Source organism: Rhipicephalus microplus, chromosome 2 (genome assembly GCF_043290135.1).
Source record: "Rhipicephalus microplus isolate Deutch F79 chromosome 2, USDA_Rmic, whole genome shotgun sequence".
NCBI lineage: Eukaryota > Metazoa > Arthropoda > Arachnida > Ixodida > Ixodidae > Rhipicephalus > Rhipicephalus microplus.
This window is the reverse complement of record NC_134701.1, coordinates 211,820,383-211,941,770: the sequence shown is the minus strand read 5'-3', so window position 1 is coordinate 211,941,770 and position 121,388 is coordinate 211,820,383. Positions and strand designations below refer to the sequence as shown.

Below are 121,388 nucleotides of genomic sequence, written 5' to 3'. Positions count from 1 at the left end.
AGCGTCACATATACCATATCTGAGATTACGGTACGTGAATGGATGACGAACGTATGTGACTGGTGCAAACATGATAATCATGAGATGTGTGTCATGTGACAAAATGGCTACATGCCACCCTAATGATGCGCTGGCGGCCGTTTCGCTAGCTTTACTTATACCAAATTTGGTACTGCGAGAGGTGAATGGAGGATGAAGGTATGATACTGGTGCAAACATGATAAACATTAGATGCGTGTCATGTAACAACATGACTACATGCTACGCTCATGATGCGCTCGCGGCCTTTTCGCTAGCTTCACATGTACCAAACTCTGGACGACATAGGTAAATGACGACATAGGTAAATGACACATACAAACATGATAATCACGGCATGCGTGTCATGTGACAACATGACTACATGCCACACTCATGATGTGCTTGCGGCCATCTCGCTAGCTTCAAACCTGCCAAATTTTGTATTACGTGACGTCAATGGATGACAAAGGTACGTGACTGCTGCAAACATGATACTCATCAGATGTGTGTCATGTGAGAACATGACTGCATGCCACAGTAAAGGCGCCAATACATTTCGACGTGACGCGGTTTCTTTCAACGCGTCACGCTGGCGTTGCGACGCCAGGCGCCGGTCCTGCCATAAATGCTCGCAGGTGCGCGCCGCGCTGCGTTACTTTGACAGATGCGCGTTTCAGCGCGTCCGGCGTCCCTCCATTATGAAAAGAGGGAGACGCAGTGTTTTCTGGGTAACGCATCGACGCGAAACGCAGCATATCGTATTTCGCACCAGTTGCCGTCAGGCCGTGCCGACGGACGCTGGTCGCACAGGTCGCGCCTGTAGTGCGCACGTTTTGCTAACGTAGCGTCGCTGTGCCCAGCGTGCGCGCGCGTCTAAATACATTGGACAATAATGGGCCCTTCATAATTCGCTCGCGGCCATTTTGCTAGCTCGGCATGTACCGAATTTGGTGTTAAGTGCCATCAATGGATGACGAAAGTGTGTGACTGGTGCAAACATGATAATCCTAACACGCGTGTCATGTAAGAACACAACGTACCACACTCATGGAGTGCTCGTGGTCGTTTCGCTAGCTCCACATATACTAAATTTGGTATCACGTGACGTGAATAGAATACCTAAGTAAACAACAGATCCAAACATGATAATCATCACACGGAAGTCATGTACGGCATCATTTACCTCCACATCGTATCGTTGTGCTGATTTTAAAATGACATGTCAACCTTTCTCATTCGTGCTTCGCATATCATCGATTTTCACTGTACGTGAGATCTGCCAATTTTAGGGGCGAAGCTCCTTAAGGCGATTCCCGTTCGTCCCTTGTAGTCGTAGTCGTAGTGTGTAACAAGTGTTACATTTTGACCTGCAAGGTGGTGCCGGTGGGAGATTTCTCCTGTGCTTTGTTGAACAATAAAAAGTTCATGGCGTGCGCGTTAACTAAAAGCCGAATGCTCCTGTCTCTCATTCCCTATTAGCAGCCATTGGCATGTTCCAGTAGGAAACGTTAGTAGAAGTAGAAGTGTTAAAAGCCGACTTCTGTGTCTCTCATTCCCAGTAGCAGCCATTGTTTACCTCCAAGGTAGTGCCTGGTAAGATTTCTCCTGTGCGTGATTAAACAATAAAAAATTTTGTTCAAAACGCCGTTGATTGATGAAATAAACCAACGAAAGACGCCAGATGTTTTCTAAAAGCAAAACGAAAAGACACCAGATGTTTCTAAAGCAATGGTTTTATAATCAAAACCATATCGATACAGGTTTGTAGTGGCCGATGCTCATTGCCATCGGTATGTGCTCGTATGGTACATTGAGCACTATCTGACAGGAAAAGGTTACTACGTTATACCCGCTGGGCGTAACCTCCTTGATTTTAGAAAGGTTTAGCGAGCGTTGGGCCACAGTGCCATGAATACAGTGAACTAGTATATACCATGAACTCGAGGTGGTTAAAGGTGGGAAGTAGACCCGAAGCGAAAGCCGTAAGAAAGTGTGCGTGTGCCACCTCTCGTTTAGTCCTTGGAATGTCCGCTGAATGGCGGTGCTTCTATATGGGGAATATATGATGAAAAGATGCGAGATGGTGGTACTTGGAGTGTTGAATAGATGGACGAACGGACACACAGACAGTTGCATGGATGGACCCATGAACGGACGCAGGGGTAGTTGCATGGACGAACGTAGGGACGGACGCATGAACAGACGCACGCACGGACAGGCGGATGGACGCATGGACGGTCACACAGACGGACGCATGGACGGACGGAAGCAAGAACGAATGGACGGACGAATGCTTCACCCCACTCTCCATCATTCCCTCCGTGGATATGCTGCCATTTTTTTTTACAACGTGAAGTGTAAATGTTCCTCCTTTATATTCTACGTGGAGCTATTTGAGACAGAACGCAGCTCACACCTGTAATATATTCGTATTTTTTAATTTATCTGTTGTGACTGCGTTTCGGAACGCGTGAAAATGCCCCGCCTTTTTACGTGCACCTCAAACGCTAAGCGGTGTCTGCGTCTACATGAAACGTTGATGTATACGCCCCCGTCACTTCCCACAGTGTTACGAGACGCGCAGCAAAACGGACTACTTCACGTAAAGTGTTACATGTGCGGAAGCTCCGCCTCCGTAGCTTTCCCTTCAGTGCCAAGAAAAGTGGTCGGCAACTGCAGTAATAGGTTGTTAGATTCTCGTAATAATGACCTCTAAGAGTCGTTCGACAAGTTTGATTGGTTGATTGATATGTGAGGTTTAACTCCCCAAAGCCACCATATGATTATGAGAGACGCCGTAGTGGAGGGCTCCGGAAATTTTGACTACCTGGGGTTCTTTAACGTGCACCCAAATCTGAGCACACGGGCCTACAACATTTCCGCCTCCATCGGAAATGCAGCCTCCGCGGCCGGGATTCGATCCCGCGACCTGCGGGTGAGCAGCCGAGTACCTTAGCCACTAGACCACCGCGGCGGGGCCGTTCGACAAGTTCGTTAAACAGGTGCATGGCAAAAGTTCGTAGCAGTGCGCAAAATAACCATTGCAGCCTTAAAGCCACAAACATGCGTAGTAACAATATCACAAAAGTTGGTAAGTGCCCAAGAAAGTTAACAACAGCTCCAATTACTCCTTGTGTGTGGTTACAAGCTTTTTACTAATTTTTGTTAGAGTGCACAGTTGAAGATTGAGTGATCGGGCCATGAATAGACATAGCTTTGTTCGAACCAGGGTGTAAGAATAATTTATTCTTACACCGTGGTTCGAACCCAGTTCAAGTTTAACGAACGGCTCGAAATGCCAGGGTGTGGGCCGCGTCAGTCAACCTACGTTACGGGTCATTTAAACCGTCGGTTCGAATTGGACGCAATGGGCTGCATGAACACCTAGGCGTAAATGCAAGCTTTGCGAGCCTTATACATAGGACGAAGCAACAGTGATGTTCCGTACTACGCCGAAGATTTACCCTTCAGAGACATGAAAACTCTCTATTTCAGGGATTTTCCCCTGCAAAGAAACGTTGACGAAATTCCCAGCATATTTCTCTGCACAACAGTACGCCCCCCTCTACGCACACACATACTATATTTACACGTGTGTGACGCACTGGTGACTTTTGAAATCATGAATAGCCCCTCCACTGCTGCACAACAAAAGCATGTCTTCATTATTTCATATACTGCTAGTACACTGGACATTGTAGGCTTCAGGTCTATAACGCCAATAGTGAACTAGAAGTTGCTCCCCGTAAATATCAGAAACAAATCTGAATGGCTGTGCTTGCGTGGTGCATGTGCTAGAACCGATTACAGCAGATAAAGGCGCACTGTGACTGCTAATTATGAGTCGTTATAGGAGAACTTGACCATTCCTCGAATTTCCTGCAATATCACGATGATTCCCTTTTTCCTTTTGGCTCATAATGACAGGCGAAAATTCCTCGAAAACGGAAAAATTATCGGCACGGAACATCACTGCGAAGCAACATGCTGCTACACGCGACAAGTCGGGTATCACGGTAGTTTAAAGATGACGGTGCCGGCGCGGATGCATACACCGGCATATAATAATATGAACTTCCGCAGCCCTCCACTACCGCATCCGTCATAAGAATGTTGTGGTTTTGGGCCGTAAAACTCTAACAGCTGTCATTATCGAAGAATGCTTGTCACAGTGTAAAAATACTGGCTGGATTGACAACACGTCCAGTGCGTTCACTTTGCTAGAAAAAAACCACTAATCAAACTTTGATTGACTCAACAGCCTTCAAGTTTTCGAGCAACATCTTTAATAATGGAGATATTGTTATGTTTTGTTCTTCTTCTTTCGGTGGTCAAAAATCTGTAAAGAGAAGTTTCAGGTTAGCAACGGCTTCGTTTCTAGCAGCTAGACTAAGATGCCTCAACTATGTAGGTGATGATGGACCTCTCTGACAGAAGGTCCTGGTACTGAGGGACAGTGTCCGTTGCAAAAAAGGCTGACTTACTTCTCGGTGTAACAGATCTGCGCACGACATCAGTTGTCGAATGCGTACGCCATGCGGCGGTGATTGTTCATGAACACCAACATGTAATTCACAATAATGGTTACGGTCATCATCTACGTAATGATCACTCTTAGCTGCTAAGGGGACAGCATTCATACCACGTAAACCAAACTGTATTCTCCTGCTCCTGGGAGTCACATGCTGTATATGATGGACATGGTATACACACGGCCACTCGGTGAAAAAAACACACGTGCTCTTTTTCATCTAGCGGCCGTGGTATACATAAATAACGTTCAGTCATAAGATTTATAACACTGTAAGAAACTTGTCAAAGTGCTTTATTTGTGCAGCGTACAAAAGGTAGTCAGAAAACATGGTTCAGATAAGTGCATGATTACAATGTAATAACATAATTTCTTTTAGTTTCAGAAGCTCTAATTCCGTACAACTGAGATTCATGAAGTGAAAAATAAATATACTCACTCGACATTTGTTGACTGACAAGCGCCAACCTCGTTTAACAGTATTCATGTGGCGATATTCATCGAGCCAGGGTTACAGCATTCTCGGCCCAAGTCTTTCACCACGTACGAGGTTCGAGTATCTCACTGTATGCTGTTATAGTCACACAGTGATGAACTTGCGTTGTCTGTGAAGCTTTGGAAACAACATTAACTATGGAAGACCCAGACAAAATCAGTTCTCTCATTATCTGAATCGAATTCCAAGAGAAACGCTTTTCGTTAACGCATGCCTAACTTGGACGGTAAGACGACGATTATATCGCACGTTCTTGTGGTTATGTATTTTGTTTAAGCAGGACGCGTATATGAGAGAAGGAAATAACGGGTGAGCTGGACTCGCGTTTCAAGTTAGCTATTTATAAATATGTCCATTTTAATATGTTGTTTTACACGCTCTCTGAGGGCACAGATTTGTTCTTGTCTTGAAGCTAAGTTTCCATATAGCTTCATCAAATCCCTTTCACTAAACGATGGGCTATTTACAAACGTATATAAAGGTACAAAAGTGCTACGTAAGACTTCATTACAATTCTTTTAAGGTCAGCAGATAATTATTAGAGCGGACTCCAGGAAATCCTCGTGCTTAAGAGTAATTAAATGCCAATTTACTGGAAAGTCAGTGCGTTGCGCTTTTTCTTCTTTCGCATGCGTGACCTGAAGGAGCGGAATATAGAGAAATGCGGCGAAAGAAAACAACGTACCAGTTTGCCAGCGACGAGCTTCCATCAAATATGGGCAGTGTATAATAATGTTGTTGCACGGAGCTGCAGTGTCCTCGCACGCTGTGCATTGAATTAAAGATTATTCTGATAAGCAGGGGTTTGAGCGCACGCACCAGCCTACAATGTACACGTGCCAGCCCGTTACAGCAGCTCAAGTGCAAAGCAATGAACTTGCACTAGCATGTTTACCTTGAGTGATAGAAACACTGTTTCCATACTCATTTAATGAAACTGTAAAGAGGAATTATGTTCACCTTGAGTTAGGATATAACTTGGTTCATGGCACATCTTCAACTGTAGACTGCTCAACCTTTTTCGGAGGAGAGGCTTTACAGGTTATAAAGGAGGCTATATATCCAAAGCACATGGGGCGATTTACGCCATCTCCGAATTCACTATCGAGTTAACAATGAAATCAGGTATCAGTACATTCGCTTCCTATTTAGTTCAATGTTTCGAGATATTCATAGATCTATATATATATATATATATATATATATATATATATATATCATTGTAAACGATATTCAACGTAAACTAAATATTTCCCCGCTATTTTATGGGCAGCGAAGACGCATGAGCAGTTTCAATGGCATCGTATCAGCGTGGTTTCGGTGGAAGCCATATGCAATGGGGACCTGAACTTTGGAACCCACCCAACATGCTCCCGAATCCCTCTTTTTACCCCTTTCCCTTAAAATGTCTTGTTTTTATCTTTTTCTTCCCCGCTGATACGATGCCAGAATTTTCTTCGTTGTTCGTCGACCATTTTCCAGTTTTTTGCACAGTAACCTACCAGTCTAACTGTTGCACCGTATCTCTTTGGTGTACGTTCGTAGAAACAGAGGGAAAAGCGCGAAGCGCGTTAATGTCCTTTAATGTTTCGCATTCGTGGTCATTACGGTGGGGAAGGGTGGATGAGTATGTTTAAAACGGGCACAGCTTGAGGAGGGCGTCTCCTACCTCCACGGACTCCAAGCCGTGGGTCCGCGCACCGGTGGTGGCGCTGCGGGCACGCTGTAGCCACTGGACTGATGTTGATGATGCGAGTGCTGTGGCCGACCTGCATTCTGTAGCGTCTTCTGAATAATGATGACTGGGATCACAGCTCCCGTTCCTCCATGCCCGTTGCGAGTTGTCGAGTCGTGGTGACCGTTGTCGACTGGGCGTTGCGCCACCTGTTGCTGTTGCTGCTGAGCCACTAGCTGCTGATGCTGCTGCTGGTGATGGCCTTGGTGCTCCTGGCGGTGGTGAGCTTGCTGGCGTTGATGGTGTTCTTGGTGACCTCGCGTCTGAAATTGAGTATCTGTGGGCGCCCTATTGTTAATACCGTAGCCAGGCTTCGAAGAGTCGCCGCTTGACGTCAAGCCGCTGCCCTGCTGGTTCTGTGTCTGTTGCGATGCCTGCGTCGGGAAGGAAACAGGCTGCAAGCTCTTCGCGCTATGGTGGTGCTCCTTCTGAATGATTATTATGGGTATTGTTGCGTGGCCTCCGTTGGTGTGACCGTGGTGCTTGCTCGTTCCCGTAGGTTTAACTCCGTATGACCCGGTGCCGTACGAAGATGGCTTCGTCACTTCTTGCTGCGACAGTCCGGTCTGTGCGCCACTGCCCGTGAAGTAAGAACTGGTGCCGTCCTTCCCTGAAGCATGCTCGCCCGTCAGCTTGCTGAGACTAGAAGCCTTGATACTCGTAGAGACCACAGGCACGTACACAACTTTCACACTGGCCGGCTGTATCGACACGTGCGGCGCCTCTGGAGCGCGCGGAGGTGGAGAAGGTCCGAACTGGTTGCGGATGTTCAAGGGACCACCTGCGCCACCCTGAAAGCCTCGCTGAGTACCACCAATGTTTCCCTGGAGGCCGCCAATCCCCCCTTGGGCTTGGTAGTTGCCTTGTCCCTGGAAGTTAGACTGTCCCTGGTAGTTAGAGTGCCCTTGGAAGTTGGTGGGTCCATTGAAGTTAGAGTGGCCCTGGAATCCGGTTGGCCTTTGGTAGTTTCCGGGACCCTGAATATTTCCTGTGACAGGAAAGTTTCCAGAGCCTTGAAAGTTTCCGGAACCCTGGAAGTTTCCAGGACCCTGGAAGTTTCCGGCACCCTGGAAGTTTCCTGAGCTGTGGAAGCTTCCTAGCCCCTGGAAGCCCCGGGGACCCTGGAAGTTGTCACCATTCCTGGGGAAGTTTCCATTGCCATGAAAACCACCCCCAGAGTCTCCGAACTTTCCGTTGTTTCCTTCTTGGTTCCTGTTTCCTTGAAATCCTCCCTGGCTGCCTTGGAAAGGTGCAGGTCCCGGAAAAGCACCGGAAGTCATTGGGAATGGTGCTGCCGAAACCTGATAAGGACCGGACACCCGGAACCCTCCACTTTCTTGCAGGGCCTCCATCAGACTTTGCGGAGGTGGTCCTTGTCCTCCAATCTGATTGCCGTTGTTGTTGCCTCGGTCGATGCCTCCGCTCAGGAACCCTTGGTGGCTGCTCTGGACCAGGGATCCAAGAAGCACTGCCAGAATCGTCGTTGCGAACTGCATAGGACGAACACAGCCTGCATCAAGCACTTTGTATATTCTCCCAGGATGACTATTTTGTCACAGAAATATTAATTATTCAATTTGCGCGCTTACGTAAAAATAATAAACAATATTTCTAGATAATAGTTTTAAAAATTAGTTTGTTTTAATATTAAACACTATAAGCGCAGTGATTCAATCAAAAGAGCAGCAAAGAAGACGGGCTGCCATTCTTCGTTGTCGTTTGGTAACATGTGTAGCAACATTGTGGCATCAGAATGTAAGAACAGATCAGTATAGAGCTTTTACACATTCTCTTCAGTACTTACGTATGGCACTTTAGCTTCTCACTGATGAAATAGCTAAGCCCTTTACATTGCTTAACAAGGGAAATTCCTATGGCACATGGTTATGGCAATGCTACACCACCACAAAACAGGCTATAGGACACACAGAGTCTTTCACTAACGTACACGCATTGGGAGCATATACAAATCTTCACCCCAGTTATCAACATTGGGCGCTTTCGGCACAGGAGCTGTGTGTTTGGTCATGGCACAGCTGATGACCAGCGAACAAGGCTGCAAGCATGCGGCTAGGACAGGTGCCGCTAACATGGTCGTTCGTTACATAGGACTCGCCATTCAGATCGAAATGTAAATGCCTCCTACAAGCAATCAAAATTCTCGCCCATAGGTAGCGAGGAGAAATGCATTCAGTCGTTTTCCGTGTCGTAGTAGTTGCATCATGGAAGTGTGGTGTTTTGGCATAAGTTAAGCATATCTCACCGTATTGACAAGCGCTGTAAAATAAATGGGTCACGTTTGTAGCGATGGGTTTCGTAAGCAAAGTGTACAGAATCGATTTTTTTGTAGACAAAGCACAGGAAGACATTTGCCGAGCATATTTTAGCCCCAAGCAAGCGATCGCGCTAGTTATGATGCATTGTGTACGAAGAAGTAATCCTAGCAGTGCGGAACACTCATGGCAATTTTTTGGCGCTCGCAATTTTTGGGTGTCTTGGCTGCTCAGATGCATAATTTATAAATTGTTTACGCATGTGGAGACATACCCACATTATGACATCCGACGCTCCTGTGACGATGGTATGTACTCAAACTGTAAGCACCGTACCATTTAGGTGCGGTATACAAGCGCAGAACGGGATCCAACGAACAAGAAACGTCAGGGTAGCTGTATCTAAAATTTCACTGAGTACTCACATCGGTCAAAACTTTTCCGTCAACCTGATTTTGGTAACCATCTAGTTGCAAACTTTTCGGTGACATAGGAGGCGCTTAAAATCACTGGCATTGAGAGCGACGTTGTCACTGTTTTCACAAACAGCAGTTTAGCCTGCTACATCCCGCTAACAAGTCGCAAATTCATAGGAATGGCGTCAAAGGAACTCAAGTGCAAGGTTGAACCTTGTTCTATGTCACTGTGAATGCTGCATGCTTTGGGCGTAACTGCCATGTTTTTTTTTAGTTATCTCATTTTCGTGCAGTTGCAAAATTCTATAGCTTCAAGTGGAGTCCTTGATTCTAAACGTAAACACAGTGTTTAGCTGCAGGAAAGCTTAATACAGAGTGGCATTACGGCGGGAAACGTAGCGACAACCGGCAGTCACAGTGCGAAACGCGGAAGTGTTCTGATTATCGCAACCGATAGTGATATCGGCTTCGATTGTGAACAATTGTACACGGTAATCGAACATGGTGATGTCGAGCCCTAAAACAGAATGATTTAACCACTAAAAGAATGCCCTCTGCGTCGCTCCACTGACTTGGAGGTTATTCAACACACCTGCTTTCACTTCATCGTTTTCCAGAGAATGAGGAAGGACACTAAGCATGTAACGATGACCGCTGTGTTCTCATTATGGACATTGAAGGAATATTCCTGCGGTCGAACTTGCGCGCAGTGACTCGCCCTAAAAGGAAAAGTGTGACCGTGCTCAGTCTTCTAGCCGGATGGTCCTTGAATCGCAAATATCTCGGGTTATTTTCGATCGGAACGCAAGTTTGCTCGCCCGCTATATACCTTCTCTAAAACCGCGTTCCATAGCGGGGACCTCTCAACTGCAATGGGGTCCCGCTCTCCGCACGTATTCTCTCTTCCTAGGCCAGCCGCTCCGGTGACCGGGGGATGCCTTTTCATTCTAAATAAAGACGACGCGCTTCCTACGTCTCTTCCTTCACGCGCGTCTTCGAGCACCTCGTTCCTGCCAAGCGGTGAACGTTCCTTCGCGTACTTCCGTTCTCGCTCACCGTGGACCTGTTTTGTTTTATCAAAGCCGCAGGTACACCGAAGGGGTCGAAAATTGCAAAACGTACGCAGTTATGAAGGTTAAAGTAAATTTTCGACCAACTATATCACAATTTGCGACAATCTGTTGGCGTTACGCAGCATATTATGTTTAGCCCACAGCCCTTCACAATGGCAACTGGCTTCGACGGGCTTTAGAATCACTCATCAATAACCCTTTAAATAATGACGTTATTGGAAAACTTTAATGATGGGCTGCTTTTTAAAGAAAAGCCTAAACTTGCCTGACGTTCGAGTTGTTAATAACTGCGAATTTCAAGTGTGTTTATATTGTTTGTTATTTTTCCGTTAATTCTGGAACATAATAACCTCATTCCCCGCCAATACACGGTACCATGCCAGCGCTTCTGCATGCACCACCAAAATTACATTATTTCACTAGAATGTCCCCTCTCACTCTCTTGCCGTTTTTACAAAATAGAAAAAGCCAAATTAATCGAAAAGTAATTAAGCCACATAAGCAGCAGAGTGATAACATGGTGAGTGTACTGGCGAAGCCTCAGACTGTATAGATCCAGTGCTTCGACACGCAGACTTGTCTTTGCCGGACTTTGAAGAGCAGCTGTACTATTTTAGAGAGTTTGTGTTGAGGACAAGTCCTGTTGTTGAAGCGGTGGTTACATAGCCTGATGTTTACCTTCTTCACTCGCTCATCAATGCACTAGCATGCAGATGCAACACATCAAGCACTCTGACAAAAGCAGTTTGTTGACCTGTATACAAGCATATTTGTAAGCTTAGATTAATGATAGTATTAATAAGAAGCATATGTTAGAGATGGTCAAGCATCTCACATTAAGAATGCTAAAACGCCTCTCTTTCACATTTTTTTAGTAGACACAAGTGTTGAAGATTTGGCGAGTTGGTTCGTCGTGCTTAAGCTGGCATAGCGCATTACAGTAAAGAAGAAATGACTGAGGAGACTGACGCAAGGGGGCAGAGTGCTAACTTTCAACTAAACTTTATTCGCAATTTGCATCAAACATGTACACTTGCGCAGGCATGCACTGAACACCCGAGCCTATGGCCAAGCTTACACACCACTATCGCAACGTCACATACGAAAGATTCATGAAAGTGAAATAAAAACAATCAAGGGACACATCGGAATTCTCTGTCTTGATTGCGGATGTTCCCCTTTTTTTGACCTATGTGAAGGGGTACAAAAAAAAAGCACCTGTCACAGATCACTCGAGAGATAATTGAAGCTCATTGTATAGAAAGATCTGGCATCACATGTATCAGCGCACCTTCATTGGCTTCATCTGAAAACAAAACTTTCTTACTTAATCAGGCAAACCATCCATGAATCTTTCGTATGTGACGTTGTGATAGTGGTGTGTACTCTTGGCAATATGTTTGAGAGCTAATTCTATGCTTGCGCAAGTATACATAATTGATGCGACTTGCGAATAAAGCTTAGTTGGAAGTTAATGCTCTGTATTCTTGTGTCGGTCTTCCTGGTCGTTTCTTCTTTACCGTAATGCGCTTTACCAGTTCAGCTAATCTATCAGACAGCGGAATATCTTCGTTTCACGTTGATAGATAACAATTCTTTATTGATGTTAGCATGCTTTATTGCCAGGATTGCTAATCCACGGGGTGATGATATATATATATATATATATATATATATATATATATATATATATATATATATATATATATATATATATATATATATATATATATATATATATATATATATATATATATATATATATATATATATATATATATATATATATATATATATATATATATAAACGAATAATGCTCACAGTGACAAACACGCAACATACTTTGCGATGCAAGTGTAATGCGACTTTTCAAAATAGTATAAAGAAGGCCACACATGTAGCGGGTTCGCAGACGCCGCGTGCCACTGCTAGCAACGTTGTTCACGGAAGAACACGCTGTGCAATGTCGGCATCACTAAGGAAGCCTTGATGCCCCGGAAATCACTGCAAGCCCCTCACTCCAACGACTAGATTTGGGCAAGAGCACGATCACTGCGATAGGTATATTTGCACGCATGCAGAGCACTGTATGAATGCGTATAATTCGGCTCTACCACGGAGGTAAGGTTTACCTTTCCTAATTTCAATTTTCACCAGCTTGCTCCTTGTTCTCGAGCCTTGTCCAGCCATTCCGCCGTAGCAGCCGCGCTCCCTGTGGTTCACCACCGTGCCGCACAGTGATCAAATGGTGGGTGGACTACCGAAGACTCAGCCAGCACTTCAGCGTAATTTTCTTGCGATGATTATTCATATCAGTATTCCTGGGCTTTCGACATTGAAGAAGGAAGAAATAGTAGAGAAGGAAAGGCTGGGAGGTTAAGCAGCTCAGCACAATGCTAGTTTGCTACCCTGCACATTGTAACGGCATGGTAGAGATATAAACGTGGAGAGAGAAAGATAGCACGTGATACGGCACACAGAGTAAGTCGTATATAGTCCGTCACGTTTGCGTGGTATGCGATATCACTTTTACAGCTACTTGTCCACGTCCGTTAAAAAAAAAACTACTTCGTCACCTTCAGTTGCGATGTCTTCTGTCGAAGACATGCATAAGAAGGGCTTCAACAGACATCGGTCTATGGTCAAGGTGTGCTAGAGCGGAAGGCAGGGACGTGCCTCTAGACATTTTATCCCCGACAGTCGTACAGGATGTGCTGTAGCATTTCCTCGCAGCGGCACGCAGCGCGAAGGGTGGCATATTTGATTCGTACTGGCTGTACAAACCAGAACAATGAATCTGCGTGCAAGCGTGCGGCATATAGTGAACCGCATCTTATGAAGCGCCTTTTCTTGTTATCTCGGTGTATATAGTCTGATAACATCACGCTAAAACGCATTACACTGCAAACTCTTTCTACCAGCTGGAGAAAGCCTTTCCTCCTACCAAAGCGAACCACACTGTTCTCCTTCCTCCTTACGTCCAGTCCGTCTCTCAGCGGACCTCCAAATAGACCGCCAGCTCACCCGAGGAACTTGCTCGCGCATCGCGAGCATCTCTAATAAAGCACGCCGCGGTCACTGGGGCTCCCCCTCGCTGTGAAAGAAGGCGTCCGCTTTCACCGAAAAAAAAAAAAAACAAAAAGAAGCCGTGAAAACGCTGGAGCGACGGGAAGAGCGTCTCCGCAGCGTTTACATATACACGGCGTTACTTCCCCGTCACCGTCGCGAAGGAAGCGGTGAGCAAACTCTTCTTCGTCGTCTTTTCGGCTCCGAGTGAGCAGAGTAGAGAAAAGTAAAAGAGGAAATGATAAAGTGAAGAACGTAGAATGACCTCGCGAAAGCGAGACTGCCGATGGCCGTGCGCGGCACCGTGTACTCTTCTCAGCGACGCCTTTATGCGTCGTCCCCCGCCTTTATACGCACCGACGTGTATACCCCTTCACACATCCGTGCGCACGCACATTCGCCGCATTACACACTGAAGCACGCACAGACCGCTTGTCGAGACGACGACGGGGCGCAAAAGACGTCGCCGCCGCAGACAATGGCTCGGACGGAGTACTCCCTCTCACCCCCCTCCCCCTATACGCCTCGAAATAGCCGTGCCGTTCATACATGCGCGTATGCGCGGGCGCGATTCGCCCTAGTGCGGGCGCCGCGCCGCGCTGGCGACCTTTGCAGGCGACCCTGACTGTAGAGGACCACCGAGAGCTTGTACTCCGGCCAGCGCGCGAAAGAACCATCACCTCGTCGTGTTTCGTCGGCGGCGGCGGCTGCTATGGTTCGTGCTGGCGCAGCGTTACATGGAAGAAAGCGGAGCGGGTTTTTCCTCCTGGCCGGACGGACGGTGCACGCGATTCGCCACTCACTCTCTCGCTTCCGAAACGCCGAGTAGAGCGTGATGCCATCGCCGGTGTGTTCCCACTTTCGTGTTCTCACCTACGCGAAAGGCACGAGAGTGTTTTGTCCTTTATGGTCCTCCTCACTTCACCGCCTCCTCGTTACTTCGTTCGTTGCTCGGCTCTTCGAGATACACTATATGAACGACTCTGTCCTAGCAGCACACATTACTGCCCTGATTTACGCCTCATTTTCTCATTATGTCCTTCGCTTGATTGTTCTAACTGCCGAGATATACCCCAGCACCTTGTGACGCCTCGCGTGCTGTGCTCGTGTTCGCACTATACTTTCGCGATTGCACTCTTACTTCTACATACCGCCCCTTTTTTCTTCCCGACTCGGGCTTTGCAGCTCTCGGCGTTGTGTATCCTCTGGGTTATCACATATTGTTGGCGTTTGCCCGGATGTAGTTTCGTTCTCTGCATCTCAATAGACCGTTGCTCTCTTTTTAACTCCGCTTCTCTTTCAGGTTCGGGTAGTGTACGGCAGATGCTTTCACTCACACACTTGCGTACTTCTTTCGGCACTCACCTTTCCTGCAACGCATTAGTACGCCCACCGCTTTCCCCTGCTTACCAAGCGGGGAGTGGGGGACTGCGACGAAAATGGTTGCGGTGGCACGCAAGTGCACACATTGCCGTCTGCGGCATTCGTGAGAACGCCGACGTCGACAGAGTCCTCGTGAAAAAAAAAATGTATGAGCTACTTATGCATACGAATTGCAGTGGTCCGTGACTTACCACTTACTGTACTCTTACGGTAGATGGTGGCACCATCGTAACATAGGCGAAGGCGGCAGGGCCACTTATCAAGCCATTCAGTGATGACACGCAAATTATGGGGAAACGATTTGGGTGCTGTGGTTTGGGCTTTGCTTCGCAGGAATGCTGCATCGAGGATGCCCACTTAGCGCAGCAGTGTAATCAGGAAAGAACGTATATAGTTATCCCGGCACGTTTACTACATCTGAGCGGGTGATTGATTTGCAGATTACACGCTTCCACAAATGTTTACAGGACCGTTCTGACCGTAAGAAATGCCCGCACGGAGTTGTTCACAAACAGTGATAGGCCCGCAATGTCAAGCCGCGGGCTCTTGGCGACTTACCGTTAACGCACTTATCACTGTAATTCGACACACACGTGGTCAGTACTTGCATAAACGTTGTCGAACATGTCAAGGTGAGCTCCGAGGAGGGAGCTGTTGCAGTTTAAGCTGAGATTGCAGAGCATGTTTTCAGTATGTTCTAATGGCCTGTACAAATAACCTATTGCCGATTTTATGAAGTATTTTTGATGACTGTATAACCGAAAGGAATACTTTACTTACATCGCTTGCTGTGTGCCTTGCAATAGCCTTGATCTTGACGGTGGTATGTGTCATTACCCCTTACCGATACATTTAGGATAGGTCAGTATATAGCCCTTGTCTGTCCATAAATAACCGCATGCATTTAAAATTGAACAGGCAGCTTGTGCAACACTTGAACTGAGGTCGCAATTATCCGCAAGATAATTCAAGAGCAAAAAAAATGATTTTTTAGTACAAATAAAATTGTCATTGCGGTTAACTTCAGCAACACATACTCAAAACTCGGTCACACGAAACCATATTTTAAGGATTTCTTTTTGAACTAAGAGATTTCAGTTTTCCGGAAGATATCCATAAATTTTAAACCCGAGGTAACGAAGCTATCACGATAATAAATCTAATTGAATGACGTTCTTTTTTTAAATAAGTGAGCCGAATTTTGTGATTTCTTTCTAATTTTGACGCAGACGGATTTTTATTTGGGCGAGTGCTGTCACACGCTCGCCACAAACGATGTCACCGCCCTATATAGTGATGACCATGATTTATTTTCGACTGAGCTGCGAGCATCGTTCATGCATGAAACAACTGTCTTAACAGTCGATAACACTTTTACGTACTCAATGACGCGGGGGTGGTTGATGATTTCTTATCCATATATGTGCTCCCCTAATGTCATGATGGTTGCTGTCTTTATTTAATGATTTATCCAACAGATGGCACTTGTTGACTCCTCGCCACTTTCTTTTTTTGCCTGCTCATGTAATCACTGCAATTATTTTCTCTATTTTAGCATACCGACACCTTCCCACAACTTCTCGGATGGCCTTCTACCTCTCCTGTATCACCGTCACAAGGGAGGCTCCATGGTCGGCCTGCCCAAACGCACACACTTGCAGGTCCGGCCTAGGTGCAAGTGAAATGCCGCGGTTGCTTTCGGTTGTCTATAAACTACAGTTTTAGACTCTGGAATGGAATAAAAAAACTTTATTTCAGTCCTACAGGACGTGCTCAGAGCATAGTGGGCATCACCCACAAAGAAACCGACCCCCCCCCCCCCCCCAAGAAAATATTTCTTGATTTTACAAATTTCTCGATATAACGAAATAATTCGAGCAACGCTGTCACTCCGCTAAATCTACTTTTAACTGTATTCTTCAAACTGAAACATTTGTCTTTGTTGAAAGTAAAGAACATGAGCCCTTAGTTTAGAAAACGCGGGGGAGGAATATCGATGAAAATGCCTGGTGCTCGGAATGATTTTGTCGCATGACAGCCTTAGCACTGAGACACATACTTCGAAGCAAAGATAACTTGTGTTCAAACTCTCTAATCGCTGTCCACGTAATGCTGCCTTCGCACACAACCACGCACGTTTTTTGTCACAGCATGCTCTGCAGATAGGAACTCAAGCAGAAATTACTTGGGGGGAGGGGAAAAGTTATTCAATCACTTTATGCTCGTGCTTGTATTTGCATACGCTTGTGTTTATGTATGTACATATGTAAACTTTAGCATTTTAGAAAGGGGAGGGGGTCTCTGTTCAAACCCTTCTAACTTCCCCTGGGCATTGGTTTTTTGGCTGTATAATGGATGGGCCCCTCCGCGGTGGTCTATATAGTGGCTATGGTACTCGGCTGCTGACCCGCAGGTCGCGGGTTTGAATCCCGGCTGCGGTGGCTGCATTTCCGATGGAGGCGGAAGTGTTGTAGGCCCGTGTGCTCAGATTTGGGTGCACGTTAAAGCACCCCAGGTGGTCGAAATTTCCGGAGCCCTCCACTACGGCGTCTCTCATAATCATATGGTGGTTTTGGGACGTTAAACCCCACATATCTATCTATATATAATGGATGGTACGTGTAGAGTTAAAAACGTTTCCGATATTTCTGTCAGTAAATTCTTGGAACGTTTCACTATCTAAAATCAACGTACATCGATTTTAAATGTAAACTACACCTCCAGAAAAAGAGCATATGCATTGGATGTTGCATAGCTATCCTCCTCCTAAGTAAATTGTTTGGGAAGCATCCTCGCCTTATATCAGGCAGGTGCTCTGCTCGCCGCTTTTTGTTGCACCTTGCGTACATTGTTTTTTTTTTTTTTGCTATGTGCGGAAACGGCCTGGTACGCGCTCTATTTATACTTCCGTTCTCTAGCGACCTGTTTGTTCTTTACTTGATATACCAGGTGCTCAAAGTTAAGCTTTATGGTTTTCTTAAAATTTAGCACTGGGAAGAGCATGAAAGCCACCTTTGGAGACAGCTCATGCATCGATAGGGACAAAAAGTGAGACAATAATTCTGGCTGTCAGTGGCTCAATTAATTAAAATTTAATTACTAACTTTTCAGTGACTGCAGCAAGCGCACATATTCGTATTTAAAATTTGAAGGCAGGTGCGCGTGTACATTGCAGTTACACTTGGAAGTATTATACTAGCAGGTCTGTGCTCCGAGAAATCCCGTGGTCAATTTTAATTGTACTTTGCACGTTCACGCATGCAAGACAGTCAGCACTGGCGCAAAGCTCCTCCACGATGGGCCGTGGTAGTTGCGTGCATCCTTTAATCTGGCAACGGGTCGAAGGCATTGGCAAAGAGAGTAACGGTTGCCCTTCTACTACCAGCCGGTGATAGCAAGCTATTACTGTTCGTCACATCGGGGAGAAACATTGTGCCGATCTTCACCGACTTACATGCATAATCACGCAAAGCGCAACTAAACCTTGCCGCTAGATATCTCGGAGCACAGACAATCTAGAATGATTTTTCAAAGTGTAGCTGCAGCAGTGTACATGCGCGCCTGCATTCAACTTTTTAATACAAATATGAGTGCTTGCTGCAGTTTCTGAAAAGATAATTATTAGATCTTAGTTGAGCCACTGACAGCCTTAACTATTGTCTGACTTTGTGTTTCCCAGGGTAGATAAGTTATATATATCTGCAAAGGGGGTTTTGATGTTTTGCTAGTGCTGAATTAACAAAATAATAAATAAGCTTAACTTTGAACACCCGTTTAGTGTTACCGTAATCTACGTGTGCAACCACCTCTATACTGTTATGCTGCCCCCCCCCTCACCCATTTTTTTCGTTCCGTTCCTTCCGTACATGCTCTTTGGTCCATCGTTCCGCTCTGTTGATCCACAGAAAGATCGCCTTGCCGAACACTGACAGGGCGCTTCAATGCCGGTCGAGTAACATATGTCTGCTGTCTTCGCCGGTGTGCTTCTATGTGGAACTTCGTATATCAGATCAAACGAACTGTCTCCCGTGAATCGGACGTTGTGTCAGCGTCTGCCTCCCCCGTCGTTGCTATGAGATTCCGCCGCGGCGCGCGCTTTGTCAGTGCGCCTCGTTAGCTTACGAGACGTCGTCAGCCCCCGCTCTTGTGTCACACCGAGTTCCTTCCTACCGCGTCCATGCTTTTCCTTTCACCGCTCTTTGTCGCACGCTCCACCTCGCTCGTCGTTCGGCCATCCCATCGGTCACCTCCGACATATATGTATACAGGTGAGCGGCGGGCCTCGCAAGTAGCTACCGCGCTCAAAGCTGGTTGCCCGAGGCCGCTATGCAGTGCTGGCTCAAAAAAGGGTGCCCCAAACTTTCGCCACGTTGCAACATACGCTTAACGCACCATCCTCACAATGCTGCAAAGGGTTGAACGAAAGGAGGAGGAGGGTTAGAAGCTACAATTGTTGCGTCGTGTCCATATACCTACGTTCGCATTTCGACATGAAGCAATGACATGCAGCATTTAAGAACAGAAACAAAATTTGCAACAGCTAGGTGATATAAGGTGGAAGAAAAAAACACATGTCCACCGACTGCATGGAAATGTGGAAATCTGAAAATCTATAGACAGCAGTAAGTCGTCTGTTTCATTTTTTAAAAGGAATTGTGCTCTCTTCTTGCGTTCTGCAATAACCGCTACGTTAACATACCGTATTCCTAGACATCATGGAATGTTTTAAACGCGCTCGCAACAAAGTTACGTACGCAAGGGCAGAAGATAAACGCGCTTTGACTGGCAACTCACTTTATAGGTGAAAACGTAGTACGCATATACATTGTTCAATTAGTCTGGGTCAATACAAATGTATCTGTACTTCCGTTTCAACAAAAAAATTAAGTTTTGAATCAGCCCTTGTTTTGTCTTGTTCCCCTGTTGATGGTTTTGCGCACGCCGAAAAATTTCCACAATGAACTCCTTCCAACTCTGACAATTTTCTGTGCTTTCACATTTCCGTTAACCGTAAACGCAACCCAATGTCAGGTTGCCTAAAACGGATCGTTACACGGTCAGCAAAACACTTCTGCACCACCATTTCACATGTTCTTATAAACGCCTGTCGATATATTGGAGCTGAACGTTCTCTCATCTTCTCTACTGCTTCGCTTCCGGCATGCCCCATCGGGAAGTCTACGGCCCGTCCGTATAGAGAACGGCCCCGCTCCAAGATCAGCGAGAATCGACAAATCGAGCAATCGAAATACGCCGGATTATAGCCGAACAGTGCCATCTTCCTTCACGTCACACACTCGAAAAGAAGAAGGTACGGCCCACCGAACACAAGGGCACCTTTCACCGCGCCACTTCTCGGAACGACGAGCCACTCTCTGGCCGTGTTCGCTCCCAAAATAAGCGGGCCAACCTTTGTGTCCGAAAAGGCTGACCACCTCATATCCTCGGCATTTATGGACCTTTCTAAAGCAGATCAAGCGAGCGCCTACTTCTGATGGGTAGCCCCTCAGTTTCCCGGGCCCATCTGCATACGCTCCTTTCTACATAGCGCTGCTTCGTAGTTACCCTTATTGTTTTTCGGGCTGAGACAACCGCCCCATATCCGCGCATCTATATGCAACGCTCTGTCATGCTCGACCCGCGCGTCGTCGAGCCAGCTTGTTCCTTTCGCTGTTATTAACAAGCGGAGTGCGCGGACCCACATTAGTCGGCTGCTCTTCCTGTTTAAGTGGGCGTGCGCCTTGCTGGAAGTAAGGGAGAGAAATCGGCCTGCGATTATGCAGTCCTTAAGTTAGGGTAAGAGATCATGAAACCTGCTTCGTTCCACGTAAGTATAGAGCTGGGCGAGGCTCGTTTATGCTTGGAGACTGGGCGTGATGGAATACATGATGTTAGAAAACTGAAAAACGAAGCAAGAAAAGAAACAAAGAATCGATAAAATCGATGTATATGATAATGAAACCAAACAAAACAAAATACCTAACAGGTTGCAACAGCAGAGAGTAGGAATTAAGTATAGTGGATCAGCATCACTGTGTGATCACTAGTTTTGCCACTGGACTCGAAGGTGAACCACGCTCGTGCCATTGCCTTTTCCGTTCCTCCTCAACCTTCACCTCTGTAATGACGCTAGAGTAATGAAACTTCTTGCCAAAGTGTACTGTTGTGAATAGTCACTCTATTTTCTTCTATTGACAGAAAACAGAAGCTAGTCTGTTGGCAAACACTACAAGGACCCCCTCCGAACTGCGCTACAAGAAAGATGGGGAAACAAGTTGCGTTTTCAGGTATATGTACCCGCCGTTTAACCATCTGCCTACTTAAGAAGGGGTCGTTCTTAGCTGTCGAGCTTGAGAGCCCGAATGACAACATTCAGGAAGACTGCACTAATTACCAATAGGTAATTAGTGCAGTGCTCTTTATTGTATCATAGAGCGAAATGTTGTAGGCCCGTGTACTCAGATTTGGGTGCACGTTAAAGAACACCAGGTGGTCTAAATTTCCGGAGCCCTCCACTACGGCGTCTCTCATAATCATATAGTGGTTTTGGGACGTTAAACCCCACTTATCAATCAATCAATCATAGAGCGCCGCTTTCATGGTAAAAAGCAATGAATAAAAACTCTGGGCGACATCTGTTATTTCTGCACTGTGTACTGCTATGAACACGTGCCGTATCTGGATTTCTTATATGACCTTCTCTTTCTGGCACTTCATGCAGTTGTAAATGCCACGAGTGAGGTATTGTTCAACATGGACAGATAACCTCATCGTGGCGATAGCCACGAAAGCAGATGTGTGCGTTTTTACATAATTCTCATCACGCCTGTTTTGCTTTCTTTCTCAGTCAGCCCTTTGAGTATTTTTCTTGTTATTTGCTGATCTGTTTGTCAACCGTCTTGTTCATATGGGCGCAATAAATTAAACCGATGGTGTTACTTTCTTGCAAATAATTCTTATGGTCACCAAGTGTCAGTGATAACAATCTGCGTATGTAACAGTAATGTTTGCCGATCAAGGTATGAACAGGTTTCATAGATAAGTCCTCAAAACAGCAGTACCTACTACGCGGTCAACGTTCTCAAATGAGGTTGGTTATGTCGAATAAAAAAATAATAAAACTGGCAGCGATCATTACGTTGAACCAACAGAGAGAGGGGGCAAGATAGTGGTCACAGAGCGATAAAGACGGAGGAAAAGGAAAATAGAACGAAGAAAGCTAGTGCGCAGGCGCACATGATAAAGCATGCCACTGATCCGAATACCCTCGCATAAGAAGCGTTCTGACCATAAGGAAATGGAACGCCGTCTTGGTCATCACGTGCATGCAGGCCTAAGAAACTGCGAGGTTGTCTTCCAAGGTCATTGGTAGTTACCGCCAACCACAGCCGTACAAACGATCGGGTGCGATACACGTTGTGTATTTCTGCGTGCACAGCCCGAAGCGGAGCCCTGAATAGTCAGGCAGGACGGCGCTGCAGCGGTAAGAAACTGATTTCCTTATGGGGCCTCACAGTACGCCAGCATTCCTTTTCGTTTCGCATTCTCCGAAGTGCATCCCCGTACTGATCGGTGAGGAGTTGGGCCTACGACTCCGTACGTGGCACATTTTTGTCTTTTCCGCGTGTGTGCGTTCGTCGATCTTATGCCCTTATAGTCAGGCGTACCACACCAAATGGACATTCTTCTGCTGTTTTTGCGGTCGGTCAGAATCAGAGTTGTGCACGGTATTGAAGTAAAACCTATTACGATTACGCATAAATAGTTCAAAAATGCGACTTGTCCAATTTACCAATTACTGCCCCAAGAAGGAAACCTTGGAGTCACCGAAGATCAATTGATTAGGCTATGCACTGTCGTTCCTCCCAGCTTTTGTTTACAGTGTGCGTATAAATCAAATAAGGCCTTCTGATCTGGATATTTCATCGCCTCTTCATCAGCACTTAACACAATTATTTATGTTATGTAACAGATGGTTTTCAGAGTTCTTGACTGTTTAGTTCTCTTGTTCATTCATTTAAAAACATTAGCAGCAAGACCGAAATTTCAGGATGTGTGCGCTATATATGAGCAAGAAGGGTGTCGTAACGTTAACCGCTTTCGCATTGACACCGAAAGAAAAGGGAGAGCATACCCTTGCCCCCCCCCCCCCCCCTCAGCTGCTGAAGTCCGTAGGGTCGCCTGTGGCTAATTAACAACCCACTCAATCTGATCCTAATCAAAATTTTTCGTTTTCGCGCCATGACTTCTTTCCATTCACGTTATCTGATTCTCCTTAGTCCCTTACGGGTGGCGCGGAGCCATAGGTAGCTCTTTATTGGCTGCGAAAAAAGTGCCATTTTTTACATCACTGCCTTTAAACAATGCAGAGATGCCTTCATTAAAAAAAAAATCCATTTGCTCTTTGTCAGTGGTACCGACTTGACATACACCTGACGTTGATGCCAACCTAAAGCCAATAACGTGATCTATATTAAGCCCCGCCTCGAATACAATGGATACTGAATAATTTTTTTTAATCTGAAGGAACGAATCCACTTTCTCTTTTCCACAAAACATTTAATCCAGGCTGCTGGTCGGCTCAAGGCTCACGCATACACGCAGGGCTTAGAATATTCTCCTGTTTAACCCCGGTCTTGCAAATCAGTGACTGCCACAGAAATGAGTTTGTTCTGGATTCGTTCTCCTGACTTTCCATCAACTAAAGAGCTTTCTTGCCGAGAAACCCGAACTATTTTTTCTTGTAGCTAGGTGCTGTAAACTGGTGGCTGTCGAATTCAACTTTCTTGACGACAACCCATGTGTTCCCTTTGGCCTATATACAGCTGTAAAGGCCCCGGTAATAGTTCAATGGTTCGTTCGTCATCAAGGCAACAGCAACCATATTAAGTAGGTTTCACATCTTCGAATACAAGGTTTCGCCGTTCAAGAGAGGCAACCAAGCTTCCCAGCCTTGTTTCTTCCTCTTCGCAAAGAATGCCGCCGTTTTCGCCAGTCGAATACATTGCCCCGCTTTGTGCGTTATCGACATGCTGAACGTATTATATGCAGTACTGTTTCGATGCGGCCCACTGCCTGTGAAATTAGAGAGTTTTAGTACTGCGTACGCTGCGTACGTGGCGGCGTTGCGTACGTAAGGACGCCACGTTCTGCGTAGTGCGCATGCGCAGACCGCAACGCGCACGTATCGCGTTACGTACGCAGTCGCTACGTACGCACGCATGAGATGCGTGCGTGCGTACGTATGAGGTGATCGCGCCGCTCTCGAACAAGTTCGCGAAAGCGCGTGACTTCGTTTTGCAAAATGGCGGCATCGAAGGCAAGCATAGACCGGCTCTGTGGCTTAAAATATGGCCGTAATCTGGCTATAACACTTGGATTGGCTCACATTGGCTGTCAACAACACGTGCTTCTATTTTGATCTACCAGATGGCGCAACACGCTTCACGCTCGTTACGTACGTGGGTACTACGGCGTACTAAAAGCCGATTAGTGGCGAACGACGCCACGTAACGCAAGGCACTTGCGTGATGCGTACGTAGCACCATTCCGCAGTACCAAAACTCTCTATTAAATGTTCGGTCACTTGTCTGGAAACGCTATTTTCGCAATCCGTTCTGCGTGGTTCGCTATGCGGGAGCGTGCAGCATGGTTGCATTTTGTCCCCACTTTTTAGTTCTGAGACTCTGCACCGCCTATTTACTCAGTGTTGATCATTACGAAGGTGGGTTGATTTCAAGATTCTGATCCTTCTGAAACTTGTATACGTTAACGCTGAGTGAGAGGGGTAAAGGAATCAGTATTAATTGACGGGCTTGAACGTCCGAAAACCACGCTATGATTATGAAGGACGCTGTCGTGGAGGGCTCCGGAAATTTTGAACACCTGGTGTTCTTACACGTGCACCTAAATCTAAGTACTCGGGCCACGAGCGTTTTCGTCCCAATCGAAAATGCCGCCGCCGCGTCAGAGACTCGATCCAGTGACCTGGGGACCAGTAATCGAGGCAAATGGTTAAATTAAATAGGGATGTTAACCTGAGAAAACCTCCGTTGCTTAGGAAGGGGAAGTACTTAGGGGGTGAGGAAGACTAAATGAGAAAAAGAGAGTCCGTAACGATATTATGAAACCATCACAATAGCACTGTCCAATAGCAACAAACCAACATAATAATCAACCGTCAGAACGTGTCAATCAGTCTGGTTTCCCTAAGAAACTGCGGCAGCATCCTCGTGGAGGCTCGCGCTGAAGTCCGTTTGTAGTCCGGTGCCTGAGAGTTTCAGAATTCAGCCATGTTCACAAATCCATGCCAGCATAAACTGGACCCTGATATCAAAATAAGTATACCGTCCTACCTATATCACAACTTGACTCTGTCCTGCTGGTCCGCATATATGCCTTGCAGTGGCATTTTCGAAGGCTTATTCATTTACTATAAGAATGGCTGGTAGCCCACTGTTGGAACAATGCGGGTGCAGCGAAACAACCACGCACCTTCCCTGCACGTTTGCACGCTTTTACTCCGAAAGAGCTGCCCTCTCAGCAGCATTATAGGCCGACTGGACAACCGCCTTCTGATGAGAATAGCGCAGACGTTTTTTTTTTTTTTGAATATCTAATCATGTGCAATCGAGTACCTAAAACTGAGTGTTGTAACTGAACGAACGTGTTCGTATCGCTGCATTCCGACCACAGAAAATCGTCGTCGTTCTCGCATACACATAAGACTCGTACAGCTCCCGTCACCGGCTGTAGCTGAAGTTCTTTCACATTCCCATGTGCCCAAACACGTTGCTCATTCCTAGCGATCAAGAATACAGCGGCACGTGTTCACGCCACAGTAACTAGCCCTGCTGACACACCCTGCCAAAGAACTGGACTAAACTTCGACGTGAGTGTCACCGCAGTTTGAGATGCACCTTTCCCTTCGTCGCGTTATCTTTCGCTGTCTCGTCCAATCAGCACACGTCGCAACTCACATCCCTGAAAACTATCAACCAAATGGCAAAGCACGTGCAATACGACGGCGATTTGCAAAGCAAGCAGTTGCGTGGAATACACTTCTATACTGGAGTCGGTGACAAATCAAGCTGTCTCGTTCCAGCAGAAAACGACTTCGAATCTGAGAACTCTGGCGAAGAATTTCGTCTTAAACCAGATTAACAAACAAAACGGCTGTGGAACACGAGAAGTAGTCATGCTCTCTATGCGAGCCTGAAATAAGAGGGTTATCTCGCATGGGTGAAGGAACGAAATTGGAGTGCCTGGAATTCCTCACGGGGCAAAAGGAAGATTCTGAGAGAAATATAGCATGTCGATTTGTCCAGAGGTTCAATTGCGGACAAGAAGTCGCTGAGAGCAAACAGGCAAACGTTTACATCATCAGAGAATGCTTCTTTTGTGTTTCAAATAAAGGAAATAAAGAAAACGAGGAGGTACACATTTTGATGTTTTGCTCACCAAGTAGAAATTGAAACGTCGCGTTAAAGTGCTCTGACATGATTAAAGAGTAAACTTGGAGACAAACAGTCATTGAAGATGTTCGATGTGCATAAACCCTGTATGTCATGCGATAGACACGCTTCATTTGCGTGATTCGCGGCTCACAACATTTCTTGCAAAAGCGAGATATACGGGAGTCGTAAGGCGAGGCTATGTATATTGCGGAATTCAATACGCATGATTAGTCTCCGCTTATGAGTAGCCTTCACGTCTCGTTAGAGTGATGTGATCGTATAAACGTTACTGTAAGGTACTTGAGCTATGGGGCGATAGTCCGTAACGTCCTGGGGTTGGCACATCGTGTCCGTGCTCCCGCCACCCTCGAAATTTTTCCACCTATATATAGGTGGAATATATATATATATATATATATATATATATATATATATATATATATATATATATATATATATATATATATATATATATATATATATATATATATATATATATATATAATGATGTCGTACGTTGTTCGATCACATTGCTTCGTACATTTGCGTCACCAAGACCGAAACCGAAGTAGAAGCCCTATCGCGTCGGGCCGTGCGAACGCCCTGTGAAAGTATAGAAAGTATATACAGAAGGGGGCAGAAGGTCAACTCCAGCCAGCTGTTGGCTGCCAGTGAAATCGCACCCGGTGAACCACGAAGCGGAATGCAGAGGCCATTTATAGCTGAGCTATTTCATTCGGAGCAATCGGTGTGGATGTGTACGGGGCTACCTGCATAGTATATATACACGAACGACTATCGACTTCCTCGTCACGTCAAACGGCGCGAGATAGCCCTCCAGCAGAAGCCTCAGCCACACGCGAGACAAGCAGCTCAACAACTCGTCTGCCCGCCGGCCCCATATGCCAGGAGGGTCGTTACGAGGATATTGTATTGCGTCTTAATTGGATGCTCCTTCGGGCACGCCGGCACGACCGACAAGCTCCCACGAATCACTTGTATCGCTTATCGGAGCCGTGCGATTCCGAACTCCCTGCCAAACAAAGATGCCTTTGCGTCACTTCCTTCCTTAAAACAGCGGAAGGCTGTTTCTCGCTTGTTACACAACAAGTTCGTGTATGCTGAAAAACTAAGCTCTAGTGTGCGCAGTTGAAAGTATTAAGTATCTACTGATCACCAGAGATCAACAGGCTCTGCAATGACCATCACTGATCCGTAGTGATCAACAGATGTATGAAATAGCGCTCTGGCCAAATGCTCGACAAAACGACTTGCCTGCGTCAGGGCTTGGCCAAGACATGTTTCCTTGTCTAAACTTCGACTATAGCATAACACCGTCGTTGACCCCACATCTTAACCATTTCGCAAACTTCGGTATCTTTTAGATTTACTTTAGGAGGTAAGGCGAGACCGACATAAAATGGCTGGCAGAGCTTGCTAAATAAACTTTCTGAATGAAGTCCCAACTAGGATATTCCTGAATAATGGTGATGTTCCATGTCCACAACAATCGGAAATATAGATACTTTTCTAGTAAAACTGATTGAATGTGCACAAAATACCGCCTTAAATGTGAACGCAGCCGGTGCTGTTGTACCGATTGTAATTATCAAAATATTTTGTAAATACAACATCAGGTGGCATTGAGAACTACGAACGTAAAGCTGAAGAAAAGCAGGAAACGATACTTGAACTTGATGTCCATTCTATCGTATTCTCTTAAAAATTTAGTATTCTATCTTTGGGATTTGTCTTGTTTTTCAGAGCCTCAAGCATTGTCTCATATATCATTCCGTCAGGCTGATCGATATATTTAGGAAATTTTGGACATGTGAAAGCTTATTGTAGGAAAGGTGCAACTTTCGTTTCTGGATCTTAATTCGCTAAACAGTCATTCGAGTAGCAGATAACGTGTCATGACCTTATAATACCATGCAATCACTAACGTTACTTTGAATGCAGAAGCTCATTGACGCTTAGCTAGCATTAATTCTCACGTACTTCCTCTGTGACCTTCAACCCTTACAGGAATTCCTACCCATACCAATGAGGAAGTCTGCGGGAGAACTGTTTACTAAACAGTAATATCTGTTTGGTCGGTTGTGGGGAGAAGCGAGGCTGGACCTCTACGGGATCCCAATCATCGGCTCAAATGAGGGACACGTTCGGTAGCCAACTTTCGCTTCGTGGCCAACATCAGCTCCACGGGCAGTGGCGGTCTCCTTGATAAGCCCTGAATTTTCTTCGCGACTTCGGGCACGCATTCTTAATCCATCACGCCTGTCGAAGGGATCGATCGGCTGCCCGAAAGAGTCAGTCAGGAGCGAGCTCTCAGGTTCATTCGCAGCACCGTCGAACCAGTGAAGGTGAGAAGGGTCAAAGGTCAACCCGTACGGTAGCTGCCACTACGTATAGAATCGGGCGCCTTTTCCTCGTCACTCGTCCCCCACCACCGAGAGAAGCACGCATGGCACGCGACACATCTACTGGCAAGCGCAGTCGGCCGCGTGTAATCCTCATGGTACGACGGTCTTCCTTTGGCATTGCGGAGCACCGCTGTCCTCCAGGTCTGACTCACCTGAGCCATGACGGTCCGCAGGAGTGCACGTCTTTGGTGTCCTGTGTACTGGAAGGGGGGAGGTCTTGTGCCGGTGGTCCGCTGTGCGTCCAGCTTCTTATGGTAAGCTGCTCGCTGGAGGCGGAGCCCCCGGCGTCGTTGTCGAACGGACGTCTCACCCCCCTTCTCCGACATCGCCTCCCCCTTCCTCTCACCCCCCCCTTACATGGCAGCGGCCAGGGGTTTGCTCTTGAACCGAAGGGTCGCGCAGAACGATGACCTCCGGCCGCCGGATTGAGGTCGGCCGAGGAGAGAGTGAATGCTCATAGCGCTCCGCGCGCCCGCATAGCGTCGTCGGCGCGTTTGTTCAGCGCCCTCTCTGCATATTCTTCTTCCTCCCGCACCAAAGCAGCCGGTGCTTCTTCGAGAGCACCATCTTCCGCTTCCCGCGGCGTCCGCCAATTATCGCCCGGTCGCTCCGGCCGCGTGCTACCGCTGCCGACGACGACGTTGCCGAAGCTCGTTTATGATGCGTGCTTGAGGAGGAAAGGGGTAACTGGGGCTAGCACCACGCACGACCAGCGCTGGCTCCATTCTCTGCCGTGAATGCAGGCTCACGGGATCTATCGAAAATCGACAGCTTCGGAAGGAAGCGATGCAGACGATGGCGTGTGCACGCCTATACTTGGACGAGCGCTTGCGCGAAAGAATGCGCCCGCTTGACGGGTTTTATTTTTCTTGAAAGCAGAGGTGCAGTGAAAGAGCCGGCTTATGGAGAATATTCTGTTTTTGGGAACTAGGTTTTGTCCTACGCCTTTTATGGCAGGTAATTTTACCGATGAGGTTATTCAAACACGTTCCGAACATGCGGTCCTTTGAAGAGGAATGGCTGTTTTAAAATTAAGAGACAATGGAGCATTCTTCTCAAAGAATGTTTCGTGCCTTTGCTCAAGCACTTTGTTGCGAACTGTGTAATTATGGCAACAAGGACAATATTAAAAGGAACGCGCGATACATCGATCACAGGACGAAAAACAGTTTTTAATCGAGAAAAGGTATGGCGTGAAGTGCTACTGCATCCTGATCGCTGAACCGAGGGTCGGTTGCGTATGGTAAACCAGCAATTATAGGTAACAATAACGATCACATAGACTTAACTGAGTCGTAGGATCACAACGTCGCCTTGCTCAGGATTACCGGGCTCATCCAACGAGATGCAATGAACGAGTGTAGATGATTCAATGGCACAAACAATTGGTATTACTCTCGCGAAGTATCATTTGGTTGCTTAGAAGGTTTTCAGAGTTTGTCTTCACGCGTCAGATTGAATGAAACGTGTTATGTTGACATGAATCACTGCATGTTAAAGATATTTCAAGTCTTTGTCAATCTTCGATCGCCTATATGTATTTCACATAGAGCAATCATGGTTATTGAATAATCGAAGCTAATAAAATCCTTTTGTTTCTATTAATTTTTTCTCCTACATAAATTGTCCCATAGTTTTTGCTGCCTCTCTATTTCAGGGATTCCACAATGCGTGCCTTAAAGGGAGACATCACTCTTTCGAAACGTATGAGGAATCTGCCGGCTAAGTATTGCTTAAGGCTAGCAACTACGTGATTCCTAGATTGCTGTTTTTCTCTCGCATCCACAAACACTCACTGCATCTGGGTCACCTGCTGACGCGTCATCGAGGCGCTGCGTTATAAGTCAGTTCGAGCGCAAATCTCCTCCTTTGCTATCGATCAAGAATAGCGGAAGAAGGATGCCAGCGTACACCACGTCATTTTGGCTCGTATACACGCAAATCCACAAAAAGACATCAACGCGTTTGTTTGTTGCGCAACCCCGATTGCACAAGCAATCACCACCGTACGGGCATGCGATATCTGCCGGCAGAAGCGTGACGGATGGCCGGAGGCGGCTCGCAGGCGGGTACGCTTCTTCTTGCAGGGACATCACTTTCGCGCCGGAAGCAGTCTTGCAGTGTAATGGTGGGTGTGCTGCGGCGGCTTACGCTGAATGAGCCGATGCGTGCGCAATCCTTGTCGTATGGAGGCGCTTTCTTTATCGCCCCGATCCCAAAGATGTGCGAGAGTGTCTTGGGCGCAAGCGTTGAGGCGATGCCCGTCGATCGAAAGCCACCACTCACCGCGACAGCTCGCGAAGGGCAGTGACGATATACAGCGCATATATTCAGCTGACAGGTGCGTGCTCGCGCAAGTGGACTCTGTTGATATCTGGGACGAATGCGCAGCAGCATCGAGGTAGAGTGGCCATTACTTTTCATCCACACTGCCGATCTTGATTTGAATGGTGGCGCGAAGTGCTACGGAGGCGAGTTGCCGTGCCGGTATCTTATGGCACGGTTCGTGGGATTTTGAGTAACTTCACCCGGTAGCCTCGGGGCATATTGTCCGTGAATATGCCTCTGGTGATGGCATGCATGCCAAAATTACGATATTAAGAGGTAGCAGTTAGAGGTGAAACGAGGAAGATAAATAGCTTGCACATGACGTCATGGTCGCTGCTTCATAATAACGTGCTGGCTCACCACCACGAGGGACTTGATGACGTAGAGGCCACACAGTCACATCGCGCTTCAGTTGCTTCAATATACGATAACGATGCGGCCGCAATCATACTGGTCCCAGTGCGTCAATAAAAAAAAATGGCAGGCGGAATAACGATAGCATTAACATGTGGCATAATAAACCTTGCGTGCGCCATGCGGTGCATCAACATAGTGGTTTCAGTGACGTCATAGCAAGCAATCTATTTTTCGAGGAGGAAGGGGCAATTAACTTCAGTGTAATAATTGCTTTGTTGATTGATTGATATGTGGGGTTTAACGTCCTAAAACCACCATATGATTATGAGAGACGCCGTAGTGGAGGGCTCCGGAAATTTCGTCCACCTGGGGTTCCTTAACGTGCGCCCAAATCTGAGCACACGGGCCTACAACATTTCCGCCTCCATCGGAAATGCAGCCGCCGCAGCCGGGATTCGATCCCGCGACCTGCGGGTCAGCAGCCGAGTTAGCCACTATACCACCACTGCGGGGGGGGGGGGGGGCAATAATTGCTTCTGTTTAACGTCCAACAACTACGATATGACAATAATAGGTGCCGTGGTGGCAGGCTCCGCAAATGTAAACCACTTCGGGTCCTCTAACGTTCATATAAAAATAAGTACGCGGGCCTCTGGCATTCCGAGCTTTGGGTCAGCAGTCGAGCACGATAACCACTAGAAAAGGTTGAATATATATATATATATATATATATATATATATATATATATATATATATATATATATATATATATATTTTTCAACCGGCACTGACCAAAAGCACGTTGCTGACCATTGCCTGGAGTTAGTCAGACTATTTTCTTGTGTTCTAAAATATTGTTCAATTAGATCTGTTTAGTTAACTAACTTTTGAAGCAATAAAAATGGATAAAAAGTTTGATGGGAAAATTGTAAATAGCTTTGCAAAACGTCTTATTTGACAGTTTTGTTTCGAACTTTATATCAGTAATTTATTAGTGTTTTTCTGTGAGATAAAAATGCCCGCAAAATACAAAAAAAAAACAAAAACACCACGTGACGATCCCACTTGCGCGCCAGTGCACACGATGATTCTAGTGCTCCCTAACGCTCGGCGTACGAATGACCATAGCATTAACGCGATTGTGCTGTCTCGACACGCGGCAACAATGGTGGTGGCTTTGCGACGAACACGTCTTGCTATCAGCCACAAAAGCGATAACCGCTATGACTGCTTATCGCTGTCATGAACTGGTGCGAGGGATCGTTCGTACGCGGAACGTTAGAGAGCACGAGAATCACGGCGCGCGTAAGCGCGCGAGTTTGTCACGTGGTACTTTTTTGTATTTTGCCTGCATTTGTAGTTAGCAGAAAAGTCCTAATAACTAACAGATATAATGTTCGAAACTGCCCGATTGGACGTTTTCCAAAGTTCACACCCGATCCTGGGCCAGCTGTTATATTCTGTACTTCGTCTTGCTCCACGGTACACACGCCCAAGCTTCGGTGTCGTTCTTCGTCATCACACCTGACTGCGCGCGCGCGGGCTGTCGACAATGCCTCCGGAGGGCGGCACTGTCTGTTCGAGATTGGCCGGACTCAGTCATGGCAAAAACTGAGCTGGAAATTTGTCGAAGTTATTTGTTTCTGGTGGCCGGCACTGGTACCGAAGTCGCTCAGTATGTCGCTGCAGACGCTGAAACTTGGCTAGAACCTTTGCTGATGACGACTTTGGAAGACGACTTTGGAAGAGTTGGGAGTTAGCGCTCGTGTCTTTCGTGTCCTTCTTGTCTTTGTGTCGTCGTTTTGTTCTCGTGCTATAACTATCGCCTGCCTCAAAGCGGGGTTGAGTTTCTGCGTTGACCTGGGACGTGGCTAATGCTGTTGCCACGTTCTCTCTTTGGGGCTCCCTGACGTTTTCAAGCGAGCGATTCTCAAAGCCGCTCTGCGTGCAGGTGGAACATTCCCACCACAAGCCGTCTCAAGATTAGTAGTCTAGTGCTGCACGGGCCTGTAATCGCACGCAAAGAAGCGCCGCTGCGTGTATTTGTATACGCACCGCCAACCGCCTATCCACACTTGCGCGGGGACGGTGCTGCCACTTATAACCCGATCTATAGCCGCAAATAGCGCCGTTGTTTAATCGAACCTCGCGAAAGAAACCTCTGTAGACATGGTTTAAGAGGTCGCAGATACTGGATTCACGATAAATTCGCGAATGCAAAAGCTCTTCCGTGTCGGAACTTCGCCCTTAAAGAGGGTAACGATTTAGAGTACTTCGTACACTACTATGGGAGAGCCTAAAGCCGTCCCGTTGGCCTCAGATGAGGCCCTGTTGACAAAAATTATGGGTATGGGCAAACGCCTGTACCACTGATGGAGCAGTAGTGAGTGGGCAGTGCCATTGACGTAGAACCGACGCGACCGCATGGTGAACGGAGCCATGCAAAGCCCGCTGTGGTACTGTTGAAGAAATAGGGAGTTTAGAGAAGGTGGTTAACGATTTAGAGCACATGGTTCAAGGTTATGTGTGTTTCGAAAAAAATGGTTGACGATTTCGAGTACTTAGTACTCGACTATGGGAGAGCCTTGAGACATAGAGAAATAAAGGTTAAGAGTGGACACTCCCGTAGACCCCAGCGGCCCAATCGACCCTAGCACACCTAGTGGTTGGTGAGAGCAAGTGGCGTGCGCTTCCTGTTTCGGTTTCCCTGGCGCAAATTTTGAATTACTTTGCATAACCGACGTTTGGCTATAACGAAAGTTCATGATTTCAGACCACTATTCATCGTCCAAATGGATATTTTTGTAGGTAGTTTTGATTTAGCGATTCCCTGTTTTGTTTTGTTCAGTGGTTCGTGCGAATCGGTCGTGACGTAATTTTTATTTCGATTACGTTATAATAAAAAGAGATGCAGGTAATGATAATTCACTACGGTTTTATTCATCGCGCTTGTGTTTTTCTTTTGGAACGAGTGATCAATGTATATATCAGTCAAAGAGACAGAGTATCCGTAATGTTTTATTCAAAGGCAAGGTAGAGTCTGAGAATATAAAAAGCACAATATGACAAAGGTAGACAACAAATGCATCTCGCCTTACAAATAAATTGTAACAAATACAGAGAGAACACAGACAACGCACACATCGCTAGAGTTGGCAGAAGCCGAGAAGCTGGTGAAGTATGACACACCGGGCCAGTGGGTAAGTAAGGATCTATGGCAAAAACACAGCGCACAATGCTGATGAAGAAGAAAAAGTGACATATACACAGCAATGAAGTCGCGAATCACGCCTGGGGTTAACCGAAATAATGCATATAAAAAAAGAGCACACAGAAACCACACGACACAATATAGCATAAAAGCAAAGGTGCAGTGTGCTGGCTGTGCTTAAGAACAGCTAGTCCAAAAGGAAAAAAGCAGACTTGATGCCTGCTTGTCCTCAGAAAGGTAGGGCTTTGCAGCTTGCTCACTACGTGAAAGACAAACTTTATGCTACAACACTGGCAGGTTTTGTGGCTTTTGTTATGCGTCGCCTTCATCAAAAACTTAAGATCCCAAGTGATTTGCGTCTGGGTGTTGCTGTGACGCTTGCGAGCTAAAATAGATTGTAGTCATCACTTATCCAGAATTGTTGATTGATTGATATGTGGGGTTTAACGTCCCAAAACCACTATATGATTATGAGAGACGCCGTAGTGGAGGTCTCCGGAAATTTAGACCACCTGGGGTTCTTTAACGTGCACCCAAATATCCAGAATTGTGGACCTTAATTAGTGCTACGAGAGCAGTATTACAGGGCTAATAAATAGCAGAAGGAAACCACTTTGGCTCATTATTTTTCACAAAGGCTCTACATCGTACGTTATCACTCAAAAGCTATATAAAAATAAAATGGCAGCGTCTGCAGCCCCATCAAACGCTACAAGTTTGAGTATTCTTTTGAAAATTTTGATGGGCGAGATGAGGAGGTTGATTAGAAGCTAAAAGACAAAAAGCGTGATAACGTGAACCGTGCCCACTTCATACTGTGTTCCTTACCCGCTCGAAGACATTTCAACAAGCGGTTTTGTTATCGATATATTACTTGAGCTGGAGAGATAAAGCATACACAGTGACCAAGCGAGCCACAGTAAAGTGTACAGTTCGCCCGCATTTGCTACAAAAATACAGACAGGATACCCAACATTCTTTTTAAGGTTATGCAAATCACTTCGAGCGAATACACAGTGTCCCTACTCCTCATAGGGGGTAACCTAAACAATGTATGCAACGAAGGAGTGGCTAGTCCAGTTGAGCTGAATATAAGCACATAGGACCATAATGAAGTCTGCTGTAACGAAGTAATAACATAACAAAGCTATTGCAGGATTCGGCTCAACTCGAATACTTTAGTGTAAATCCGCCGCTAATTGCTAACCTTTGAACTTGTCAAGCTGTATGCCTGAGATTGAAGACTGGAACCTAACCTTATCTAAGTTTCGGTTCACAAAACGCACATGCCAACATAAACGAACCCGGCAAAACATTTTCAGAAACTTCGCGCGAAACCCAGCAGAGCAGAAATGAAAATCGCCAACACTTGACAGATGGTATTACAAAACATCGCACACTTTCAGGTGATGTGCAGTGGCCTCAATTATGGCAAGAAAGTGAGATTCAAGTTGTTGTACGTATGCAAAAACTGCTTCTGATGGCACAGTGAGATTCCCAAAAAGTTTGCTGGGGACGTGGTATGCTTTGAGCATTGTGAAATACTGGTGGGTACTCTTAAGCGTCTCATTGTCGTCTTTCAGTAACTGTGGGCAACTGCAACCGTCACATGCATTCCGAAGGAAGTGTTTGATGAGAAAACCAGCTACATAATATGCAGTGGAGTCATCGATAATATGGGAGTGAACGTTTGTCGCAAGTTCAGAGAGATCGTCTAGAGCGGGAAAGCCGTCAGGCTGTGGCTGTGCACACTCCTCATTATCCACAAGAGACGCACTGGTGAGGGAGAATGGCGAGAGCTGCTCCTGGAAGAGGTCACATTCATCATCCTCGACATTTCCGTATTCTGACAGCTTGAAGAGTTTTCTTACGCAGATGTGCTTCAGGCCACAAAAAAATTGTGCTACATTGGGGTTGGTGTTGCAACCCTGTTTTTGCCTAATGTGGCCAAATATGTTCTCCAGAGGATCCTGCTGAAGCCTGCGTGTTAACAGGTATTCAAAATTGTAATTTTTGGAGAGGTCGTCCCATAGTTGACAAATTGCCTCAATTGTAATTTGCCAACCTACGATGGTTTGTGGTTGACGTCTGCCAACAAACTGCCATGATGCAATCCAGTGAAGCTGGCCTCGGAGGAAGTCAATCAGCTCTGAATCATTTTTTATGATTGCATGCCGCAGCTTTTGCGAAGTTCTTTTTTTACTCCAGCTGTTCAAGGCATCGAAAATCCTGTCCATACGATCACAAAATTGAGCTGTAGTGATGGCCGAGGCAGGCAGCACCTTCGCATACACCAATGCCGTGATAGCAATCGAAACTGATGCACTGAGGACCTGAGTTGCTCTGCTCACCTTCATATTAGAAAAAGGTTTCTGATGAACGTGCCGTTCAGTCAACTTTGGAGCCAATCGCAACCGCAACTCATGTAAGGATTGGTAAAGGGTTACAATGTGCGACCAGTTAATGATGTCATCCCCAATGTATAACTTGTGTGCTTGGACATTATTGTGCGTTGTTTTAATTAAATGCGGAACATCAAAAATGTAATATACCCGCTCACCATTAACTTCAAAAAAGGCTTTGCTACAGTCACTCTTAGTTGGTTAGCGAGACTTACATTTGAACTGCCCTGGTCACAAATGACTGCTTTCACTGCAATATTAATGCTCCTAAGCTCCAAAATGAGTGACACCAGCAAGTTATGCATAACAGATGATGGTGTTGATGTGTGCCCTATAGTAAAAGCAACCGGTTGAACCCACTTTCTCGAAACGCCAACAAGAAGAAAAACCAGTCCTCGATCAGCGATGGTTGAAGTGCGATGAGTGCCATCATCTGTAAAACCCTGGACAACGTCTCTTGCAGCATCATAGTACAAATACTTTTTGAGTGCTATTTCGTCGAAAACTAAAGCGCACACTCGGTCCCGTTCATTCCAAGCTTGAGTATTTGTTGCAATGGAAGAAAGGATTCCTGGAATTATGCCTGGAGTCATCTTTACATTAGCTAGCCACCTCCTTAATGAACGCCGGGAGGGCAAAGAAAAATATGGAGCCAGAAATCGGTATGCTCGCGGACCTCTGAAGTTTAAGTGAAGAGCAAATTTCTTGAACCACACGGGAAACCGCTTGCCCTTGCGTTTGGGCCTCAAGCGAACATGTGCAGAAAGAAGTTTAAAAACCTCCTCGGTGACGTGCGGTCGGATAACTTCAAGGGCCTTTGAAGTCGATGACGGTGCTTGGTGAGGCTGTCTCCGCAGTCTTTTGATAGTTTTCCGCTGTGCTGCTACTTTGGCTTGCAGATGTTTAATGGTTTGCTTGTACTTCATTGATGGAGACATTGTCGCTGGCACACAGGAACGCACTGCAATAAACAAAAAAATGGATGTAAAAGCGAAGAACAACTAATCCCATACGAGCACTTTCCTCGCTCTTTCAGACTCAAGGTGCACAACTTTCTGTGGTGCAAAGTTTTCGATTCCACTACCTAAAAACAAACCATTCACAATGTTGACAATGTACAAAAAAAAATAAAAATCACTGAGAGCCCACCCTTACATTTTGTAAGTGCACACGTAGTGTCCTTTTGAGGATAGTTTCCTCAGAATGTCCTAAACATAAAATAGCACATTAAAAACAGCTGCAATAAAAGCATAGTCACCATTTTCTCTAGGGCACTCAGGCGTGGAGCTGTTGGCGGAGACGTCTTCTGGAGGGTTTTGTGAAGCTTGTTCAGTGCCTCGGACAGTTCTGTCAAAACAATCTTGCGAGCGGCCTGCGGAAGTCTCTATCTCAATCCACTCTAGTGTTGAAGTGAACATACAACTTACCGGTCACACAAGTTCCTTTTGTGACAGCTGAATGACTGGTTAAGGTTTTCTCCGGCAAGAAAAGTCAGCGGAATTTCTTTTACCAGCTACAAGGGAGCTGCCACCTGCAGAGGTTTGGTCAACAGTCAATTTCGGTAAAAAAAAAGAAATCGCGACACTGAACGCACCTCAATGTGTGGGAGCCGCTTTTGGAAGCCCCTACCGCAGGTCCTGAAGAAATGAAATTACGACAATGTATCAGTAAGAGGCTTAAAATAACACAAACTGAAGCTCATCCGCACCTTGCAGTGCAGCTTCTGCAGCCATGTCACAGTCACTACTTGAAGCGACGCTCAGAGTACCTGCATATATGGGCAGTTGGTACAAGTTACAAAGCTTGTAGCATGGGGAAACTTAAACAGCTCTTTCAAACGCATAAATTGGTCGAGCGTGGAAGAAAAGAGAAGGCACCAACTAGGAAACAAGTAATTTGTTATTTTTGGAATTATCAACAGTGGCAGCTTTCACTGATGAAAAGTATACGTACATGTGCACTCAAGCTTGAAGATAACGTGAAACAGCCCTTTAAAGTCTTTTAAAACAAGTTGCGCAGGTCAAGAGCATCAAAAAACGACAGAAATGTAAAGCTGCTGTTAGGAAGGTAATAGCCCACAATTCACAAAATTTAAGACTTTCCAAGTGTTACTTCTATAGTGAGGCTTCTCCATCGGCTACAAAGATCTTCACGGTTAACTGTCGCCACTGATTCAATACAAGTGGCTGCTACTGCACATATTTGAGTTTCAGTCAATCACTTACATGGTGCAGCTGGTTGCACACTGGGAACAGCCATTCTTGTAAGCCTTGTGTGCCCAAGGGTCCATGAAACTTTGAGCAGTAAAATGGTCGCTACAAACCCTGTACGTTGCGTACAATAGGCTGGCCGGCTTACTAAGGAGATCATCGCGTCCAGCATACTGCATCCACGCTTTCATCCTGCATTGGCAATGAACTATCAGCTGAAAGGGGAAGTGCTTGAATAGTGATTTTTTATTGTTACCCTCACTGAGCAAGTACGAACAGTAAGCCTAAAGACATGCAAACCATACAAAAGCTTTAACACACCTGCTGTCCCGTGGTATGCGGAAGAAACTCGTTCCAGGCTTCTTGTGGGTTCTGCCATTGTTGAAGCACCACGATACACAGCAGTAGCTGCCGTAGCTTGGACCGCCGGACGGCATGGCGTCAGCGCGGTCTGAAAATGTTAGTAAGTGGATGCTTCGCTGTCAAATTACGAAAAAGATATGTGCACGTCATAAGTGTACCAACAAACCCCTTTGAATGATTAGCTAATCGATGCACAATACAAAACCAGTGATACATCTCTGACCCATAAAACTCTGACTTGCAAAGATATACGTCAAGACCACGTACAAAGATCTTCAGAAGTTTCCAGGCCGCTATCCCTTGTAATGGTATCGCGGCCTGGGAACTTTAGAACACCTTTGTACGTACGCAGTATCAGCAGTACCTTGGGAAGAAAAATCATAGTTGAAATTTATGCGGTAAAATTATATTGGAAACGTCAAAAAAATTTGTGAGCAGCTTGCACTAGTGGCACAAGGCTAGCAAAAAAACGAAGATGATGGCCACTTGGCTAGTCCAGATTTGCCTCCGGCACACCAAGAATCATTCGTGTTCCGAGCCTTCGGGAAACGCGTCGTGAAGCATGCGAGGCCCAGCGAATGCTTCTCAATATTTTGCACCGAGCCTATGACCTAGCTGCCCAGCTACGCTCAGCGCACAGACGCTCGCGTCCGTGGCAGACGCAGCACGCGTCGCCTCGGCTTGACGCCGTGCCGCCTTTGCTATACTGCATACGTTGCACAATGTTCCCGTCTAGCCGCCGCATAGAGCCACAAACTTTCTTTTTAGCGAACCTCCCAGTCCTCACAAGCTTCAGAAAAAGGTTACAACTGTGTGAATGAGACGCCACGTAAGAAACAAACTCGCACACTCGAAGCGCAACGTGTGTGTGTGCATCTTTCTATGTTTGTTGCATGGTGTCTTATTCGCGCAAGTGTAACCGTTTTCTGAAAAAATGACCCAACAAGACCAACAACATGTCATTCAACAAGCTTCGCTTGAAAACGTGCCTCACCTGTTATCTCACGCACGAAAACGCCGACGCAGCCGACGTTGACGAAAGCGACGAAAGGTTCTCGCTGTCAGTCATGCATGGGCTTGTCGCTGGGTAGATGGTGTTTATGACAGTACGGCTGAAGAAAAATAATCGCTAAGGTGTGTTGAATAAATTGTTTTTATGTATAAAGAACATATCAAATTTGGGCGTATAATTATTATTTTGTAAAAACAATTCTGTTGCATTGATTATAACTGTTTTTTTTTTGCGCTTGCGCCCTCTGACGTTTGGTGAGAGCACTAGTTCGTTACGTAGTCGTGACGCACTTCCTGAGGCCAGGTTTCGCGGAGTGTCCGCTCTTGTCTTCTTCTTTCTCTATGCTTGAGAGCCGTCCCGTGCACAAATAACTGGTACAAGCACACCAGATTAGAACACACCAGATTCAAGAGGCAAAGTGTCACGCCTAGCGCATGTATATATGGCACAAAAAAAGTTCATTCCTTAGCTCCTAACCACAATGCTTCACACAGTTCACGAGTTGTTTTGCAAATGTTCACTTCCTTCAAACGCAAAGTAAGTATTCAGGTGCCCTGCCTAAAACAATGTCACTCTCAAACATAACGAGTCTTCTAGTTTCATAGCAATAAAGAGCGAAAAAAAAATGCCCCCTTCTCCCCAACGCGAATCGCGAGGAAATGCGAATGCATTGCGTAGCGTTCATAACGATGTTTCGCACTTGAGCCCCGCGTTAAAAGAATAATGTTTTTTTTTTTACACCATGTAGGGTCCCTGGATTAAACAAGACCTGAACACCGTGCAGTCAATGGCACCGTTCACTGCACGTGGCGTTTAAGAGCGAAACTCCTCTTAGTCTAACCTTGTCCTGCGTGGGGCGTAGCCGAGAGAATAACCCCCGTATTCAGAAACGCTACTTGACTTGAAAACGCCTTCCAATGCAGCGCGTTTACAATGCGTCTGTACTTTTGTGCTGCCTTGGCACCGCCTAAAGACAGAGCGTTCGAAACACGTTTGTGCTGCGTAGAAGTCGGTGGCAAGTCAAGATTAAGTCAAGCAGCGTTTCTGAATACGGGGGTATGATACGAGAAACACAGAGAAAAAGAGACGAGGAAAAAAAATAGCACATTATCTGCATTTTCAGCTGCATATGTTTTCGAAAGACGATAGTCTCTCGTCTGGAGATAGTTAATAGAACAAAGCATTTACTTGATGTTTTGCGCGAGAAAATCGCTGAATGGGATTCTGGAGGCACTGCGTGAGACATAAGCGTTATCTGTCAGTAATCTCAGAAAACTAAACTCGAAGAAAACTAAACTCGAAGGCCATATTTTGTTGATTTCAAAGTAGGTGGCAGCACTGTATCGTCTTAGCAAAGCTTAGGAAACTCATTTTCCTGCATAGCGTCACATTATCAGCACAGCGTAATAAACGCTACAGTTATTAGCATTACTTATTATGTCTTTTCTAGTATAAACAACCGAATGAAGAATATCGGCATTTTGACATTATTCTTCAGATATGCGCAATATTTGCTGCTTTCAAATCGACAATCACACAGGTTTGAACGCAGAAACCTCAACTATGTTGGTGGGCACTGTGAATGTGGTCGTACTTAAGCCGTTTCGCTTGAAAAACAGACCAACGGATAAACAAACAGACAGACGAAACACTTGCGTCGAAGTATCCCCAAAAAGACTTTAGTCTTTAAAAAGGAAGGCAGTAATTCTTGAACAGTATAATAGATGGCGCAAACTCCAGTTGAGTGAGGATATTTTTGACAGCACTGTACCGCTATTCTCCGATTGGCTGCTGCGCGGGCTGTGCCTGGGAACTCGGAGAACGAGTGCCTCTCAGGTTTCTGGATAGTCGCCGTACGTGGGGGATCGTTGGTAGAGCATGGAAGAAGCAGAGCGGCGGGTGCGTTGAAGACGCTTGCGATCGGCTTCCTTGGCTCGCGTCTTGGCGGTGTTACCCGCGCGTCGTCAGCGTTCTCGAACGTGATCGGACGCATGCATGGACGGATGGACCCATGAACGGACGGACAGACAGAAATATGGACGAATGGACGAACTCGCTGACAGACAGACGGTCAAATGCATGGACGGACGGATGGATGCACGAATGGACGCATGGACCAACACACTGATGGACAGACAGACAGAAGCACGGATGGACGTACGAATGCTTCGCCCCACTCATCATTATTCACTCCATGGATATGCTGTGATTTTTTTTTCTGTCGCGAGAAACACGTTATGCGTTTTCAGTTCTAGTAGCTAGCGTGCATGGTTAGAAAAATACGATGAAATGAACGCAACGAACAGCGTTCTCGGCTTGGTGTTGGCGTTTCCCAGCGGCGTCTCGAGCACACATTTCTGGATGTTCTTGAGAGGCGCCACGCCAGCGAATGGTCGAGAGTGAGGCACGAGCGGACGAGAAAGTGGGCGCAGAGAGGAGAGAAAGTGAACGGTGAGAAAAGGAGCGGCAAAGCACTGCACCTGTCATTGTACCTGACAGTTGTAATATCAGTGTCTTACCAACACAAACGCTTAATCAACGCTGGCCGCACAAGAGCGTTTCAAACGCACTGCATTGAGGCGGTGCCAAGTCACGTTCAAGACAAGGAGGTGGATGCTCCTGTTGCTAGGGGCGAGGATAGGCGCGCGGGCCCGCAGCTGTTGCTGACAGCTGCCGACGCCGAAGCGTGACATGCTGGGGGTTCCGGTTGCTAGGAATGCACGCGCCCACATCTGTTGCTATGGTAGAGGGTGATGGATGGATCCCGATGGACGCCTGACATGGCCCGACTAAGAAATGCATTCGCATATAAAAATCCAGACGAGGCACTTGAAAAGCAATGACAACAAGCGCTGTCTTTCATTGAAGAAAGCCCCGCTGCGGTGGTCTAGTGGCTAAGGTACTCGGCTGCTGACCCGCAGGGCGCGGGTTCGAATCCCGGCTGTGGCGGCTGCATTTCCGATTGAGGCGGAAATGTTGTAGGCTTGTGTGCTCAGATTTGGGTGCACGTTAAGGAATCCCATTCGGTCGAAATTTCTGGAGTCCTCCACTACGGCGTCTCTCATAATCATATGGTGGTTTTGGGACGTTAAACCCCACATACCAATCATTGAAGAAACTTTCTTCCCACTAGGTCTAAAAATACAATAAGGCAATTTAGTACAATGGTGCTTTCCAAGAAACTTCCGGTCACTTCAGATATCACTCTCTGACACCGACGCAGAAACCTTGTTTTAAAACGCACGATGTCGCGCTTCGGCATCGGTGGTGGCACCTTCCGCATCCCTATTACGCATGCTCGCGTCTCGTGCTAGCCCAGGATGACACCCGCAAAATTTTCGCCCCTTCCACCTCTCTCACCTCGCAAGGACGACGCAGGCAGCGTCTGCTAGTAAAAAAAAAATGGCAGCATATCCACGGAGTCAATGATGAATAGTGGGGCGAAGCATTCGTCCGTCCATTCATTCTTGCTTCCGTCTGTCCATGCGTCCGTCTGTGTGACCATCCATGCGACCATCCGCCCGTCTGTGCGTGCGTCTGTTCATGCGTCCGTCCCTGCGTTCGTCCATGCATCCGCCCCTGCGTCCGTTCATGCGTCCATCCATGCATCTGTCTGTGTGTCCGTTCGTCCAGCTATTCAACACTCCAAATATCATAATCTCGCATCTTTTCATCATATATTCCCCATATAGAAGCACCGCCATCCAGCGGACATTCCAAGGACAAAACGAGAGGTGGCACACACACACTTTCTTATGGCTTGCGCTTCGGGTCTACTTCCCATCTTTAACCAGCTCGAGTTCATGGTATATACTAGTTCACTGTATTCATGGCACTGCGGCCCAACGCTCGCTGAACCTTTCTAAAATCAAGGAGGTTGCGCCCAGCGAGTATAACGTAGCAACCCTTTCTTGTCTTCTGTGCGTTGTAGAACAATAAAAAATTCGCAACGTGCGCGTTAACTAAAAGCCGAATTCTCCTGTTTCTCATTCCCCCTTAGTAGCCATTGGCATGTACATTGAGCACTATCTTTTATTTTTCAACAACGCACAGAAGAAATCTCTCACCGGCACCACCTTGGAGGTCAAAATGTTGTAGTAGTTACACTCTACGACGGCTACGAGGGACGAACGGCTGCCGCTATAAGAAGCTTCGCCCCTAAAAAAGCGACTTCTCACGCTTCACAACCTTTCTCTGACGACCTCGTATTGGCCTTGAGGATATACCATGGCGCCACTTACGTAGTGACGTCACTCATAGAGTGCCGGCTTGTGTTGTCTGCTAGAACAGCGCATTTCCTGCGCCTTTGCTCTGAACACCATGCATGATTCCCTTTGTTTTGAAGCTCAGTGCTTAAATAAGTGATAAGACCTGATAATACGGGCAAGCCAACTATGAATCAATAGCCCCGTAGGCAATGTCGTGTCTAATTTGCATCTTAAAATCGCAACTAAGAACCGGTGCAGCCATGGGGGACGATGCGAGCGAGGCAAGCGCACGCATCCTGTCTGTGGCGTCAAAACGATCGCAGCGCTGGCCTCACGAGTGGAGGGAGGCCCTCACTGCAATATCTAGGCACTGGGTTGGACGTTCGGAATTCAGTTAAGGGCGTCGTTACTTGGATTTCGCTTGACGTTGAAGTCAACGTTTCTCCTTCATTCAATAATAAAGAATAATAAAGATGAAATAACAATAAAGCATTTTCAAACTATACCCTATTGTGCAACGTTCACGTGATACTCACACCACTCCACGACGCACTTACTTGAGTTTCCCCTGTGGGAAGATGTGGGTGGCAGTTTTAGGGGCGAAGCTCCTTAAAGCGGCACCCATTCGTCCCTCGTCGTAACATGTCTTATACGCTTTGACCTGCAAGGTGGTGCCGTTGGGAGATTTCTTCTGTGCGTTGTTGAACAATAAAAATTCGCAGCGTGCGCGTTAACTAAAAGCCAAATTCTCCTGTCTCTCATTCCCCATTAGCAGCCATTGACATGTACATTGAGCACTGTCTGACAAGAAAGGGTTGCTACGTTATACTCGCTGGGCGTAACCTCCTTGGTTTTAAAAAGGTTTAGCGAGCGTTGGGCCGCAGTGCCATGAATACAGTGAACTAGTATATACCATGAACTCGAGGTGGTTAAAGGTGGGAAGTAGACACGAAGCGCAAGCCGTAAGAAAGTGTGCGTGTGCCACCTCTCGTTTAGTCCTTGTAATGTCCGCTAGATGGTGGTGCTTCTATATGGGGAATATATGATGAAAAGATGCGAGATGGTGGTATTTGGAGTGTTGAACAGATGGACGAACGGACACACAGACAGATGCATGGATGGACGCATGGATGGCTGCATGGCAGGATGGACGCATGCACGGATGCAGGGGCGGATGCATGAAGGAACGCAGGGACGGACGCACGGATGGACGTGCGGACGCACGAACGAACGGACGCACGCACGGACGGGCGGATGGATGCATGGACGGTCACGCCGAGGGACGCATGGACGGACGGAAGCAAGAACGATCGGACGTACGGATGCCTCACCCCACTCTCCATCATTTACCCCGTGGATATGCTGCCCTTTTTTACGTTGTGTTAGAGCAAGAAAAAACTCTGTTTTGTGTTTTTTGATAAAACAAAGGCGCTTAGAGTGAAGGATTATCTTCTACAATGTTGTATGCAGTATAGAGAAAAATATGTTTGAAATAAATGCCCACTCAAAGGAAGAATTGTGTTGAAAATGAGCGGGCTGATCGCGAAGATATTTGTTTCCCGCCAAGTGTACCAAGATGCGTCAGTTCATAATACGTGACGCCAATGAACGGTGTTTGGCTTCAGTCATCATTCCGATCCAAGGTTTTTAGCCGGACGGTTCAGTGCTCTCCCATAGTTGAGTACGAAGTACTCGAAATCGTTAAACATTTTTCTAAACACAGTAGGAATTGGGTAATGCACTCGATGCAACTTCCGGAGCCATAGTACTCGGTACAGCTTAATGCTTTCCCCTAGTAGAGTACCTAGTACTCTAAATCGTTACCCACGTTTAAAAACACAGTAGAGTATGAAGTGCTCAAAATCATTAAACACTTTTTTAAGCACAGTGATGTGCTACATAGTAGAGTACGGACTCTAAATCAATCACCAGTTTTTTCTAAACACACCCTGTCTATGTTCTCTTGTTTGCACACACCACTGAAGTGATTTTGTTACACCAGACAGTTGTACTCGCCTTAAATGTTGTTACCAGTTTGCAATAAACTTCCCTGCCTTTATAAACCTATAAATATATAGATCTTTACGTTTGATTTGTGTGTTCTTCGTTTACCATGTAATGTACATATGTAAACATATCTTTTTGTAACAATTTTCGGTGAGTCCGTGTATGTTGTGTTCCTTGTACGTATGTACACATATATTTTTGTAACAAGTTTTGGTGTGTCTGTGGATGTTGTGTTACGTCGCGATGTTCTGTTGGATTGTAATTGATGTTCCCTGTTTGTGAAAATAAGTTTCTCTTAACACGACTGGAGTTGGGTAATTTAGGCTCACGGGGCAGCTTTATGCCCTTCCATAGTTGAGTACCCCGTACTCTAAATCATTAACAACCTTTTATAAACACACAGGTGCGGAGGCTCGAGTGCATGAGCGTGTGGGCTGAACGCTGTTGTCCTGGTTGTACTCTTTGCGCACGCCGTAATTCTTGTCAACAGCACCTTGTCAAGTGGGAGGCTCACGGGAAGACCTAATGCTTCCCCACAGTCGAGTACCATCTACTCAAAATCGTTAACCACTTCTTCTAAACACACTATTTAACCATCAGCCTTTCGTCATGTACCTGTTTAGAAAAAGTATTGTCACAAACGTCAATAACATTCAACAGAACATTTTCTTCTTAGACATACAATAACGATATACAATAACGATATACAAAGACATACAATAGTTTAGAAGCCAGCGTTTATTCTTGTCGATCCTTTGTGCGTGCCTCGTCTCGTTTTTCGCACTCTTTATTGCGATGAATTCATAGCAAGTAACATAGCTAATTACATTTCTGAACATAAAAAGATGAAACTGAGCAACAACAAGGCGCAAAAAGAGGTTTTTCCCAGAAAACCATTATGTACTAGCTCGCTCTGCGCCCATTCTACACTTCTGAAGTTTCTACTCCACGAAGTTCGGCGCTCCGCTCCTGTGCGCTATACTGGTTTACGTATCGTGCAGACCAGCGAGTAGTGCTGAGTAAAGCTCGGCTTCTTGTCATGGTTCCTCCTACTTCTCTTGGTCCTTCGTCTCCTCCCAGCGTCCAGCTGAAGACGTGATGTGATGGACGGCAAGACGGACGCTTCTCGGCTCCCACGTCTTCTAATGCGCCGCACATGAAAGAGAATGCCTGCTGACCACACTCGGCGTCTGCTGGGGTCAAGCAGGCGTCCGCAGAACACGCACAAACACTTGCATTTGAATGTGCCACATCGCGATGGCCGCTCCCATACAGTCGGCAACCGCAGCCGAAATAGGAAGTGCTTGGGAGCCGAGAACAACGCTCGAGAATACGTGGACTTGTGACGGCTGCCGTCGGCTGATGGAATGTGTCACTCCTGTTGCGCGGCCACTTCTCTTGCTCTCTGCCTCTTCAAAGCGGGTTGCTGGCAACGAAGCGAAAGTCGAAGGCTTCCCGGCTCCGAGGCGAAGATACCGTCTTGAGCTGTCATTGTGGAAGTGGGCCGCTTAAGGTCATTGTGCGGTACTCTTGAAGAGAGTAGGTCCGCCTATATGTCATAAGCAGACAGCCTTGTTCTTCCATTTAAACGCTGTCGGAATACAAAGAAAAGTAACTTGGTTGGGCGAACAGGACAAGTGAGAGAATAACGGTACAGCCGAGTTGAGATGACGAAAAAAAGAAATCCATTTAAAAAAATGAAAATTTGATACTGACCTTGAAGACAAAAAAAAAACTATCGACTGCAAAACATTCTTTCATATTTAGGGACGAATGAAATAGAGAGGGAAAAAATCTAAACCAGAGTCGCCCATATAGTGGCAGCTTTACTGGCTCTACTAACTACGGAGCACATATTCACCTGTGTTTCACTTGCGTTTATGTTGTTTGTATGTAGGTGCTCTTTTCTATGCTTCTATTTCTTTAGGGGCTCCTCTGTGCTCTTTCCTGTTATTTTTGAGTCATTGCGTCATATCTTCTATTATTTTTCAGCATTATGTTTTGTGATTATGTGTTTGGTTTAGCAATCTCATGTTTTCTGTTCTGCGGAATCCATTTTACATTTTTAACATGGAAATATTTTAGGCCGCGGTACACCAAGACTTCAGTGACGTATTTCCATCGCGGAAATAACTCCGAAAATAGGCACAATAAGAATACAAAGAAAAATGTTCCATTAACGGGAATCGAACCCATGAGCTCTGAAGCCGTGACAACACATGCCGGGCACGCTAACCACTGCACCTCAGTCACATACTTCGATGCGTTACAAAAACGCCTTTTATATCTACCAACGCTCTCTGACAGCGTTCTGGGTAAAGTGCAGTAAAGCATCATGACCATGCCATCTGTGATTAGTTCCTTCAGCGAGTCGTTCCTAAGCGTACATACATACATACATACATACATACATACATACATACATACATACATACATACATACATACATACATACATACATACATACATACATACATACATACATACATACATACATACATACATACATACATACATACATACATACATACATACATACATACATACATGCGTACGTACGTACATACATACGTACATGCGTACGTACGTACGTACATGCGTACGTACGTACATGCGTACGTACGTACGTGCGTACGTACATACATACATACATACATACATACATACATACATACATACATACATACATACATACATACATACATACATACATACATACATACATACATACATACATACAAAACACAGCTATATGCAACCTCTGGAACGCTCCTGTTTCGCCTAGATGTGGCTACGCGTTACCCACTTACGCTCGCCGCTCGAAAAATCACGTCTGGTCAAAGGGAAGACACGACGTGCGATTGCGTTTCTCTGTGACTCGCTACGGTGGTCTAGTGGCCAAGGCACTCGGCTGATGACCCACAGGTTCCGGGATCGAATCCCGGTAGCCTCATTTCCGATGGAAGCGAAAAATGCTTGAGGCCTGTGTGCTTACATTTAAGTGCTCGTTGAAGAACCCCAGGTGGTCAAAAATCATAACCGCCGATCACGCGTTTGTGCGTCAATTCATGACAAGGAAGGAAAATAGCAGGAAAAGAACGGCAGGGAAGTTAACCAGCCGGTTTGCTACCCTGCCCATGGGAGGGGGACGGAGAGATTAAAGGTAGAGGGGAGAGAGGGAAGAGAGATAGACACGGCACATTAGGCAGCCAGCGCGCGCACACTCATAGTCCTGTCTTGTCTTTCTTGGAGTGTGACATTGCTGTTACAGCCGCTTGTTCAAGTCTGTGTAGCGTAGGAATTTCAACAATGCTTTTGTCGCTTTCTGTTGCAATGTCTTCTCTCGGGCACTTGAAAAAATAGTGCCCACAGACGTTTGGCTGTTGTCGGTGCGCGCAAGAACGGGCGCCAGTGACTGTCTCTGGATGTCATACAACGGACAGTCACACAGGATGTGGTGTAGCGTCTCTTCGCAACGACAGACATCGCAGAGAGCGTTGTCGGCCATTCCTATGACAAATGAATAAGATTTTTGTAAATGCCACCCCTAGCCATAAGCGATGAGGAAAGGAGGCTTCTATTCATTCTGTCGATCCCAGTGGGCATGCGGAGAGCCATCAAAGAGCACAGGTGGTGTTGACGATTCGTCTCGTTGCTTGGTGGGCACCATCGTGAAAGCGTGATTTCACGCGCAAGTCCTCGAAGATTACTGGCTGCATTGGTCCACGAAAGTGGTATGGCTTCTTCTCGTGTTCCTTCAAGAGCTACCCGCACGGCAGTATTGGCATGTTCGTTCTTTATGACGCCGCAGTGACTTGGCAGCCACTGAAACGTCACATGATGCCCTTTCTCGTGTGAAGTGTGGAGAAGGCATCGAATGTCGAAAACAAGCTGTTCGTACGGCCCGCGACGCAGTGCTGAGAGCACAGATTGTAGGGCAGTCCTTGAGTCGCTAAAAATCGACCATTGTTGCGGTGGTTCCCGATTGACCACAGAAATTGCAGCGCGCAAAGCAGCTAGTTTCGCTGCTGTAGATGCTGTGGAGTGGTCAGTCCTAAAGCTGATGGTAACACCTCTTGCTGGGACAACTACTGCACCTGTCGAACCCTGGTGGTTCGTGGAGCCATCGGTATATATATATGTACACTGTCCGAGTACTTCTCGTGCTAAAGAAAAAGAGACAGTTGTTTCAGCACGGGCGATGAAAGCTCAGATTTCCTCCGGATTCCTGGCACACTAAGGTGCACTGTGGGTCGAATAAGACACCAAGGGGGAGTCGATGGTTTAGATGCAGGAGTGAAGCCCGAGGGAAATTTCTCGTTGTATTTCACAATCATTTTAGCGAACGATTCTTGGCGCCTCTCTGAAAGAAAGCAATATGAAATATACAGAATGCAGAGGGAGCGATACATGATTTGGCACAATAACAAACCTCTCTGCCGATGTCGTTCGGTGTCGGCTCTGATAAAAGAAATTCCCTTCTTAACGAACTCCGAAGAATAGCGGTCAGTTCCCGAGAGAAACGCAGAGCCCTTTCCTGCACATGTTCCGGGTTAGCTGCAGAAGCACGCACCGGTGTGTATTCGGCAGCCCTCGATCGCCGTAGCAGCCACATGCGCCGGGCACACGAATACAATGTCCACACAGAAGCGTCACAAAAGGGCGCGCGCACAGGCGATAAGCGAACCGTTATGCTCTTTTGCGCACACAGCGCGGCAGTGTTCCTGAATATGTATACCTCCTGCTACTGCAAGCGGGAAACATGCGGCGAGGTGGCGAGGAAGGGTTCGATAGCGATGAGCTGCCGTTCTGCTTCCTACAGCGGGACCACGAGGAACGGCACTATTTTCGGGGCCACCGACTGTGTCTTTCTGTGCGCGTTGTTTCAGTGTCCGGCTGTGTGGCTTGCTCGCGAAGCATGCCGACGGGTATAATGGTCCCTTTCAGTGTCGCGTGCGCAGTGTGTGTTGTATGTCACTGTTGAGCTTACAAGCAGCTCGCATGGGGTCAGCCCCCCTCGGCTAAGACTGTCAGTTTGCCCATCTGCCCATTCGGAGCGATCACCAAAAGTGGACTCAGTCGCCGCTTGCCGAAGACGACAATGTCGTCCCTTTGTCTAACGCCGTCTTTTCGGGGCAAAACTTGCGCTTTCTTTCTTCCTTTCTTTCTTTTTGACACCGCTGTCGTGTTTTCGACACCACTAGAACGTTGAAACAGAAGGAAGGGTGGTGAGGGTTGCTTGTTATTGACGTAAAATACGACGTACGAACGACGACGCACTATCCGTGATCTTGATGTTCTGCTGGTCGGGTCCGGGGAACAACAGCCCACGTCGTCTTGCGAAGAACTCTCGGGCATTGTGCGGTCGCATCTCACCTGTGAAAACGCGTTGCGGGAACCTTGTCGCCCCTTTCTCTGTGCACGCGACGGGCCTGCTTTTGTGATTGGTCGAGAGGTTAAAACACATACAAAGCACCGGTCCTCGCGCTTGCTTCGCGTAGCAATTCCCCCCCCCCCCCCTTTTTTTTTTCTCTGTCTCATCTCGCATAATTTTTTTAGCGGCGCCTTTGTGCGAACCACACCAGAATAGCGTCTTTGAATCTGGGTCAGTCTGTCTAGAATAGCCACCGTGTTTCATTTATTCGCGAACACTGCGATAATCACCCAAGTTAGTTTTCATTACACGAAGTCATCCGATATAGGTCATTCGAGAACTTATTCGTGGTTCCTAACCAGGTGCTTCTGCAGTTCATTCTGCTGCTACTGCAAGCGGTTCAGTCACAGATTCAAATCCCGGTAGAGACCACCTCACATATATAATTACAGCGTGCAGAAATGTCTCTGTAGCTACTAGTCGTGGCACCCGATAAATGGGGGAGGGGGGGTGCATTCATCTATAGCTGACCTAAATATTTCTGCCCTTTTATCGCGTTCTCGAAGTTTTCATTCCTGACATCAAGTAACAGAAATCCCAGCTCTTTATCTCATTTGTGTCCTGCTGATGCGCAGAGCTATAGATGAAGCGTCGCGGATAGTTGCAACTCGTGGGTTATTTAGGCAGTGCTTCTCACTCAATATATTGCATCTGACGTCAGCGATAAAAGGAATCACAACCATCTGCTCTGTTCTGCAAGGCACCCACGCATCGTCCCACTCAAGTACCACGTGAAGTAAGCTCTCGAGACTCTTTTGTCGCGTAACCATGTCGTGGATCTAATGAATGACCTGCCCATGGTTGCTTCTGCAGCAAGTGCTATGACATCAATATTGCCACGTTCCTTTTCTCAAGTTTTGTTATCTCCCCAATACACTACGTAATTCTCTGCGCAAACCACGCCTGTAGTCTTCGAGAAGCTTCAGGACTGTAGTAGATCATTTCGATAAGATCACGCCCACTCCACGAACTACACAGATTATTCTGGAGCCTACGTCATCGCTTGCGATAACACTATAGAACATTTGATGGCAAGCGTATAAATGCCGACGCGCTTCGCCGCTTGTCAGTTGATCGACGGCTGACGATCCGTTCACCGCTATCAGTGCAGGTCTGCTACTGTGATCCAACTTTCCGTTTACCGGGCATAAGTTCGCTCAAATAAACAGTTTAACCTTCATCGTACTGTCTGCATCTTTTTGACGTCATGACCCTGTGACAACATAAAATTGGTAAGAAGGCTCCTGTAGCCTTACAGGGACGGTGAGGGTGAAGTAAAAGCCGCACAGCCTATCGACGACCGTTGTTCGTTCTCACTTGCTGGTGGGTGAGCTTATACAACGACGCAGTGGAAGTATAGATTAGCTCAGCGCGTGCTATCTTCAGAAGGAGCTCTGCTTACTGTCAAGCCTTCCGGGAGACCGAACGTTATGCGTCGTACATCGTCTTCGGCTCTGTATTCACGCGTGCTTGATCTTTCTTTTTTACCTTTTTATTGGTACAATGGCCAACAGACCCCGTCTCTTTTGTGATTCACGAGACAGCGATGAAACCATCTGACATCCCTTTTGTGAATGCCCTCGCTACAATGGCTCGTCTTGCTACGCTAGACAGAGTGGACAACCGCCCCTTGTCAGAGAGAAGTATTCTGGGACACTACTCCGGACCGGCATCAGCTCATCTCCATGGAGACGTAAGTTCGCAGTCGCACGCTTGCGCATGTACATTTTAGCTCTATTATTTCCGCTCTTTTTTTTTTTTGGCCTCTTTTTTTCGTCGCTCCGCCTTCTTTGAAAATCAGTCAAGCGCGCTGAGTTATTTACTATGCTTAATCACATTGTTTTTTGTTTACTATACCCGCTATGTCGTTTACTGAACCAACATATCAGAATACAGGAAACGTGGCTACCACATCTTTCACAGCCACCTGCTCAGTTTGAGGGCGCTAAACTGGATACTTTAAAGATTCCGTTAATATACTCAAAGCATACACTCTTCAGTGGTGGGTCAATGGTTTTATTATAATAAATGGGCAATTCATATACTCCGAGATGACTAGCTCGCAGTATATTAAGTTACCAACATAGAAGTTTTAAAAAAGCGGACATGACACGTCAATAATTATATTGTAACTCTGCTTAAAGTTGAAGCTCGAATTAAACTTTTAGGTCGAACCTCAACCAAGATGTCTTATAGAGCCTTTAAACTGTATACTTAGGGTTAAAAAAAACGAATGAGTGGTTTCTTTCTCCCCTGCACTGTCTATCTATACTGCTCAACACTAATTGCTATCTATCTATCTATACTGCTCAACACTAATTGCTATCTATCTATACTGCTCAACACTAATTATTTCTTAAAAAAACACGTGGACAATATCAGTACAACGACCGAGTCCATCAGGGCTTCGCACTTCTTGGCTACACGCTGTTAACTCCGCTTGCACAGCCGAAAATACACCAAACGAAGTTAACTGAATTGATTGGGTGTGACAGACCCGCGAGATGGGCAAAAGGGGCTGACATTTGCAAAGTGAAAGGGGATAGGAGACAATTCACGACTGATATCCGTCGTACGTGGACCGACCAAGAAATTTTTCCTCATGACGTCACGCGAGCAGACTAATGGCATCACGCATTGTTTTATTTTGAAATACGGGATAGGCTGGAAGGAATATATCATGCTATAGTGTTCTCAAACGCGCACTTAAATATAGGCACGCGAGCCTCCAGCATTTTGCCCTCATCGAAAATATGCCGCCGTGGCTGGGATTCAATCGCGTGACCTTAAGGCTGCAGTCAAGCATCACAGCCTGTTGTTCATTGCATCGCCGGGGCGGGTGGACCGAGAGCAGAGGCAAGCTTGACACACCTTCCACACACGCAACCTCCTCATCACCCCACCCCCAGGAAAAAAGAAATAGAACTGGAGCTTTAAAAATCCAAACTTTGTCATTCATTAGATCGTGGCGACTAAGAACATCATACACACCATACGAATAAGCATAACTAGCTGATAACCGCCGGCACTTTCGTGCAGGTCTACGCAGCGCTGTTACCCTGGGGGAAGCAAGAAGGGGAGGCCGCCGACGCGGTCGGGAACAGCAGCTCGAAACAACTCGTGCAACGGTAGGGAGATCGGCGCACCCGCCCCGAGCGCGTGTTCAGGGGCGGCCCCCGTGTTTCGGCCGGGGCCCGCAGCCCTGGGCCGCGGCGCTGCGGCCTACGTCGTACAAGATCGATCTCCTGCCGCCGTCCGGCAGCCCCTGCGGCCACTCCGGCGAACGAGTGCAGGCCGTCATCACCGTCGCCTCCTCCGACGACGCCTGACCGTCGTCTTCTCAAGCCGTGCATCGCCATGGTGAGATCGCCGTGACCGTCAGCTACTTTGCCGTGTCGCGCCTTTCGTTAATACTCGGCCGCTGTGTGGCGAAAGCCCCTCCTCCGCCGGAGTCTGAGATGTGCTGAAGAGGAGGTTTACGTCCGCGTGTGTGTATGTAGTGCTCTCTCTCGCGCGCGCTGTCGGGAGCCAGCGACCGCGTCGCAGCGAGTTGCTTTGTTTAGCCCCGGTCTTCGCAGCTAGCCAACGATGTGGAGCTCATCTTTATTTTCTTAAGTTTTATTGCCGTGACCCGCTCGCCTCTGCGCCAAATCACGTCCCTTCTGAAGGGCGGGAGTAGCCGAGATATTGTTGAAGGATGCTGTCACAGACGTTGAATGAAATCGATGTACAATTACGATGACGTGCTTACCATTTGGCGTCGTTACGAATATGTAATTCATGCTGGCACAAACATCGACATTTCACTTGGTTGTTAATAGAGATGCTGTAAAACAGTAATTCGCCTGTCTCCCTTTAAAACACTGTGCAGGGAAATATTCTCTGCGTAATTCGTCGCTCCACTTCACATCGATAAGTGGGTGGGTTTCGATAGCAGTGAATTATTTCGTACTGCCCTGTAACATGATCTGTCTGATAAAAGTAATGAGGATGATACCGTTTTCATATTTTGTTTATGCCCACGCTGTTAGAGGTACATCGTTCACGTATCTGTTGACTCGGTGGTTTGTCGCTATATATGTATACAATGAACCTGGCGCTCCGGCGCGCGCACGATTTTCACATCGTCAACGTCTCGATGAAGAATGCGTGATCATAATTTTGGCACATCCTTTGCGCACACCTATGCTCATCTGCATATCTCTATCTAAGCGACCTAAAGATATAAGCAGGAAGTATACAACGCACTAAACTAATAAAGCAAAGTTAATCTTTGTTTTCTTCTTTCTGTATGTCTTAGAGCATCGAGTGTTTCGCTTGCATTTATCATAGCTAAAGGGACTGCACTTATTTCTGTATTACTTTCAAGTGCAACCACTGCTATTTTATTCTTTGCAACGGTTGTCTCATGAGATCGCTTTTTAGTTTTACATGCAAGACGCGTGCAGTGTACGCGGACTCGGATTGTCTACCTCAATGTTCTATCGAAGATCTCGGGTCCTTAATATTGCGAAAGTCGGGCTAGGCTGGGTCTCCACTAAATTGGGGGCCTGGGTTGCCAACTGTAGGGTAATTACCCTACTTGTATATGGTACTTTCGGAATTTTTCAGGTAGCGTGTGGTAGTATAGGTCGGTAATACGCTTTTTTTATCATAAGTAGTTTAATTCCCATTTATCGCTCCTCATCGATCACCGAAAGACACGAACGATTGTCACGACAACCTCGAAGGTGACATTTTTAAATACATTCGAAAACAATCTTTCTTTGAATAAAACTGGAAATGTCACCAGCATAGAGCTGCAGACGCGAAAGATCACACGTTGATTTTTTGAATGGCGGGGCGATCACAACAGTCGACAAAGAAGACAAAAAATTGATTGATGGATATGTGGGGTTTAACGTCCCAAAACCACCGTATGATTATAATAGACACCGTAGTGGAGGGCTCCGGAAATTTCGACCACCTGGGGTTCTTTAACGTGCACCCAAATCTGAGCACACGGGCCTACAACATTTCCGCCTCCATCGGAAACGCAGCCGCCGCAGCCGGGATGCGAAGAAGACAAAAAAGGTAGTTTTCACCTTCCAGTGGTCTTAGCTCCGTGCGCAAGGGACCATGCGTTTATTTTTGTGACGAGTAAGTCACCTGCACTTACCCACGCTCAAGATTTCATTATTGTCGTTTTTGTTATAATAATAATAATAATAATAATAATAATAATAATAATAATAATAATAATAATAATAATAATAATAATAATAATAATAATAATAATAATAATAATAATAATAATAATATTGATGATGATGATGATGATGATGAACGCTATGACATAACTTTAATTGCGACGTAGCGTATTTTCCAAAAACTGGTTGGCAACACTTGTTGGGGTACAAAGCTTAGTTTCGTATTTGCACACTCGCAAAGCTGTGTCTACTCAATAGGATCGATGCACAATATTCGTCACAAGTGGAGTCTGTTCGTGCTGAACCTATACAGAAACTTTCATGATTGACGGTACATGAGCGCGCGTAACCGTTGCGCTTCATTTTTCGTTGGAATAACGAGCGCATACTGAGATTCCGAAGGTCGTGATAACATGTGAAGTCTGTCATCTGCACAACCCACTGATCTTGCCCTTGCACTGACATGACCAAGAGATCTTCATGTTAAAGAAAGGGAAACAATATCAAAAAGAAATGCAGAGAGGCTTATCCATCCAAAACACAACGTACGGTTTTCTACCTTGCGCTGGCACTGGAGAAAGAAAAAAAAGTTGAAGAATGAAGAGAGAGAGAGAGAGAGAGAGAGAGAGAGAGAGAGAGAGAGAGAGAGAGAGAGAGAGAGAGAGAGAGAGAAGGAGAGAGAATACAAAATTTTCACGGAGTCCACAACGCGTGACCGAAATAAAAAAAAACGCCTTGCAGCCATTCACCCGCGCAGTTTTCTGACGTAGGCCCCGCTGTCTATGACAAAGTAAGAAACAAACGTGCTAGGCCCGCAAGGAAGCAATAACACATGTATATGGGGCGTCGTTAACTGTCTCGTGAGATACGTACAGTTTGTTATCTGATACACGAAACCGGTCCAGTGTCGTGTCTGTGTAAAAGAGCTGCACGTGCATATCGCTGCGAGCTCTTTAATACGTCGAGTGCGCTGACCACAGATCGAGAGGCTGGCCACCGCCTTAGGACAGCCGAGTTACATAAATGTCGCGGAGCGCAACTCCCGCGCTTTCTCGTGGCTCGCTCGAGCGAGTCGCATTGGCGGCGGTTTATATTCGAGCGTGCGCATCTCGTTAGCGCAGCGCCAGCAGGTCGTGAGGCGAGCGACGACGGCGCTTTCACGCGCTGACGCCGGGGATAAACATAGGCCGAACAGCGCCGCGGGACTCGCGCCGATCGACCGGGCCCCGCTGGCGAAGCGGGAGGGCCTCCGGAGATGAGGCCGCTTCCCGTTGCATTGTTGTGCGCGTTCGCACGCGATGTATGCGCGCTGAGGTCACCCCCCTAAAGCGCACACACCTTCTCCTACGCAGAAAAGAAGACCATCATTAAGAAAAAGCTTTATAATAAACTCGCCGACCAAGCAGTGGCGTAGTGATGAATAAACTTTATTTTCGTATCCGGCATGCTTGTGGTCCGGGCTAGACCGCACAAGGAGGTACCGGGAGACCTTGTCTCTGTACAGGCTCCCTGGCCTGCTGGATAGCCCATTTTTGGTCTTGAACCTCCGAGCTGAGCAGCACAAGTCGCCACTGCTCCCGGAGGACCTCAGGAGAACTTGTTGATGAGCTGGGGCATTACCATAATGTATGTTTGTAAGACGCCTTTTCTGTTACACATAGCTTACATTTATTGTCCGGGTATAAGTTTGGGTAGGTATGGAGTAGCGAGGATTTTTTTTTTTTTTGGAGGGTATATCATTTTGATTTGAGGGGAGAGGGCACCTTTTTGAAATGGTCCTTTCTCGCTGTGCATGTCATGGCGAAAAAAAAAAAACTGAGGAAGAGGGGCTAAGCCCAGTCTTCTACTTCCTGGCTACGCCGCTGCGCCCAAGTATATGCGCGGGAATGTCTTCTTTTCTTTTTTCTTTTTCGTCTACGCCTTTCAGGTTGTCAATAAATACTCTGTACTACTACCGGTTAATCAGCGAAGCTGGAACGTGCGGCTCTGACGTTTATGACTGGGTCGATCCCGATGGTTCATCATAGTCTTCTCCGATAAAAAGCGTGTGAAAACGGAAAACAAAAGAACACGCAACGACGCGAACGCTATGTGACAATCGACCCTTTGCTAAAACCAGAGCCCACGAAAATAAAACGCTTAGGACATCACGTGGCAAGCTCTTATCACCTTCATGAAGCAATTATTTGAAAGGGCCCCATTGAAAACCTCAGAAAATACAAATAAAGATCAATTTATTATTTCTTGGTACTTTTCATCGTTTAAACACTATTCGTGACTGCTGCAGTCTGTTAACGTGGCATCATGAGAAAATGAGTCCTCAATCAGTACATATGCAAGGGGTATAAACATTGAGTTGTATTCCATGCCTTATTTTTTTCGTTTACTCGCAAGTCCATCAAGCGCGAGCAGTAGTGTGCTCTTTTGGTGACGAGCCGAGATGTTTACGGGACGGCTCTAAGCTCTTCCATAGTATAGTACCTAGTACACTAAATCGTTCACCACTTTTTCTAAACGTAGTTTATGCTCTCCCATAGTAGAGTACCTAGTACTATAAATCGTTGCACACTTTTTCTAAACACACATGGTTATCGAACTCGATCAGCCGATTTCACTTCGTTTTGTGATGGCCATTTCGGCTCACGCAAGAAGCACTCGCTCCCGTCTCTCGTATTTGCGAAATTTTGGGTTCCCAACTATAGCTTCTAGGTTGAAAAACAAAATTAGGATTACTACCTGAAAGTTTCGCCTTTACGGAACCGCTTTTTTAGAACATATTCGCCGTTGAAAGGGGGCAAATGCATTGAAAATATATGGGCGTTCACTGGAGACTCCAGATTGATTTATTGCTGCAACAATTTCGTTCTTGAAGGCTTTTCTTGTTGAGTGGTTCAACTGTATCCCCAATCTTGTTAACAAGTCGAACACGCTCCTTTTGTCAGGAACGCCACTGTGACAGGGACGTAGCCAGGTCAGCACACCAAGCCCGTGCCTTCGCCCCCCCCCCTTCCCCGAAACTTTTTTTCTCGCCCTGGCATCACCCCGCCGCGGTGGTCTAGTGGCTAAGGTACTCGGCTGCTGACCCACATGTCGCGGGTTCAAATCCCGGCTGCGGTGGCTGCATTTCCGATGGAGGCGAAAATGTCGTAGGCCCGTGTGCTCAGATTTGGGTGCACGTTAAAGAACACCAGGTGGTCAAAATTTGCGGAGCCCTCCACTACGGCGTCTCGCATAGTCATATGGTGGTTTTGGGACGTTAAACCCCACAAAGCAATCAATCAATCGCCCTGGCATTGCGATGGAAAATTGACCGTTTCAAAGTGGTGCCCATCCTGAAATCAGAGATGCCCCCCGCCTCCCCTCCCAAAAACATTTCTGGCTACGCACCTGCGCTGTTGTGTCATCGTTTCCGTGTGCTATAATTTTTCATCTTTCGCCAGCCTATACCACTTGTCAACATTTCGCGGATCTTCTTTGAAGAAATTTATTCTAGGCTGTAGGAATCTAGTGATGTAACTGTTCTTTTAAGGCCGCAATCTATAACGCAAAGCAACTTCTTCATAAAGAACAGAACAACACAGACAGAGTGTGTGCATATATATATATATATATATATATATATATATATATATATATATATATATATATATATATATATATATATATATATATATATATATATAGTTGCTCCAAGCAGCAGTTTAGTTTCCGCCGCGTGCCTGCAGAACTACGTAGTCTCCATCTTTGATGGTGCATTGCCATGCCAAGTTTCTTCAGCACTAGATACGATGCCCAACAATTTCGTTTCGACACTGGGCGTATAGGCTGCGCGCGTGCCTTGAGAACTGTGTGGGCGCCTAGGTCGATTCTTTGGCGACCACGTTTCGTCCACAGGGAATGTGGCTCTAAGTAGGTCGGTTTCGACTTGCAGCAATGCACGTGCAATGTTCATTGATATGTGGAGGTTAACGTCCCAAAACCACCATATGATTATGAGAGACGCCGTAGTGCAGGGCTGCGAAAATTTCGAACACCTGGGGTTCTTTAACGTGCGCCCAAATCTCAGCACACGGGCCTACAGCATTTTCGCCTCCATTGAAAATGCAGCCGCCGCAGCCGGGATTCGGTCCCGCGACCTGCGGGTCAGCAGCCGAGTACCTTAGCCACTAGACCACCGCAGCGAGGTTGCACGTGCAATGTAACAAAACTCAAACATGGTGGAGGCTGCTGAACACGAAGAGCTTTAGCCGCTGCCCGCGTGCTGGCATAAAACTTGCTACAATGGGATGCACAAACGATCTCTTGTCCTTCATTATTCCGACGCAAAAAAAAAAAATCGACACATGCATCTGGTGGTGTTGGCGGTGGTGGTACGTAATAATGAATGGTTTCACTCTCATGCATTATAAATACTGTATTTGTGTATTAGTCAAGGAAATGAAAATGCAGTAAAGTAATAGACACTTGTTTATAATTTTTCTTGATACTTTCAATAATTCGGCATTCGGTTATTGCGAACATTTTTCTCTATAGCCTCATAAAATCACAATGAACGAGTTTTCGAGAAGCTGAGGACTGCGATTATGCCTGGGCAAAGGGGAACGCTTCAACCCATAGGCCTGGGCAGGGTTCCTCATCAAAGGGGGTGAAAATTCATCGCAGTGCCTCCTTCCCTATTAAGTCAAAGTATCGGGCAGATTTCGCACCCCCTCCCCTTTTGCGTAATAAGGGAGAAGGGGGGGGGGGCTCTCCCTTGCCCAGGAAGGCCTTGCCTTGGGTACCTTGGGACGTCACTCTCACCCAAGCTTAAAACCCATAAGGTTATCTGAATCAGGCTGGGCGCAGAGCAAGGGCCATGAGAGTGCTGGACTAGGGATCCACCCTTGTAGCTGCCTTATGTATCTCATTTATTGATTAATATTTCTAATCAATCAATCAATAAAAAACGAAAGAGCCAGTAACCATTTCTTTGGCCTCACACTTGATGAGGCCACATCAACAAAAATTACGCTCGGGCCGGGCCCGGGCTGGTGACGGCGACTGCACGTCAGTGGAGATGTCGGTTTACAAAAATGTGGTAACATTTTAGAGTGCGAGGTACTCGACCATGAGAGAGCATAAAGCCATCTCATGAGGCTCACACTTTATGAGGCCGTGGCGACGAAAATTACGCCGTGTATTTATAAAAATGTATTGGTCACAGATATCAATAACATTTCAACACAACATTTTCTTGTTAAACATACATTAAAAGTTATGACAAAAGAGACTTTATTTACATGAACATGGATATGAGACGACGTGTGTTTGTGTGTTTAGAACAAAATGTTTAACAATTTCGAGTACTTCGTACTCAACTATGAGAGAGCACTGAACCGTCCTGCTAAAGCATTGGGCGAAGATCCTTGGAAAGATTTCCGTCAATGGAGTTCTTATACAAAATATCAGTGTACATCAGAAAGCCTTATATACAATCGTGGTGACCTAAAAAAAGGCCCAGGTAACAACGATACTTTCACCTGAGCGCTTTACAACAACTGAAACCAGGTTCTACTATCATGTTCTCTTGATTGCACAGCAACGCGCCGCTCATGGGTCTACTAGTCGCGCAGACCAAATAGGTGACGTGTGCAGTAACCTGGACATTATTTTATGTGCCACTTCATCTACCACTTTCACCTAATTTTGACAAACACTTATGTGGCGAAAGGGGGGGAAAGGTTCAAAAGAGTAAAACGCAGCTTTTCGGACTTATCACTGTAGCTGAACCACATGCAGGTAGCCCCTCCCAAGAAACACTTTAAGTGCAACACACCTTCGCAACAGCGCCCAAGTGCGCAGATCGTTTGACGTTGATTATATAGCCGCAGCGTCGATAGGACACGGGTTGGCACACAATGAGATCCCGAACAAAAACAAGCGATTCAATTGTTTTTGTTCTGTTCTTGTGCGCAGTACGGGTTCGTGAACCACGCCTTGGAGCTGCTGGTCCTGAGAAAGTTTGGCGCCGAAACATGGGAGCAAATAAAGTGAGTACAAGAACAGCCCGGCACTGTATACACGCGAAGGTCCGGTACGGCATCGAACTGCCAGCGTTTCCCGCCCTTGTCTGCGCTGCGTGTACTTCAGCGAGGGCCCGCCCCAGTGACCCCTCCTAACACTCTTTGGAGCAAGGTCGCTAATGGAAGATCCACGTGCATGGCACCGGATCGACCTTGAACTGTTAAATGGAAGTTGGCGGGCACTCTGAGTGAATCTGCTCAGCAAAAAACACACTTGAAAAGATGCCATACCGAGCTCGTCGAAGTGCGCCCGCGGTTGGACGAACAAAGGAGGCGTACTAGAGCGAGCTGGTCCGTCATCCAACTGTTTTAGCCACCGCAGTTCTTTAGGCGAGTGAGAGTAATAAATTTTCTCATCATAGAACGCTACCCGCACTGACCGGTATAGCAGCCACGCGTGTCGATATTGCGCGCGCATAAAAACAAACTGCCGTAAGCCGAACAATAGAAGGGTTTAGACGCGTGATGCAACGGTTTGTGGGGGGGCATTCGCGCCCTTTGTTTGGCGGTTCAAGTTCATGCCCACGTGTTCGACGTCGAATGTTTGTGCTCGTACGGCTTCTGACTCTCGGAGAGGCGTGTGTATCAAAACAAAAACGTGTTCGCATTGCCATACGGCGATGGATAAGAACCCGCTTCGGCCACCATTGTCCACAGCACAATGTCCCACAGGTCAGGGTTGCCTTTGGGAATAGGCGCCAGCACTCAAAGCGAAACTGGTCAAAAATAGCCGTGCCACTTATTTTTTTCTCTAAGTCGGTAAACAAGTGAAACAGAAGCGGTATTATGAAAATGATTTTAATTAAAAAATAATGTTTTCACATTGAATGAGCAAAAACAAAAATAAAACCACAGTTCGCCCCCCCTCCTTCCTTTTGATTATTCTTCAATACAGAAGTAAGTGGTCAATAAACGAATAACTTGGAGCAAATCCAGTGCAGCCCGGCGAGTGGCCAGAAGAGAGAGAGAGAGAATAAAATGAGGGAAAGGCAGGGAGGTTAACCAGAAAATGGAGCATCCGGTTTGCTACCCTGCACTAGGGGAAGGGGGAATGGGGAAGAAAGATTGGAAAGAAAGCGAAGAGGGAAATAGACGCGCGCGAAAAAAAAGGGGGGGGGGAGCTGGGGTGCTACAATCTATACAATAGGCCGCTGCCACGCAAAAAGTTCAGTAGGGCCTTCACTGATTTTCTGTGAGCACACAAATCATGTCGTCTTTCCAGCACTGATTGTTCAGACAAACGTCTGTCGTCAAGGCGAGCTAACGCAGCAGCTAGTTGCCGTCTTTGCACGCTGTAACAAGGGCAGTGACAGAGAACGTGCTCTATAGTTTCATCGCTGCCGCAATGACCGCAAGCAGCACTGTCTTCCATGCCGATTCGGAAGGCGAAAGCTTTGGTGAAGGCGACATCAGGCAATAGTCGGCAAAGCACCGTTGTCTCGAGTCGGGAGAGTCCAGACGGAGGCCGGAGTCGACGAGACGTGTCCAGTCTACGCAGTCGCGTGTGCCGTAAGCACTCGGCGTTCCACAGGGATTTTAATTCTGCATTAGCGATTTTTCGGATGGTCATTGCAGCATCAGTCCTTGAAAATGGTATAGATTTTTCTTCACCATCTTCGTGTGCTGATCGGGCAGCTGCATCGTCATGTTCGTTGCCCAATATGCCGCAGTGACTTGGAATCCACTGAAACGTGATTCTGTGTCCTTCGTCTAAGAGGTGGTGAAGCAGCTCTCTAATTTCCAGCACTAGTGGTTCATGAGGTCCCCTGCGTAAGGCGAATGTCAAACACTGTAGTGCTGCCTTAGAGTCCGTGAACACGCTCCATTTCTTGGCTTCTTGGTGTTTAATGACTTGAATTGCGCTACGTAGAGCAGCAAGTTCCGCAGCTGTCGATGATGTCTGGTGGGATAAAAGAAACTTCACCGTTGTCGCTGTTACAGGAAAGATCACCGACCCTGCAGACCCATCCACTTTAGTTGAAGCGTCAGTATACAGATGAGTATGGTCACTGTATTTCTCATATAACAAGAGAAGAGAAAGCTGCTTTAGCGCTGGAGACGAGAGCCGGGCTTTTGACCCTATGCCTGGAACCGTAAGTTCAACATGTGCATCGGTCATACTCCATGGGGGAGTTTAAATCCTCGATGGAGTTGTATATCCCGTAGGAATGCGTGTGCGATATGACAAGACTGTCTGGCAAAATGAGGCACGAGGTCGGGCTTCTGGCAGTGAAGCTAGATGATGGGCAGGGGCACGAGTAAGATGCCTCACGTGTGCTCTGAGCACCTCCATCATGATATGCGTCTTTAGCGGGTAGTCATTAGCGATCTCAATTGTCTCAGCTGTTGATGAACATCGCGGTAGCCCCAGACAAACTCGCAGAGCCATGGCCTGGATGCTTTCGAGAGTCCGAATGTTGGTTCTACAGGTGTTGGTCAACACAGGCAAACTGTAGCGCAAATAGCCAAGAAAAAGCGTCTTGTACAATTGCATCATTGCATGTACTGAAGTCCCCCAGGTTTTTCCTCCGAGATACTTGAATAAGTTAGCAATTTCTGTCAGCCTCTTCTACAAGTGGGCCACATGTGGGCCCCAGCAGAGGTCTTTATCAATGAATACGCCTAGAAATCTGTGCGTCCTGACATATGGTATGACTTGGCCATCGATTGATATAGCGTATGGTCTCATTGGCTTTCGACTAAAAGCAATCAATGCACATTTCGCTGGCGAGATTTTCAGACCCTGGTCCTTGAGGTACACTGATACCAACGTCACAGCTTTCTGAAGTCTTGCGCGTACCTGAGGCCTTGTCACGCCAGATGTCCAGACGCAGATGTCGTCAGCGTACATGGATAACTTGACCACACTTGGTAATCGTTCTACAAGACCAATGAGAACGAGGTTGAAGAGGGTTGGACTCAAGACGCCACCTTGCGGGACTCCACGATGCGTTGGATGTTGGGAAGTTGGACCATCTGCAATGTTCACAAACAAGGTCCGCCCTTGTAAATAGCTGCGTGTCCAACAATACAGTTGCCCGCCTAGGCCCACTGACTCAATGGCTTCGAGGATGGCGTCATGCAGAACGTTGTCGTATGCTCCTTTTACGTCAAGGAACATGGCTACAGATAGTCGTTTACCTGCCTTTTGTTGCTGGACATATGTGACGAGATCTATAACATTGTCGATCGAACATCGGTGACGGCGAAAACCAGCCATGGCGTTCGGATATATCTCATAGTATTCCAGGTACCATTCAAGCCTGGCCAAGATCATTCTCTCCATTACCTTTCCTACGCAACTTGAGAGTGCGATCGGTCGGTAAGAGGCAATGTCCAGGGGAGATTTGCCAGGCTTAAGGATCGGTACCAAGCAGCTAATCTTCCAATCTTGCGGAACGACGCCAGCTTGCCAGGAATCGTTGAAGATGTTAAGGAGTGCTTCTCGTGCCCGTTTACCAAGGTTGCACAGCATCTTGTATGAGATGTCATCCGGGCCAGTTGACGACGACTTATTAGATAAGACGAGCGCCGCATCGAGCTCCTGTGATGTAAACGGTAGATCCATGCGTGGGTCCCGTGAGTGAGGGATTTGATTCACTGTATGTAGGCTTGTGTACGCTGTCTGGCCCACGGTCATAGCGCAGAAATCTTCTGCTACCTCAATTTCATGCCGGCGATGAAAAAGTGCAAGGGCTTTGAAGGGAAAACGCTGCTCTGGAACAGAACGTAGGCCTCGCACAATTCTCCATATCTGAGACAGTGGTTTATGAGGATCTAGCGACGCACAAAATTTCCTCCATCGTTGGGTGTCTAATTTGTCAAGGCGCCGTTGTATCTTCTTTTGGATGCGCCGGGCTGTCCGTAGATCGTCTGTGGAATTGGTGCGTCGGTATCGTCTTTCGGCACGACGGCGTATCGCACTAAGTCGCTCCAGCTCGAGGTCATATTCAGAGTGCTTCGAAGAGCGTATTATTGTGCGCGTAGTCGCATGTGCAGTTTCCTTAATAGCTTGCTGAAGACCATTGGACAGGCCTTCTTCACAAGCATCCTCAAGTTGAGTCTTGAACACACTCCAATCTATTCTTTGTGTTGTGGTAGAGGAGTACGTGTTCGAAATACCTTTGATCTTCAGGTAAGTGGGGATGTGGTCGCTTCCGTGTGTTTCAATGTCCAAAAACCACTTTACCCGTGTAGCAAATCGGCGTGAAACAAAGGACAAATCAAGGCAGCTGCTATATGTAGTGCCTCGTAAAAACGTAGGACTGGCGTCATTCAGAAGGACGAGACCATGGTTGGAAACCTATGATGCTAGACGTCGTCCCGTTGAATTAAGCCTTGAGCTTCCCCAGATGAGATGATGCGCATTGAAATCCCCGGTGATAACCCACGGACCCGGATGTGCCCTTAATATGCCGTCTAGTTTGTTGGCGTCGAAATGACCTGATGGGGATATATACACGCCTAGAAGTGCGAATATCACTTTTCCTTTTTTAACAGACAAGCACACATACTGATTGCTGTCGTGAGGTTGCACTGGCTGGACGACGTAAGTAAGCTCCAGGCGAATAAATACAGCAACCTTGCTACTTTCGATGTCACTTGAAGAGAAAAATGACTCGTAGCCGGATAATCTGATTGGGTGCGATACTTTCGGTTCACATATAATCATGATGGGAAATCGGTGCAGATGAACAAACCGGCGAAAATCAGATATGCGAGATCTCAGACCTGTTGCGTTCCACTGAAAAATCGACGCTTCTCTGACCTCCTGACGGAACGACTTGTGATTGTCGGCCATGGCTTTACTGGAGGCTTGCAAGGACCGGACTCAACGCGTCCAGCACCTGTAGGCCGCTCCTAGCAGTTGGCGTGTCGATGCTTGTCAGAAGACTTCTGATGACACTCACAATGGATCGCAGCATAGGAATAATTTGACGATCTGCTTTTGGAGCCTCATCATCAGCAGCATTGGCTTTCACTGGGAGCAGAGAGCGGGAAGGCTGCTCGGAAGGCCGTGCGTTCGCAAGCACCGGACAGTCTTCAGGGGAGAGGGGCTTCGCCGGTGGAGGTTTTCTTGTACTCTCTGGCTTTCTACTGGATGTTGATGGTGGTGTAGACCGAAGTGGTGCATGAATATCACCATGACTGGAGCGCTTCCGTCGGTGGCGACGTCGACGCCGGATTTCCTGTGAAGCTTCTCTATGGGTGGAGTTATCCCTGACCATTTCTTTGAGGATACCCATTTCTTTCTTGAGTCTTGGGCATTCCTTAGACGTGGCCTCATGCGTACCTCGACAATTGCCGCACCTATAAGTTGTTGCACAACAGGTGTCTACCGTGTGCGCCTCCGCGCACCGGGGGCATACGGTGGAGTTCGCACAGACGCCCTTGACATGACCGATCTTGAAGCACTTGTGGCACTGAAGCGGCTTTGGGACAAAATGCCGTACCACATGCCGGAAATGTCCTACCTTGACGTGCGTAGGGATTGAGTCGCCCTCAAAGACTATCTTAACGCAGCGGCTGTTCCCGAGGCGGCTTATACGCTTAATGACCACTCCTTTGTACGCTGGTTTTATCAGAATGGGTAGATCCGTGTTTGGGATTGCCAAGTCAATGTCGTAAATGACACCTGCAGTGCAGGTTCCAGTCATCGGTACGACCGCTCGTACTTTGACATCTCCAAACTCTGTCATCATTCGAAGCTTCTCCAGCGTATCTGCATGTGTTGTGTCAACGGCTAAAACGTTCTTACGTGTGTTTAGCCGGACCTCTTTGATTTCATTCTGTGCTATTCCCTCGAGAACATTGGAAATGGCTTGCCTGTTCAATTTTCGAAAGCTGGCGGAAGGATCCACGGGCATGAAGAGAATGGTATGCGGCCAGCGTTCATTCCTTGCCTTTACGGTTGACGTGCTTGCTGGTGATGACGTCTTGATGAGCCTCCTTTTGGCCTTGCGGCTCATCACAGACACGAAGCTGCCATCTGATGAGTCGTCGCCGTCGACTGATTAGATGTCCGTGTCTTCACTGGAGCTGCACCAAGAGCCTCGTTTCCTTGCGGAGCTTACAAATGTGGAGCTGTAGCCAGACGGGCCAGCAGTTCGTTCTTCGTCCATGGGCACGAGAGCAGGAGCATCTCTTGAGCAGTCGCTGGTGATGGACCATGAGCCTTGAGCCACAGAAGAGCTTGAGGGCGCTGACATTTGACCACGTGGGCCTGTAGAAGTCGCCGCTGCCATCGCCACAAGGCGGGACGCAGGGAGCGTCCCAGGAATCGTGGAAAATATAACGAAAAACAGTTAGTAGTGACAGACGCGTTCTATCACTAAGTAACTTCCGAGTGGCCAGAAAGTTCTTTAGGGGCGAAGCTCTTTATAGCAATACCCGTTCGTTCCTCGTAGCCGTTGTAGTGTGTAACAAGTATAACATTTTGACCTCCAAAATGGTGCCGGTGAGAGATTTCTTCTGTGCGTTGTTGAACAATAAAAAATACTGTTCAATGTACATGCCAATGGCTGCTAATGGGGAATGAGAGACAGGAGAATTCGGCTTTTAGTTAACCCGCACGCTGCAATCCCCAATAGAAGCCACTGGCATGTACATTGAGCACTATCTTACAAGAAAGGGTTGCTACGTTATACTCGCTGGGTGTAACTTCCTTAGTTTTAGAAAGGTTTAGCGAGCGTTGAGCCGCAGTGCCATGAATACAATGAAGTAGCAGACGCTAGAAAATGGGTACCTTTCAGTGACTCGCAGGCCACATTAAAATCACTCTCCAGTACAAATAGGACAGTAATAAGTGATAGTATGACATACGAAACGCTGAAGGAGCTCACCAAAGCAAAGAAGGCGCAACATGAGATCAAATTCCAGTGGATACCTGGCCACTGCAACATTCCTGGAAACACAGCTGCCGATGAAGCAGCACGACAAGCACATCGTAAAGACGTTACTGTTTCTTTACCAATTTCGAAAAATGAATTGCGTAGTATTGTAAAGAATACAACTTTCAGAATGAGCAAAACTGCTTGGTTTGACTAAAGTACAAAGAGCTGCGATTTGTATCGCATCGATCCATTTATTGAATTCAAAATTACGCTGGCATTAGATAGAAGGATGGAAACTATAACTCACCGATTGAGGCTAGGCACCGCATACACAAAACATTTTTTGCACAGAATCGGCAGAGCTGAAACTCCCGATTGCGAATGTGGATTTATAGATGAAGACGTCTGTCACCTTCTCATAGACTGTCCACATCATGACACGCCGAGACGCCGTCTTAAGTCCGAACTGTTCGCATTGGACCGCAGACCATTTAGCATGAAAAAACTTCTGGGCCCGTGGCCAACTGGAGTTTTACAGTCCCACGCTTTAAAAGCATTAACACGTTTTTTACATGACAGCGGGATGGCTGACAAGTATTAACAAAGAACAAACTTTCATTTGTAACACGTATACTTATTATGTACATTATCATGTGCCACCCATCACGTGTGTGTTGTGAAATGAATGACGTGTCGACTATTATGTACATACGAGCGAATGCATCCTTATAGGGACCAGACGTGTGCTTTGCTGTTTTGTGCTGGTGGACCGAATATTAACGAGGGACATTTCCAGAGACTTCTTACATTGACTTTCGAACATTTACTTACCATTGTGATATGTGCGTATAAGTGTGTCTTTGCATATCTGTGCCCGAGTTTTCTATTTTCCATGCACTGCTTTGTATGTTTTGCTTCAAGATACGTGTTCAAGTTTCAATCAACGGCTAAGGAGTAGCCGGCGCCATAATGGTGCGCCAGCATCTCCTTATATATCATATCAATAAAAAAATGAACTAGTATATACCATAAACTCGAGGTGGTTAAAGGTGGGAAGTATATACGAAGCACAAGCCGTGAGAAAGTAAAAGCCGAATTCTCCTGTCTCTCATTTCCCATTAGCAGCCATTGGCATGTACATTGAGCACTATCTGACAAGAAAGGGTTGCTACGTTATACTCGCTGGGTGTAACATCCTTAGTTTTAGAAAGGTTTAGCGAGTGTTGAGCCGAAGTGCCATGAATACAATGAACTAGTATATACCATGAACTCGAGGTAGTTAAAGGTGGGAAGTAGATACGAAGCGCAAGCCGTAAGAAAGTGTGCGTGTGCCAACTCTCGTTTATTCCTTGGAATGTCCGCTGGATGGCGGTGCTTCTATATGGGGAATATATGATGAAAATATGCGAGATGGTGGTACTTGGAGTGTTGAATAGATGGACGAACCGACAGACAGACAGATGCATGGATGGACGCATGAACGGATGCAGGGGCGGATGCATGGACGAACGCAGGGACGGACGCACGAACAGACGCACGCACGGACGGGCAGATGGACGCATGGACGGTCTTACAGACGGACGCATGGACGGACAGAAGCAAGAACGAATGGACGGACGAATGCTTCGCCTCACTCTCCATCATTCACTCCGTGGATATGCTGCCATTTTTTTTTTCAAGTTTCCGCATGAACGCGCACTGCGCTTTAGCATTAGAAACTGGCCCTCAGCTTCAGCCATGTGCACGTGGTGGGCCGCGTGAGTAGAGTGCTAGCCCCATGTTCGCCAACATGCCCGCAACTTTCGTCATTTCATCTTTGAAGGCATGCCGCACGTTGCGTTCGGGTACCTCGATGGGCACCAGCATAGCGGGGTGAAGGAATAGGCGCGCATTGAGTGACGTGATAGAAAAGATTGGAAATGATGTATTTTATCAGAATAATCATTGGTAACAGGTAATGGGTATGAGCAATAAGTATCAGCCTAATACTAAGTAAAATAATAAGTAAATCTTGTAAGTGGATACTCTATGCAGCCTTATACGTTTATAACTACTTTTATTTGTTTGATTTTCGTTACCGAGGCACCTCTTTCCGACATAGACTGTCCTGACTGGTTGTTTTGCTCGGTCATAGTTTCTCGAAACCTCTGCGGAAAACATTACATACGAGAAAAACATGGGTACGTGTATGCAGAAATGTTTTTCGGGGGCGATTGATGCTTCATTCATAGCCTTCAATCAGTTGTTAACTTAATTCTACGTATATTTCATACACCTTGAACCGTTCCAGCAAGAACAGAAAAAAAAATCGAGAACAAGAAAGAAAACATTGCGTTGCGTTGAATTTGCAATCTTGGTTCGGACGATCTTGCATCTCAGAATTGCCGAAGAGTTCGAAGGCGTGGGAATTTCTGAAGCTTTGAATATAGCACTGCTACTGTGAAAACGGTACCGTGGAATCGATAATAGATGGGCATGCATATTAGGGGAAAAACATTTGCGTCAAAGAAATGTCAAATATTTTAAAAATTGCTGTTCGTCAGTAAACAAGCGAGCCACGGTTGCCGTTGCGTTTCTTTTTTCTCTTACCACTTCCTTCGGCCCGTCTATTTAAAAGAGCAAAAAGAGATAATCCGTAGGGTGCCACACCGATTAGCAACAAACAGCGCAGTGACTCCCTTTTGCTTGTTCCGGGCTCCGGCAAAATAAAACGAAATAGTAAGCAATCTTCGTCAGGGTGTTCAGAGAGCTCCATTTCTCGCGGTAATGTTGTGTGAAATCTGAAAGCGGCATCAATATGGGTCAGTCTAGCCACTGATTCTGCCCCCACGTGGCAGAGCTTAAACGGGGTATATGTCGGAAGCTCCCCCTCTCCCCTCCACCCTCCTATGTTCACCTAGGTGCTACTCTGGCGTGAGCTACCGTGTTAAAGGTATACCCACTTGTCACTATGGTTCTGTAAAGCGGTAGCTGAATCTTTTTGGTATAGACAGGTATTCTTACATGTTTCTGAGAGTGAGTGGTGTTGTATTGTTTCTTTCTCTTTGCTGCTTTCGATTTCCGAGCGCTATTCCGATCAATTTGTTTCTATCGCACTCTCATCTTGGTGGCAATAAATGATGACGTAATCATCCTGCATGCATTTTTCAGGTGTCTTTTTTATTACAAGCCAGGTTGCAGCCGCTTGAAAAGAAATGCGAGCAGGAAAGCGCGTAGATGCCACACTTTTTTTATTTTCTTTCCATCGGGATTGTATAGTAAGCAGCTCGACCGAATACAGTCACAAATTGCCGATAAATTTATTTTTATCAGACGTAGTGGTCGTTGAACTTTGTTCACTTTGTCTGCACGTAACGACACCGTGGCAAATGTGAATGGTGTATAAGGGCAGCAGAACTCGCGCACTTCTCACGGACCGTTTGGCTCGGAACGACAATATGAACGCGCCCCGCATATACAAACGATGAAAACGAGCTCCCTAACAAAAAGCGAATGGGGGATGGGTATGTTACACTCAGGCCAACGACGCACGGTCTCGTAGGCGGCGTTGCTGTCGCGATTAATGAGTCACGCGCACACGCTCGAACTGGAGCGCGGGCGGCCGATGGCAGCCAAAGCGGAGGCGCTGTAATTACGGAGCGCACCGTCGCTTCTCTTGTGCGCGCGGAGACATTATAGCCCATGGCGGGCACGGTCATCCACGTTCTGTCTGACAGGCATATGTATATACCCTGCATGCGTACCCGTGTTATGTATGTGCGTTTATATAGATATATAGAAGAGGAAAGTATTCGGTTATATCGTCGGGGGAGGTCCTCCGTGGACCGCGAGTCTTTTTCTGCGCGGCACTCACGCGAAGGAAACAAGTGATAAGCGAGAAAGAAAGTGCGTACACAGCGAGCTTCACTGGGGCGCGGTCGTTATGTGACACTTCGCGGAGCGTCCTTGCGCGCCTGCTGGATGAAGTCAATGTGCGAATTATCTAAGAGCACGAGAGCGGCTCTTTCGTGAGGCGCACGGCCTCGAAAACGGCTATCGTTGGTGCGCACTCGTTTTTGTTGACACCCTTTGCGTTTTGTTTCGTACGCGGTATATGTATAGAGGGGAAGGAGAGAGATTGGCCGAACGCTCGGGCACTCTCGTTCGCTCACCGCGGTTAGAGCTTTCCCCGTTGCCGATCACAAGTGAGAGATAAAAAAAGACTCGAAGCGCGCCGTTGCGTGACCGTTTATAAGCGTCGTTAATCGCAACCGTGGCCGAGTGTGCAGTTCGTGCTTCGCTGTTCTTCGGATGTGTATTTTCTTATGCCCCGCTGGAGATGACACGACGCAGAAGAAACGCGCAGTTCTGCTATGAGCGAGTGATAAAGAACAACAGTCGTGTGAGATCGGTAAAGATAAGCCGCGTACATAAGCTTGGGGAAAGCGCCGCTTGTTGATAATGAAAGTTGGAGGTCTCACAGAGCGAGCAATTGCACAGCAGGACCGGTTTAGCGTGGTCGTATATTTATTTTAAAAAACAAAAACAACCCAAGACGTACAGAAACACGCTAGTTAAAGCGTGTGATTGTTGTTGTTGTTGTTGTTGTTGTTGTTGTTGTTGTTGTTGTTGTTGTTGTTGTTGTTGTTGTTGTTCCACATGGCGCTCTGTAAAACGAAAACAATGGTGCATTAGAATAATTTTTGTTATTCTACTGTATACATGACTGCAGCTATAGATAATAACGCGATAGCGTTAAAGAGCTTGTTTGACAGAAATTCCGGCGTCGGCGTCAATAATTATGAGCGAAAAATCATCATCTTACGCCTGAACGCATAATTCAGAACAATTCAAATAAAACAAATAATAAAAGACGTGGCTGATCTCCCTATATGGGAATCGGTATAACACCAAAGTGAAACGCATCTTCACAGAGGAAGTGGAGCGTTTATTTTACACTGTTTCAGCAGCAGCGAAAAATTACAAAGTCAGCAGCTTAGGAACGGCAAGCAGCTCGAAACTTGCAGCACACACCTCAAGCAGAAAGCACGCGCGACATTAACATACACAAGACGAGCATGGACTAACAACTGTCACAGCTCGACACTTAAAGCGCACTGTTCAAACAGAAAGAAAGGCGCAGGAACCTAGCGCACAAGATATACAGAACAAGCGCGAACAACTGTCACAATTCTTCCAGCGTCATGTGTCAGTGGTGCACTCCTTTCGTATACGCGGCCGTGGCAGCGTGCGAAGTGACCTTCGTCTTCTTCCGAATTACGAGTCTGATAAAGGCAGACGCAGGAGAGACCACGCTCCGTATAGAGGCGGCGCTTCGTGGAGACGACGACCTTTAGAGCAGGCCCAACGCACCCAACGCGAGCCAACTGAAGTTTCGAAGCTCTGAGAGCTGCCAAACTGTTTATGGCGTATATAAATGGCGGATCGTTAGCGTATGAGGCAACTTACGCTCTGTTGCATGTCCTAACTGCCGTCTGTGTAATGTGCCGGAAACGACTGAACATTGCTGCAAAGATGGGAATCTGTTTTGAAATGTCCTTCAGCGAGCACTAAAAAAAACGTGTCATTAATTTTCACACCATACGTTATCTTCCACCAGCATCACTTGATGAAGTGTCATATGATATGTTTTTTTTTCTCATGGGTATGCACAGCTTATGGAATACACGTATGCAAGGCCGAAATGCAAGCAGAACCCACCCTTTCTTCAAGCACGCACTTTATTCAAATGGTTATACCCCTCAAATACAATTACAACGACCTAGGCTTTAGACCAGACCGGTACTCGATTTTGGTGAAGTGTTCGGCCTCACCCCTATCTTGTTTGTATAACACGATGTGAAGAACTCACGCTATGTTAGCCATTGAGTGTTTATTCGCAACACTTAAGCACTTATTGTCGCCATGTGATTGTTCTATTGTTTGCTTCATTTTGTCTTTGTTACGCAAATACGTTCTTAAATACTATGTAAAAAATATGCTTTGTGGCGTAGTGGTTAGCGCCGCGCGCTGATAATCGAGAGTCTGCTGGTTCGATTCCGCGCGGCAGATGCTTGCATTGTGGTTTTTTTCCTTGCAGTCTCTCAGTCTATATTTATCAACGTCTCTTCCGCGACAAAAGTACGTCACGGAAGTGACGTTCTTTTGTCATTTCACCTGTTCTGACGTCACGAGACGTCAGAACATGTGAATATCATAATGGCCTCGTAGTTTAAAGCTGGTCACCCACTAGAAGAGGCACACACGCTACTGCGCCTATTCCCTTAAGACCATGTAGTGGGTGCGTAGCAAGTTTGAAAAGGTTTCATGCATTAAGTGTTTGAAGTACGGACTAGGAACAGGATATCGCTATCCCGTTCAGCTCATGAAGGCGAAGCTTTAAGGTCCCCTAATTTTTTTCTGTGGAGACGAGTTTGCGTTTCGCGTTACTAACGACTACTATGAAAGAGTAATCAACACAAATTTTTTACACTGTCAGTACAAGACAAATACAGCTAGGACATTGAGTGGTTGTGTGGATACACTCTACTGGTATATACTTCATCAATGGTTTCTCGATTGGTTTATTTACAGACGGGAAGCCGAGATCGAGATGGAGGGCCAGTTCCTGGTTCGACTGGTGTACGACGACGAGATTACCTACAGCCTCGTACTGGCGGCTGAAAAAGTGCTCGGTCAGTTAAGTGAACTCAACTTCGCGGTACTTCGCTTGAAGAACCATGAACACGCACGCACTTGCACGCACACTTTTCGAGACCCACAGGAATGGTCTTAAATCGTACCGTCTCATTGTTAAAGAAAAAACTTTGATCCTGTATTTTTTCTTCTTTACTACACTATGCAGCTCTCTTATGTAGTTAACGCGGTTGAAGAAAACCACCTTCCTGTCTTATTTTGTTTTTCAGTGTAGAGGGCGCCTGACATTCAGAGAGAAATGTCGTGTTGCACTGGCGTATGCTGTGGGAATGTAGAAAGATGCGACGGTGGTCGGGACCTGCTCCTCCAGGTGCCGGAACAACTCAGCTACTTTCACTTTTTCAATGAGCTGAATAAATTAATTTTTGTTAAATATTAGAAAAATTTGTCCATATCTTGAGTAAACTTGTGTTTTGATATCATACGTATCCGACATAGCTATACTGATTTGAACTAGAACCATCGCTTGATTTCTTTAAGGTCGTTTTTGCGAATATATATACTTGAATGTTGAAGTGTTCAACCGGATATGCTTCTTCGAAAGTTATGAGTGTCACTTAGTTTTCGTGCTACTGAAAAGCTAACTTATCCAAGAAACAATGGTACTGACTTCACACTGCGCACTGCTGATCCTGATTAGGTTGTATGGAAAACTCCACAGTGATTGGCTACCGTCTTCAACTTGCTGAAGAGAGCCAATTACGATTAGGAAATTTCATCCGCATATTTTTTTATCGTTATAGATGTGACCGCGTAACACTGGTATGACTCGGCTAAATCGTGCTGTACGTGCCCCCCAACAGGCATTGCGGCCGACGAGATTCTGGAGATGTTCGGGCGCATGTTCTTCGACTTCTGCCAGGAGTCCGGCTACGACAAGATCCTGCAGGTGCTGGGTGCGACTCCCCGGGACTTCCTGCAGAACCTGGACGCCCTGCACGACCACCTGGCCACCATCTACCCGGGCATGCGCGCACCGTCCTTTCGGTGCACCGAGAGGCCCGGCGACGGGGCGCTGCTGCTGCACTACTACTCCGAGCGGGAGGGACTCGAACCCATCGTCATCGGCATCGTCAAGGTGCGCTAGTCTCTAAAAAACAAAAAATAACAAGAGGAGCATCAGCGCAATATACATTAAAGGGGACAGTGCAAATAAAGTGGTTACGTTTGCTTGTCCGGCTGTACTATATAGGGAGCTTGCATGAACGGCGGTGACGCTATGGACTCTGGGTAGATAGCCATTTTTTTTTTTTTTGTCAGAGGCAGCCGGGGAGAGCAGCAGCGGTGTCGTGTTTGCGAGCGTTGGCGTATCTGCAGGCGTGATCGAGTGTGATCGAGACGCAAATTTAACTCCAAGAAGTTTCGTGCACGAAATCAGCCTCACGGCAAGACCCCACCGCAACGCTGTGCCAGAAAGACGTGGAGCGGTACGAAGAAGAGACGAATTTGCTTCTAGTGATCCATTCACGCTTTGTGCGGGCAACTGTGTAAGCGACGTGCACTTGTGGCGGCGCGTCGACAGCTCCGATATTCATGAATTTTTTTCATTCCGACGACGAGTTTGAAAATCCGGGAGCAGATAAAGCCCAGAAAGGCCCTCAAGGGTCACAAGTCTGTGCAGAGTGGCCGGGTAAGGGAGCCGTGGGTGAAGAAAGTTGCCGCCGACACCGAGGTCGTCGTCAATCAAGTAAGACGTGTTAAATTGAGGAGCGCTCTTCTCGTCGTACTCCACTCTTCGCGTCGTACTCCACGTACAATAACAGCGCAGTGGGATGCGAGCAGGCTTCGCTGTTCCCGGCCACGAATGTGCACTGCGCGGCAAGGAGCTCGCCATCACTCTGGCCCATGAGCAAGACGTCGACCGGGGCTTGTTAACACACTGAAGATTTAACCTGAACAGAAACAAACATTAGCATCTACGGAAAAATCAAGTAATTTAACACACCTTACTTGAGTGACGACGATCACGGTATCGGCGGCGAATTTATTCATTCACGACTCCCACAACCTGCCACTCGTCACAAAGTTGTGGCCCTTGATTGTCTTTCTCGACTTCAACAGCTCTTGGGTAATCAAACTCGTCCTTGGAACGAGAAATTCATGAATATCGGAGCTGTCGACGCGCGGCCACAGGTGCACGTCACTTGCACAGTCGCAAGCACGAAGCGTGAAACCATGGGTTCACTCGGAGCGAATTCTCGTCTCTTCTTCGTACCGCTTGAGGTCTTCCTGGCACAGCGTTGCGGTGTAGTCTTCCGGTTAGGCTGGCATCGTGCACGACTCTTCTAGGAGTTGAATTTGCGTCGCGCTCGCACTCGATCACGCCTGCGAGCTACGCCAACGCTCGCAAACACGCCTGCGCTGCTGCACTTTCCGACCGCCTCTGACCAAAAAAAAAAAAGAAAAATGGCTGCCTACCCAGAGCGCATGGCGTCGCCGCCGTTCATGCAAGCTCCCTATAGTTATTCACAAAGACGCTATGCATTAGATTGTTCGTAAGAGAAAAAATTCAGCTAATCTTGTTGAAGGCTGGCCGTTGCGAAACGAGGAATTAGGTTCACGTGTACCAACAACTAAAAAGGAGATCAGGCTATTATTGTTTGTCAAAACGGGTACCGGTTATTGTGAAATAGGGCTTATTATTGTGAAGGTGGCCGGTCATATGGCATCCGGCCTGCATACAAACGAGCGTCGAGCATATTTTTGAAACCGGTGGCATGTTATGCGCTTGAAGCGTGTACTTTCAGTTCTTTATCACAGTAAAAGGAAAGCTAGAAGTTTCATTTTTATTAGCATATACCTCAAAGGTACGTTTAAAGTAAAGGGGTTATTCTGAATAAATGCATACCACTAATCTACACATCCTTCTCACCCTTAAGGTTTCCTTCGTACCCAGACATCCTATGTTAAGGAAGATGACCAAACCTGTATGGGTCTCTGTTGACTTGGCCTTATTTTGGTAAACATATTCCCATATTAGTGAGACTCGTAAAGGTGAGAGAAAAGTTTGGCCGTCTGAAAAGACCTCCCCAATCCTGACGTTCCTTCGACCACGAGGAACACCATCGTACTTCACTCTATGTGCCAATTGCTCGCGTTACAGTTTGTTCCCGCGCCGCATACGAGCTTGCAAGTCTCCCATGCCTGCCTTTCGGCAACATAGAAATGCAGTCATTCGGTTTCGGCTCTCGTGTTACTCCAGCGAAGGCCCGCGCACGCAGGGGCAGGGCAAGAACCACTCAGGCCCACTTCGTCTTCATTTTTTTCTCTTCTTCCCCGAAGGCCAGAAATGAGACTCGATACTCAGCGCACGCTTTCCTTTCGCGGCCGCTCCGAACGCGAAAGTGGCGCCCGTTTCTATATTCGCGCTTTGCAAACATCATTTCTCTCTGCGGCGGCGACGGCAGCCACCTTTCCAACGGTATACTGGTGTGTACATACACTGAACCGGTTTCTCCCGCTGCGTCCCTTACGAAGGTCCGTGAGTAGAAACGAAAAGTAAGCAATGACCGCGGCTTCCTCTTTCATTACATGGCTGTCGGACGCCTTGAAATACACTGTGGACACAAACACAAACACACGTAAGTGGGCACTCTCACCGCAGAACTCGAAATAAATTGCATCGTCAACTCAATTTTCTTTTGAAGATCACTCGTCAATTGTCCTGCAGCGGTATATAGCTGCGAAACATGCGCTTTGTTCCTCTGGCTTTCCCACCTCTACAGAGAAGGAGAGGTAGAAAGATCGAGGTGTTTGTCCGGCGGCACACCTCGACTTTCATTGCGAGGGCAAATAAAACGATACATACAGGTCATACACCAGACCTAACCCGTACATGCGATTACTACGTGTCGAGACGCGGCCACAGTGACGCGTCGTTATTGCTTCTGTTATAGTTCGCCGAAATGCATGTCAGGCTGCCAAGACTGCCTTGTCTCATCGAACACAGTTTCTTTCCGCAAATTATGCTAAAGAGGAAGAAGTATAGAAAAAAAAACATGCCTCGAATGGAAGATTTCATCTGGTTTGTTAATACGAACTCAACAAGCAAAATACATCTTGTTGTAGGCGTGCATCAGAAAAGCTGTCATTCGATCCCTCTTTATTGATTTAAAAACCAGATCATTACCGTTTCTTTTGCCGCAATATATTCACTGTTTTGCACGATCGTAGCCCGTGCGCCTACGTACCACGGAAGTGTTTACAAACAAGCGAAACCGCATACGTTCAAATTATAGGAAAGCACTCCCCTAATCATTCACCACTTCGACCCTTCACAGAAGTATACATATAAAGAGCAGGCCTATACACCGTAACTATAGTCTCCAGCCGTGTTTTCTCATTCCCATCGTGCTCCTTCTACAGGCTTCGCACGTATGTTCGGAAAATGCGACGACGTGATGGCGGGAGCAACACATATTTAACCTACTGTCACGGCGAAATGATCCTGCCATTGCCACGGTCCCTATTCGAACTCGCCTCCGTGTGTGAGCTCAAACATTTCGCTCAACGGTTCGTCGACCTCTACAGTGCGTGATTCCTGTTGAACGAAGGTGAAAGCAGTTGTGCACACAAATCGAGTACGATGAAAAAAATATAAAAATTTTCCTCGAGGTTACATGGGATGTTTGCGGCCACCGTTCGATTCAGTAAATGATGTACTTCTTTGTAATTATCTCTCTGCCTGGCCGGCTTTTGACCCTGGGGCAGCACGCGCGGAAGGTCAGTCCTCGTGATTACCGCGAAACGCGCCGCTGACAGAAATGACAGGCTCTAAACACTGTGTGGTTGGCCAACAACCTGCTCGTTTTATTCGGGCTCAGGATTCCAACCCTAAAAAGGAACGAAAAATGCTAGATGATGACAGGCGTGAGGCTAAAATGAAAACAGGGTCAAAATCGTATAGCGTCTTCTGATCTTTTTTTTTCTTCCTTGTTTCTTTTTATGACCGGTTTCTTCGCGACTGCACGGTGGTGGCGAAGGGTTGATCTATAGCCGTACGTCAAGCCATGGAAAATTCCGCAGGGGTGAAGCTGTCGTTACAGTGCTCGGCTGTTGACCTGAAGGTCGCGAGTTCGATCCCGGCCGTGGCGGTCGCATTCCAAAGGACATGAGATGCTATAATGGCCCGTGTATTGTGCGTTGCTGCAGTATACACGTTAAAGACCGCCAGATGGCCGAAATTGGCGCAGTCTTCCGCAGCGGCGTATACTTCATGGCGATATCGTGGTTTTCGCACGTATTACAGCGAAAACTGTTATGAGATCACAACAAGGGTCACGTGCACAGTAGTTGCCGCCGCCGCCGGTGTCCGTAACCACTATCGCCCAAAATGAGAAAAAAACTAAGCAAATAAAAAAGCACCAAGGGCACAACAAAATTAGCACCTGGGCACCTGCGTGTTAGCCCAGTGTTCTACCACTGAGCTACGCCGGTGCTTGGGACTCCTTTGCAAACTGACCAAAAAAAAAAAAGAATCTCCTTTGAAACTGATACGCAGACTTCATGTCGGGAAAGGAACCACATTGATGTATGTGTACGTAATAGAGCGCTTTGGAACAGCAAAGGCACATTCAGGTGACACACAATGCGAATTGCGTAACGAGTGGCCCGTCGAATGGGAGAAACCCATTCATAGTCATCAGCCGCTGTATATATATAAAAGATTGCACAAAATTTCTTGCAAGTGTGTAGTGGGTACCACGCTTCTGCGATTATTGATGAAGGATGGCATAGTGCATCCTTACTACAAAAAAAATTACGATGAGTTATGGCGTAGTGGGTACCATGCAAGTGTGTTGTAGCAGTTACCCAAAGAGTTTTTAAAAAAGGCTCTGTAAGGCCGTGTGACTGTGGTGCTCGTTTCGCGCAGGCCTGGGGATTTTCTCAGATAAGGTTATTAAATAATTGTTCTGCGTGCTGGGAGCGTGGGAGGAACCATTCTGTTAAATGATTTTTAGGAATTAACGTCCCAAAACCACGTCCCGAAACGCTTCAGTACGGCGTCTTTCATATGAATATGAGATACGCTGCAGTGAAGGGCTAAAACATAGAAACAAGCGCTTTCACAATTCCAGCCGATCCGACGTGCTGAGTGTCAATCTGTTTTTCAAATCAAAATGAAGGGCTATCAAGAAAACGTGGCAGTACAGTCATCAGTTTCTATCCAGGCAAAAAATACAAGGAAAAATAACTGTTTATACAATGAAATGTCGATCAACATCGGATAAGAAAGCGAGGCAAGACTAACTATTTAGTCGGATGCACTTAAGAGCGTCCGGAGTGACGTTGCCACAGAAGCGCTGCTGCCGATTGACTCTGCGACTAAAGAAATAGTCCCGCTTATACACACGACAATGCAATCCGAAGGCTGGCTCATGACGTCAGTCTGAAGTTCGCGCCCATTGGTGCTATCTTGTGTGCATACACCATTGAGGAGGAAATGTCGGGGATTTCCAAAGTTGTCTCCGACTGTAGTGAGATCTACGAATGGGTAGATATTATTCTTGAAAGCTGTGAAATGCAGAGCAATAACGAAGCGAAAGCGTCTTTTCTATCATTCGGCTTTTTTTCTTGCTAGCTGCTTGACCTGATATGGCAGTAGGTTCTGACATGCGTAAGTAAATCCGAGTAGGCCATGATTGTCTGTTTATTTGCATGAAGGGCCAGGGCAACGTCGGTCTCTTTCGCCACATGTACATACATGTTTCGTATGCACCGATGCTTAACTTGATTAGTGTTCCTCGCGCGTCAACAGCCGTTATGGCGAATAGTTCTATTCCTTCGTATTGGGATGCATCGATGAAAGGAACGTTAGCCCTGCACGGGCCGGTTCTCTCTCAGATTTGCCTTTGCACGAGTGACTCTCCGACTCTTGTTATAACAGAGAGGGAGGAGTGTGCTTCGGAATTGGCTCGGCCGCTTGCTTTCCTTTGCTTCTCTAGCAAGAGGGTGTGCATTTCACGGTGAAACTAGGAGGTATATGCCTGCCTCCTCGAGAATCCTGGCCTGGTCGACGCTAATATAGAGGCTTATCTTGTAAAGTGTGCCTAGATTAGCTCTAAAACGGTGTTCTATCATTCTATCTCTATAGACCTCTCCGAGCTGGTGGATTGCGTAATGCCAAGATGCCGCTGGTTGTGATAATTGTGTCAAGTTTATTTTTTTCCGCGTTAGTCAACTTGAGGTAAAGTGGACAAGAGTGGCGACATGGGCTTGTTGGTGAACCTGTTATGGGCTTGTTGGTGAAAGCGCTCTGTCCTCTCAGCCTATTCTTTCCTGTGTTCGTTTTTTCGCCTCGTGCTACATAAATTTCCTTCAAATTGAGGTAGTGGGCTGAGTAATTCACGTGGCTGATGAAGGAGGTGTCAGGGACCCTAAGCAGAATATCTTCTTTGGGTTATTTTCTGCTAGCGACCCTAGAAATGAGTCTAAGTAAGTTGTTTGCCTGTGTGCCAATTTCGTTAAGCGCTTCCGAGTTACATACAGCCTATTGGGAGTCCCAAAATTTTGACAGTGCAAGTACACTCAAGCAAGTGCACCCTTGGAATGCACAAGTACTCCTTTGGACTCTGGACAAGCAAGTGCAACCTTGGAACGGGGTGTACTTGCTTTGTCAATGTTTAATGCTCACCTTAGAGTTTCGGGAGGTTCAATGTTATAGACGGCTTCCTTTTCTTGTTTGTAGAGTAAATGTTCAAATTTTACAGGCGATAATTTGAGCCCCGTTTCAACCAGGCACTCTTCCATTAGGTCTATGTAGATGCCTTTAAAAATTGTTCTTGGTCAGCAAGCGAATCTCTCGGGGATCACATTGTAATGTCATCTGCATAGATGATATGTGAGATTCCTGGGAGCACAGTATACGTTTGTTGCATAGACTGCGAATAGTCATATTGAAGGGAAAGGAGGATAACATTGACCCTTGCGGAGTGTCACAATTGCCTAGTTCATATAGGTCACACTCGAGATCGTAGCCAGTCACAGGTTCGCCTTTCTGCCTGAGAGAAAAGAGTGATTGAAGTTACAGGATTTCTATCCTTGATTAAAGAATCAGATTTCTCCCAAAATATGTTCATACAAAACCGTATTGAATGCCCTGGTAAGGTTGAGTGCAAGTATTTCTGTAACGTCGTGAGAGGATTTCTCAAGTATAAACCTCTGGATGAGTAGCACAGCGTCTTGTGTGAAATGTGATTTCCTGAAGCCAATCAGGTTGTGCATAAAATGTTTGTGATTTCTATTGTGTCCTGTGATACGATTATGTATCTCATGTTCGGCCACTTCTCCTATATGCATGATATGGGGGATATTGAGTGTAAATTATTCATGTGTGGTGGCTTTCCCGGTTCGAGGATTAACACCAGCTTGGTTGCACGTCATTCTATCGGAATCTGTCCAGTGCTGCAGACCTCATTGATTTCTTGTGAAGTTACTTCAAAGATCTTATCATCAATATTGCGCAGGAGTTTGTTACTGACTTTGTTTGGGTCCAGGGAAGGCCGGCCATTCAGGTTGAAAACAACTTGTCTAACTACATACTCCGTGAACGGCGTGTGTAACTCCTGGCGTGTGTAACTTGTATACCAATTGCTTGTTCCTCACCTTGATCGATATTCTATGAAATAGAATCTTTAAGGGCAAGGTAGGGGCAAGTAAGGTTGCTAGTAGTCTGCGTCTCCGCGAGACCGAGAGCAGTCTTCCATTAGGTCTTGATAAACCTCTCTATGTAACATAATTAGTCTTGCTCTTGGAATGTTCATCATTAAGGAGGCTTTTCAGTATGTTCCATTTACTGCCTCTTCTCAATCAATTTTATTTCATTATTTTTACAATATATTAACTGAACTTGTGCTTCTATATTATTTTTATATAACTCTTAACAATTAAACCAGAACCATCAATTCCGTACAAGTTTTGTTTTTAAAAGCACATTTTCTGGATATTCTGGGAATCAGTAATAAGTGCTCAGCTGGAAGTGCTTGGAAGTAAAACAGGAGTGTCACGTGCGACTATTGACCATGAATCTTATTTCATGTTCAGGCCGTCGCGAGCAAGCTGCACCATACCGAGGTGCAAGTGGAACAGCTCCAGGGCAAGGAGGACGGGCTTGACCACGTCCAGTTCGCCATCCGGGAAACTGGTCAGCGCCCGCGCACGCCGGAGCCCGAGCTGGAGGACTTCCTGGACGCCGAGTCGCTGCAGGAGAAGAAGATCAGTCCGGCCACTTTCTGCCGCGCGTTTCCTTTCCACGTCATGTTCGACCGGAACCTGAACGTCGTGCAGGCTGGCACCTCGGTCACTCGTGTGCTGCCCACACTTGCACAGGTGGGCAACATCAGGCAAATCGTGCGCGTGAGCTAGTGGGTTGCGGCAGGGGGGGGGGGGGGGGAAGGGTGCCCTTTCAAGTCACCAAATCAGCAGCGGGGGGGGCGCAAACTTTTCTTATACTTTTATTTAGTAGGAACTGTCGTGTCATTGTTTACAAATTTGCATATGACTACACATTTTCGACGATAATGTCATACGGGCCCCTGATGTAATCTGAGAACTGTTTACTTGGCATCTTTCACCAGGAAAGCCAGGGACAAAGGCAGGCCATTCTGAGAAGGCCATCGTTACTTCATTTTCATTTTATAAACTCGAAACTGTTTTGTGCCGTGGTTCACCACAGCTGTACTTGCGTATTTCCGTCACGGATGTGACGTTCTGAAATCTACACTAACAAATGGCAAATAAAAAAAAACTAGGAGAAAGTGGGCCGTCACTTGGAGTCGAACATGAGAACCCTCGCATCGCAGCGTGCGGCGCGCAGTGACTCGGCCGCAAGGCGTATACATTCCTCAGCATGCTAACAGCGAGCTATTTCTACACATCGTTTTCGGTTATCACTACACATCGCTTACGGTTGGCATTTCAGCATGCTCTTATTACTAGTGAGATGTCACGAAAAGCGCGCAGGGTGCAGTGTCGTCGCCCCACGCGTTGCGACACGCCGGCGCCTCTGCAAGGCGTGGTCACTCGTTCATGCGCGCTAATCTCTTGATGGAAGCGGTTTGTACGTCTTGTGCTGTCACCACAAGTTTGCGTTGAAATTGTAGAGACCACTTGCTCGCTGCAGCGGCCACGTTTGCGAAGGGAGCGCGTTGCTCACACACAAATAAGTAACGACAATGACGGTTGTTAGTTCGAGCACGTCCTGCGTATTTGTGCGTTTGTTTCGTGCGCCCTCTATTGTGTTTGAGGAGCTTGCTTTTTAAGTGTCACGCCGAGGCAGTTGTTAGTTCACGCTCGTCCCGAGTATGTTCTTTTTGTGCGTCCATTCTGATACAGCAGCGCGCTGCAAGTTTCGATATGCTTGTCGTTCTTCGCGCGACCTCACAATCTGTTGTTGTATGATTCATCCCTCCGCCCTCTTGGTGAAACAATGCACAATAAGCACTCGACTTTCGTGTTTATATCAATTTTTATCACAGAGACATCAGTCTAGCTTTTTTTTTTTCTAGTCGTGCATTGTAAGACAACACATGTTGTCTTTTTAACGCTACCAAACGAAGATTGGAAAGGGGTAAAGGGGGATTAAACGTTGCTCCCACCTTTAGTGGCGAATCCTGCGCACGCCTTTAGGGCGAACTGTTCCCTCAACAAACTAACTTTATTAACGATACTTTTGCGGTAAAACGTACAAAATAACTTCATCTTTTTTTTCTACTTGCATAAACAAGGCACTGGACTCGTTGACGAACACAAACAGGTAAACACCCTTCACCGCTGACAGCGCTCAAACCACCAATCAGTTCAGTTCACATTAATTGTGATGAAGTCACATTGGATTTAGAATTTATATCCGATATCTGTTATAACTGTAGAGATCAAAATCGGCTCTTACAAGTAGGCAACATGGGTTGCGCATAAATTCTAGATATAAAAACGCGTTATTGTCATGGCTTCAAAGACACTAGAAACGAGGTATTCCTTACCTGCCGTCTTGCGATATTTCAAACTAAATAGACAGAACAGTGAGAAGGCGAAAGCATAAGAGGACAAAGTTCCTTTGACGAAAGAGATTCACATTTATTTGAAGGAAGATGTGTGTTCCCCCATTAAATGGGCTAGATGGGCCTAAATTTACGTCAGAATAAATGAGTTAGATGGCCAAAATGCACGCCAATTTTAAAGGACATTTTCAATCAAATCTATAATATAAAAGGCATATTAAAACACGTTGCTGTGAATTGTCTCTCAATTATTGTATTATTGCTTTTTATGTTGCCCTTCAATTTGGAGCCTCGCGAGAACCGGTTGTTTCGTCGTTACGGCTGATATTACGACGGCTTTAGCGTTTTTGGTTTCGCTATAAAATAGTAAATTTTATTGGAAAATAAAACGTGACCAACCAGTCCGCACTGGTTTTGTTATAACCGATAACACGCTATGCCAGTGTTCATTATAACGATGCTCAACTGTATACGTGGACATAGGACAGAGTCATTTGCTATGCCTCACAGGAGAACAGCCGCATTTCGGACTTCATGGAGCTGGTGCGACCTCACATGGAGCTGACGTTCGACAACATCCTGGCGCACATCAACACGGTGTACGTGCTTCGCACGCGGGCCGCGGCCGGCCAATCGGGCGAGCGCGCCACGCGCATGCGCCTCAAGGGCCAGATGCTGTACGTGCCGGAGACCGAGCTCATGCTGTTCCTGTGCTCGCCGAGCGTCCTCAACCTGGACGACTTGAACCGGAGGGGCCTCTACCTCAGCGACATCCCGTTGCACGACGCCACGCGAGACCTGGTGCTCCTCTCCGAGCAGTTTGAGGCCGAGTACAAGCTGACCAAGAACCTCGAGATACTCACCGACAAGCTCCAACAGACATACCGGGAGCTCGAGGACGAGAAGAAGAAGACTGACAGGTGGGCTGCGCGGTTTGTTCTATATATGAACACAGACCCCATCGTGAAACAGTGAAGGGACTATTGGGTCCGCCTATACACGTGCGCACTGCTTATTGCTAATTGACAGTGTTTTCTTGCTACGGTGCCAGGCACCATGGTACACTACTACTCCGTCTTCTCCATTTGCTTATATGGGCTGTATACCAAAAAAGGAACATGTGCCGAACACATAAGGCCTGCTTCAAGCGTTACCACGCTACAAGGACAACGACGGTCTAAATGTTGAAGAGTATATTGTACGAATTAATCTTCATAACTTTAGGCCAGCAGTATTCATATGTGTGGTACTGGGGAGGACATGGCTTTAACTTGTTTGGAAGTGGTTGCTGCATTGACCTCACGGGTACTTTCCCCTGTTTTTCTTGTTTTTACGACTGGCGCTGTCAATATGGTGCTTTCAATTCACTATAAATATATATAGCGAACTCGCTTTGTTACACATATACTGCAACTCTATAGAGAGCAAGAACCACACCAATATATCTTCCCTTGCAGGCTCCTATACTCCATTCTTCCGCCGTCGGTCGCCAACGAGCTCCGCCATCACCGACCCGTGGCCGCCAAGAAGTACGACTGCGTCACCATCCTCTTCAGCGGCATCGTCGGTTTCAGCGCCTACTGCGCCCAGCACTCGGACTCCAAGGGAGCCATGAAGATCGTCAAGCTCCTCAACGACATTTACACAACATTCGACGTCCTCACCGACCCCAAGAAGAATCCCAACGTGTACAAGGTGACAGGCGTGTCTCTTTTTCGCTCCTGTGGCATAAGCCTACAGATCCATTCACACAGCTCGCCTATACGCTTATTGTCACGCGTAATTTCCCTACCGCATTCTCTCTGTCCTCCACGCGAGTACATAAGAAGCGCATGAACATGATTCAAAAACATGACCTAATTATCCATAATATTTGGCCACATTTTAGGGATCTGAACGTTCATTCCGAAGGTAGTTCCGCTAAATCAGCATGTCAGAGCGTGAACCTATACGATATATGTTGCACAAGTTCTTCACCGACGTGCACGTCATGTTTTATAATGGTGGTGGGAACGTAATAGTGGCATGTGTACGCGCAGGAGTGTTGGAATTACGCAAGGAAAATGCGCTATACATGAGCTCCTCCCTCTTTAAATTTTGTGTTTGCATGAAATCGGGGGGGGGGGGGGCGAGACTTCAGACTGTACCGTGCGCCGTGTACATACAGGTGGAGACTATTGGTGACAAATACATGGCCGTGAGCGGTCTGCCAGAGCCGTGCGAGAGTCACGCGAGGTGCATTGGTCGCCTGGCGCTGGACATCATGGACCTCTGCAAGCAGGTCAAGATGAACGACGACCAGAGCGTGGTAAGCACGGAACTGTGGCTAGGAGAGTTGCCGCGTTGAGTGTGCATTTTTTTAAAGTCAATGTATGAATTCTTGCGATTCACACGACCAAGTCGAATAGGACATAAATCGTGACTTGCCCCGTGCAATAGTTAACGAAACGTATTTGGTCGCGCCTTCCTACAATTCATCGGAATGTTTTTAAATCGGGATTGAAGTTAGCTGAGTGTGATAAACACTGATTTGATGCCGCGCCTACGCAGCAAGTGACGATTGGCATCCACTCCGGAGAGGTGGTGACCGGAGTGATAGGAAAGAGGATGCCGCGCTACTGTCTCTTCGGCAACACCGTCAACCTAACCAGCCGGACGGAGACGACGGGAGAGAAGGGCAGAATCAACGTCTCCGAAGACGCTTACAGGTGCGCGTCCAAATAAGCCTTCTTTACGCTTCTTCGCTGAGGAACTGCAGTCAGCGGGACCTGAACCTTCATGTTCACGAACTCGCCACCACCTAAAAGTATATACCAGTAACATTTTCATGTTTGCATTGTCACCAAATAGACATTGAATGGCTCCCTTATTGAAATCTATGCATGCAGCGAAAATACTTCTCTGGCGTATATGGTAGATCTTATTGCACAATTAGTCATCACCTGGGCATAGCTACACAGCTGCTAACCCTTTATCTGGCTCCATATCCTGAAGATACTGTTCAGTGCAGGTCGTTTACCCTGGTGGTACGCATGTGAAAACTGAGTATGTTGAAAAACATTGGCGAATCATTTACTGTCGCCTATATGAATTGCCAAGTTCTAATACGCCATCGTTTTTCATTGTTATGGAGTAACGTTGTTTGAGTCTTAGCACTTAATCCGTTAAGGGTATACTAACGCATGTCTTCGAATTCTTAGAAACTCTACCACATGTTTCTCGTGTGTCAAATGATGAGACTTGGCGCTTAGGCAGCATGAATAATGGTGAATAAGATATCCTAAATTTGCTACTGTTCAATAGGCATCGACACGCCCGGCATGACAACCTTAGGGACCGCAAAAACAGAGAGGCTGAATGTGATGTCACCAGGATGCACTCATCTACGACAGAATTTTTTTTTTCGGGGGGAGGGGGGCAGCACCTTGATTTGTAGTTGAAGCCGGACAGGCAGTATTCAGTGACATATGTCTTGTATGTCATGGCGAAAAAAGGTTTTGGGGGGAGAGGGGAGCACAGGCCCGGCGTGCCACCCCCTGGATACACCACTGCATCTACTGGATATTAAAACTGATTCGGTGACGTTGATTTTTGTAGTGGAATACTTGGGGCAACGCCACGCTTGCCAGCATCTCTTTTGACTTTTAGTGGATGTATGATTTCAGTTCTCATCCGGTGTTCTTTTTTTTTTTAATTGGCCTTGTCTTACGTCTCGTGTGCAGGTGTCTCCAGCTGCCACAGAACGAAGACCCGACGTTCAAGTTCGATTACCGAGGACCAGTCACGATGAAAGGCAAGAAGGAACCGATGAAAGTCTGGTTTCTGTCCAGGAACCCCGATGTCAAAGCAGCCGCGTAACGATGTGGAACTGCCACGTAACCACACTCGCAACAAGGAGCGCGACGACAGCGCCACGCCGCAGAAATATTGTGCCATGAGTCCCACCCAATTGGACTGTTTCGAAGCGAAAAATTGCAACCGACCTTTTCTCCTTCTGTCATCTCTTTGCAGCTTTAGGATCGGTGTGCTGCTGCGCTGGCTCCGTACTGTATACAACCTCTGCCTTGTTGGGGTGTGTTGATTGTCGACGCGAATAACGGACATGAAACGTCATATATATAGCACTTGTCGGTTTATATACTACGTTTCGAGTCCCCGTTTAGCGTTGGCAATGACACTTCTCGTAAGTCATGCGGTTGCAACTTGCCCAGCTTTCTGCGCTGAATTCTGAGCTGCTTTTGTTGTTGTTGTTGCTGTTGACCAGTGTTAGCTCATTGTCTTTTGTATATGGCACATCGATGGAGTAACCGTATCGGTTGAAGCACACTTATACAGCGGCCCTTGTGGAATACTCATATTCTCCCGCTTATTTCGTCCTCTGGATCGCCTTGCACACGACTAATATAGTTTCTCGCTGTACCCTTATTACTGAAAAATGCATCTTCTCCCGTCGCATCGGTAACAGACTGCTACCTTTTGATAAAAGCCGGTACGTCTTTTGTGTTCGCACGTAGAGCGCTTTCAGTGAGAGCAATACATGATCGCGGAGAAGGTTATGCGTCATTGAGACATAAAAAAATTCATATTTGATCCCGTCCTGCTCAAACTTCCGACCAAGATCGTTTGTCAGTTGTGATGTGTGCTTTTCATATATTGTGAATAATGTGATCGAACAAGCAATCGAGTATTTTGATTTCGCTTGCATCCATATGATGGCTTCGCAAACCACTATTTTGTCTTTATGAGAGAGACAGAGGAGGAGGGAAGGGAGAGAAAGAGATGAATGGAGAAACTGTGGCTTCATTGTGTCGATCATTTCTATATTTTGACTAAAAGAAGAAAGCGCCTAAAACTGTCAAACTGTCAAACTGTTTTGACTAAAAGAAGAAAGAAATCCATGCATATCTCTGTGATGGGATATGGAGGAGAGTTTGAGAGCCTTGTTTTATACCCGTTTTATAAATATAAATTTACGTGAAACGAAACTGATTATTAGAAAAATATTAGGCTTTTCTTCACTTGCTTGTCTTCTCTCTCTCTCTCTCTCTCTCTCTCTGTGTGTGTGTGTGTGTGTGTGTGTGTGTGTGTGTGTGTGTGTGTGTGTGTGTGTGTGTGTGTGTGTGTGTGTGTGTGTGTGTGTGTGTGTGCGTGCGTGCGTGCGTGCGTGCGCACGCCACGAAGAACCCCTCGCTGCTTGCCGTAGATAATAAAACATGAAACTGGCACCCGGTCCTACCACACCACGTAATCGGTTGTACAAAACCGCATCTGACCCATCATATCACAATGTTGTCGACAAGGCACCGCCTCTGGTAATGTAGGAGTTGAACTTAAATCGGTCGATCAGGTGCGTGCGTGCGTGCGTGTTCAATTGCCGAAATGTGGATGTCGTCAGTGCAAGCCACATGAACCGTCACTACAAGTGTTGAGAATGTCAACTTCTTATGACACGCTTCATATTGGGGACCTGCAGGCTGAATATTGTTATACGTAAACGTGCCTGGGAGAGAGAAAAGAACCTAGCTTTTTTTTTTCTTTACATCTCCATGCATTTGTCTTTCGTTTATAACCTGCACTTGCACGCTGTGTGCAGATTAAGTTTAAAGGGCCAGTCAACAGACTCCGAAATGCGCAGGAAATGTTCGTGCATTTTTCCAGCGCGTGACCAACCTCCTTCCACGCGCAGTGACTTCAACTCGGTGATCGGCGACGTTGACTTCATTACGGTTTGTTGAGACCTGGTTTAGACCAATCAACGAGCTGCGTGCTGCGTCACGTCACCGCTAGGGTATTCTAGCCACCTTATCACCACGTTTCGGAGCCTGTTTACTGGCCCTTCAACCAACATCAGCAGACTTTACGTAAATAAAAACACCGCCCGATTTCACTCTGTGTGCACGTTCATTTTGTAAAATTACTGCACAGCCACCCAGAACTGTACATACACTTAAATGAAAATAAACTGTTACCAAAGTACCAGTGATTCTGTACTGAACAGCTAAAAGAGATTGCTGAAAAGAAACTACAAAACGCTGTGGTAAGTAGCAGTTCATTATACCCTTCTTTAGTTGTCACGTTTATGCAACCATGAAAGCTATGCCATGCCGAATGTGTCCAAAACAGTCACAAGGAGAAAGAAAATGGAAACAAAAAGAAAAATGAGGTCCCTTCCTCGCATGTGGAACTATAACGTCGAGAAATTAAGCTTCCTGAGCTCTAGAACTAAAGTCTCGCAACGGAGGGCTAAAATACCCGTGCAACTTGAAATCAAATGAGTTCTTCAATTCAAATGTCGCGCCACGTTGGCGGTATAATTTCACTACGTAATCACGCTGTTTTAAAACCTAAATGTTATAAAAGTGCTTTTAGTTATTTTATATAATTTACATTTAATTTGTTGTGGGTACTTATAAACATGCATTTTAAAACTTATTTTTTAAGGCAATAGTTTGAAAAGCCAAATCAATATCGCAGCAATGTTTTGCGTCTGCTCTCAAAAATGGCCGCTGCCATGTTAACCGCGTGCGTTGTGCGCCGCAGAACCGTTTAGTTGTTCCGTTAATGCTTTTGTCGAATACCGCTGGCTGAGTTTTTCTCGCTTGCAAACATCCAGCTTGAGTAATGTAAAGGTATTGCACATTTAGTCATCGTTCGTTTGCAGCAGCCACCATCATGAGTCGCATCGTAAAGGTTTTCAAGACTCTACGAAATCACTGGAAGAAGTCCACATTCGCTGCGTGTTTGTTGACTTACGGAGGATGGTACCTCAACGAAAGGCACAAGTAAGCAATGTTACCTACACTTGTTGAGCAAATTGACCGCCAATTTCACTGGAGTGACATGAAATTCTTTGCGATCATCCCTACAGGACCACCCTGATGATGAGAGCGCTTTGCCTTCGGGCAAAGGTAGGCACCATTGCTGTTTCATGCGTACTCGTGAATTGCGTGTAACTTGCGCTCTTCGTTGATTGCAGGATTATGGTGACATGCCCATTCCTGCAGGAGCTAAGCCCAGACATGTCACCGTCATAATAAACCCGACGTCCAAAGATGGGTTAGTTTGGTGTCCTTTACTAAGTTTCCGCGCCGATTTAATTTTGTGTGGGCCTATGAGCGAAAAAAGTGAGTCCATTTAGTGGCTACATTGTTCTAACTTCTGATATTGCGTGAATCTTAGTTCTGCAAATCCTCTCATAATTAACTATTGCTCAACTGAGCAGGACGATCTCATTTATTATTGTCAAGTACCATGATTATTCATTCAGACATTCAGGAAAAGAAGAAAAAAATGACAAAAAGAGGATACCGGAATGCTATGAACACAATATTGGTCTGTGTGATCAAAGCGGCCTGATAAATATGAAGCAGTAAAATTGTTGCAACTTGCAAGCGAAAAAAGTAACAGCTCAAGAAACGGACTGCTGTCAGTAAGCAGATGCCAGTGGAAATCATCCCAATTGTTTTTATGTACACCACGCTACCAATGGCATTATTATCTAAGTCATGGTGCAGATATAATTCCATTTGTGTAGTAAAACTTCCCACAGCAAGCAAGGAAGAAAATTATTGCGTGCGCCACCGTCATTAGTTGCAGAACCTTAAACGAATCTTAGCCCTCTGGCAAATCACAGAGCTCGATTCAAACACTGGCTGGCATGCAGTGTTCTGATTTTATAAACTTTAGTGCTTTCATCAAATGGTGCCTATTAATATGCTTCTCATAGAGTGTTGAGTAAAACTGCTTCTGTTACATCGTCTACTTGTGAACCAAGTGCACTTGTCACAATCATGTGCTTGTAAATTTCATCAAATGTAGTCAGCCATTATGAAGAATTAAAAAAAAACAGTATACATACCATTTAATATCGTGTTACATTTGCCATCATGTCTTACATGATGCCAAACTTTGTTTTTTGGTCATTTTCAGTGCTTTGCAGGATGCAGCACAAATCTGACTCGCAGTAATATATGAGCCAGATCACAAGCTTTGCTTGACATTGACATTTGTGTTCATGGTCGTGAATGTATCTGGTTCTAATGAAGTATATAGATTATATATATAATAGATTAAATGTATAATATATTAAAATGTATGTTAGTGATCTGGAAGAATTTAGTAGTTGCTTCATAAACCAGACAAGAACTGTAACCTGTTTTTATTTCTATCCCTTATTCTGTAATTGCTTTATGCTCTAAGTGCTCATACTAACCATTTTGCCATTTTTTTTGCATCTACACTACCCCACCCCCACCTAGAAGTAAAAGCACTGTACAGTCAGGCCAGCCTTCTTTGAAAAACAGATGTTTATTTATTCTTTACCCAGGAAAGGAAAAATTCTTTATGAAAAGTATGCTGCCCCCCTATTGCATCTAGCTGGTATCCGCGTCAGCTGCTTTCAGGTAAATGCAGCATCTTCACTTGTGCTGTGTAAATGCACGTAGCCTTGCTCTCATTATTTGTGAATCATTACATTTAAATTATGAAGACGGAGTATGAGGGCCAAGCCAAAAGTTTGATGGAAGTGCTGGACAATACTGATGCAGTGGTCATAGCTGGTGGAGATGGCACATTACATGAGGTACGAGCCGTCTTTGTAATCAATGTACAATTTTTTTTTGTTTGAGCATTAAAAAAATGTCTTATATCTGCTTTATTATTTTTTTTCTAGGCAATCACAGGTCTCATGTCACGAGATGATTTTGTGAGTTCTTCCTTCGTGTATTAGTTTGTAGAGGGAACACATGTCAGCATTGGATCTTGAAAAGCTTAATGCCAAAAGTTGATGCTGTGCTTTTTTTTTGTACGTAGTGCAGCTTTTTTATGTAGCTTGGTCACTTCAAGCTGTTTTTTACCGATTGTAGCAACCCTGTTTTGTGCAGTGTAAAATTTCTTACGTGGTTCATCATTGCACAGCGAGTTCTTGCAAATCTGAACAGTTTACGAAAACTGCAACTCACCGCCTTCAGTGTTTCTGCACTGACATATTTTCTTGCTTGATTTTTGTAATTATTGTTTTGTTACAGATGGTGAATTTGAAAGCGTAGTAGATAGGGGAAATTGGTGTAACATAATGCATAAAGAGGCTGCCTTCTTTTTCTTGCTTTCCATTTTGAGTACTCTGTTATGTGCATGTTATGTCAACTTGATTGTGCATATGCCCAACTGCTTGCACATGAATGTTTCATTGCAGGGTCAAGTAATAATGTACTAGTTAATTGAGGCAAGCTTAATTCCTATTGTATAGAGATCAAGTATGCTTTGTCTGCTCCAAATATTATTGCTGTGAAGTACTGTGATATGGTGTGCAGGCTGTTAGGCACTACGGAACGCATTAGATTTCGCAGCTAGGCGTCAGCACTTCGTGCTCACAGTTTGCACTGTGGAATGTAACATTGATTTAAAGTTATTTGTTGCCAACATCAAATGTATTCGCAGGTAGTGGCATGCAAGCGATTCCCAGTGGGCGTCATTCCAGCTGGCAAGACCAACTCACTTGCCAAACTTTTGTTCTGGGAGCCAGGCATCACTGAAGCCAGGTGATGTCACTTTGCGTGTTTGAACTACAAGCTAAACAGTTGACACAAGCATGCTCTTGACAAAATGACATAGATGTGAATTTGTACAGGTGGATTGCACTGTCTGCAATGGCTGTTGTCTCAGAACAGCTCTCGAAAATGGATGTCATAAAAGCAGAGGTCAGTTGTACTGCTTGTTTTTTTAGGGAAGCCTAACTTTCAATCGTTTTCTCCTTCTTACTATATAAGAATACCAGTTCTAATTAAGTGTTAATTTTCAAACTTCATCTAAGGTTTCCTCTATTGTCAAGATTTTTGTATAGAGCAGCGTACATTCTTTGAAGACAGGTGCTGAGAATAATGTGAAGTTGTGCCAACACGTTGTACATGAAGTACATACATAGTATTAATGAAAGGACAAGTCTGCCATAAACATTTCAACTTATAATGTGCATAATTTGGGGCTTAATAATAATAATATCATTTACCTTGTAGCTTTAATGGAGATTGCTGTCTCAAGATTTAATTAAAGTTCTTATGAAAAAGTTTTTGTGTAATTTCTTGCATACTATATGATTCCTTATTATGATTCATGGTGTAAAATTATATGCTATGAACCATGTTGAGTATGTATGTTCACTTATGTTTGTATTAATGTACCTTTCAACCTTGCAAGGCAGATTAAAGGGGCCTTGAAACACTTTTTCAAGTAACCACAAAATGAATTCACTGGAAAAGCTTATTGCCTCACGAATTCAACGCCACAGAATATTTAGGAATCCATTCAGTGCGAATGGAGTTACAAAGGTTTGTCACATGCTGCAATTACATCCTCTCTTCTCACGTCCCGATGAAAGCGTTGGAATCTAAGCAGGAAGGTATGGAAGGGCCACAGAAAAACGTCACATGCACCTCATGGCCTTGAGCACTTTTTTTTTTTTCGAATGTGCCGCTTTTTCGGTGTGATCGCGCGCGCACACTTGGACAAGTCGCGGCCTCCTGCGACAATTTCTGTAACAAGCGAGCGCGCCACATTCAAATCAGCCAATGGCTCATAGATGGGTAATTTACGTGGTATTTTTAAGCATATTCTGCCATTTGTCGACAGCAGAGAAAGCAATTTTTAGCTGACTTTGACACTTAATTGTGAATTCCAGGCCACGTTTTCTGCTATAATATTTGGCTCTCGCGTTGTCCGGAGCCTCTACTACTGATCGGCAGCATTTTCTGATCATGCTCAAAAAGAGTTGCAGGGCCCCTTTAAGTTAACATCTGGTCACATTTTTTATAACCTTTCATTTGATGTTACTCTACATCACAGTTTACAATCGCATACTTCCAGGGGTTGTTAATTTATATTATACTTTTTGATTCGCAGTCGTTCATTGCCTTCACAATATGTGAAAGAACAAACTGCACACAACAGTGGCATAGCTAGGAGGGTTGGGTGAGGTTCACACAAGGCATGAATTCCCTAAATGAGAGCTGCACAGTGACCATGTTTGAAGTTACCTCAACCCTGCATAGTGGTATAAGAACAAAAAAGTTATTGAAATAAACACTAATGCAATTACCTACTGATACTCCGTGAATAAGTTCAGCATTTTCTGGGGTTACCGCAGAGGCTTGGGCACCATTTCGAAGCTCATTCAGAGTTCAGCTGAACATGAAGAGATACTTGTAAGATTGAAATGTGCATTGAAATTCTGTAGTAATGAGATAGTCATTAGTTCTTGTCTATTACTGGAGTCCTTTTCGTGCTCATTTACCTGTAGATCATTGTTTCATTCACGAAGATTTTCACTCGACACATTTGCTCTTTATTGCATGTTTGCAGCTTGAAAGTGAAGAAGGCGGGGAAAAGGAAGTGAAAACCGTTTACTCCCTCGGACAAATAGAGGAAGGCGCGTACCACAACCTGCTCACCACGATACCCAAGTATGTTCGTTGTGTAACCCCCGTTAACTGTACAACCGGATGTGTTGGTTTAAGATGATTCGAAGTGAAAGGCATGAAGATGATGGCGGACGAGGGAGAGTTAGATGCACATACAGGGTACCACTTCAAGCAGTGTTTATTCTGGAGAAAACTGGTACTATTTATACAGTTGGTGCTGTCACATTTCATGGGTGTGCTGTCGCATTCAGAAAAAACAGCTCTTAACATTGGCTAAACTTAGCAATGCTCGAATGATATGCTCAAATGGCATTGCGATAATGCTAGAAATGACAGAGAAGGCTAAATGGCCCTCCATTGCCGAGATTACATGTGTTAACTCGGTTTTCACGCCTGCTCTCGAATCCCAAGGAGTCGTGATAGGTTGGCAAGACTATCAACGGAGACAAAAATGATTGAAGAAAGTGAGTGCTGCATGAGTATGGCTTTCATATTGCAAAAAGGGCAGTTTTTTTTCTTCAGCAAGTGTGCCGTCCCCACTCGAACAGATTAACCAGGAGCCGTGTTTGCTTTTCAAGTGCCGCCAACGGAAGTGGGAGGGACGCTTAAACCCCAAATAGGGGCTACTTCCACGTCTTGAAACCCCTTTTTCTTTTCTTATGGCCGCTTTAAACGGGCACCGCAAACGACCTTCAGAGCGTCATTGGTCATCTTCTTAGTCAGCTCACGGAGAGAGTGAAAGCACCGGTCTTTGACGGAAGAAGAAATGCCAGGCGGCGGTCAGACTCACCCTACCAGCCCGAGCAACAGCACCGCTCTTTTACGGGGACTTACTGAGTGCTCATGAATGTTTGTTAAAATGTGACCCCAATTCCTGTTAATTAAAGTTACTTTTGTTTAAATGTTCACAAGTTTTTCACCATTAACTAGGCTGGATAGCAGACGCTTTGACCCGTCAAATGCGAGCTGCAAGACCAGCATAGTAAAAAAGCGCTTCAACTGCCATCGGCCCCCAACTCAACGTCCGCCAGCAATGGGATACGTCGCCACGGCAAGACCCTTGGTTGAACCCAGACACACGCCCATTGTAAGGATTTCATCGCCAAGGAGTTGAGCAGCTGACACCAGAAGGGCAGCAACAAGGTGGGCTCATTTCATCTCTCAACGCTCAACGCGCAGTTTAGCACCATTTGTTTCACATACGTCCGCTCCGAGACAAAACGTGCAAGCAAGAATGGACCAGGACGAGCTGACGCATGAGTGTCCAAATGTCACACCACAAGATGAAGCTTCCGCATCAAACATTCGGCCGCAAAGAAAAACAACCCTATCGACGAGGGCTAAAGAAATGTATCAAACAAGCCACGAAGAGCACTGCCGTAAACTAGATTCTGTTTGGAAAAACTTGGAGAGTGCTCTTCAGGCACTGTCACGCACTAAGGGAGGACAGTTTACCGGCGCCAAAACGCAGCTTCATGCAAGTTACGAGTGCTACGAGCATGCTACTGCAAGATACTCAGCCTTTCTCGAGAAGGCGAAGACGTCTGAAGCCAGGCACAAATTACAACTTCGACATGCAATCGATGAAGACGGTGAGGCGATCGTGAGCGAAAAGTTGCGAGAGGCTACGCCACAAGAACGCCACAAGGCACATGAAACAGCATAGCAGTTCTCTCTATCGGCACACTGAAGAGCTTCCTGGCGATCACGATGATCGGGCTCCTCCACGATTAGCCTGGCTGCTGATTAGCCTGGCTGCTGATTAGCCTGCAAGCAGAGGCCGTCAAAGCAAGAGCTCAGTTGGGTCGTGAAGAGGCCGCAATGCGCTTAGAGAAGGCGAGAATTGAGGCCGAGCTTGAGGTATTACAACACGAAAAAGAGGCAGCTGCTACAGACGTGCAGGCAAGTGCACTCGAGGCAGCTGTGAAACAGGATGGCGGGGAGTGTGTGCGCCCACACCCATCTTAGTCCAGACACTACGGGTTTCAAGCTACATCGCTGAGCAAGCCGCCATACGCGATGCCGAGCTTGCATCTCTTCGGGCGCCTGTTGTTCAATCGAGAAGCCAGAGCTTGGAGCATGCCGAAGTAACCAACCACCTCACGGACTTGCGTGACTATTATCAGCGACCTGCGTACACGCCAGCACCTAACAGTTTCAGCTCAGAGCTTGCCGGCGTCCTTAAATTCCTGTGCCGCAAGGACCTTGTCTCTACAAGACTTACGAAGTTTGATGATCGACCTGAGAACTTTCGAGCTTGGAAGTCATCTTTCAAATGCGTCATCAGAGATGTAGGCCTTTCTGCGCAGGAAGAGCTCGACCTTCTAATCAAATGGCTTGGTCCTCAGTCATTGCATCAAGTTCGAAGCTTGAAATCTGTTCATGTGGATGACTTCTCGAAGGGCTTAAACATCGTGTGGAAACGGCACGACGACACCTTTGGACGTCCTGAGACAATTGAGGGTGCGCTGCTGAGGAGGTTGGAGGAATTACCAAGAATGTCTTACCAGGATAATGCCAAATTGCAAGAGCTCGGAGACCTCCTGCTGGAACTCGAAGCTGCCAAATCTGATCCCTACCTCGCCAGTCTTAACTATTTGGATAGCACAAGAGGAATAAACAAAATAGTTTCCAAGTTACCATGTGGACTTCAAGAAAATTGGATGTCAGTGGGGACTAAATACAAAAAACAGAACAACACTGCATTCCCACCCTTTGCGGTTTTTTTCAAAGTTCGTTCAAGACCAGGCAAGCATGAGGAACGATCCCAGCTTCATCCTGCAAGCACAATATGTCTCGCCTTCGATCACACAGCGAAAAAAAGAAACGACCACCAACACCCCGCTGCACAAGTCATCAGTGTCAGCAAGGTAAACAAACATAGATCACGCCTTCGAGCAGGTTCAGGAAACCACTCCAAAGCAGCTACTTGAATCGAAGAGCTTCGAAAAATGGTGCCCGCATCACAAGAAGCCTCATCCTCTTGTAAGGTGTCACGTTTTCCGTGAAAGAACACTGGAAGAGCGGATGGCCTTTTTTAAAGTGCACGGAATATGTCTACGATGTTGTTTATCCTCAAACCACACGCAGTGGCAATGCAAGGCGGTCGTAAAATGCTACATATGCAGCAGCGGTAATCATGCGACAGCGCTTCACCCATCAACTACGTGCTCAGAGTCGCCGAAGCCTATTGAACGCGATAACAGCTCTGCTCAGAATTTGGATGAAAGAGTCACATCTACGCGTACCGAGGTGGCAAACATGAACGACAACTACAGATCGTGTGCTAAAATCTGCCTCGTGGATGTGACTCATTAATCTCAGCCTGACAAGTTATTAAGAGCATACGCAATACTCGATGAACAGAGTAATCGTTCGTTGGTTCGGCCAGAACTTCTCGACGAGCTCATTGTACCCAGTACACATTACGCACTTGTTCCGGCAGTACTGAGGTTGTTGGTAGGATCGCAAACGGCTTCTTTGTACAGATCTTATCGGGCAATGTCAAGCTCTCCCTTCCGCCTCGTCTTGAGTGCAATGAGATTCCGGACAACAGGGAAGAAATTTCATCGCCAGACGCAGCACGGAACTACCCGCACTTGAAGGCTATTGCCGCTTACATTCCACCTCTCGAAAAGGAAAGAATACTGCTCCTCCTCGGTCGAGACGTTCTCAGAGTCCACAAAGTTCACCAGATCATTAACGGGGCGCTTGACACTCCTTACGCACACAGGCTCGATCTCGGATGGGTCATTGTCGGAAACGTCTGCCTGGGTCGTACGAGTAAAACAGGCACCATAAATGTGTTAAAAGCACACATTCTGGGCAACGGAAAACCATCCCTTTTCACCCCATGTACAAAATATTTCATGTTGATGGAAGCGCCGGTTCTCTACACTGCAGATAGGCATCAGGTCAAGAAGGATTTCTCGTTAATAACAGCATCAGATGACACCTTGGCACCTAACCTGTTCGAGACAACGCGAGAAGACAACGAGCGTTCCCTATCCATAGAACACAGAGCCTTCCTCAATATTATGGATAGGGAATCATACAAAGACAGGTCAAACAACTGGGTTGTTCCTCTACCTTTCCGCTCACCAAGAAGACGGCTTCCGAATAACCAAGAACAGGCTCTCTCTCACATGTACTCGCTGCGACGCACGTTGCGATAAAACCCTGAGACAAAAGAGCGCTTCGTGCACTTCATGAAAGAACTGTTCATCAGGGGTCATGCAGAGGAAGCTCCACCACTTAACATCGACAAAGAGGGCTGGTACCTACCCATATTCGGCATTCACCATCCTCAAAAACCCCATCAAATCCGCGTGGTGTTTGACTCCAGCGCTCAGCACGAAGGAGTGTCTCTGAATGGTGTCCTTCTCACCGGACCCGACCTGACAAACAATCTTGTGGGAATACTGATACGTTTCCGGCAGGATTCAGTGGCGATAACTGCCGACATTGAGCATATGTTTTACAATTTTGTCATTCGTGAAGATCATCAGAACTACCTAAGGTTCCTCTGGTTCAAGGACAATGACATCTCCCAAGAAATCATGGAGTGCCGAATGAAGGTGCACCTTTTCGGCAACAGTCCCTCACCCGCGGTGGCAACATATGGGCTTCGGCAAAGTGCTCAAGAGGCTGCTCAACAATTCGGTGAAGATGCCAGGAGGTTCGTCGAGCGAGACTTTTACGTCGATGATGCACTCAAGTCCCTTTCGTGTGAGGAAGACGCCATCAGTCTGTTGCAGAGAACGCAAAAAATGCTTTCTACAGCTAACATAAGGCTGCACAAGATTGCCTCGAATAGGCAGAATGTGCTGAATGCATTTTCTCCACAAGACCGTGCGCAGGGACTGAAAAGTCTTGACTTGAACAAAGAGGCATCAAATATGCAGAGAAGCCTCGGTCTACTTTGGGATGTAGACAACAACACCTTCATCTTCAAAGCTCCTCTTCAAGACCAGTTCTATACACTGTGAGGGGTGCTGTCGACCGTCAACAGTCTGTTTGACCCGCTGGGGTTCGTGGCACCTGTAACGGTTCAGGGAAAGCACCTGCTCCGTGACCTCGTGACGGAAGGCTATGACTGGGACACACCGCTTTCGGATGCAAAGAAACAAAGTTGGGATGAATGGAAGAATCCTCTACAAGCACTTCATTGCCTACGTGTGCGAAGAACTTATGTACCGCACTCAACTTCTGAAGCCGCCACTAGAGAAATTCACGTGTTCTCAGATGCGTCCACGAGTGCCATCGCCGGGGTAGCGTACCTACGGGTTATCGACAAGCAGGGAAACAAACATGTCAGATTTGTCATGGGAAAGGCGAAGCTCGCGCCGAAACCAGACCACACAATTCCATTGCTGGAGTTGTGTGCAGCGGTCCTTGCTACAGAAATGGCCGATGCCATACTACGGGAGTTAGAGTTCCAGCCGAGTTCTGTCGCATTTTACACAGACAGCAAGGTAGTTCTGGGATACATACACAATGAAACGCGAAGATTCTATGTGTATGTAGCTAACAGAGTGCAGCGCATACGTGCCAGCGCACGACCTGATCAGTGGAAGTACGTGTGTACGGAAGAAAATTTAGCAGACCACGCCACCAACCAACAGTGGTGTCTAACAAGCAGACACCAGACGGGGAGTGTGCCGTCCCCTCTCGAACAGAGCGGCCAGGAGCCGTGTTTGCTTTTCAAGTGCCGCCAACGGAAGTGGGGGGGACGCTTAAGCCCCAAATAGGGGCTACTTCCACATCTTGAAACCCCTTTTTCTTTTGTTATGGCCACTTTAAACGGGCCCTGGAAACGGCCTTCAGAGCATCATTGGTCATCTTCTCTGTCTGCTCATGGAGAGAGGGAAAGTACCAGTCGTCGACGGAAGAAGAAATGCCAGGCGGCGGTCAGACTCACCCTACCTGCCCGAGCAACAGCACCGCTTTTTTACGGGGACTTACTGAGTGCTCGTGAATGTTTGTTAAGATGTGACCCCAATTCTTGTTAATTGAAGTCAATTTTGTTTAAATGATCACAATTGTTCGACTGTTAACTGGCTGGATAGCAGGCGCTTTGACCCGTCAAATGCGAGCTGCGAGACCACCATAGCGAGAGCTGTTATGAAATCACAACAAGGGCTGTTTTCGGTGTCATTATTGTCCACCGTCATCGGTGGTGTCCAAAACTGCTATCACACGAAATAAGAAAAAAAAATCCAGGATTCTGCAAACTAAGCATCACTCAATACGATTTGCATAATGAGTAGGTCATCGAATGATTTCAACCCTTTACGAGCGTCTCAGCCAAAACTATTCGTTGTTATCAGCCACCCCATTCACCAACTGCACATAATGGCTTGAAAATGCATAGTAGGTACCTGTATTCTCAGCATAATAACAAATAGTGGCGGAGTTGGTGCTATCCAGCTTGACTAAAATTATGATATATGTAGTACCGGGTACCTTGCAACTGTAGCACTTATAATGTAGCCCCAAGAGGGTCCTACAACAGGTCTTAGAAAGTCTGCTATTCCATCTTTGACTGTGACTTAGCTGCGCTTTGTATGAAAGCCTGGTGTTTTCTTTTGTGAAACTCTGCTCCGATGAAATGTGAAAGTGCTGTTTTATAAGTAGCAGCTGTTTTTCCCAGAATAAGCGTTGTTGCAAAAAGCGCCATGTGTGCGTGTCTTTCATCATTGTTCATGGTCATCGTCGTGCCTTTAAACATGAACCTTCATTAAGTGCTGTTATAAAATGCAGCCATCTTTTGATAGCGTAGATTCAAAACGTTTATTACTCCACTTCAAGTGAAATAGACTTCACCACTTTTATTGTGACAAAATATGCTGACAATGCATCTTGACACCAATTAATAATTAACTAGCTTTGCTCTGCTACTAGTACTGTCAACGATGCTGGTATAATTGTACACGCAAACTTAGTACTAATCCTAACTTGACAAGGCTGGGCATACTGTGAAAATAATCGAAGAGAGAAAAATGAGAGGTGGAAAAAGTGAAGTCTTGGTCTTTTTCGTTTTTCAGTCCCCATTGCTTTTGCCCTCTACCTAGCATATCAGCAATAAACCTAATGATCTACATCAAGCTGTCATTCCTAGTTCTCAGTTCACTAGCGTAAACTATGGTTTTGTGCTATGGTGTGAACTACAGTATTCTAAAGAAATTTCCCTGTCCCTTTATGAATGAGAATCAAACAGGCTCACTCTCGTAAGAAATGCAAATGCGTTATCTGCCGTTGTGGGTTTTAAACCGGTGGGATCCGAGATGGTCTCAGTTGTTCAGGGGCTCTAGTTGCGAAGTTGTACATTTATCATTATAAGTTGGTAAAGTTTCAAGCATTTAGTATACCGAAGAACGTCCCATAGTCAAGAGACCGTATCGGGACCTCCTGTACAAAGACAAATAGGGTAGGAAAACACTTAAAGGCAACAGTAGCAAAAGATAGGCGAGTGAAAAACAATAGCAGAACAATAAACAAGTGATTGCATGAAATGGCATGGTTTTAACATCGCTAAAAATTGTATGATAAAAAATAATAGAAAAAGCAAGCGAACAGCAGTTAGAAAACCTTCATTTATGATGCACTCTGAACAACAAAGCATGCAATAAATCAAACAAACATTACTTCTGGTTAGTCTGCGGGAAGTACATTTTTAGGTTTGATAAAACGATGTAATGATCTTGTTTTCATGATGAGCGAAAGATTGTTCCATGATGAAGTGGAAGTGAATGTTATGGTTTGCTCACCATAATTAGAACACGAAGAAATGGACCTACCTTTGGGATGTATGGGTTATGAGGCTGTATGGGGTTGTGTAGAATGAACCGTGATTTTCTGGCATAGTTCATGTTTCTGTTCAAGATATTGTTATGCCCACAGCAGAGATTTGATTAAACAATGCTTCGATTAGATTACAAGTGCCCCACAAAGCAAAGCTACTCAGACTTCCACATTCTTCTTCTGGCTCGTACATTATATAAATTTCCTCCATCACAAGGGAAATGCACTGCACACATTAATCAGCATATTGTTGTCTGAAGGCTTTCATTTGTGTCATATGCATGACATATGTCTTTGAAGGGTGTGGTCCGTTAACATTGAGAGATGCTATTTGATCGTCAACCTCTCTGAGATGGTCAAGAATAAAAATATATTGGGGAAAGAGTTTTTGTCTCTAGCCATGGTTGCATGCTGAATTCCATTGCAGGCTATGCAATACTACGTCATCGCGCAGACTAGCCACCTGATAATACAATCATGCCTTAGATAAAATCTTTTTATTCACTGACAGTCATTACAAGCTGCCTCTAGGTGACTTTATTGCTTTGCAAGAAAAGGTATGTAAGTATTTGCAGAATAACAAGAACCGGTTCGCCTTTTCTGACATAGAAGTTGTTCAGTTTCATTGCGATATTTAAAATACTTCTCTTATAGTACCGCTTATGTGCTGTATTTGAACAAGACAGACACAAATTCATTTTATATGCAAAGCATTTCTTGGCGAACTTCGGCGGCTTTGAGCGTATCTATCTGTCTGTCTGTCTGTCTGTCTGTCTGTCTGTCTGTCTGTCTGTCTGTCTGTCTGTCTGTCTGTCTGTCTGTCTCTGTCTGTCTGTCTGTCTGTCTGTCTGTCTGTCTGTCTCATCTATCTATCTAGCTGCCTACGACTTTTAGCTCTCCTGGCCGCTTGGATAATGGTATCGATACCTCACGTAGTATGATATAACATGACTGTATGACGAACATAACTGACTTGTCATTACATGAAAATTATGACATGTATGTCATAAATGTCATGATTTACATGTCATGGTCTTGCTGCTCTTGCGATGGTTTCATTCACATGATATACTACAAAACTGATGTGGTATGACATGACTTCATGGTGAACACAAGCAACAGACCGTAACATCCAAAGCATGACATGTGTGTCATGAAACAATGTGAGTACGTGCCACACTCATGATATGCTCGTGGCCATTTCGCTATCTTTGCATATATCGAATTTGATATTACGGGACGTGAATGAATGACGAAGGTATGTGAATGGTGCAAGCATAATAATCATGAGATGGGTGTCATGTAAAAACATTAATACAAGCCACGCTCAAGGCGCCAATACACTTCGACATGAGCCGGTGCGCGTGCGCGTCAGCGTTCGTTTTATCGCGTCACGTCGGGGTTGCCACCCCAGGCACTAATATCCCTCTAGTATATATAGATCAGTGGATCTGCCCACTGGCGTTCATTGTGGATCTGCATGGCATATGCTCGCAGACGCCAGCTGCGTTGCTTTGATGCATGCGCGTTTGAGTGCACACGGCGTCCCTCCGTCACGAATAGAAGCAGACGCGGTGCTGTCTAAGTAAGGTGGTCGGTGCGAACTGCAGCATGTCGCATTTCGAGCCGGTTGCCACCGGGCCGCGCCGTCGAATGCTGGTCGTGCCGCACCTGGCGTCACACTACAGAGTGCTCGCGTTTTGCTAGCGTGGTGTCGCTGAGCCCAGCCTGCGCGTGCGTCAGCAGTGCGTCGGAATATATTGGGCTCTTCATGACACGCTCGCTGTCATTGCGCTAGCTCCACATGTACCAAATTTGGTATCATGGGAAGTGAATAGACGAAGGTAAATGACACGTCCAAACCTGATAATCATAGTACGCATTTCATGTAAAACATGACTACATGCTGTGCTCATAGTGTTCTTGCGGCCGTTTCACTAGTTCCACATATACGAAATTTCGTATTATGTGATCTGAATGGACAATGAATGTAAGTAAGACATCCAAATATGATAATCATGATATGGATTTTATGTAAAACATGACTACATGCTATGCTCATAGCACGCTCACGGCCGTTTTGCTAGCTCCATATATGACATGAAAGTCATGTACGGCATAATTTATCTCCACCTCTTAGCGTTGTGCTGATTTTAAAGGGACTTATCACCCTTACTCATTCATGCTTTGCATATCATCTATTCCCACTGTACATAGGATCTGCCAATTTGTTTCTTTCTGTTTTTTAGGTATTGGTACTTTGGTCCACTAAAGGCAAGAGCTGCACTATTCTTCGGAGCCCTCAAGGTAATCCTTTTTGCATTAAAACGGTTTGAAATTCTGTCATTCTGGGCTATTTCATCGTTCTTGCTGGAATGCTTGTGTATGATAAAAAAAATTTTTAATTTCTTATGGCAGCTGAAAAGAGATAAGTTAAGACTACATTATCTGATTGTGTTCTCTAGATCTTGGCTAGATAAGTCTGTTAATGAATAGATTTTTGCTAGTACATAAAAAAGAATGTGAAGGCGGGGATTGTTTCCTCTCTAAAATTTGTGCATTGACTGTTCGTGATGTATGTACATTTTCAGGTGACAGTGTTAAAGAGCTTGTTTTGCAGAAATTCTGGTGTTGGTGATTGTGAGTAAAGAAGTGTCTTGTCTGTGACCAAAAAATTGATAAATATGCAAATAAAATGAATAATAAACTTTGAAACTTTGCTCTGAGTGAGAATCGAAACCAGCACATCTTGGTGGCTAGCAGGTGTTCTACCATAAAACCACGCCATAGCTTGAAACTGAGTCGTAAAAAAACAATATGAATGTCATTTAGTAGAAGGATTCTCCTTAATGAATGTAATATTGCATGACACAAGTGTAAAATTGCACCAGACATCAGTTGTCTAACGAGTGGGTGTATATAAGGCCCACCCATTACAAAGGGCTTAAATATTGTTTTTTTCATTGCCTTGCGGACACGTAGCGGACCCTTCACTGATTTTCAAAAAAGAACAGTTATGGCGTAGTCGAAACGTAACAACTGTGCTTGTCGCAGACATTTCTAGAATAGGTTGAAACAGCCAAGGTTGCGCGCACAGTCATTCGTTTTCTTGTTGCACAGTTGAGGCGTACACCGAGCACCTAAGGCAAGCTATCAGTTGAGAAGGCAATGGGCATGAAGTCAAATACCCTATTGGGTTCTACTCTAAAAGGTGAAGGTCAAGCATTCACCATGTTTTTTTAGCTATTTTACAGAAGCAATGCAAATCACAGTGAAACTTCACGTGAACGAACTTAAGGGACCTCAGAAACAAGCTTTAATGTGGCCCTGCAACACTTCTTCAGCATTGCGAAAAAACAAGCCAACCGGTATTCGAGGATCCCAACAACACATAAGCCATACAGTACAGCGCAGCACGCGGCTTGAAATTTATAACTAATTCTCAAAGTCAGTTAAAAATCGTTCCCTCTTCTGTCTACAAATGATGCCATATGCGCTAATAACCGTGCATATGCTCTGATAACCACTAATAATTTACTGCGTACAAGCTCTCATGAACCTTCTCCGGCACAAGTCTGCAGAACCGAAAATGTCTTCAGTTTCTCCAAGAGCATTAGTGTTTCTGGGCAAAAGATTTAGTTTTTCATCAAGAAACGCAGGCTGCCATTTGGCACTACGATAACCAGCACATGGTTGTAGCACTACGGCTGCAGCCGTGACTTCGTCTGGCTTCTAAAGTATGTAGGCAGCAATATTTTGCAATTTCATAAGTACGCTTATGTACAGTGATTCTTGCTGTGGTGGGGTCTCATACCTAAAATTATGTACAGCTTTATTAAGGAAGACTAGATCAGAAACTCCATAATATCTATTTAAAAAAATATGTTATGGTTATGGCAGGATGCACGCAACTGTTGAACTGACTCCAGAGCGATGCTGTGCCATGATGTGATTGTCTGTGTGAAAAGCTAATCAAAATACTAATTCACATGATTTTATGTTTTGTGAATGTCCACATCATCTGAAAATATATTAAATATATTTTTGAAGAAATATTCACTTTTTCTAATAAGCTGCATTTTAAAATAAATCACATAAGGTCTTCATAGACCGTATGTGATTTACGCGTCTGTGATTCACCTGTGTTTACGTGTTCGCATCTGTATGGCTGTATCAAATTGATATCCTGTTGCTCTACATTTTCATACCGATAATTTACTGTATTGTTAATAGACCTTACTCTTTTTTCTCTCCCTTTCAGGGTGTTCCAGAAACAACTGTTGCTAGGCTATCCTACAGTGAACCGTGCAGTGGTTGCTCACGGTGTTTCAACCAAAATGCGTTGGGGGAAGTAAAACCACCTCCGAAACGTCGCTGGTGGCATTCGCTGATCCACAGAGCTGCTCCACAGAGTAAGTTTACCGGAGCTTAAAAAATTTGATTTGAGATACTCGGCGTACATGACTGCAACCTTGTTTGTGGAACTTGGCGATCCAATGAGTTCTACTTATCTCTAAAAGCAATGTGAAACCACTACGAAAAAACATTCATGCATTGTGCTAGAGTAAAGTGCACAAATTTTGAAAAACTACGCTCTCTGAGTCAATCCACTCAGTATAACAATCTGCACACTCTGTCACTTCACTCTGAATACTCCGTGCAATCTGCTGCGCAGTCCTTACTGAAGGAGCATCAAAGCGTATTTTCTAGGTTGTAGTTCTAAAAACATGCAAAAGCATTTGTGAAGGTTGTCAAATGCTTACAGCACATTTTATTATGATGGTACAGTTTATTTTAAAATGTGAAACCAGGCAACTTTCAGTATTGCCAGTATGGTGCCATTTATCATTTAAAAATAAGCAAGAGTTCTGCATAGTGTTCTACCGAAGGTATGAGCTTTAAGCCAAATTATTTTGTCAGCTCTTGTTATTCATATTAAATGTTAATTAGCATTGAAGTTGCAATGCTTTTGTTGCATTTTGTTGTCTTGTAATGATAGTGCGCACAGTAAAAAGAAAAGAGCCACTTGTAAAGAAAGATGAAATCTGGTTGGCACGAAAAGATACGGTTGCTGTAACCTTGTCACACTGATGTCTGTAATCTGTGTAACAGGTGAGTTTGAGGCTCGCTGCAGCAAGGTCATCAACGAGAACTGCGGGTCTTGGCAGGAAGAAGTCACGGAGCACAGCCAGCTCGACGTTTCAACGTACACACAAGAGGTGACATGGCCACTTGTTTCACATCCACATCTAAGTTAATCTCGCAAGCAGCAAAATGAAGTAGGTAACAGTTATGCTAGAAGGCAGAAGCTTCAGTGTTGTAACTGCTGCACAGAAGCCCTGGACGCAAGAACCCCAATGTTGGGCCAGAAACAAGTTTCACTTTAGCTGTACTGATTATAGCTTTCCCATAACTATACTTGGTGACAACTTTTCTTGGAGCTGAAAAAAAAAAAAGCTATGAAGGTGAAACTTTTTCCAGCATCTTGTAACACTGTGGAAAGTGACGGGAGCGCACCATCGGTGTTTCATGTACAGATGCAGACGCCGCTTAGCGTTTGAGATACATGTAAAAAGTGGGGACTTTCTCGTGCGTTCAAAAACGTGGTCACAACAAATAAATTTAAATAAATACGAATATATACTGGTGCAAGCTGTGTCCTACCTCAAATAGCTCTACGTTGAAAATAAAGAAAGAATTCTTATATTTCATGTTGAAAATATGGACCCTATTGTGGAACTACATTCACTGGTGTAAGGATGCACGCAATTCTGCTTGGTAGTCTTCGCTTCAATGCCAAGAAAAGTTGTCGCCAAGTGTAATCGATAATAGCTAGTGCAGCAATTGCCTACTTTAAAATCCTCCTCTTCGTGTTACTCAGTAACTTTCAGGACACCTTGACTAAGAACTTCATATTTAGGTGCACGTCAAAGAACACCAGGTGGTCGAAATTTTCGGAGCCCTCCACTACGGCATCTCTCATAATCATATGGTGGTTTTGGGAGATTAAATCCCTCATATCAATCATTGACTAAGAACTCGTAAAAGAAAAGGAACTTGCTCAACAGAGTAAATCTGATCAGCTTTAGTGTATTTGCTTATTGTGCGCCTGCCTTTCATAAGTACTACAAGACACATATGCCAACAACGTTACAGCTGTGATCTAATGCACCAATCCAAGACTTTGTTGTTGCATCTTGCACCTTTTTAGGATCTTCACGCGCTGCAATTAAAGGCCAGTCCGCCTCTCTCTGGAAGGTACCAACTGTTCTCTGAATGGTAAATAGTTGTCTCATGTTCTTTGTGCCTTGAAATGTCTCTGCAATGAAGTTGAAAAAGCCTCGTGATGCTGCCTATATGATCACTAGTGGTTATCGCACCTTGCTTCGAAACATCGCGCTTTTATTAGGTTGTTGCTGTCTTATCACTAGCATGGCAGGGGGCAACAGAAATTTGGACGGCCAAATGGGGTCAAGAAGCTTGTGGGGTCGCAGCTTGCTTAGGACAAGATTGATTTGAGAAATATAGGAGAGACTTTTGCCCAGCTGTGGGTGTAGTCCATCTGCTGCTGATAATGATGGTGAACTTTACACAAATCACTAGCAGCCTGAGGTCCTGCTTTCGTGGCACATTATCTCCATCACACTTCTTGGTGCGTTTCAGTAGTGCACGCACTTGGTGCATGTGTTTGGTTTTTGTAGTTCACCAGTGAAAACCCGTTTTGTTTATGAGATGGATGCAAATTGTCTAAACCTCTTCCATGGGTTTTTTCTTTGGGGGAGAACGCCTCCCATGCAACTTCTAATATTATGACATTGGCTGTCGAACACTCAACACAAGTTTTCGATCATGGCAGTCATAGTCGCAATTCAGTGTCTTGTGTGTTATAACAACTAGTGTTTAATTATTATGAGTGCTAAAAAAAAGGGCGTTCTGCTGTCGTCACCTGCAGAAAAAAGAGCTGTAAAAATTATATTAACTGGGCAGCTAGCTTAACATACCAAAATAGTAAAAAATCAGGCTTGTTGGTTCTTGATATTCTGGTTGTATAGCACAGGGAGAATGACAACTAAATGATAGACAACATTGGCAAAAGTGTTGTTTCACTTCATCCTCTCTGTTGTGCCTCATGCATTATGTAACCTGAATCTTGACTTGAAGCGACCCCATTGCCATTGAAAGTTCGTGTTAAAAGCTATGTTAAAGCAGTAGAACCTGTTATGACACATAGGAAGCCCACTTGGGGTTTGAAAACCAAGCATGTGTTGTTGCTCTCTTTTATCATGGAGAGATTTTGTTATGAGTGCAATGTCTAGTCCGAAGCAACACCAACTAGGTTATATTGTTACACTAGCTTAAAACTGTTTCCTTTATCTTTCTCCACAAAGTCTCCAGAGGCATTTAGGTCAGACAAGTGAAGTACGTTCACACCAACACGAAATCTTGGCCCGCGAAGCCATTGTGAACTACTCCAGTGAATCACAGGTAGGTGCTAAAAGGGTTGTTGTCGCCACCATCTGAACGCAAAAAACAATATTCACTGACCTATTTTATCACCTGTAAAGTATGCATTTATGCGAATAAAAGCAACGCAGTTCACTTCAGAGAATTTCACCTTGTTTATGTACTTTGTTGTCTGGCATAGTAATGCTTCTTGTTGTAATAGTAAGGGCAAGGTCACATGCTTGATCTTATTGAAAAGAAAAGAGGTGCAAGAGTGCTAGTGCGCTTAAATTTAGCTGCGCATCATAAAATGCCAAATAGTCAAAATTATTCTGTTCGCGACCAATACGGCTGGCTTCATAATCAGATTGTGATGTTAGCATGGAAAACTTCTCAATTTGTTTAAATGGAGGTTCATGCATTCTGTCAGGGCTTTATTACTTCTTCTCTTATCGCAATGCCAGGCTGTAACCTCATGTAATTACTACGTAATGAATGAGCTTGGTGTGAATATCCAAGCCAACAGTAGCAGAAAGTTGCTTTAATGTACATCCGTTAGTTCCAGTAGTTTGCTTGAATGTACTGTATCAATGAAAAAATATTGACCTAAGTGACCTGCTGCTGGAACGGCAAGATTGCAATGCGTGGCACTGCGTTTTCTTGACCATATTGAGAGTGCCAAGCACATTCTGTTTACCAAAGCAGTGGTGTACAGAGGAAAGCACTCCAATAACCAGCTTTTTTTTTTTGGGAAACTGTGCTTAAGGTAACGTTGCTCACAACTTTAGTGATGAGAAAAACACAGAAAAGGATATTATGTGCATAGCCACATTTACCGATAAATAAGGAACAAGTGTTTCTCTCAGATATAAGCTTTAGATTGAGTCAAAAACGAGATGGGCTGCTTTTTGCTGGTCACCCTTACTCTGAAAAATGGAATGTGCTTGACAATCTTGTTATCAGCGTGCTCGGGAAAAATGCAGCTCCGCATGTTGCGATTTCCGTTAAGACTGTACGTCTGTTAGTTCATGCAGGTAGGACATAATAAAGTAGATTGTGCATAGTAATGGAGAAAAACCAGAAATATGTTTTCTTTCCACTGTGCTACAACTGTCATGTGTAGGTTAGCTATCAGCTTGGGCACATCAATAAAGGCATGCTAATTACACTTTAATTTTAACATTTCAAACACTCTGTCAAGATGTGTCCCTCATCTGAAATAATACTTTTGTTGCAGCCTTTATACGAAGACAATCTTGTTGGTTTTAGTACTCCGAAAAATTCAGGGGCTATTCAGTGAGGGACCGAAATGGTAGTCATGGTAATATAGTTTCTGCATGATTCAGTCTGTTGAGGGCACTGTTGCTAAAGCAGTTATTTCTCATTACTGTGCTTTTGTAATGCACCACTAAACAACTAAGGGGACTCCCCGTAGTTTAAATGTGAGGTATAGATAAACTGAAGCCGCAAGGTTTATTTAGCCAACCCATGATCTAGGCTAATCACCAAGGTTCTTAGGAGCAGAAAAAGTTGTGCAGACATGTTGTTATGATTTTCATAGTATTAGTGTCTGTTGCAGTCACATTGAGTTATTTCATGCAAATGAGAACTAAGCTTCATTTTTCTCGCACGATATTTGTGTTCTTTTAAAACATTTTTAATTGCACTGACATGCACAGAATGAGGGACGTGTGCGGTTATGGACAAATGAAATGCAAGCAAGCGATTACCAAGTTTGAATGCTTCCACAAGCAATAAACCAAGATTTTCTGTGTCCCACACTAAGTGTAGAAGAAGAAGAAGAACAAGTATATTATCTATAATGACATTACAAAACATAGAGGCCATAGAGTTCTAAGCACACTTGCAATACATTTCTTGAACGTATTAGCTCAGAAACAAGTGCATATTGTTCTGCTTAGAGGCCTGCAATGTATTCGAGCATTTGTGCAATAACTTAATTAATATTCTCGCTTCTTTCACAGCCTGGCAGTCCAGAGAGCAAGAAGACTGTGTCCATAGACTCTGTTGAGTACAAGGCAGATCGTGTGCACCTGAAGCTCGTTCCTAGTATTTTGAATGTGTACCGACACAAAGATAGCTAACAGATGGGGCATATTGTCCGAGCTCTGCTCATGTGTTATTTTATTACACTTGATGGCAGTGCAGTGTATTTATAAATACTATCCACTTGTTGCTACTGACGGCGTAGGGGCCATTTCGTGAAGCTTTATATGAAAGAAGTGTAACATAAGTGCACCGCACTATTGACAATATGTTCGCTTGTTTGTCCTGCAGGAAAACGTCTTGGTAGGTAACTACAATTCTCAGTAGGCCACAGGCATTTTTGTAAGCAATTAGAGTGGTTATTATTCATGTTTGTGCTTCTTTAAACTTAAACATAGCAGTGCTACGTAGTGCATTATTATACAAGCTATTGTGCAAGGAAAATGCCATTGGAGACTATTGTGTGAAGTTTTACAGGCAAAAGTAAACACAAACAGCACATCTTGCTTGCTCTAACTTGTTTGCATTTTGTACTTGGGAAGTCTTTCATCTTTCACAGCTCTGGGGCATGCTTGTCGCAGCTCGAAAGGTGGGCCTTAGAGAAGTAGTGAGAACGCGTAGTGTAAAAGAACCAGACAAATGAGTGCAGACAGAGCATAACGAGATGGTGGTTTAAGTGCATGTTTCCTGAGTTCTTTTGATGAAATATATAAATCCATATGTTTCAAAACAGACATTAACAAGAAAATCGATGAACATTTAAAATGATAAACAGTGTTGTAGCATGGGAAGGCACTGATTTTTGTGGAATTGATGAGAAAGTAAATATTTTTATATACCAAGGTGTTACCATAACAACAGTAGTTGCAGCAGGGCCACCAGGACTCTTCCTGTTGGGTCTAAGGAGCTAGGGAGTATATTCACTCTTGTAGTTTTTACTATGTGTCGTACGTACAGTTATGACCATCATCATCCAGCAAGGGCCATCGTCTTCCTCTTCTTCATCATCTTCTTGTGCTTCACGACCAGATGTGCACCGATTGATCCAACGAGAGAAGCTTGGTGTGCGAGGGAATGAATAGAAAATGGGAGGGCACAAGAAAGAAATAGACGCAATTTGTTGCCAAATAAAATTTTCTGGCTTAGATGGTTGTTCGAAGTCACGTAGCCACGATCCGAATGCCAGTGTCCTAGCCACTCGTTTATTCATGTACGCATGCAGAGAAGAGCTTTGCACAGTATAGTTCAGCTAGTTTAGTGAGGGTGAGGAGGAAAGTTGTAGGGGTTAGGAGAAGGGAAATGTTCACCCTTACTCTCAGAAAGTAGGGAAGCTAGGGTAGCCCACTGGGAGAGGCATGTCATCGCCATAATATTGTTTTTGCATCCGTTTTAATCTCCCTTGCTTATGGGAGAGAAGGGGGCCTGTGGCAATACTTCCCCCCAAATGGAGAACATTGAGCACGCCTGTGAACACGAGTATACCTCTGCACCTCAGAACCACTCTTTACTATGACAAGCGATCGCAGATGGCCCATAGCATCGGTGTGTAACGCACGTACGAAGCATTTGAGCCATATACATAGCCTTGTGTGCCACCCCCTGGCTACCAGCGGTGTAGTCGGGGGGGGGGGGGGTGGCACGCCAGGCCCGTGCCCCCCCCCCCCTTCTCTTCCCTCCGAATTTCGTTTCACCATGACGTACAGAACCGAAAATGACCATTTGCCTGCCTGGCCCCAACTTCAGATCAAGAAAAGCCGTCCCACCCCCGAAAAAAAAAAAAATCTGCCAATGCCCCTGCTCTGTGCCGCCTAAATGGGACACCGCAACTCCCGCAACGTGGCGCTGATGTCGCGCGTGTAGTATTCTACGGTTCGTTGCCTACGCCAACCCGTCGGGACTCGATGCACGAGGAGCCGAACGTGTGTGTCCACGTGCTGCAGGTTAGCGCTAGACCATACGGCGAGTCCAGGCCGTATATGCACAGTCGCGTATCTTTTTTCGCGAGCATATATCGTGGCCCTGTAGAGATAAGCGGCTGACGTCGTCGTGGAAAGCCTTATCGGCCGATTCCATTCAGCATTGTTTCAGTCATGAGGGTTGCGGGCAGCAACATTGCGGAGCTGACGGTTTTTCTCCGTCCGCCACGCGCCGGCCACATGTCGCTCCGTATACACATGCCCCCCATAGATTGTGCTTGAGAAAAGTCAGCGCTGGTCGAGGGTAGTAACATAGGCAAAAGAAAGATAATTTAAATCTAGGGTGACATTAATGTACGTAGTGGAACAAAGAACTAACGTATAAACACCGGACTAGACGAGCAATTGCAGACGCGTTATCTACCGAACACATGCAATGCTGTCTACGGGTACGGATATATAGTTAACTTTCTCTCTTAGACCACTATTGTCGTATTATTATAATTTTTTAGTTGCAAAAGTGGAGTAGTGTTTTGGTATGTAGTATAGTGTTAGTCGAGCGGGCACTTTTGTGGCGCGAAATACAAAAAAGTAACGCAAACAGTTCGTCCGCGAAATCGTTCAATTTGAATCAGAAATATCTGCTGATTGCAATAAGGCTACTGTCGGAACTGCTGCACTATTGCAATCTTTGCTCTTTTGTTTTTCATTACATTTGCAAAGGGATGATTCATGCATACATATGTACAGTCGTCATTCGCGTATAGCTCAGATACGACAGTCGGTCCACGACACGATCGAGCGCTGGAAATGCCGAGCTAGCTTGTTGTGGTATGCAACTAAAGCGGTCAATAGCCGCGATCTTGCATTGTGACGGCGCTTGACCTGCACGCGGATCCGGTGTTGACCTGTAATGTAAGAAAGAAAAGCACAGTATGCCGTGCATGCAGACTAATTATCGCGTTTTGATTTATTCGCGGTATGCGCAAATAGTGGCCCTAGCCCGTTCGTCCTAATTGGGGAGTCAACTTCGTGCCGCAAATATTGCGAGGTTATGCCGCGTTATGTCTTGAAACTTGAGGCCAGCGCGTCGGCAAACTTGGCCACCGTGCAGAGTAGCATTCCTGCTGCAGTGTAGCATTTCTATTTTCAGTTGCGTCATATGGCACTATAGTGCACGAAAGAAGGCAGGGTTGTCGTTGGGTGGGCTTTAAAAGGCGCCAGAAGTTCGAGGACTCAAGCCCAAAAGTAGGCAAAGTAGCCGTGCCATTTAATACTATCGCCATATTTGTAGCCAAATAGAAGCGGAGTTATGAGCAGATCGAGTGAACTACTGATGAATAAATAGAACCATTTTCAATACTTAGAACCAGAAGCTTTAAAGTATGGCAAAAAAATTCATGGCGCTAACTGGAAATTTCGCTGCATGGCAAACGAACCGAAAGGTAACCGATGTGCCGCAAAGTAGCCACCAACGGCAACCCTGAAATATGGCACCATACCGTAAAGAAGACAGGACAACGGGGTAACTAGAAATCGCAGGACAATGTGATATGTACGGTTTAACGTCCCAAAACCACCATATGATCATGAGAGACGCCGCAGTGGAGGTCTCCGGAAATTTCGACCGCCTGGGGTTCTTTAACGTGCACCCAAATCTGCATGAGCACTCGGGCCTACAGCGAAAATGCAGCCGCCGCAGCCGGCATTCGATCCCGTGACCTGCGGGTCAGCAGCCGAGTACCTTAGCCACTATAGACCACCGTGCCTGGGCAAATCGCAGGACAAAAAAAAAAAAAAACTGCCCGTGGAGGCACACGTGAAGGCTTTACAATAAAAGAAAACACGCGTGTTCTTCAACGGGGACACTGTTGCGCAGTATATTTGTGATTTCTCTGTATTCAGCTCTGGCTGAGTTAGCAGGGTGTTATTGTACGCTGCGCTGGTGTAGCGGTTTGCGGTTACGGGACTCAGCAGCTAACCCGAATGTCGTGGGTTCGACCCCGGTTGCAATTAAATGGATGTGAAATGCTAGAGGGCCGTGTATTGCGCAGTGCCATTGCGCGCTAAGGAACACTGGGCGCTCAAATTTCAGGAGTCCGTCGCTACGGCGCCCCTTTTATTCATGTCGGGATGTGGAACAGGAAGTCACAACAGTTATTATTATTTCGGCGGGCAGCTGTGCGGCTCGATTCGTCTGATTGATGCACAATATCGCCATAACAGAATTTGATCGCCGAATTTGTTGATGTCCGGAACAGCAGGCCAGAGACCCTCTCCGTGGCAGGTTATGGCGATAACGGCGCTTCGCCACTAAGCGTGCAGACGCGGGCTCGATGACGAGTAGCTGTGGCCGCATGTCGACGTGGACGAAATGCAGGAACACCCTCCAAGTCAGATTTTGGGTGGCATGTATGAGAGCTCCAGCCACGTGGTCAAAATCAATCCTGGACAACTCTCGACTGCCCCCGTTCCTGCTTTCTCTTACCACGTCTCATGCAATATATTAATCAATCAATCAACCAATTTTCATGATTACGAACGCGTGTTGGAGAGCAGGGCTTTTAGGAACCCGCTCTGAGCAGCGTCTTCGTTTTTTGGCAGCACGGCGTCGGCGT

The 121,388-nt window shown here is 45.9% G+C and overlaps 3 protein-coding genes and 1 long non-coding RNA gene across 4 annotated transcripts; 2 read left to right on the top strand and 2 right to left on the bottom strand.

Moving 5' to 3' along the window:
* Positions 1-6,615: 6,615 nt before the first annotated feature.
* Positions 6,616-29,116, bottom strand: LOC119170428 (uncharacterized). The gene is made up of 2 exons (XM_037421588.2): positions 29,030-29,116; positions 6,616-8,273 (listed from the first exon to the last, which is right to left on the bottom strand). The coding sequence occupies exons 1-2, from the start codon at positions 29,036-29,038 to the stop codon at positions 6,714-6,716; spliced, it is 1,569 nt and encodes a 522-aa protein (XP_037277485.2). The 5' UTR covers positions 29,039-29,116; the 3' UTR covers positions 6,616-6,713.
* Positions 29,117-34,568: 5,452 nt separating this feature from the next.
* On the bottom strand, positions 34,569-38,692 carry LOC142774706 (uncharacterized). The gene is made up of 2 exons (XR_012886517.1): positions 38,435-38,692; positions 34,569-38,137 (listed from the first exon to the last, which is right to left on the bottom strand). It is a non-coding gene; the product is annotated as an uncharacterized LOC142774706 (long non-coding RNA).
* Positions 38,693-55,638: 16,946 nt separating this feature from the next.
* Gycbeta100B (guanylate cyclase soluble subunit beta-1-like) lies at positions 55,639-92,171 on the top strand. Its single transcript, XM_075875578.1, has 10 exons — positions 55,639-55,770; positions 63,555-63,628; positions 77,068-77,168; positions 77,994-78,268; positions 86,233-86,517; positions 88,698-89,107; positions 89,645-89,882; positions 90,355-90,495; positions 90,738-90,895; positions 91,910-92,171. The coding sequence occupies exons 1-10, from the start codon at positions 55,768-55,770 to the stop codon at positions 92,043-92,045; spliced, it is 1,821 nt and encodes a 606-aa protein (XP_075731693.1). The 5' UTR covers positions 55,639-55,767; the 3' UTR covers positions 92,046-92,171.
* Positions 92,172-94,709: 2,538 nt separating this feature from the next.
* Mulk (acylglycerol kinase-like protein Mulk) lies at positions 94,710-117,370 on the top strand. Its single transcript, XM_037421590.2, has 15 exons — positions 94,710-94,969; positions 95,056-95,095; positions 95,164-95,243; positions 96,514-96,589; positions 96,676-96,768; positions 96,859-96,891; positions 97,626-97,726; positions 97,816-97,885; positions 99,543-99,643; positions 109,654-109,711; positions 111,666-111,816; positions 112,517-112,623; positions 113,616-113,683; positions 114,793-114,889; positions 116,833-117,370. The coding sequence occupies exons 1-15, from the start codon at positions 94,860-94,862 to the stop codon at positions 116,950-116,952; spliced, it is 1,305 nt and encodes a 434-aa protein (XP_037277487.2). The 5' UTR covers positions 94,710-94,859; the 3' UTR covers positions 116,953-117,370.
* Positions 117,371-121,388: the final 4,018 nt, after the last annotated feature.

Bases quoted from the DNA above. Each gene is read 5' to 3' on its own strand.
- Mulk (XM_037421590.2), top strand. From the start codon at position 94,860: ATGAGTCGCATCGTAAAGGTTTTCAAGACTCTACGAAATCACTGGAAG. The intron at 94,970-95,055 runs GTAAGCAATGTT...TCATCCCTACAG, and splicing joins TACCTCAACGAAAGGCACAA to GACCACCCTGATGATGAGAG. The intron at 97,727-97,815 runs GTGATGTCACTT...GAATTTGTACAG, and splicing joins CCAGGCATCACTGAAGCCAG to GTGGATTGCACTGTCTGCAA.
- Gycbeta100B (XM_075875578.1), top strand. The intron at 86,518-88,697 runs GTGGGCAACATC...TATGCCTCACAG, and splicing joins TGCTGCCCACACTTGCACAG to GAGAACAGCCGCATTTCGGA. The intron at 90,896-91,909 runs GTGCGCGTCCAA...TCTCGTGTGCAG, and splicing joins GTCTCCGAAGACGCTTACAG to GTGTCTCCAGCTGCCACAGA.